This window comes from Talpa occidentalis, unplaced genomic scaffold (genome assembly GCF_014898055.3).
Source record: "Talpa occidentalis isolate TD23 unplaced genomic scaffold, MPIMG_talOcc4v2.1 talOcc4.5, whole genome shotgun sequence".
Classification (NCBI taxonomy): domain Eukaryota; kingdom Metazoa; phylum Chordata; class Mammalia; order Eulipotyphla; family Talpidae; genus Talpa; species Talpa occidentalis.
Window position 1 is genome coordinate 38751431 of NW_023604861.1, and position 144179 is coordinate 38895609.

The 144179-nt window shown below is 42.2% G+C and overlaps 1 protein-coding gene and 2 pseudogenes across 1 annotated transcript in view; 1 reads left to right on the forward strand and 2 right to left on the reverse strand.

The window, feature by feature from the left end:
* OLFM4 (olfactomedin 4) overlaps positions 1 to 2948 on the reverse strand; it is a 21646-nt gene extending 18698 nt beyond the window's left edge. Inside the window, exon 1 of the mRNA XM_054687736.1 lies at positions 2739 to 2948. Coding sequence (XP_054543711.1) covers positions 2739 to 2948 — 210 coding nt within the window. The remainder of the gene's footprint in view (positions 1 to 2738) is intronic.
* A 25348-nt stretch (positions 2949 to 28296) lies between these two features.
* Positions 28297 to 100140, reverse strand: LOC119258505 (dnaJ homolog subfamily A member 1-like; annotated as a pseudogene).
* Positions 100141 to 116356: 16216 nt separating this feature from the next.
* Positions 116357 to 117710, forward strand: LOC119258506 (40S ribosomal protein SA-like; annotated as a pseudogene).
* The last annotated feature ends 26469 nt before the right edge of the window (positions 117711 to 144179 follow it).

Below are 144179 nucleotides of genomic sequence, written 5' to 3' on the forward strand. Positions count from 1 at the left end.
GTGTGATGTGGGGAATGGGAGACAAAGACAAGTGCTTGTCTCCTTGGCCTCTGGAAGGATATGTGATCCCCTTGCGGAGGGCATATAGGATTCTGTATTTGTCAGCATACCCCCACAAAACACACTATACTGGTAGGTTCTCATTCACTCAGCATGTGTTCAACTAGTATTTACTGATGTCCACAATACCCCAGGTTCAGGTGTTAGGGAATGAATAAAACTCAATTCCTTCCCAGTGAATCAGTCCCACTGTCATTATGAAAATCTTTTTTTCCCCAACAAGCCCCTTAGCCCAATGATAAAGCACACGACTTCTGGTAGTTCTGGTATTCTAGTGATCGTGTGGAGTGACAAACAGAACCTTCTCTCATCTTTGAAATGAGGACCCTGATAAAGCCCCTTCTTTGGAGGGCGACGTCTGAGGCACAGAGTGCTCTGAGCACTATAGCAGAAGGTAAGACTCACATTTGTGATTTAAGTTGCAAGTGGCTCTAATTAGCAGCCCAGCCTAAGTGCCTGTAAAGATTCACGGCATAAAATAATGGTACTCAACATTTTCAAAGTACAGAAAATGATACGTTTGGAACTTGCTCGATGACAGTTATAAAGGGGTTTTCCTCCACTTTCCAAAGAGCTCATCAAGACGACAGCCAGCCCTAGAAAATTGGGTTTATAATGGAAGTGACACCTAGTCTGCTATAAAAAAAGAACCTGGAGTTGTGCTACTGACTCACGAGAGGGAGATAAGTAAAGCACGAAGGAAATCAAACCTCTAAGTAGAATTTAACTATCATTCCTCCCTTTAAATATTTATCTCCTTAAGCGGTTGAGCGCTGGGTTGCGAACCTGCCCGCAGCCTCTGCAGTGCCGGTTCGATCTCCGGCTGCTCCCCGGCCACTGGAGGAGGGTCCCACATGGCGCGCAGACCTCTCCTGCCGCCCGCTGCTCCCCTCAGCAGTGTACTTCAGTCCTTCTGCCTGCTCTGCTCCCCGCTCTGGCTCTGGTGAATTCTCTCACCCTCCCGTGCTTCTGACTGTACCCAGTGCTTGTATAAATAAATAAAAATAAATCTAAAAAAAAAAAAAATATTTATCTCCTTACCAGACCATAGGCATTGGATTTCTCTGTTTCTTGGTCTATATCTTATTTTCTATTATTTTAGTCGATTATCTTATCCATTTTAGTTGGTTTCTGAATGGTGATGATGCTTCAAAATAAATGATTTTTGTTAGCCACATTTTTCTGGAGAAAAAAAGTGCTAACCCAGCTCTAGTTGTCTGCAGTAATCATTTATTATCATGGAATAAAATGATCTATCTGATTTCTAGCTACAAAGCAGCTTGGTACATATTCATGCTTCTTAAACCATTCTTTTCTTTATAATAAGTAGTTTTCCTCTCTACTCCCTGCAAATACAGAAAACTGCATGCAGAGAGAGAGTGACAAACATAGGCTGGTGAAGTTTGAGCTCTATAACTTGCTAGCTTCATGGCTTTAATCATGATTTCATCCCTCCAAGCCTCAGTTTCACACTAAAACAGCATCATTAATTTTACCTACCTATTTGAGTTAAAAAAAGATAACATGTAATATGTACTTAATCTAATCCTGGCATTTATAAGGGACTCAGTGAGTGAACATTGCTGTTGCTGTTGCTCCCTGAGCCCTATCCAACAATTTGCTCATCAATATGCTAGCACTGCCCATCAAGTCCTGAAGGCAGAAATGAAACAAACACAAGTCTTTGTTTCCCCACTTCCCACTGGCCAGACATTATCACTGAAGCGGCAGACTCGCTTGTGAGTAAAGATGAGAGAAATGCAAAGGCATGGGTTTTGGGGAGTTGAGACCTGCCTACACCCACCCCAAGTCAGATGGTGGCAAAGAAAGCCTAGGTTTTGTGGAGCTGGCTTCCAACAGAAAGGCCCAGAGTTGATGTGGCCGAGATGAAATGAAGAATTGTTTCCAACCCCTTCTCCTCTTACCCCTCCATGCCTTTTTCCATTTCCTTAAAGAGTCACAGAGGAGCCAAGGGAAGGGCTCACTGCACATTCCAGTGATGTTGTCTGGCTGGACTAGTCCCCTCTTTGGTGCATGGCTGGTCGACTGGTTGGCTTGATTCTACTGCTATTGTTGCTTTGAGCTGGAAATGACTCTAAAGATTCCCTTTAGGGAAGAATGAAAGAATCAGCACTCCTCCAGGGGAATGTTGGTGTATAATGGCATTTTCCTAAATCCTCACGAGTCCTACTTCTGTCACCCATCTTTACAAACTAGGCTCAGAGAAACTGTCAGGGCTGCAACTGGAACACTATGGCTCTCAGTCCCTGGAGGCCATTCCTCACCATCCGCAGGGTCCCTGCTGAGCAGCAAATCAACAGAACAGACTTCTGGAGCTACAACTGGGAGGGCTCCTTCCTTAACAGGTCTTATCAGAGAAAGAACCCCAATATCTCTACATAGAGAGACCCCCACATGCCCCCAATTCTACAATGCAGCCAGGTTTGAGAACCTCTTTCAAGTCTCCAGCTAGAGAACCAAGATGTCTTCCCTCTTGCTAACAATTCAGTTATTTTGCCCAGGTTTTAAATGATCTCCATGATGCCTATAGTTGACAAAAGGGAGTTGTAAATCTCTTAGAATGCCCAGGTTTAGCCGTCTGTGAAATTATATTCAGATTCTCACAAAAGGAAGTGAGAGGAAATGAAGACAGCGCTCACATTTTAGGGACTTCTCACCTGGGACAGAGAGCCAGAGCTGGAGCTGGACCTGGAGCCCGAGATGAAGTTGGAAGTGAAGTCAGAGCCTGGGATGGAGTTGGAGCCTGGGAAGGAGTTAGGGCCTGGGAAAGAGTCAGGGCCAGGAATCAGGGACTCCAAATCTTCCGAACTGCCTGCTGGGCAGAGCAGGAACAGAAGGGCTAGCAGGCAGGGAGAGCTGGGCCTCATCTTGTCCCCTGGGCTGGAGCTGCAGGCTTTTGCTCCGAATCCCAGGGCTTTCTATAGTGCCTGGTGGGGATTTCCCCACTGCCAGTTTATGGGAAAAGAGAATGCTTCCTGGGGGCTTTCCAAAGGAGTGTCTTGACACCCAAGAACCTGTGTGACCTCCACACCTTGTCCCTGAGCCCACTCCACCACTGCCCTTAGATGGATATCTCCTGCCAAATATTAACTCCATTGTGCTTTTCCAAGTCCAGCATCTGTTTTCCAACTTGATACTTCCTTGAAAGAGTCAGGATCAAAGAACTGATTGTGAGTAACACAGGGCTTGAGGTCCCAGGAAGAAAAAGCCACCCTCCTCTGTTTCTTTCCTAGAGGCCATTGCTAGTTGACTCCCCCATTTTACTGAATGCAGCTTTCCAGAGAAAGTTAAGGAATTCTGCTGAGACAGTGAATCTCCCTGGGGGAGGACTTCCCCCTTTAGTTGCTTTCTCACCCTTGCAGTGTCTGCTTCTAGGCCAAGTTCTCTCTCAGCAACCACACGCTGAGAGACAGCTATGCTCTGTTCTCTGGAAATTCAGCTCAGGCTCTGTACCCCCAAACACACACCCCTGGGGACATGACATAAGAGAAAGAACCCCAAACAGCAGAGGCATCTCCAGAACCACCGAGGGAGGCCACTTTGAGGGGTTTCTCCCCAGAAGACTGTCAGCCCTCCTGTGCCCTAAGACCTGTCTTGAGCTGGCCAGACTTCCAGAGCTCAAATCTTATCCTCATAAAACTGAGACACAGAGATGGACGGTCTTCAGGTTCCACTTTTTTCTCCCCACCATTTCACATACCTTTCGCCTCTCTGCCTTCCTCCTTGAAGAGTGAAAAATGTGTTGGACTGAATATTAAAAACCAGTTCTTCAGTCAGTGGCCTTAGGCAAGTCACTTAGGGCCCTGGTGTTTTAACAATTCCTAACTTGTTAGAATTAAATATTATATTGGGAGTTGCTTTTAAACTTTGAAGTAATACACAAACATCAGGGGTTTTTTTGTAGTTTTGTTTTGTTTTTAATTTCCTAAAGCCTGGAACATTATGTTGGTTTCTAAACAGGGAAAGTAAGCCAGGGCCTCACTGCATGCCCACTGCACCAGGGAGCACTGTGGAAGATGCAGTTTGAACCATTCTTTCACCTTGTGGGCCCCACCATTTCTCAGAGTAAATACTGTGTACATATGAGAAGCAGTCTCAAATCCTCAGTGCACTATTGAGATACTCAGGAGTGGGCACAGGCAGAAGAATTACAGAGAGTGAGGGAAGGGATGAGGTTTGGAAGGAAACAGGGAAAGAAGGACAAGTTTGTCTCTTATTGGTGCACCCAGGGCTAAGGGCTGCTTCCCTGATCAGTGTCCTCCACTAGTTACTGACACAGAGACTGAGAGGACACCTGCACAGGCGGTCTCCCCACTTTAGGGTCCACGCTATCCCAGCCATCCTGCTGTCATTGCCGCCTCCACATTGAAACTCACCTGTCAAGCTACACAGATGCCATCTTGGCCAATCTTATGCCCATATTCACGACAACATAGCATTTAGAGGCAATTTGACGCACAGGGAGAGAAGGAGTATTACCCCAGAAGTTTTCCAAAAACAACAGAGTTCACCGACATCATCTTCTCCAAAGATGAAGACTGAGGTCATGGACAGATGATCCACGGCTGCTCTAAGGTGGCAGGGAGAACATTTTGAAGCTCCCACTTCTGCCCTACATAGGGCTGCCAGATTTAGCAAAAATAAAATAAAATAATAAAAAATGCAGGATACCTAGTCCCATTTGAATTTCAGATTGAAGACAAATTATTTTTTAATATATATGGTTTAGCCAATGTTTGGGATATATTTCTGCTAAAATAAGTATATACAGTTTATTAATATTCAAATTGAACTGGATTTTATCTGGGAACCCTACCACTGAAGGGTGATTGCTCCACCTGGGCAGAGCTTCCTGAGGCAGGATGTGAGCTGCAAACTTACTTCACTGTTCCCCATGGGAAGCGACTCAGCCTTGGCCTCTTCAGCTGAATGTTCTAGACATTTAGATGTTCTATCCAAGACAGGAAAAGCAGAGCACATGTGCGAGAATGAAAATTGGTACACTGAATCCATTATCCTGAGATTCATGCTATGAATATGGAGATAGGGAGGAGAATTTTTCTCTACCTCCTACCACAATTCCCCTCTTTCTCCTGATTCCCACCAAAGCAAAGGGAAAAAAAAAAAAAAAAAAAAAAAAAAATCTCTTCTCATTTGCTAAAAGCCTTTGTTTACAGATATAATAAGCTTCTGTTGTCCTCTCCTTCAAGGAGCATGCAGTGCCCTTGTTGGGGGAAAAAAATCTCATTAACAAAGGTTGCCCGTCATCACAACTAAGTTCAGGGGCTACTATACCCAACCTTTAGGCAACCCCTTTCCAGATGGGGTTGCATTCCTGCAGAAATGAGGCAACAGTTCTCCCCAAAGCAAATGTGCCCTAGCCAGGAAAGAACGACTCGACACCAGCACCCTGCACTCGCAAGCTGCTTTGTTCCTGTGTGCCTCCAGAGTCTTCAAGATAAAACTTTGATCTATTTGGTGGCTGCAAATGCACAAAAGCACTGGTGATGCCTCAGTAATGAGATTATTAATAATAATAGTTTGATCAGTGCCTCTGCAAATACCTTTGTCCTAAGAAACAACAAGCCTCGTGGTTATTCGACAGTCTCAAACACAGGAGGAAATTATCAGTGCTGTAAAGCAAACAGTATATTATAAAAATCTGTTCTGACACTGGGCTCCCTCTAGAGTAAGGGGTCACTGAAATTCACTTGAGTAACAGTATTCCTCACTGACAGCCTGAAGGAAAGTGACTATGTATGCACTTCATTAGGAGAACTCAGAGGCAGCACACAGGAAAGATACCCACATAAGATACAGTCTCATTAAAAACCACCACCACATACCGTGGTACTTTCAGAGGAGAGTGTCTGAGGGGTATCTGATGTGAAAAAAGGGCAACAGAGGTCATTCACAGTCCATAAAGTGACTCTAGAGGTTGTGTTGTCCATGAATACTATTCCCGACAACCCTCAAATCCCTGATGGCAGTATCAGTTATTATGAGCAAAAATAATCAACCAACACCTTTCATACATCCTGGAAAAGAGGTTAGGAATGTGTATTAGGCCTCGCTCTGTGCAATGCAGCAGGTCCTGTGAAGATCTATAAAGAAGCACAGGTATACAAATGAAAATGTCTAGTCACTTTAGGGGAGGCATGCCACATCAGAAACTAGACCAGGAATAAAAACAACAAATTGAGCACAAAACCAATTACATGAACACTGAAGAATCATAGGATATATCATGGTGACCCAGTCTGGGTGGACTGATGCAGGAAGAGTTCACTAAGTGGTGAGTTTCTTGAGGCTGAACACAAAGGTCTTGTTGATTTCAAATCTCCAGTACCCAGTCCAGTACTTGGTACCAAGTAACTGCACACTGGAGGAATATATTTAATATATTAATATATTTAATAAATACATGAATGAATGAATGAATGAATGAGCAGATTTAATAAGATTTGTAAGGTAAATTCTTAAATCACTCTGGGAGGAAATAATAAGTTTTAAAATCAGTATTTGAAAAAAGAAAATGGGTTACCAGCAAAAGAAAGTGTACAAGTAAAAGAACTTACGCAACCTGAATTAGAGATCTCCAGGGTCACGATTATACTAAACCCTTACACTGTCATGCAGCCAACTCTATCAACTTACCCTAGGATCAGAGCTCCTAAGGTGGTGCCACAGCCTCACCCAAACCCTCCAATCAACATTCTAATTCACTCAGCATATCCCTCACCACAGCCATCCCATCACAGTTCGGAAGATTCAAACTAAAAAAAAAAAAACAGAATTTTTAACCAAATATTTATTTATGGTCTCCATCTGTACCAAAGTCAATATGGACAATAGGCAGAACACAAAAGTAAAAAACTCAACTGTGAAAACCAGTACAAAGTTCTGTACAAATACTGAAAAGCAAAAACAACAGTCCAAGTTTTGAAAAGTAACATATACTAACTTTTTAAGAAAAAAGCCACAAGAGTGCTCAGAGTATCTCCTTCAGGGATGTCAGTGTGGAGTCAGAAAACACCCCCCACCACCAAGATGGGTGGGCCCAGAGACACCAAACCAACCTCAAGCTTATCTCTGGATGCCAAAGAGAGGGGCTCTGCCTAGGTCCAAGGACCGCCCCCTAAATTCTTCTTGCATTGAGGCACAACTTCAACAACTCACTTCATCCCCATACCAACACTTGAGTATTTCACCTGAATTGGATATTGTGAATCACCCAGTCATCCCTCAAAAGTAAGTTGGTTCCCCAACCAGAGGTGAAGGTGCGTTGTCCTCTTGTTTATCTGCCCCAATGCAGAAACTCTGCTTCCCTCATAGCCAAAGCACCTGAATTATAATAACATCAACTTTTTTGGTCTGGTTTGCTTTCTCCATAATTAGGTCCACACATCTAGCCTCATACACCCCTCGCTGTGAGAAAGGCAAACCCTGCTTCGATGAGAAGCTGTCACCTAGAAATTCTAAACGTGACCACACAGCTACTGCAGCATTTTCATTTTAGTCAAGTCTTTCACTTTCCTATTTCTGCTACTTCCCTGCCTAAATCTACTTAAACCTTGCAAATGCCACACCAAAGCTAGAGAATTCTGCATTCAGGTAAGTCAATGCAGTAAGAAAGACAAGAAGTCCAAAATAGGGAGCAAAACTATTGAATCTACCAACTTCCTAGCTTGAGTGACTCTGGACACAAAGCAGAACTTGTCAATTCTGAGCTTTAGAATATGGTAGCCACTAAGCCACATGTGTCTACTGAAATGTGGCTAGTCTGAATCATGATGTTTTATAAACATAAAATACAGAATGAATTTCAAAGACTTACTATGAAAGAATATAAAATATCTCATTAGTAATTTTTTAATGATCACATGCTGGAAGGATAGTATTTTAGATATACTGAGTTTCATCAAAATATTTTATTAAAATTAATTTCACTATCTATTTTTCAAATAGGACTTGCAGAAAAATTTTATTTACCTATATGGTTTAAATTATACTTCTATGGCACAGTGGTATAGCAGATCACACATAATTAGTTTTGATGGAGAAGTTTCTGGAGGTCACAGAAACATCGGAAGTTGTGCCAAATGACTTTTCCCACTGACAAGAGGTTAGTTAACCAAGTGGATTGCTGTCACTGGATTTCAAAATTAACATTTCTTCATAAATGTTAAACATACAGCAATTCTCTCAAAGAACCTCAAAGAGAAACTATATTTTTTTTCTTTATCTTAAAAAAGCTTATCATGAGAGGAAGGAAAATTATTTCAGAGTTACTTGGGACAAAATGAAGGAATCATGTTAAGAATTATCAAAATGAGTGGTCACATGATTTGAGCACAGATTTTTAAAAACAAGAGATTTCATATATATTTCTGTGTTTGGAGTTCCTTTGGGGGCCAATGAAAGACCTGAGAAGGCAGGCCCATGTTCCTCATATAAATTAGTGGGAGCTGTGGAGCAGCTGCACCTTCAAACTGCACACCTACGCCCCACTTGGCCACAGCCCTTATCATTCACACCTGGTTTCTGTTTTTTTTTTCCTTTATACATATGACCTGCTGAGACTTTGTAGGTCTTTTGAATATGAAATTACAGGTGTAGATATTTCAACTTTGAGAAACCTGATTTTCAGAGGCCAAGAAAACTTTCTCAAAGAGAAAAATTCAAAAAGGAATGGAGAAATTTGGATATTGCATTTCCCCTATTTTGTCAGAAGAACAGCATAATGTTAAAATGTATTACCAAGGATTACATGCCATATCACTAAACTTAGATTTATGAGTTTTGGAAAACAATCAGAACACAATGAAACAAATTCTGAAACTGCTATTTAAATAGAACAAAACTTAATGAATCATAAAATGAAGCAATAGCCAAACATGTGCAGGAAATTTATGCAAATATGATCACAAAACTATCAAATAGCTCAACCTCATCTATGATCATTTAAATGTAATTGAAGTTGGCTATTGGTTTGTCCATCCTGGGCCTCACTTAACACTCCCTACCAATGTGGTGTCGCACATGTAAGGCCCAGTGCAAAATCAAAAATGTGGTTTCTTCTTCAAAAATCATTAAGAATTTTCAGGCAGTGAAAGAAAGCATTATACCAAGTTTAAGCCCCTTCTAAGGGTGTCCCTCATGGGACTGCACAGGGTACACAACCATGAAGTTGACCCTGACCACAGAAAGAGACATGTAATCAATTCTGGGGAGTGAAGAAAGTTTTCCTCTAGAGGAATATCCCAAGATAAAGCATTTATATCCCAAGATGAAGCATTTTCTAATCTGCATCAACTAAAATTAATTTTGAGAATCAAGGTAGAAAAGGTACACTTTGAGATGTCATCTGAACCTATTAAGCCACAACTGACAACACAGTACAGGGACCTGAAGGACCCAGCGATATTGTGATGACTAAGACTGAGGCTTCCCTAATCTCACCTTTTTTAAGAATTTTGCACTTCAGTTGCTATATAATATTTTGCAATTTGAACTTTCCCTGTAAGATGTAAACTTTGTTGCTGTAAGGAAGGGTCAAGTTGGAGATGTGTTTGAAACATCCAAGCTGGGTTCCATAGTGTAATGGTTAGCACTCTGGACTCTGAAACATCCAAGCTGTGTTGTACAGGTAGTTGGAAACACGACTCTGTAATTAAGAAGAGAACATCTCCCTAGAATTACTTAGGAATTGTTAGTGTGTTGATATTTAAAACCATGAGACTTAGTGAAATCACATATCAAGTGGTTACAAATTTTTAAAAGACAGAAAAGACATCTGAGACCTCAGATTTGAAAGTTATGAGATAAAACGTCAGAAGACATGGAAGGAATAGCCAAGGAGATGGAAAACGAGCTGCCTGTGAGGTCACAGGAAGTGAAGTGCCAGGAAGTGTGACACCATCAAAGCCAAACAAGGGATTTCAAGGGGGGAAAGAGCCATCCATTGTGTCAAATGACTCAAATAGGTCAAAAATAAAATGAGAAGACTGAGAACTGATGACTGGATTTAGCAATGTGTGGGACAGGGTGACCCTTTATGAGAGCAGAGTGGTGGATTGTTAATCACGACTGAAGAGGCGTAGTAGAGAGTGAGGAGGAAGAAACAGTAGACAGCAAGCACACACGATCTATCAAAGAGTTTTGCTTAAAAGTGCACCAGATAAAAATAAAAGCCAAATGAGTTGTTTTGTGTGAAAACACTTTGAAAATTATAAAAGCACCATGTGAATGTTGGGTATAGCTGTAAGAAACTAAGTCCATAGTGTTTTAAGAATATGGTTTTCAAAGTGTCTGCCAGACTCAAGAACTGCTGTGCCCAATTAACTCCTCAGAAAATTGTGTCATCACTACACCCAAAGCTGTTCCAAATGATCGCAAAATCTTAGTTCAAGGGCTCCTGACTTCACTAAATACCCCCTCCATCTCTGTTTTTACAGTCAGCTGACAAAGCACAGGATAAGGAAAAAGTTAAAAGTTCTACAAACAAAGGAAAACTATAAGAAAAGGGGTTAAGAACTTTTTTTTGTTTATAAAAAGCAGGTTCTTTGTTCTTCAAGATTGCAGAGTCTTGGAAAATTCCCAAAGTAATCATTGCATCTTCCTTGACCACAGTACTAGGATATTACAGAATGACAGTTTTCCAGTAAGAGCAGTGCTATCACCCACCGCTACTGAAAATGAATGTCCCTGGCAGTATAGAAGGATGTTGCAATTGTTTAAAGTGAGTCCTGCTCCCAAATCAGCTTGTCAAGCTAATATTTCGTTCCTGGAGATATGGACAAGGTGTGCAATATATCTGCAGGACTAGGTTCATGGTCTTCAGGTAGGGTGTTCCACCCCAGGTTGCTTCCTCCTTGGATGACCCAAGGCCACAGACCACCGAGACCCAGGCAGCCCAGCTCAGAGGAGGCACATGAGAGGCCCGTGGGTCACACCTGGAGCACAGCCTGCACTTAGCACAACCTGGGCTGAGGCCGAAGTGGGAAGACAGTCCTTCACCCTTTCCCACAGATCCATCCACTAACTCATTCACTCAATAGATATGCCAGGCAATACACTCTAGACCAGCACAGCCCAAGCCACAAATGCCTCATCTGTGATTTTTAAATTTCTCGTAGCCATATTAAAAAACAAATGGAAACAGGTGAAATTTATATTAATAATATATTTAATTTAACCCATGATGTCCTAAGTCTTATCATTCCAACAAATAATGCATGAAAGAAAACGTAACATATTTTTCGTTTTTGGTACTAATTCTTTAAATCCAGTGTGTATTTTATATTTCCGGCACATCTCAATTCAGGGTAGTCAGGTTTCAAGTACTCAGTGGTCACCTATCACGAGTGACTATCATATCAGCCGGTAGAGCTCTAGGCACTGAGGCTTCCACACTTCAAAAATCATCGCGTCTTGCCTTCAAGAAGCCTCTAGAGGACTCAGACAAGTAAACAGGCTACTAGAATCATGACAAAATTGAGAGAAAGGCAGTGTATTAGGGACCTGTAAGAAAGTATTACCTAACCAGAGCTGAGGGGGCAATGTCTGAAGAACTACTTCAGGAAATGAAGTCTTAGCTGAGTTCCCAAAAGTAATATTCAAAGAGAGAGAGAGAGGGAGGGAGTGAGAGGGAGGCAGGAAAGGCCACAGGAAATATAATGAAGATGGAGGAGTGTCATCTGCAAAGTCCTGGGAATAGAGAGAATATGGCCTGCTGAGAACATGGCCTCTTCCTCCATGTTTAAAGTCAGTAATGCCCAGTCAAATCTTTCCCACTTCACAGCACTGTGACATTGGTTCTTGTTTTTGCCTCCCTCTTCCACTTTTAAGGGCCCTGTGATTATACTGCATCCATCCAGGATCATCTTCTCATTTCAAGGTCAGTTGATTAGCAACACTGATTCCATCTGCAACCTTAATTCCCCTTTGCATGTGACATAACATTCATTCTGGGGGATTGGGATGTGGTATCTGGCAGGTAGGGGAAGGGCAGATGGAAGAGAGAAGGGGTAGAGTCTTATTCTGCCAACCAACCCTCAGATATAAAATGAAAGCCAACATAAGGTTCCCTGAGGAACCACGGTTCCATGGGGTTATATAATGTTCCATGAGGATCCATAGGCTACAAGGCTCCTATGTGATACAGAGTTCCAGAAGGGAAAGATCACCTCCTGCTGGGTCATCAGGAAAGGTTTCAAAGGCCAAGGGGGTTTGCAGTATGCAGGAGAGATACCCCATGAGGTGAGAGGTTTGATCCCTGCGATCCCTCTCATGTGTCCCGAGCTAAAGGATCAGGGTCCACAGAAACAACAGCAGCAAAAAGCAGCAGGAGTCAGAAGGGCCTTGCTGTGACTGCCGACATCTGGGGAAATCATGGGATCTCTGCTGAGCTGAATTGCTGGGGATGGGTCAGTGGAGGCCTTGGAGGTCCAGCAATGAGTGGACTTTATCCTACAGCTATCGAGCAGCAACTGAAGGCCAACTTAAAATATGTATCTGATGATGATGCAGGGAATACAGTCGGAGGGGAAGAGCAATGAGGTGAGATGGGCAGTGTTTCCAGGACCCTCGAGGTAATAAAAATGGAAAAAATAAGGGTGGTGCCAAGGGGACTGGAAAGGAGAAAGCACAGGGGCATCTTGCAAGAAGAAGGGAGAGGATCAGCTGGCTGCAGGAAGCCATGCCAGGAGATGGCATGGCGATAGTGGGAGAGGTAAAGACGACATCTTAGAAGCAGGAGTCTGAAGTTTGGCCAAGATCCCATGAGGAAATAGTTCTCTGGCACAAAATCACATAGGCTGGGGCCTGGGAAGTATGAAAGAAGCTAGTATCTGTCATGGAGAGCAATATAATAAAGAGAAAGGCATTGAGGATATAGTCTCAGAAAATATCCTATTTAGGGTTGTGGAGGAAGAATAAACCACTAAAGGGGATAAAAGCAGATAATAAATCCATGAGTGGCCCCACTGGGTATGATGACATTATGCAGATAACTAGCCCCTTATCTGAGGAGTAAAGCAGTAACGTGTTATCAACCACCTTGCTTATCAGAAACTAGTATGTCACCACCCAGTATTTCACAGAGAACTATGGGGCCTCAGAGAAGCCAGGACAGGTAGGTCAGGGTGGCAGAACGTTCTAGTCCCAAGTTCTGCCAGAAAAGAAAAATTAAGCAAGCACCTCAGTGCTATTTCTCCACAGAGCAAGGTAACAGAGCTGCCCACACTTGAAGAAGTCTTCTGAGAGGTCAGATTAAGGGATGAAGCCAATTCTCAGGTCACTCCAGTAGGACCCCTTCTTGGCTTTACCACAGAGCCTCTAGCTGTTCTCTGATGTTGCTTGGGTAACTGTGTGTGTCCTCATTCTCCAGCGCAATGCCCCATGTGTCACAGACCTGCCATATTTGCTACCTGCAAGAGGAGATGGAAGGAGGGGACAAAGCAACTCAACATACTTCCCATTACATATTTCTCCACTGAAAACTACGGTATGGCAGAGACAGACAGTAAGATAGTGTCCCATTACATAAAATTCAAAATAAAGGCAAAAATACACAAATGTGTGGTGCCAGAGGACAGGATAGAGGTAACCCTTAGCAGTGATGGGTGACAGCATCACAGAGGCTGCTGGGGTGCAGGGGGTGCTCTGTTCCTTGGTGTGGGACTGGTTACAGGAGGAGGCTTACAGGATGAGCACTCATCACTGCATTCTTATGGCTCGTAGTTTTTCCTGCATGTTTATCATGTCTACAAAAGTTTGCTTTTTTAAAATGCTGTTGTGGAAGAGGGCCCTGGGCTCCTGAGAAGAAGGGCAGGAGAGCTGGGCCAGGAAGAACAGATGGTGCCTAAAAGGAGGAGGGATGAGAAAGAAACACTGACATCCCAGGGCCTCCCTGGTGGTGCAAAGGGTTAAGATACAGCACTATGAAGCTATCTGCAGCCACTGCAGCATGAGTTCGATCCCCAGCCAGGGAGCTACTCACATGGTGCAGCAGACCTCTCCTGACTCGCCCGCTGCTCCCCTCAGCAGGGTATTTCAATGGATCTGCCTGTTCTGCTCTCCACTCTGTCTCTGGTGAATCCTCTTGTGAAATGGAGGCAATGTGAAATGTAGCAGACCACACAAGGCCTAAGCTTGAGCTATCTCAGGAGGACAAGTTAGGACTGTGGGACAATTCAAGTCCAAAACAATAGAGTCCGGGTTCCCATCAGAAAAATAAGATGTATGAACCCTTTGTACCTGGGACCTGGGATGTGATGAAACGCTCTGCTGCTTGTAACAGCACATTTTGGCTTCTGTATTCCCACTTGATCATCAACTGCAAACTCCCAGATGCAGTTTTCGGCTTTAAAAACTCTTATCACCCCCTGCTCGGGGCTGCTCCCTAAGAGAGGGACAGTCACCTGCCAGCTAATAAAGGCTTTTTCTAAAGCTGATTCAGACTCGGGTCTGTGTCTAGGGGGAGTCTCTACAACACTCTCACCCTCCATCTCTGGCCTGCACCCCAGCTATTGTATTCATAAATGAATAAATCTTAAAAAAAAAAAAAAAAACAACTGGCATCCCGCAAGGGCAATTCTTGGGTCTTCTTCAAGGAAGGAAATCTGGGTGGCAGAGCAAACTGTCAACTGGGCGAGCTCTGCAGACATGGCTCAGGGAAAGAGGCAGCTTTGCAATTCACTGCTTCCCACATGCAGAAGACACTGCAGGCTCCACAGTCAGCAGGAAATTTGGTCTCTGCGATGGTAAATTTTGCACCTCTTGGTGAGGCTGTGGGGACTTCCACTTGGTCACACACTAGGGAGGTGTTACTAGAAAGCTACATATTCGACATGGTTGACACAATCAGCTGACTTTAGGCAAAGCAAATCATCCCCTCCATAATGTGGGTGAGCCTCGTCCAGTCAGTTGAAGGGCTTAAGAGAAAAGACTGAGATTTCAAAAAAAAAAGGAAGGAAATCCAAGTCTAGTCTGCAACATAGACTTTCTGCCTGAGTTTCCAGCCTTCAGACTCAGACTGCAGTATCAACAAGCACTGGAATTCCTAGCCAGCCCTGCAGATTTTAGATTCAACAGTCCCCACAATCAAGTGACTCGATTTACACCAAAAACTGGTTTAGATGTGTGATATTCTGAGTTATGGTAAGAAATATTGGGTCTTTGCCCTGTTTCTGGCACAGAGCCCCCACAAAATCTTGGAATTGAAGTCCTAGAGCAATAAGGATGTCTTATTATGTAAATAAGGTGACTTTGGAAAACACCTAAGGGTAGGGCTGGGTAGCTTGGAGCCTGTGATTAGAGCATTGAAACTTTTAGTCCCACCCCCCTGACCCCAGACCTCTAGGGGAGGAGAGAGAGGTTGGAGAATGGATGGACAGCCCCCTCGGGGTGATTTAATCAATCCAGCCCAGGTAGTGAAGCCTCCACAAAGGACAGGATTGGGAGTACTTCCAGGTTGGAGTACGCATGGCAACTTGGAGAGAGTAGCCTATCAGGAGATGACATGGAAGTTCTGTGCCCTTTGTCCAGGCTTTTCCACACACATCTCTGTCATCCAGATGTTCACCTGTATCCTTTATTATATCCTTTCATAATAAATCAGTAATCCAGTAAGTAGATGGGCTTCCTGAGTTTTGTGAGTGGCTATAACAAATCAATCAGACCCAAGGAGTGGGTTTCACAGCCAGTTGTGAGAAGCCCAGGTGACAACCTGGACTTGTAAGGCATCTGAAGTTGTGAGGGGTGAAGCCCTGTGGTACAGAGCCCTTAACAGGGGAACCTGATACTGTATCCTGGCAGACAGTGTCAGGGCTGAACTGAACTGTAAGACACCCAGCTGGTGTCTGGGACACTGTTTGCTGGATATGTGGGGCCCCACCACCACATGAAAACTGGATACCAGAATATCTTTCATGTAGTTCCTATTTACTTTGACTTATCCTATTGGTGGACTTTCTCAGGGGAAACCCTGATGAATACAGTTTCCTGAAGTCTGCCCTCCAGGAACCAGAGAACCTTTCTCAGGACTCCCCTGAGGGTGGACGAGCTGCAGACAGCACTTCCTTGCTGGGCCCTCACCTTAAAGTCAGGGGGTCTTCTATAAAGGGAAAGAAATCCATAGTCAGTCCCAAAGCTGGTACCTAAATGCTGGCTTTGTCCTCGACTCTTTGACTAATGTCACATTCTGCTAGCACTGAAAAAGAGGACAGCATGCAAGAAGGAAATATTGAGAGAAATTTGCATGTTTCCAGTTTTTCTTGCTAGGGTTACTTAAGTGGCTTTCTCAGAGGGTCCCCAGAAATTTCATATAAACAGCCACATTTCTAAAGGTGTACCCAAACCCAGCTAAACTTTGACCCAGTTAGATGCAACAGAGAGACTGGATGAAACAAACACGAATGTTTGCAAGGCTTTAATCTTCTCCAAACACTGAAATATTGTTGAGATGTTTTATCTTCCATTGCACAGGGAGGAGATTAAAAAGCCGTGATAAATGGAGTGCTCTCCAGGAGGGAATGCCATATATAGGGCAATACATAATTTCCTGCTTCTGGTACCGTTCGGGATAATTGTCCTGGTAACGTGAAAACAGGAGGGATATTAATTTAAGATTAAAGCACAATTATAAGCTCTGTCATACTGTTAATTTCTTTTAAATGTTCCTCTGAATAATTCCACCTTTGCAAGATGGAATAAGCACACAATTAAAAACTGCATTAAACAAATGAATAACTAATTAATGAATAAAAAGGACTCTGAAAATAAAATGGGCCATACAAATTCTAAACTATAATTTTAACAGCAAGCTAGACTTTAATCCTTCAGATCTTTGAGGGAAAACATTTGGGTGCAGATGGATACATCACCCTCTAGATACAGTTCTCAAATCGCTGTGTTCTTTGTTCACACACTGCCAGCACTGGCTTTACGTACAATCACTGCAGCAATGGTGTTGTATAAGTGACCAACCTCAGCACCTTTCTCTCCAATTTTAACAGCATTGCCTCTTCCAGAAAGCATGAAAATCTAAACTTCCCTTTGTTCTCCAGCCAGAAATTCTACCAGATTGATTGCACCATTGATCGGGAATTCAACTAGAAATGCAAATATTCCTGTAAGCTGAAAGGTGGATTACACATCAGTACAGTAATAAGTACCAATTTAATCAGATTGCTTTCCTTCCGTCACCTAATGAAGGCCAAGCTTTTAGGGGAGTGAAATGATAGAGAGAAAAATGGTCATTATGCAGCAAAGAGTAGTAAGCTGATAAAGGTAGAACTGCCAGTGCAGGAACATCCTAGAATCCCAGGGAACATGAATGAATAAGCCTCCATAATAAAGCTTCCATTATTATGTCCTCAAGGGAGCTAAAACCTTAAGGATGAGCAATACAGGTGAGGAAGAAAGAGAGGGCACTGTCATCAAAGATTGACTCCTCTGTGCGAAATGAAAAAATCAGTGTGACTGATAGGCATTTTACCAGTTGAGGAAACTGAGACTCTCAGAAAGTTATTAATAACCCAAGACCACAGTAATGAGTAAACGGGAGAGAAGAAAAACTTTTGTCCCTCTAATTACAAAATTCATCCTCTTTCAACCAATGCATACTTCCTCACATACTTAAAAGCTAAATACGACTGTCCCTCTTTTCAAAATGAACAAATCAAGGTTTTCAAAGACTAAAGAAGAGGCAGAATCATTCAGCAGTTTCAGGTACAAAAACACAGGCATGGTGAGTAACTGCAAATACTCTGGTCCCTCATACCGAGTGTTGGAATGGCAGGGGATGAGGCTGAAATGTTACAGGTGAGAATATGGCAACCCAGAAAAAAGACTAATGCTGCCCCTAAAATAGAGGCAAGCACAAATCCTCACCTTCAGGCTCAAAAAGTCTGTTCTGAACTTGAGTTAAATCAAGTTGTCAAACCTGGGAAAGAGTCCAAGTTACACCTAGAAGCTTTGTTTGCACTTCAAACCATCCTGCCCTAACGGCCATTGATAAGAACTGCAATTAACAGCTTTGTTATCAGGGGCAAATTACCAACATAGGACACTACAGTTATTAAAATTATCTCTTAGGTCTGATAGAGGATTGTGAGAGAGCCCTTTGTAGAGGTACCGAGTAGAGAATAAGAACACTTGGCTTGGGGAAAGGGCTGTGACTCATGTAACTCGTAACCAAGGAGCATTTTCATGCAGCCCACTACAGGAATCATGGAGTCCAGGATGGCCGAGGACTGCAGCCTCTGTGATTCTCCATTTCCTTGGTAAGATCCCATAAGAATCCCATAAGCCCTCCCATAAGAGTTCACTGGCTGCTGGCCTGAGTGTCCATCTGGCAGCGCCTTCTCAGCTAGCTACCAACAGCCCTGCCAGGTCATTAGAGCCATCCTACCACCCGCTCTGTTCCAGCTGGTTCCCCCAGACCCAGCTCATCCCCCAAACCTCCTGCTCGCTGACATCCTGCTTTCCTGCAGATCCACTACCCAAACTTTCCAGACCCACTGCAGAATGGGGGTTCCCAGAAGGATCCTCTCTTTCCTCATCAACCCCTGACCCCTTGCTCCCTACAAACACATGCCTGTGTCCATCTCCCCAGTCTCTCCCTTTCAGAGTTAATCTGATAAACTTACTCACAGCCCCCACTACTTGCAACACTTGCCAGGTACTGCAGAGGTTTGTGACAGTGTCTAGCTCCATCTGTTTAAACAGGGTTCCAGGTATTCAGTGGTGAACAAAAAAGGCAGAAAGCCAAGTTGTATTTATCTATGTAATTCTCTATAAGGAACTTTATACACTGTAGGCATTTGTATAGAAATGCTAAAACTAAAGAGTATAATTACAGTTTACACATATTTTTTGATTACTGTCTTAAAATGTTTAAGTGTTAATGGCCAAAAGAGAATCAATAAAGGTTTCCATTATAGATAACTTGTTTACATCTTAATGAGAACTATTAATTCCCTACATTACTGCTCCTCTTTCCCCAACCACGACCCCTCTTCCACACCAAAATGCTAATAGTTAGGGTTTCAGTTCCTGGAAGACCTAAGAAAGAAAAATTTGAAGAAGCCCCTCCAAACCACTAAATGATCAGCCTTCTCCAGGCACATCAAAAATAAGCCTTGGTTGTCCCATCTGAACTCCCCAAACAATAGCTAATAAAAGGTCCTGCTTTGCATTTTCAATAATCTAAAACTGTGGCCTAAGGTCAAAGTTAACCCACAGATGTTTTTGAAGATCCCACATTGTTTCATAAAATTTGAATTTTACAAAATGCATGTCTCAGTGCACCACACTCCTCACCATTCTCTATTACTTACATCTGACCCTAATCAACCAATATATACTAGTTGGGCAAGAAACCCCCCAAAACCTTTGCATTTCTGATTCTTGAGTGATAGGGCATATTTTAAAAATAATCTGATGCCCATAAAATAAGTGTGTGAACTAAGGAGGGTGATAATGCTCCCATTTTGTGATTGAGGACCCTGCAGTACAGGGAAGGAGGGAGTGACCTTCCTAGTTTCAATCATTGCTTTCTGCAGTGTGTGTCAGTCTGGTGTGTGGGTTTTGATAGACTAGGCCTGTGGGGACCACCAGAGAAGTGACGTCTCTAGCATCCAGCTTCTTTCAAGGACACTTAGCCTGGCTCACATGCATCCCTAGAGGCTTAGAGGAATTTCAAGGGTTCCATTGCCCTTTAAAATGACACATGAAGCCTTAAACATCAAGCCTTCTCAATTTCTTCCCAAAATTAGAAGAGGAAGGAACATTGTCAAACTCATATTTTTCAAATGTTGAAAAACATCTGTAAGACGAGCAAAACACAATTTTGGTTGATCTGTATGTACTGAAGGAAATGCCTATACCATTCATCAGCTCTCAGGAAGGTGTAACAGGAGTGTGAAGAGACCATCTGGTTGGCATCATTTCTTAAAGAAGATCTGTCCCCCACCAAAATATGCAATGCCACAAGGCAGGGTCTATGGGGGCATAAAGGGCGGAGGCACAGAGTAGAGGTACAACCAGCCTAGTACAAGAACTAATGTCTATTCTTGCCAGTAGCCCCTGGATTATTTCTGTCACTGAAGGTAAAAGGGTAGCAGGTTGGAAGGGTCTATTTGGCCCTCATGAATGTCTCACCTGAAAGAAGGCCCAGGTCTTTCTGAATTATATGCCACTAAAAGCAACATAAAATACTGTCCAAAAATGAAGTTAAGTAGGATAAAAAAACTCAGCAAAATTTATTAAAAACAACTGGAAATTAGGGCCTGAAAGCTTACTGAAAATGGTGTGATGGGGACAAATCTAGAGGGCAAAAATGGCCACATGTACAAACTCAACAGTTCTCATCAAGAGTACTATTCAAGGCCCCTTTCTCCTTGCTGGAGCTCTTTTTAGAGCTTATCCATTCCTCACACTCATAATGTTCATGATCCAGCCACTTTTCCTCCATCCATCACATCAAAACTCAAAAAAAAAAACCTAATATTAACTTAATTCCACCAAAGTCTTAAGGACAGTTAGGTTTAATAATGTCCTATTGTGCTTTTCCCCCATGTCCGTTTGGGCTGTTACCGGTAATGAAATAATAAAGTTAAAGGAATGACTCTCTACCAGAGCAATTTCTGATATCAAGCCACCAATGAGTGGAAGTAAGACATATTTACTGTATTTGTAAACATATCTGGACAGTGATGATAAAAGGCAAGCAGATATAGAAGACCTGGATGTGGAGCCAGGAGAATAATTAAACTGTCTTATATATTTGGTTTTTTTATAAGTTCCCATTATGCTAACTAAAATTCCTTGTCTTTTAAAAGCAGAGAGAGGATGTTAATCCTTTTTTTAAAAATATATATTTCCAAGTTCCTTTAGGGTATAAATATAAAAAATTCTGAAAAAGATCAATAAAACAAAGAGTTGATTATTTGAGAAGATAAATAAAATAGACAAATATTTAGCTAAGCTGACAAAGAAAAAAAGGACTTAAATAAATAAAGCTATAAATGAAAGAGCAGACATTACAACTGATACCACACAAATGCAAATATCCCCAAGACTGTGAACAATTGCACTCCAATAAATTCAAAGTCACAGACTAGAGTAAATGGATAAATTCATACAAACTACCAAGACTGAATCATAAAGAAATAGAAAATCTGAGCAAATCAAGTACCAGTAAGGAGATTAAATTAGCAATCAAAAATTACCTTGAACAAAAGTCCAAAACCAGATGGCTTCACTGGGGATTGCTACCAAAAATTCAAAGAATTAATATCAAGCCTTCTCAATTCCTTCCAAAAATTAGAAGAGGAAGGTTTTTGAAATCATTTTGTATGAAATGTTGAAAAACATTGTAAGACCAGCATTACCCTGCAACCAAAACACACAAGGACACTACAAGAAAATCATAAATGAGTACCCCTGATGAAAAGAGATGCAAAAATTCTTCACAAAATATTAACAAACCATTAAAAGGATCATAACCATGATGAAGTGGGACTTATTCCAGGGATGCAAGAATGGTTCAACATCTGCAAATCAATCAATATGAAATACCACGTTAACATAATGGATAAAAAATCATGTTCATTTCAATAAATGCAGAAAAAGCATTTGAAAATTTTCAATATCCATTCATGATAAAAACTCTTAACAAAAAGGTATAGTGGGAAAGTTCTTCAACATAATAAAGGTCGGGCTTCCCTGGAGGCGCAAGGGGTTAAGTCTCAGAGCGGGCCTGCCAAGGAGGTGGCCCACATGTGGTGCAGCAGACCTCTCCTGTCTCTCCCACTGCTCCCCAGTGTATTTCAGTCAGTCCGCCTGTTCTGTGCCCCACTCTGTCTCGGTGAATCCTCTCTCCACCCCTACACCTTTGTCTTATACCCCAGTTCTGGTATGCATAAATAAAAAAAATACTTTTTAAATAGGTAAAAAATAAAAAAAAAAATAAAGGTCATATATGGCAACCCCAGATCTAAAACAATTATATTAAGAATATCACACTTCCTGCCTTCAAATTATAGTAAACAAAATAGTATGGTATTTTCATTAAAAATAGCTATAAAGATCAATGGAACTAAAAGTCCAGAAATAAACCCACACATGTATGGTCAATTCATGACAAAAAGAACCAAGCATGAACAATGAGGAAAGAACAATCTGTTCAATAATGATTCTGGGAAAACTGGATAGCCACATGCTATCCAGAAAGAACCTCAATCCCTATCTTACATCATTCACAAAATTAGCTCACAATGGATTAATGACTTGAATATAAGACCAGAAGACATAACACTCCTAGAAGAAACAGAAGCGGTAAACTCCTTCACATCATTTGTGGCTACAGTTCTTTGTATTTGCCATAAAAGGCAATGGCACCAGAAGTGAAAATAAATAAGTGAGACTACAGCACTCTGAACAGCAAAGCAAAGGTAACTGTGAGCAAAAGAAAAAGGCAATTTACAAAGTGGGAGAAAATATTTGCAAATCATATACCTAATAAATGATTAACATCATATATATAACTCAATAACAAAAAAAAGTCCACAAAAAACAATCTGATTAAAAACCAGAGGACCCGAATAGAATTTTTCCAAAGAAAACATACAGATAGTCAACAGATACATGAAAAGATGCTCCACTCATCACCAATCATCAAGAAATGCAAACCAAACCCACAAGGAGATACCAACTCACACCTGTTAGAATGACTGTCATGAAAAAGAAAACAAGTAACAAGTGTTAACAAAGTTGTGGAGAAAAGTAAACCCTTGTCTGCTGTTAGTGGGAATATAAACTGGTATAGCTACTATGGAAAACAATATAGAGGTGCTCAAAATTTTCAAAACAGAACTGCCATATGATCCAACAATTCAACTTCTGAGTACATATCCAAAGGGGAAAAAAAAATAGGGTATCAGACAGCAACATTACTCACCATGACTATATACTGAAATAATATCAGTGTTTGTCAACTGATGAATGGATAAAGAATATGTGCAATATCTCTCTTTTACACACACATATCTCACACACACACACACACACACACATATACACACACACACACACACACACACACACACACTTAGATACACATACACACACACAGAGGAAGATTGTTCAGCCATAAGAAAGAAAGAAATCCTGCCACTGTGATAATGCAGATAGACCTTGAAGACATTGTGCTAAGTGAAATATGCCAAACAGAGAAAAAGACAGATACTGTATGGTATATTTACATGAGCATCTAAATAAAAATCAAACTACAGAAACAGAGAGAGAGAAAAGTAGTTGCTAGGGACTTAGGGTGGGGGAGAGAAAGGTTAATAGAAGGGTACAAATTTACAATTGTTAAATGAATAAGGTCTGAGGATCTAAGGTAAAACATGATGATTATGGTTGATAACATTGTGTTATATAATTGAAAATTGTTATGAGAGTAAAACTTAACTGTTCTCACCTAAATAAAGTGGGTGATAGACTGTTAATTAACTAAAGCAAAGTCCTTTCACAATGTGCATGTTTAAAACTATCCCACTGTATGTACACTTTAAATTTATTACTGTATTACCTGTCAACCAAACCTCAATAAAACAAACAAAAAAAATTATACAGTTCCATAGTTTTGATCGCACCTGGACCTGTCATGTGCAAAACCAAACCATCCCCTGCCACTTCTTCACAAGTCTGGTCAAACGGCCCAGGTGCTCAGCACACCAAAGAACTCACCTGAGGAGTTTCCCAACCCCAACCTGTCAGTCGAGAACCAGTATTTCAGGAGCCCCCAAATCCACCCCTCAGTCCACAATATCGTCATCGATGTACCCACACAATCCAAAACCCCGAGTCTTCTTTGATTCTTCTCCTTGCCTGAGCCTCACACTTAATCCATCAACAAATCCCATTGTTCTGTGTCCAGAACACATCTGGGACCTGACAACCCACAGCCTCCAGAGCTACCTTCTTGGGGCAGCCATTGCCTCTGTAGGTCTGGACCACAGAAACAGTTTTCTAACTGGCTTCCCTGGCTTCAAGACCTTCCATCATCTGATTAGATCAAGAAGATGTTGTATATATACCCAATACTATTCAGCAATCAAAAAAAGATAAACTCATGCCATTTGCAGCAACTTGGATGGAGCTAGAAGGAATTATGATCAGTGAAATAAATCAGAAGGAAAAAGAAAAATATCAGATGGTTTCACTTATAGCAGGAATATAGGGGAACCAAATAAGACATCAGTTTAAAAAAATAGTAACAATACAAAACAAAAACAGACAATTATAAATCAGAGACATCCTGCAGGGGAGGAGGAGGGAGAGGGGTGAGAGAGAGAGAGGGAGGAGCACAGGGGACTGAGGTGATGGTGCACAGGTGCATTGGTGAAGGAAATTCTATAGGGACTACACCTGAGGGTGGGGGGGAAGCAAATATTGTTTAAAATGAACAGTGATGTAAAAAAATAAATATTTTTTTAAATAACATTTAAGTAAAAAAAGACCTTCCATCATCTAATTCTTGTTTACATCTCCAACCTAGGCTCCAACTCATTTCCTTCATGTACTTGCCACAATGGGAAGTATCTTTTTCATTCATTTATTCAACAAATACTTATTAAGTACCTACTATGTAACTATCAGGGTCTAGTCTAGTACTGGCGATATAGCAATGAACAAAACAAATAATAATTTTTTAAAACCTTCCCTTGTAGAGCTTACATTCTGGTATAAGTCAATAGCGCAAGGTATTTGTTTAGTGGCTATCTCTCCTACTAAAAGGCAGACTCCGTGGACACAGGGACTTTGGCTACCTTAATAACAGCTGTATCCCCAGTACTTAGCACTATGACCAACTATAATGCCCACTAAATGTTATTAAATAAATTAATAAAGGATATTCCCTCTGTTCTGAACAGATATCTGATTATGCCAAACGCTTGAAGTGTAGAAGTTGATTTGAAAAGAATCCATGAGAAGACCCTTCTCACACTGAGGCTTACCACACACGGAGATTCTGGGGTACAACTTCTCATCCACACATCTCTATCTTAGTTTTGACAACAAATGGCCTGGTCAAGGACAGTCAACTTTTCCTAGTCCATCCCTCTGCCTTGCTGAAAGCCAGGCAGAAACTCCCATCTTGAGGTGTCTGGCTCCCCAGTCTCAGTCATGATGCCCCCTTCTTTCCTCACCAACCCCGGAGACAAGAAGTCCCAGAGAGAGTGCCCTGCTCTGGTCCTAGCCATGTCTGGTATCTCCTTCAGTGTGTTCAACCAAAACCCACAATTCATAAAAAGATCTCCCATTTGAAATGAATTGATTAAATTCACCCACCTTTCCATCATCAAACCCCCACTACCACCTTACTAGGCATTTCACTTTGGAGAATAGGAAACATCCACCCAGACTCCAATGGATGAATGGCGATCCCTGATTCACAGAATGGGTTAAAGAAACTAACTTTAGAAATAATGCTTAGCACCTTCCTCTGCCAGAGCTTAAAACACTTCACAGGCAGCATCTAATTAATCTTCACCAAGTCCCCAAGAGGAGAGGGGGGGAAAGCTTTTATTATCCTCCTCTAGCAGCAGAGAAAACATGGAGAATCAGCATTTTTCTCCAGAATGCATCTGGGCCCAAACTACAGGGCATCAACCTCCACAAGCCAAACACTGTTCATCAGACCACTCTCACCTACCTTGGGAAGCTACAGAAGAGGAAGGGACACGAAACAGAAATCTAAAGCTCCCTCCAGCTGTGGCAGGAGCTGTCAAAGTCCTCCCCTTTTGTAGCTCTGTGACTACGTTCTTGCTCTGTCCTTGGGAAATGCTGGCATGCTTTCTTTGAGATGTAACAAGCTTTCATACTGAAAGAGTCTTTTTCATCTCCCCAGGAAGTTGGGATACCTGGAGAATATGTTTTGAAATACATACAATGACATCCAATTACACAGCTCTGCTTCCGTGATGTCACTGCCTTTGTCAGATCCCACTCCAGTGCCTCTATGATCTGTTCACACCTTCTTCATTTTCACTGGGGAGTCGCTCTTTCTCTTGGGGCTTTCTCAGCAATTGACTGGCCCTCGGGAGAAATGACTGAGTGCAGGAGAAGGCAGAAGGGAGACAGACAAGTTATCCTAGCTTCCCAGGAAAGCTTGGCAGCTGGAAGGCAGTGAGGAAAGGTGCCCCAGAAGAGAAATTACATTGAGAAAGCTGGTCTCTGGAGACACCTGCTTCACTCGCTGTGTTCTCTCTCTACTTACTTCAACTTTCTCCTTGCCTGTCCCTCAGGGGATGTACTACAATCCCTTTGAGTCTGTCCTTCTAGTGTCCCATGTTCTTGATGTGACAGGTCAATATCTCATACCAGCCTGGTCACAAACGTTTGTAGCTTAATGTGATTGTTCAGCCAGGAACAATTTAATCTAGGTCTCTGGAAATACAATACCCTCACCTGGAGACTCTTGATCTGAATTTCAGAATTTATAAATTCTCTGAAATTACAGGCAAAATTGTACATACAAGTGAATGCGAACATTGTTCTGGACAAAGGGGCTGCACTTCTCATCTAATTCTTACAAGTTCTCTTCCTTAACAGTGTTAAAATACATACCCAAAGGAGTGACTCCAAGGAGTAATTTTCAAACGTTCTGAACAAAAGACTGAGGGAAAAACAAGGGACAAGCAGTCCTTTGCTCTCCCTTAAATCTTTTCCCAGTGACTATACACTTCAGATGATCTATTGTAAGCAAGTACTTGGTAAGCTGCACAGTGCTACACAAATGTGAATTAGGATGACACCCCTGGTCTACATTTTGCCTGATAATGTATAATAAAAAAATATCCCCAGTGCTGCAAGATATTTCCACTTGAACCAATCTGTTTTCTGCTTTCTTCACTGTTGACCACATTTTACACTCACAAGTCACTCTTCACAAAGTTAATTTAAATGCATGAAATCTGGCATCCCCTTTTAGAAGCACTGGAAACATAAAACTCCCACAACAAGAACATCTGGCCTCACAGCAGCACAGATGTATGTGCCACACATTTAATGGGATTTTTTCCCAGTGCTCTGCACCCAGTGGGCGCTCAAATATTTTGTCAGTGTCAGTGATGACATTATGAGAGGGTACGTTTTTCCTAATGGTATTCCACTTGGTTGCAAATTTCAAAATTTCTAATAGGACCCAATAAGATAAATTTAACAGTAATAATTTAAATAAAAATTCTATTCAACTAATTAAAATTATTTTACACAAGATCTTAAAACTTTATAGACACAGAAAATTCAATTCACCATATCTTACTTTCCAGAGTGAAAAACAAAATATAATAAAAATCAAACTGCAAAAATATCAGACTGTGAAATGCTGAATTAGTCCTGCTTCTTACCTCAGCAGTAACTCTATTTTAGGATGACTTTCAGCAGACTTCTCATTTGTCCCTTCATTCATTCATTCAGTCAAGAAACATTTGACTATATCAGGCATGGTCCTAGACTTTTGACTGCAGCAGTAAACAAAACACACAGATTCCAGCCCTTACAGAACTTATATCCAAATTGGAGTCAGAAAATAAATAAAAAATAATAAATGAATTCGATATCATGTGCTCTTTAAAATAAAAGAAGTGCTCTTGAAAAAGTAAAGCTAGATATGGAGAACTAGGAGTATGTGAAGGGTTTGGATGTGGATTTCAGCTGAGAAGGTGACAGTGAGCAAAACATGAAGTTGGTAAGGCAATGAGCCACACAAGAATCTGGAAGAAGAGTGACCCTAGTACAAAAGCTCAGAGAGAAGCATGCTGCTGCCTTCCAGAAACAGTAAGGATTCCAGCAGGACTGTAGCAGAAAAAGTGAGACATGGGGATAGGGGTTGCTGTCAGAAAGTGTGAAGTGGGTAGAAGAGGGCCTAACCTGTAGGGCCATAACAGGCCATAACAACAACATTTTTTTGAACTTTTATATTTGTGTTTATTTTTCATTTAACTTTAAAACACTACTGTAGTTGAATATTAAAAAAAATTGCAAGTAGTGAGCATATTGATAATAGTCCTTCACTCATTTACTACTGCATATAAAATGCCAGCAGTGAGGGGGGCCAGCAGTCATGGCCCCATGAAGAGGTCTGAACACCCTAGGAAGATGTTCACTGTCCCCAGAAGCTTCTCCATTGTAATGGCATCACCTTTCCTGGTTTGGATCAAAATCCACCAGTTCTACCTGGTCCGTTTCATCAGTCTCTTCTAATTCCTTCCTCTCAGGTAAGAGTTTTTTCAGCAAAGAGAGTTTATCAAGAGAAAGAAAGTCACTCTCAGGAAAGTTTAGTTTAAAAGCGCTGATTAGGCAATAGGCAACCCTTTTCATATGGTCTACAACAAATTGGCATGCCCTCATTTAGCACTTGGTATCCCCATCCTTGACATTGTGACCTTGATGAGAGGTGATTACTATGGTTCAGTTGTCAAGAATAGATACTGGCTTTTAAATGCCACACAATGCTTCAACCAGTTGTATATGCATCCACATGAAAAGGTCTTGCCTAATAAAAACAGCATCATCCTTCTGATCTAACACAATGATAATATGTCCTGGCTTCAGTCCTGGTTCTTGGTCCCCCTTACCGTGGAATGTTATCTTCTGGCCATTCTTTAAAACCTTTAAGAACTTCTAGAATGTTCTCTCGAACTATCTTCCCTCCAAGCAGCTTTTACATCTATCTTTAGAAATGAACCATTCCCCCTGGCCTTGGCATTCCAAGCGCACAGACTGAATTTTCTGAACCATTCCAGATCCTATCTGATGAATTCTTATTTGCATTCTGTGCCTGGGCAATTGGCACAGCACTCTACTGCTCTTTTCTTACCACCTCAGCCTTCATATTTGTCACAAATCCCATTTTTTTGCAGAGCTAGCTTTTTTGTTGCACCACTATATGTCCTTTAAGGTTACTGAAAGTTGATGCACAAACATTTTTACTTCTCCTTTCTCTCTGCATGCTTCCTCCTTCTCCAAAAAACATATCAAAGATGTCCATGGGAAACCAAAACCAACACCTGCACCACCTTTTTTAATGGCTTGTTCTCCTTCTTTGCCATATAAATCCCTCTTCTTTGTATCAGAGAGCACTTCATAAGCTTGAGAAATCTGTTTAAACTCACCTTAATTTGGATTCTTATCAGGGTGATGCATCAAGGTCTGTTTCCTGTAAGCCTTTTTCAGTTCTTCCTGGGTGACATTGGGTTTGACTCCCAAAACATAGTGATTTCTTTCACCATTTTTAAAGTCAGTGAGTGGGCTGAGGCCAGAAAGAGCACATTTCTATGTCTCTGCCTCTCACCAAACATTCAGTAAAGTTCCATAATAATGACTTTTGCTCTACTTTATGTGAGATGGAAGCCACTGACAGGTTGGAGTGGAGAAGAGGCAGGATCTTACTTTTATTCTAAAAGCATTCCATTCTGGTTGGGGTGTGAAGATCAGATTATAAAGGAATTTGGGGGAGGGGGCAGGGAATTAAGAATACAAATAGCTGTGAAGTAACAAAAAATAAATAAATTAGAAGTTACTATGTGAAAAAAAAAAGGAATAGAAAAAGGAAGCACAATTTAGGATGCCTTTAGAGCTGCACAGACAGAGAGTGGTGACTGAATAGGGAGCTAGATGTGGCGATAGTGAGAAGTGGCCAGATTCTGCAGATATTTTACGTGTAGACTCTATGGGATATACTGCTAGATTAGATACAGGATACAAAAGAAAAAGAATAATGACTCAGGTATGGGGCCTAAGAATGTATTGTCAAATAAAACCAGTTACTCAGTTTTCTCAACAATGGGGGGGGGGGCGGTGCAGAGATCGACTTGGCTTTATAATGGCACATAGGACCATCCAATGGCCAAGCAACAACAGCCAGGATGTCCTTCCTTGCTCAGTACCCTATCCCAGAGAAGGCACCAGAGCTGCTTTCTCTGTTCCTCTTCCTTGCTGTCCTGCTTATAAACCCATAGCAAGAATGCCCTAGACTTAAAGACTGTCATGTATATCCAGATTTAGTATTTCTTTTTTTTCATGGTATCATTTGTCCTCATCTTCCTTCTTCAAGCTTCCATAGTGTTCAAGGTTCTGATCTTGTGGGAGTTATACCAAATGTACTGTTCATAGTTTTAGAAATGCTGATGCAATTTCCCTTCAACTTTCAATTCTATAAACAGAATGGGTTAAACTCAAGTTTCATGGATTAAGGAAATTTCATAAATTTTTCGGAACAAAACTGGCTTAGTAGGTAGTATATCAGTTACAATCCAACCTAGTCCAGTTCATATTTGCTCTTTTTATAGAAGGCACCTCATTAAATCACTGTCTAGTCCGTAACTGGCTTTATTGGGACATAAATTCATTTCACTAAACCAATAAATGTTAATTCTTCACCCCGGAGATTCTAGTTGGTCTAGTTTTATCCTGCTCAAGCTCCTGAGGCTGCCATCAATTACTCATGTTTGGGTTTATATGTCATTATGGAATCACTTTAGCTAGAACTAACGGGAAGTGAAAGGACAATAAAGCTAAGCCTCATTCCAAAGAGAATATACAGAAGAGGGCATTCACCTGAACCCCATTATTCTTTTCTATAAATTAAAATATCCTGGCATTCTGCAGTAGCAATCCATTACATTTAGATTCTGTTCAAAAGCTGGGGCAGGCGAGCGGAGGGTACTAATGAAGGCAGCTGAGGGTCCAGAGAGGCAGGCTGCCTGGAATCTGAAAGTTTAGACTTAAGACCTGCTTCACAGTGACAAAGCGTGCGACTTTCAGCAGGTCTCTAATGTCACAGAAACTCAGTCTCCTCATCTGCAAATCAAGAACAACAACACTAGTTTGGCAAACTGAGGAAGAAGCTCATGAGATGGCTGGGAGTGGCGGTGGAAGAGGAGGAGCATGTAGTTCAGAGACGCCTACTCTTCGATTCTCCATTATGAACCAGGTTGCTGGGGCAAACTGCTTGCCCCAGCAGCCTTTCATTGTGGTCTTGAACGAGTGATTTAACCTCTCTGAACTTCAATTTTACCATTTGAAAAATGGAGCTGATCATATCTATCCTCCATTTTACCCTCACAAGGTACACAGATACAGATCATCTCTGCAAAGTTTTAGCATCTGACCCAGAAATGGGGTCAATTCTAGAAGAATATAATACCAGTGAAGCAGGGTTCCCATTTTTAAAAACAAAGGCATTATCTCTCCAACCAAATGTTCTTTCATATGATGGAAGGTTTCTCTTTAAAGCCGTCAGCTCTTTTTTTCCCTCACATAGAAAATGGCTTCCTCTCTCAGAACCATATATAACTTCAGAAGCAAAGGGGAGGAAAGAGCAGAGTTGGCAAAAAGTAGAGGTGAATTGAATGCCTGTACATCCCATTCAGGATAAACTGCCCTTGGTGTAAAACAGTCAGTAACATTTTACAAGGAAAAGTGTGGATAAATGACTTCAGTCCCAGGACAGTGCTCCTGATGGCTTTTTATAAACCATGCACGCTGCCCGGGTGCGTCTGTGCCTGTGCTCCCTCCCCCCTCCAGAGAGGAAGCAGGGCTTCAAGCCAGCCATGCCAACAGTGCCAGCAGGCTCTGCCCAGACCTCGCTCCATCTGCAGGCCAGAGAGCCTCATGTTAGCACCAGCTCCTTCCCAGGGCTGGAGCAAGTCCTACAGCCAGACTTAGACCTGGAAAGATGGAGAGCCTCACTGCTAGGCCCATGCTGGGCACTGAGCAAAGGAGGAGCCACAGGATGAAATGGAAGATGCATGGGCTCTGGAGTCACGCTGAGTTCTGTCCTTTACAATCAGTGTGACCTTGAACCATTTTGTACTTCTATAAAATGGAGATTTATAAAACCTACCATATAGGTTGTTGGAAGGATAAAGGACTGTGAACATTTTCAATGCCCTTAGTGCAGAAGTGAAATTCAGTATATTATTATCTTCCCCCCTACTTACTGGAGTTAACTCATTTAGTCTTCACCAGGATACTGCCAAGTAATGAGGAATCTGTAAATAAGGAAACTGAGGCTTGAAGTGACCTGCTGAATAGCCACCTTTCTGTCTCCAACTCTATACTCATCGAATCACATAAGTGGTTAAAAAAATAGACATAAAATATTAAATGAGTTTCAGGTATAGAACATAATGATTTAATATTTGTACAGATTACCAAATGATCACTACAATAAGTCTAGTGATCATCTGTCACCATAAATAATCATAATTTTTTATGACGAAAATTTCTATGATCTCTTTTAACAGCCTTCTAAAATACAATATAGTATTATCAACTATAATGACCAGGATGCACATAACAGCCCCTTGACTTATTTATAACTGGAAGTTAGTACATTTTAACCTGTTTCACCTATTTCACCTGCCCCTGGTCCTATTGCCTCTGGCCACCACCATTATGTTCTCTATGTCTATGAGTTAGAAGCAGAATAGGTTGTTGTTTAGTTTTTAATACTCCACATATAAGTGGAATATAATATTTGTCTTTCTTTTTCTAACTTATTTCACTGAGCATAATCCCCGAAAGTTCCATCCATGTTGTCACAAATGGTAAGAATTTCTCTTCTTTAATAGCTGAATAATATTCTACTATATATTTATACAAAATTTTCTTCATCTACTCACCAACTGATGGACACAGAGGTTGCTTCCATATCTTGATTATTGTGTAAGTAATACTGCAATGAATGTGGAGAATCATATATTTGCTAACTAGTATTGATATTTTCACTTTCTTCAGATAAACACCTGTGTGGAACCGCTAGATCATATGGTAGCTCTATTTTCAACTATTTGAGAAACCTCCACACTGTTTCCCATGGTGGCTGCACCAATTTAAATTTCCTTCTTTCCATATCCTCACCAGAACTTATTATTTCTTATCTCTTTGATAACAGTCATTTAAACAGGTGTGAGGTGGTATCTCATTGTGGTTTTGATTTGCATTTCCCTGATTAGTGAAGTTGACCAACTTTTCATGTAACTGTTGGCCATCTGTATATCCTTGGAAAATAAGCCTATTTCAACCTTTGTTTTATTCTGTTTGTTTTTGCTACTGAGTTATATAAGTTTTGTGTGTATTTTGGAATATTAACTCCTTGCCAAATAGATGATTTGCACATAGTTTCTCCCATTCAATAAGTTGTTTTTTTCCTTTTGTTGGTGATTCCCTCTGCTGTGCAGAAGCCTCTTTATCTAATAAAGAAACTGAGACTTACAAAAGTGAATGTGTTAAATGCCTTTCCCAACTTTCTCAGATCCAGGTCAGGGTTACCTGTTTCCAGTTGAATGCTCTTTGCATTAGCCCATAATCTCAGAGATCTTCATTTCACATATAAAGAACGTGAAGCCCCAAAAAAGACAGTAACTTACTCATGGCCATACTTTAAATTTTAAAAACAGACCATGAGCTATTTCAGTATATTTTCAGTATATCTATATATTCAGTATATTTTTCAGAATTTCAGAATACTCTAATGCATCTTGGTGCTCTAAGAGCTCTCAGCCTATAATTTACAGCTGATTCATTGAGAGTCTTCTATGTATCAGACACAGTTCCTGCTCTCATGGAATTAAGAGTCAAGTGGGAGAAGTCCATAGGTAAGAACACTTAAGTGGCAAGTGCTACCAAAAGAACAGGAAGGAACACCTGGGAAGGACACAAGCTCTAAGATAAAGGATAAGCAAGAGCTGGTCAAACAAAATGAAGGCAGTGTCTGGGAAGCAGAAGCAAGGTGTTGACAGTGAGATATTTAGAGAATATAACCTATTAAGAGAATTGAGCATAAGGGGGATACAAAGAAAAACTATGCTACAAAGGTAAGCCAGCTAATTAAGACCTTGCAAATTGCTTAAAGAGTTTGAACTCCATGCTGTGAAAAGCAATTGTTGCTTGTTATACAATGAACTACTGGGCATGCTGCTAAGAGCATAAGATCAGTATTGACATCTTAGTCTGGTAGAATATACTTTTGGTTTCCCATCAGCACAAATTCCCAAGATTAACAAGTAGAAGGAAAGGAGTACAACTATACATAATGTATCTTGATTTCAGTAAGTCATTTCAATAATCCTTCTTGATTTCCCTGTAAACAAGATGGCGAATCACCCTAGTCCTATTATGTGAATGAACAGCAGACTGCACATTTTAATTGAAGGCATTGATTACAGGACTGGTGTTATACTTAAGAGAAGTCTTTAGCAGCATGCCACAAAACCCTCTGCATGATCCCTATCTGATGAGCATAATTCAAGACTTTGAGGAGGAAATGGAAGACTGTTTATCAAAAGTGAAGATGATGCCACAATAAAAGGAATATATGGCATCAGAAAAAAATTCTAGAAACATCAGTCATTTACATAAAATTAATGTAGCAAGGATAAATATAAAATCCTGATTTAGATTCAAGCACTTGTGACAATATGAGAAATAACTTGATAGCGGTTATTGTGGAAAAAAAGTATTTTCATTAATACTACATGATAAGATTGTTAAACAATAAAAACGGACAAACGTAATTCCTTATTGGAAGTGGAAAAGTACTGGAAGTAGAAAAACTGAACAAATGAATATATTTCAAGGTTAGTGAGGTCTGAGGTGTGGTGGTCCAAGTATGAGTCACGAACAGAATTTGTTTGAATCACTGAGTCACCCCTGCCCACCTCCACAGCGATGTCTCACATACACTCCCATAAACAGTGTCCTCTGAAACCTTGCCTCCTGTTCCTAATGATGGTGTAACTTCTGAGAATATGCAATACAGGAGGTTGCTGGGAAGTCTCCTGCATTTCCACATTTTACCCCATTAATCTGGTTGACAAAGCAGCTTGGGCTACTGTCCTCAAAATCTTAGAGAAAACTATAGGTCCAACCCTTTCTAATTCCTAACATCCTTCCACAAAGCTCTTTCCTAAGAGTCCATTATCCTGACAAGCTGAAGCTTATCAACATATTTTTATATTAGGTATGTTTCTTCCTGTGGCCCCTTGATCCCACATGTAACTAAACCAAATGTGTCTGCTAGTCCAGGCTTCCAGACATGCTGGACTGGTCTGATGCTCCATCTCAGGGATTTGCCCATCATATATGACTTCTCCACAGTACGACTCTGCCAAGATACAAAGAGGTCATATGTTTTAAGAAATGGCTGAGGGACTAGAGTCTGTGTCTTGAAAAAGGATTAGTGCAACTATAGTATTTGTCTTTAAACATCTGAGTGGTCATCCTATGGGGGAAAAGTAAGAAGCATTTTTTTTTTTTTTGGCATTCCAACACAAATGACTAGGTCTAAATGTGTAAGATGCAATGAAACATATTTTGGTTCTGGTAAGGCAGAGTTTCCTCAGCATCAAAGCCATTCATAAATGAAATAAGCTGCCTAGAAAAGTAATGGCTTCTCAGGCACTGAAGTTGTTCCCAGCATATTCTCGAAGGTCACAGGGTAGAAGTGTTGCAGAAAATATTCTTGCTTTGGTGGGAAATTAAACCAGATGTTGGACTCTTTCCAGATCTACAGTTGTGTAAGCTGCTGGATCTTTGTTTAGACGCTGGGGTGCTCTGTGGCTGCCTTGTAAGTGCATGAGTCCCTGAATAGCAAAGTCAGAGAAGAAAATGCAGGAAACTTGAGTTGTTATCTAGGCTACCCCCTGATTTTATTACATGAAATGGATGAGACTCTGAAACATTATTTCCCTAGATAAACTATTCTAGTTTATATCCCTTATTAGAAAGATTTCCATTTTCTCCCTCCTAAATCTCTAGACCTAACTTTTAAACCCATTCCTTTTGGCTTGATGCTCATTGAATATGAAGAACAATCACTCATGTCTCTCATTATACCAATTCATATAACTAAAGCTGTATTGCGTAAGGTTTCTCTCCTTTAAGCTCAGAAATTCCAGTTCATTTCCTACTCTTCTTAAGACTTTGTTCTAATGATCACTTCCCCAAGTTGCTCAGAACTTATAATGACTCCCTGTTTTCTATAACAGTACTTCCCAAAATGTGTTCCATGGAACATTAGTTAATTGGGTTTTTTGCAAGTGCTCTATGATCAAATAAATTTGGAACATTCCAGTCTCAGGAGTTAATCAGACTCGTCACAGGTCTCAATATGCATTATAAGTCTACTAAACTGTGATACAGTATGCAGCATCTCCCAAATTTATGTCTCTCTTGAGCTATCTGAAGAGCTTCCTATTGCGCAGAGTTCTGTGTGGGAAGTGCGTCTCTCTAAAAAATGATGTCTAAAACCTATCCACCCCACATTGCTCTCCATCTTAAAGCCATCTCCTAGCCACATAAGCAAGTGTCCCTTCCCTTCCTTACAGGAAATCTCCCCATTCAGACTTACCTCACAGTCCCACCTTCCCCATACCACTTCAGCTAGCCCTCTCCTCAAATCTAAGGCAGATCCCCCCAAACCTACATCCCAGCTTGAGCTAAAATGGTGTAATTGAAAGATTATGAGAGATGAAGGTGTCCGAAATCTCAATCAAGACCACCCTTCAAGAGAAAGATGAGACAGCCAAGAATTGAAAGGTTGGCTTGCCAAGTCTCAGAGCAAAACAGAGAAAGAACTAGAACTGAAACTCCCTGTTGTGTGCTCTTTAGGCTATACCAATGGGCTAAATACAGGAAAAGGTATGTTCTTTCAATTTGCTCCAAGCTTCCCAAACAGAGTCTGTTGAAAGTCTGTGTTTTTTTCAAAGTTCACAAGATACCCTGACACTCTATTAAGTTTGGGAACCACAACATTCACATAGCACCATCACATAGCACCAAAAGCAGGATCCTAGGTGTCATCATCGAACCTGGTCGCTGCTCCCAATGCACTGATTAGTCCAGGGAATTAATTCATCTGACTCTCTGTTCCACATTGGAATAGAAGAGTCCATTGGATCAGTTAACCTCTGAAATCCATTTTAGCCATCTGATTCTGTCATTTCTAAGTGCTACCTTACTTCTGCCTAGCATTTACCCAAATATCCTAGCTGGCACTATTCTCTCCTGCTCCTGAACATTTGCATAATTTTTATTAAGAATGAAATTATTATACATATAAAATATTCCATCTTATAACAATATTTCTGGAGTGTCTCTAATGTAGCAGGTGCTTAACAAATATTGCTAATGCTTACAACAATCTTAAAGATATTAATATCCTGTTTTAATATAAAGAAACTAGATATCTACAATGTGAATTAAAATTTTCAAGGTTATACCATTTTTCAGCTATGGAACTGGATTTCTAAGCCAGCTCTGCCCAATTTCAGATGCTGTGCTCTGTCCACAATGCCCTGCTGCTTGTAATGTGAATCATGTTTCCTCATTAAAGGTATAAACTCTCCTCATCATGTAGCCTCTACAACACCAGCACCTAGATGAGCATCAAGTAGGCACTCAATAAACATTTGCTGGCGTGATTCACAGATTGACTCTCTCCTTCTACCTGGAGCACAGACCACATCCTTTCCACATTGTAAAAAAAAAAAAGTGCTAAGCTCAGAGCCCATCTGCAAGTTTTCTGTTAGCTCAGAGTGGAAAATTACATCTGTGTCGACCGCACCTGTAGACTGAAGCTTAATTAATAGGCTTATCTTGGATAGAATGAGTCAAAGATACAGTACCTCATGCAAAAGACACCAGGGAACATGTTGACTTGCAGGGGGCATGTTTCATTTTCTTGTTTTATACTATTAAAACCATGTTAATGAAAATGTATTATTAGTAGTAATAATAATAAAGATGAAAATCCTCCTTCTCCTGATCTCTTACAAATGTTGTTTTTCATTTTGAATCCTAAATCCTCCAGGGAGAACAGGGAGGGAGTGTCACAAATCCAGATAATGATCTTGGGTATTACACTGTTCATTTGGAGTTCTGATTTAGCTAAGCTGACAGATGTTGGAGAAAAACATGTCTAGCCTGAAAACTCTCTGGTGGCCGCCCAGCTGTGGCTGCAAAGAGGAGAGAGGTTTCTCCATCAGAGCTTCACATTCATTTAAATTCAGGATTTGACATGCAGAATAGCCCTGTTCTAAAGGTAGAAGTTGAAGCAAAGTGATATTAGAACTGACTCTTCAGTCTGATGCTTTGGGGACCAACAGACGTCTAACCACCCAGCTCATTCAAAGTCCTTGAAATAACTGTGGTGGTTGTGCCTGGCTGTCTTGACAAAACTGCCTGCCTTATTATCCAGTTACCATTACACACACACACACACAAAAAGCACTTTTGTATGAGCCACCATCACTTGAACTGCCTTTGTTTTCTCCCCAGAGCAGTTTAGAAGAGGGGAATATTTAATTCACCTTTAAATGATACCGATTTCCCTAATGACAGTTTGAACTCATGTGTTTTCCACAATAAATAGGAGAAGGCACCCTGGGGAAAAACCCAGTCCAGAGAGAGAGACACATCAGCCTAAAGGGTGACCTTTGATGTCCTTGGGCCTTAAGTTTTTCCACCTGAGAAAAAATTTTAAAGATATTTTGATCTCAAAAGAGAAAATCTGCTAATTAAATATAAGGCAAAAGGACAGCTCCTTCCCATCAACAATCAAAGGATGTCAGGGGTGGGCCTCACTGCTTCAGAGAGCAGGGGCTGATGGTGACTTTGCAAGAGGTATCTCTCTGGGCTCTAAACCCCAAATAAACAAATGAGCCTGCATTTCCGAATGTTGTAGCATAAATTCATGACACCTAAATAGGCAAAGTGTTTTCTGAGAAGCACAAGTCTTCCTGTAATGCAGAATAAATGGCTTTGAGCACTGGATGCTAATTTTCACCACACTGAAGGTTGCAGGAAGGTACTTATAAGCACAGGTAAACTAATGTATAGGAAAAAAAGATATCAATAGCTAATTTGTCACTGTAAATGAGACCTAAACACAGGTCTCTTAGAAATACAAGGGTTCTAAACAATCTTTTAGAAATACTAGTCTCCTCACACTGAAATGCTCTCCCCAAATAAATAAAACTCCTTCACAAACAGGGTTTAAAAGGAGAATTTTAATGAAAGAAGAATAAGTTAGAAGTCAATGATGCCACCGGGAAAGAAGGACTGGAAAAAAGATCCCAGAACCCCAACCCTCACAACTGGGTCATTACCAAGCTCTTGAGGATACACTTTTGAACTGCTATTTTCTTCTCAGACTCGGGGCCCTAGCTGTGTTCTGAACTATTTTAAGTCAGTCATCCCATTTAGATGACATTAGCAAACTCATTGTACCAGCATCAGCTCTGCTATCATCTCATCAAAATTCACCTGTGTGTTGATACAAAATAGGAGAGCATAGGTATTACTCCAGGGTCAATTGTCCATGAGAATGCCTAGAATTTGCATTTTTTATAACGACTTTTTAAAAAAGGCTTCAAAGTCATCAGAAGAAGGTATCTACTCTACAATGGCCCCACAGGATGCTTACAAGGAAAGGGAGAGAGAGCACAATTGCTCCTTCCCTCTAGCTTTATGAACTGGGACACGAAGATTCCTAAGCAGAGAACTCATGTATCTTGCTCTAGGTCAACGATTCCTCAAGGTCAGCTCCTTCCTTCCCTCCTTTATTCAACAAACATTTGTGGAGCATTTTCTCTGTGTCATGTTCTAGAAATAAATGGATGATGAGATCTCTGTCCCTCCCCCAGAGGGGCAACCAGGCTAGTGGGAGGAACAGAGAGATCATCACTTGGAGGCAGTGAAGCTACAACTGAGAAGTATACAAGAGATACTGCAGTACAGGGAAGAGAGCACATATTTATGTGGAGGGGTACAGAATCCAGAGTAGGACCTAAATGTTTAACAAAATGCCCTAGTTGTCCATCTCCTACACCAGCAGTTCTCAGCCCTAGCTGAGTATTGGAATCACCTGGGGAGCTTTTCCAAATACTAGTGTCCAGGTCTTCCTGGCACTAGTTCATTAAATCAGGGTCTCTGATATAAGGACATGTTAAGGTTGGGATGTGTGTGTCCCCCTAAAATTCATGTTAAAATCCTAACCCCAAATGTGATAGTAGTAGGAGGTGGGGCCTTTGGGAGGTAACTAGGTCATAAGGGTAAGGAATTCATGAATGGAATTAGTGCCCTTTTGAGAAGAAACAGGATAGCACTTCTCTTCTTCCCTCCCAAAACCTCTCTTTCTGCCACATAAGAAGACAACTAGAAGACACCCATCTGAAAACCAGGGAGTGGGCCTTTATATTCCTGTTATAGCAACCCAAGCTAAGACAGGAAATAAAACATTCATCTTTTTTGAACACTTCTCAGGAAATGAGACTGTCGTAAATTGATGGAGAACCACCATATAAGACTAGGCCAAGACTATCTCCACAAAAGCCCTTAGCTACTAACGCAGTTTTAAAGATTGGAACTGGAGAGGATTATTTTCAGTGAGATAAGTCAGGAGGAGAAAGAGGAATACCAGATTATTTCATTCACATGTGGAATATAGAGAAATAAAACAAAAGAACTGCAGAATTGAGACTATATTGGGGGGTATGTGAGGGTGGGAATAAAGGAGGCAGGGTGCCCAATGGACTATGTGCCTTGGTGGAGGGCATGGTGTAGTGACATACATCTGAGGAAGTGTGAGCCTATTCTCCTAAATCAACATATATATTGTGTTGTAAACCAATGTTACCTCAATAATAAATAATAATAAAATAATAATGCAGTATTATTTATCTTTTTATGTGTACCTACCAACTGACCTTCTAGGTCATCTGCCCCTTCAGGATAGGAACCAGGACTTCTAACTCTTCCACACATCTATCAATTCCCAAGAGACCAAGTACATCATAGTTACAAAAAAGTACTCAAGGACCACATCCATTTCAATGAAGAAGATAACAAAATGAGGCTTGAACTTGTCCATAAATGTCTTATGTTCACAACTCAAAAACTGAAGTTGTGCCAATACCACAATGAAATATAACAGGTAGTTTTAGTTCAGCTGGATCAGAAAGATGTGTATGATTAAATCCAAAGACAATGATTGACTTGATGACCAGCCACCATCTGCTAATGAGTTTTTCCTCGGGAAAAGTGGAAAATAAAAATGTTGCCCAAGATGGCACAGTGCCATTATCAGAGGGCAAAAGATCTCAATTCCAGTGAAATGGAATTTTTTTTTTTTAAAGCAAGTTGACAGCATCCAGCTCTCAGCTGGCAATCAATGGGTATAGAAGGAAATGAATTTAGGCTTTTGTTGGATTAACTGCTGGCCTTGTAAAACGGAAGCCACTAGGAAGCTGTGCCAACTTTAGGGTCCACTAAATCACTCAGAAGTTTCCACTGGAAAAGTCTCCCTGACAATGGTTGTCTGGAGCAGCAGAACAAATTGGGGGCTGCTGGCTGAAGCCTATCTGATGAGATGCTGTTCAGTCAGGTGCCCACGCCAGCTCACTTCTCCTATGCCCAAGACATAGTGGAACTTTTCTGACTGAACTAAATCCTCCAAGCCTCATTAAATCACGCTTTAGTACCACATTGTTCGGCCATCACCGCTCCCAGTGTTGTATGTCAAACCTGTCCCTTCACCGTCTCGGATAATAAAATGTTTTATGGTTTTGCTGGATGATTGCTCCGAGTCCCTTTTATTTTCAAAATGGCACATAATAAATACCCCTGTGGAGGAAAGACTGATTTGATGGAAAACACTGCACTGGGTAGAGCCAAAAGTAATCAGGCTCACCCAGAAAAGACAGCACAGCTGTGGGGGTTCTGAAGCTCTGTCATTTGCAAATGTTTCCTCATCCATTCATGAAAAGCACAACTAGCAGGATATGGCTCTATAGCCCCAAATAAGTGGCCTGTGACAGTCACTCCAGCTGATTTGGTCCCCCAACTGGTCCAAGCATGCTGCAATGACCAACCCTCAAGTCAACCAAAGACACCTTGCAGAAAGACCCAATGGACACCTACGTGCCCTGCTAAAGGGGAAATGCCAGCTCACAGTCACATTAGGAAGATCAGGGAGCACCAATACATCTATATCTTCCCTTCCCTGAAGACTAATCCTGTGAATCTCATTTTATTGTCTAATAACTGCCATTTCCTCCCAATAAGTCCAACTTAGCTTATAAAGCAGGTGCCTGTTATCAATCAATAACACATATAGCGTTCCGGTTCAAGTTCAATCTGATATTTTGATATTTCAGTTTTAACTTTTTTTTAGTTCACTTAAAAAAAATGACACTTTGATGAACTTTAAAAAATTAGCATTTTGCCTCAGTGTTGGGTTCTGAAATGGATGTGATATATGTTCCATTTCAGCTCTGAAGCTTTTTTTAAGTGACTATATACAGGTTCTTTATCTGGGATATCATCACAATTATGAATCACATCTTCAATAACATGATCACTGCTAGTAAATTTTGCTCATAATTAGGCAAAAGTTAACACAGCTCCCTGAATTAAAGTTTACAAATGGATGTCTCTAGTTGTCTAGGTGTTTAAATAATTTTTGAGTATTATTATTATTTAGAACTGTGAAACCACCTTTAAGATTACTTAGAAACAGATGGTTATCTAAAGAGCTGTCTGCTTTGCTTCCTAATATAAATGCAAACGTCAAACATCTTTGAAGGGTGAACAGATGCATTTATTCATGGTCACTAATGGCCATCTTTAATCAATGACACCATCTTTAAAAGGAAAAAAATGAGTCCAGTTTGTCTTATAAGTAGAAGGTAATTCATTAACAAGGTTCCTCTTCCCAGCCAGGACATAAGCCAGTTACTGGTAAAATGTACTTTCTTTGCCAAGGTTCTATCAATCAAATGAAAGCAAGAATTTCTTTGTCTGAAGTCTCATCTTCAATATGAAAACCTTCTTAAGAGTGAAAGAGGCTTTTCTCTAGTAAAACCAGCCAGTGGCAGCACAATGGGTAGTGGTGGGTGCACGACTACTTGAGCTGCTGACTTTGACTGCAGATTACTGCAACGAAGAAGCCAGCTCACTAGTAGTCAGCCCCAGGTCCCACATGCTGTTGGCTACACAGGGTGATGTATATACACCAAGCAACCATCACCTCAGTGAAGAGGTAAACATACCTCTTCAGGAAGTTTTCAAGGCTCTTTCAGGAAATTAAAAAAAAAAATCCCCTAGATGTTGTTGTATAATAAAAGGCAAGAGAGAAGCCCATATATCCCAAGACACTGGAAGCCTTGCAAGTCTCCCTAGTGCTACAACCATCTCCCCCAGTGTTGAGAGGAGGGGATGGTCACGTAACTCAAAGATAAATGTCCCAATTTTTTTCATTGCACACTCAAGTCATAAACATTTCTGGGTATGCACTCCTAATAATTTTACATTTATTAATTTATAAATCAAACCAAAATCATTTGCAACTATGTTAACATACATGCATTTTAAAAGTTACACATGAAATAAACATTTTATCAGGATGAGTAAAAACAAAGTACAAGAATCCTGTTTCTGATGACAAAGCAGCTATCTCAATCAATCTTTCCTGGGCAAAACAACTAAAGATGGTAGATTTGTATTTTTAAATATATGTAAATGTGAAGATGAACTGGCAAGAAAATAGCAAATTTTTAGAGGCCAAAAACTAACTGAAAGATGTAACCAGAGGAAGTAAATAGAGCATGGAGGCAGCTTCCACCTGACAGTATTTGCTTAATCTGGCAAATATAAGCTTCAGCTTCCACAGCCTTGCAAATTGAAGGGTACAGGAGAGAAGTACTAGGACCTCTCAAAATGTGGAGAGCCTGATGTCACACTCTGCTGGATAAAGCCTGGACCCCAAAGGGGTATACTCTACATGTAGGGATATAATAGAAGTAAGCTCACCCCTTCTCTTAGGAGCTGGCAGAGTAATTTTCATGTTTTAAACCATGGTAAGAAGTAGAGAAAGGTCCCTTCAAAATTTGTAAGGAGCAGCTGACCCTCACACAGTTTTTCAGACCAAGTTCACCACACCTTAAGACAAGACCAAACAAAGGATTCTCTGGAAGAACTCATCCTCAATTCAGGCCTCAAAGAATTTCAACTGTTAAATAAATAGGATTCTAAGGCATAAGGAAAAAATCACAAATGCATAAGGAAACAAAGCAGTCTGAGCAAGAGTCTACAGAAACAATTATTGACAGAATCAGTCATGGAAAAACTGGAATTCCTGAAATAATAAAACACAGGCTACAAAATAAGAAGATCTAAAATATATAAGGAAGGATTAAAAATATGTGTAAGAAAGGAAACTAAGTTACCAAACTTACTTGAATTGGGAGGAATGGGTGTAGAACTTTTAGAGATGAAAATTGCATTTGAAACTAAAACTCTGGGGACAGCTATACCAGCTTATCACATAGCTAATAAAATAATTAATAATGAAGAAATGTTCGGGAATTACCTGAAACTCAAGGCAGAGAGAAAAATACATCAGCAACATTAAGGGTCAGAGAAGAAAGAGCGACAGGTCTGTCATGTGTCTAATCAGAGTTGCAGAAGACAAGAGTAAATGAGAAGGATGAATGAGCAGACATTAATAAAGACAAAACAGTTAAGAATTTTCCAGAGTCGATGAAAGACATCAGCCTGAGATGAAAGATATTAAGGAATGCCATGTAGTAGGGTAAATTAAAAATATGAAAATCCATGTGTAGACATATCATCATGAAACTGAAGAACAATGAAAAAAAGAGAGATGAGAAAATTGATATGTAGCCTACAAAGGAACAACCATTAAACCGACAATATGACTTCTCGACAGTATTCAGAAGACAACAGGATGACACGGAAATGTACTTTTAAAAGAAATGACAAGAAATCTAGAATTGTATATCAGCAAAATATCTTTCAAGATAAAGGTGATATTGGGCCTCCCTCGTGGCGCAAGGGGTTAAGACGCAACCTATGAGGCTATCCGCAGCCACTGCAGCACGAGTTCGATCCCCTGGCCAGGGAGCCACACACATGGCATAGCAGACCTCTCCTGACTTGCCCGCTGCTCCCCTCAGCAGTTGTACTTCACTTGATCCACTTGTTCTGTTCCCCACTCTGCCTTGGGTGAATCCTCTCACTCCCCCCACCACGCCTCTGGCCTGTACCCCAGTTCTTGTATGTATAAATAAATAAATCTCTAAAAAAAAAAAAGACAAATGTGATATTTTCAGCCAAAAAAGAATTTCCACAACACACACTCACAAAAATAAATCCTGAGGGCTATATTTCTATTAGGGATGGAGGGGCATTATCTTGGAGGAAATATTTAGATGGAGGAAAAAATAGCAAATATGAGGTTAACTCTGAACACATGCAATATAAAATAAATGTGCTGCCTGAAGAGCAAAGAGAGAGAGAGCCTGGGTACCTCATATCTTAGAATACTTCAGTCTTTGCTCACCTCTTTGGACTGTTTTTCTCCAAAGTAATGTGAGGAAGGGAGGGGGAGCTTAGGGTTTAATTTATATACAGTATGATACACACAGACATCTTAAATGTTCATTGCGACGATCTGACAATTATATGCAATCATATAACCACCACCCAAACCAGATGCAGAGTATTTCCATCACCTCAGAAAGTTTCCTCACATCCTGTCTCAATCAATTCCCCTTCCCAAAGGCAACCACTATTTCTATTTCTGATGTCTATAACCCTAAGTAAGTATTACCTATTCCCTAAATTCATATAAACGGAATTACAAAATTTATTGTTTTGTGTTCTGATTCTTTGCTCAATGTAATGTTTTCAAATTCCTCCATGCTATGTATCAGTAGCATGTCCTTTTCAATGCTACTGTATAGTAGATCACATTATATGTATATAGGATAGTGACACATTATATGAATATAAAAACACAAGCTTATATCTTCACATGCTGAAGGACATTTGGGTGATTTCCAGTTTGGAATTATCATAAGTAGGTTTCTACAAAGATTCTTATGTAAGATTTTGGGGGGCACACATTTTCTCTTGGGTGAGTATATACAAATGGAATTCCTCAGGTCATATGGTAAGTGTGAGTTTATGAATATATTATTTCCAGTTTTTTTTAAGTTATTGTCTTATTACACTGCTACAGCAATGTAACAGGTGCCCTAAAACTTCATGTTGTCATCTTTTTTAAAAAAATTTTAGCCATTCTAGACATCAGTTTTAATTTTCACTTCCCTGATGATAATGATACGAAGAACATTTTGTGTGCTTATTAGCTACTATACCTTCTTTTCTGAAATATTTGTTCATGTATTTTGCCCATTTTTATTGGGCTGTTTCTCTTTATTATTGACTGGTAGTAGTTCTTTGTATGCTCTAAATATGGGTGCTTTGTCAAATATAGGTAGTCTGATGAAAAGGACTTTTATTTTGATATGGTTAAAATCAGTGTATTTTTGAGACCTGTCAAGAAATCTTTGCCTACTCCAAGGTTGCAAGGCAATTTTCCCATTTTTCTCTACAAGTTTTATGGTTCTTTTATAAAAAGAAACTTGATCCATCATGAATTAATTTTTGTAGCTAATGTGAGTAAGGGGTTAACTTTTCTTCCCATGCAAATGTCCAGTTATTCCAACATCATTTGTTGAAAACACTTTCCTTTGCCCCACTGAATTGTATTAGTGCCTTTATTAAAAATCAGTTGACCATATACATGTAGATCTATTTCTTAACTCTATTCAACTATCCCTACACCAATATAATACTAATCTTACATTAATGCTAAACTGTCTTGATTATTATAGTTTTATTGAAACCATGTATACAAATCCTCTAGCTGTTTTTCTTCTTCAAGATTGTTTTGACCCTTGTGGATTTTCTGCATGTCCATAAAATTTATAGATTCAATCTTGGCATTTCTTCAAAAATATATGCTGGGATTTAGATTGTGATCTCACTAAATCAATTTGGAGAGAATGTATAGCTTAACACTATTTAGTAATCCAATCCATTAATATTCTTGTTTTTAAGATTTATTTATTTATGCATACAAGAACTGGGGTACAGGCCAGAGGTGTGGGGGGTGAGAGGATTCACCAGAGACAGAGTGGGGAACGAACAGGCAGATGTACTGAAATACACTGCTGAGGGGAGCAGCGGGAGAGTCAGGAGAGGTCTGCTGTGCCATGTGTGTAGCTCCCTGGCCAGGGGATTAAATTTGTGCTGCAGAGGCTGCGGATAGCATCATAGGTTGCATCTTAACCCCTTGCGCCACCAGGGAGGCCCTAATCCATTAATATTCTACCTGGACTTTTTTTAAGCCATTTCTGCTCATTTAAGATTTATGCATTCAGTCTACACTAATTCTGACTACTACATCAATAAAGAAGTAGAGTAACTAATTTCCAGATCTTAAAGACGGGAAGTGAAAAAAGAATTTTTTATTTGAACCAAAGATCAAATAAGAGAATGGGGTGGGGGATGGAGAGAGGAAAAAAGAAAGAGATGAAGGGAGAAGGGAAAAAGGAATGGGGAAAAGAGGGAGAGTAGGGAAAAAGTCATCACTGAAAGTATAAAAGAAGATAAGAATGTAGTGGAAACAGGGCCTCCCCGGTGGCGCAGCGGTTGAGTGCTGGGCTGTGAAGCTGTCCGCAGCCTCTGCAGCGCCAGTTCGATCCCCAGCTGCTGGGCGAGGGTCCCACCTGGCGCGTAGACCTCTCCAGACACCCGCTGCTCCCCTCAGCAGTTTATTTCGTCGGTCTGCCTGTTCTGTTCCCAGATCTGGCTCTGGTGAATTTCCTCACCCTCCCATGCTTCTGACTGTACCCAGTGCTTGTATAAATGAATAAATAAATGAATAAATAAATAAATCTAAAAAAAAAAGAATGTAGTGGAAATAGAGCCAACTCATTATAAGTATGAATCCGCAAACCGTATGGCAAACAGAAAGTGTTTCTGATTCCCTTCACCCCAAACAATCAAAGAGAAACTATAGAATCAAGAGGGAAAAGTGGATATCAAAAACTAACCAAAAACAAGAGACACTCTCAGAAGATGGAAGTATGACTTCTGTTGTGTCAGAGGGTGCGTGGGAAGGCAAGTGGCAGTTGCATGCAGCTGGGAATAGTCAGAGCTAGACCTAAAGTATAGATTGATGGAAAGATTTTTAAATTCTACCTTTGCCTTCTCTCCACAACCTCCTTGAGATAACTCTGCTTATCTCTTCACTATAGAAATCAATGAAAATAGCCCCCACTACAGGTTCCAAAGTCCAAGAAGTAAAATCAGGGTTATGCCTTGCTAGGTCAGTAGTTGAGGAAAAGAGGGTAACTGGCCATTCGCCCTCAAGTCTTAACTCCCCCATAGCTTGCCTTCTCCTCCAAAGTCCCAGAACTGGAAGCTAGCCCATGAGGGCTGCACTTTCAGTGATATTTTTGCCTCCACTTTAAAGACATACAGTGACCAGAACTGTTTCTTGGTACAGTACCGTGAGAGTAAAAAAGGGGTGTAGGGTGTCACTCACAGCTCGTGGAGAACTCAGATTCTCCTCACTGGCTGCCTCCCTCCCATCTCTCTAAAATTCAACAGAATGACAAACTGGAGTCTGACCATCAGCCCTTTCCAATAGATACTACTGGGCACTGAAACAGTACAAATATCTCCAAAGAATTCAACATACATGCATAGCAGCTGAAGTAGAAGTATTAGATCTAGTTTGAAAGAAGCTCAATGAACATATTAAGAAGATAAAAGACATATTAGCCCCTTGAAACAAGAATAGGAATCCATTTAAAAGGAGGAAATATTATGCATAAAAGTATAAAATTTGAGAGAACAAGATAATAAAATATAATTGCTATAACTAAAGAAAGAATTATAAACATGTTTCATGCTGACAAATGCTCAAGGAAGCAACAGCCAAGATGCAAAGATAAAAACATAAAAAAGGAAAAACAAAACACATGGAGGATAGAAGTAGAGGTACCAATATATACAGGTAATAGAAATTACAAGAATTAAGACTCTTAAAATATATGTTTTAAGAATAACTTAGTGGGGCCTCCCTGGTGGCACAAGGGTTAAGACGCAACCTATAAAGCAATCGGCAGCCACTGCAGCACGAGTTCCATTCCCGGTCAGGGAGCAACCCACATGTCACAGCAGACCTCTCCTGACTCTCCCACTGCTCCCCTCAAGAGTGTATTTCCATTGATCTGCCTGTTCTGTTCCCCACTCCATCTCTGGTGAATCCTCTCAACCCTCACACCTCTGGCCTGTACCCCAGCTCTTGTATGCATAAATAAATAAATCTTAAAAAAAATAAGTAACTCAGATTGAAAGAACTCATACATCAACAAATAGGGAAGATAAAATTCCATGTTTTAGAGAAATTTAAGAATATTAAAGACAAGGGGGATATTCTACAGCATTCCAGAGTTCTACAGATTCCAAAATTCTACAGATCCAGAGATTACTTCTTAAGAAATAAGAATCAACCACAATGAGATCATCTCATACCTATTTGGAAGGCAGTCACAAAAATAGAATAGAGATAACCAGTATTAAAAGGGTGTGTAGAAAAGAGAACCCTTGTACACTGTTGATGGGATTTTAAATTGATGCAGCCTCTATGAAAAAAAATATAAATGTTCCTTAAAATATTAAAAATAAAGCTAACACATGACCTAGCAATTCCACTTCTGGGTAAATATCTAAAGGAAATGAAAACATGATGTCAAAGAGATTTGCACTCCTTGTTCATTGTAGTGTTGGACACAACAGTCAAGATATGGAAACATGCAAAACATCCATCAACAGAGATTATCTCTGTTACTTGGTTGCCTTCGAGTTTTGGCAATTATAAATAAAGCTGCTATAAACATATATGTGTAGGTTTCTGGAGAGACATATGTTTTCACTTTCTTCAGGTAAATAATGAAGACTGTGATTATTGGATTACACCATAAAAGTATGTTTAGTTTTATAAGAAACTGCCTGTTTTGTAAAGTGGCTATTCCATTTTGCAATCTTATCAGTAATGAATGAAAGTTCCTGTTGTTCCACATCTTTGTCAGCATTTGGTATTGTCAGTGTTCTAGATTTTAGCCATTCTCATATGTATAGTGGTATCTCATTATTGTTTATGAGTTCTTTCTGTATTTTCAATAATATCTTTTTAACACAGTCTTTTGCAAATAATTCTCCACATCTATGGTTTATCTTCTCATTCTCTTTACACTGTCTTTTGCAGAGCAAAGTTTATGATTTAAATGAAATAGTTTATTAACTACTACTTTCCTGAATTTTATATTTGGTGTTATATTGAAAATGTCACGGCCATACCCAATATCATTTAGGTTTTCTTCTATGTTATCTTCTAGAACACTTATAGCTTTGCATTTCACATTCAAGTCTATAATCAATACTGAGTTCATTTTTGTGAAGGGTGTAAGGTCTAAGTCTAGATTTGGATCTTTTGCTAATGGATGTCCAGTTTTTCCAACACCATTTATTGAAAAGACTATCTTTGCTCCATTGATTTGCCTTTGCTCCTTTGTCAAAAAATCAGTTAATTGTATTTATGTGAATCTATTTCTGGGCTCTCTGATCTGTTCCATTGATCTACTTGTCTTCTGTTTCACCAATACCACACTGTCCTAATTATTGTAGTTTTATAGTAAGTCTTGAAGTTGGAAAGAGTCAGTTCTGCAACTTTACTTTTCTCCTTCAATAATGAATTGGCTATTACGAATTTTTTAACCTAAAAGACCCTTTTTTTAAGATTTATTTATTTATGCATACAAGAGCTGGGGTACAGGCCAGAGGCGTGGGGGGAGAGAGGATTCACCAGAGACAGAGTGGGGAACAGAACAGGCAGACTGATGAAAGCACATTGCTAAGGGGAGCAGTGGACAAGCCAGGAGAGGTCTGCTGCACCATGTGGGTAGCTCCCTGGCCGGCCGGGGGATCAAACCTGTGCTGCAGTGGCCACGGACAGTCTCATAGGTTGTGTCCCAACACCTTACACCACCAGGGAGGCCCCTAAAAGACCCTTTAAAGTTATAGTAATTGGGGGAATAAGGAAGGGTAGAAGAGTAGATAAAGGGATGAGGAATGGAGGGAAATGAGATGAGATTAAATAAAAGAGGAACAAAACTGACAAAACTAGCATTGTATAACTGCCCTCAAAATGTTTATTAGACCTAATATAAAATTAAACAATGTGACTAAATACAAAACTGGTACTGAAAAATCCATTGCATTTCTATATATTATCAACAATATTTAAAAATTCAATTTTTAAAGAGATCCATTATAATATCCTCCCAAATATGAAGTGCTGGTGATATAAAAGATCTTCAAAATCTTTATGAAAAAAATTGTAAAATTTTATTGAAAGACATTAAAGAATGACAAAATAAATGGAGAGATAAACCATATTATGGTTCGAAGAACTCAATATTGCAAAAATGTCAATGCTTCTCAAATTGATTTAGAAATATGATATAATTTCACTGAAAATACCACAGATTATTTGTGGAACTTGACAAGATGATTCTAAATGTACTAAGAAGACGCAAAGGCCCAAGAATACGCAAGATGTTTCAGAAAATCAAGAAGATGGGGGTACTGGATGTACCACACATCAAAAATTATTATAAAACTATAATTATTAAGGGCCTCCCTGGTGGTAGAGAGGTAAAGACACAACCTATGAAGCTATTCGCAGCCACTGAAGCATGAGTTCAATCGCTGGCCAGGGAGCTACCCACAGGGCACAGCAGACCTCTCCTGACTCACCTGCAGTGTATTTCCATAGATCTGCCTGTTCTGTTCCCCACTCTGTCTCTGGTAAATCCTCTCACCCCACCACCCACCTCTGGCCTGTACCCCAGTTCTTATATGCATAAATAAATCTTTAAAAAAAAAAGATTGTATACAAGTTTCACCCAGGCTATACAGGGTCCAAGGTTTATACAATTTGAGTAATTTCAGTACCCTCTAAAAGAAAATAACACAAAATTTAAAATACCGGATTAGGGATCCATGCAAATGAGAGGGGAAGAGAGGAAGTAATAAAGCTTCTCTATCTACATGGTTGATACATATCCAGCTGTGTTGGGATAAACAGTTAAATACCAGTGGAACAGACCTGAGAGCTCAGAACAGACCAACCCATATATATGGACATCTGATTTAAGACTGAGATAAAATTACAGATCAGTTAAGAAAGAATGGGTTTTTCATTGACGGTACAATGATTATTTTAGCACCTTCCTCTCTCTGCATTCCAAAATCAATTTCAGGTAAATTAAAGACTAAAATGTGGAAGGCAAACCTATAAAATGTATAGAGGAAAATATCCAAAAATATCTTCATAGTCGCAAGGTGAAGAAGAGTTTTTAAGACATGAAATGTATAAAAACCATGGAGAAAAAGAGATTTTAATTTGGACCTAATTTAAAATACTAAGTTAAGAACTAGTTTGCATCAAGACAATATAAAGACTGTAAACAGAAAAATACCAACTTACGAATACATTTTACAATACATTTAAATGGCAAAAGATTAGTATCCAGGACATATATTTCATCATTCAAAGTACATTTATCTCTGTCATATTGTAGCCCCCGGTAAATCAGATTACTCTTGTAATCAATACTATGTCACAACTTAATTGTCAGTATTTTTTTTCCTTAGTGGTAAATAAAATAGCCACTCTGAGGATCAGTAGCCTCTCAGATTCAATGAAATATAAAGAAGTACAGATCAACACACAATAAAAAGGCAGACAGAACTCAACCTTCACAGAAAAGACAATTCAAATAGCTTCTTAATATATGACCCAAAAAAAAAAAAAGTTGAACCTCATTAATAATTGGGGAAATGCAAATTAAAACTAAATGAAATAGCACTTCACACTTACAAGCATGATAAAAATGAAAGCTTTGACAAAACCAACTGCTAGAGAGAATTTAGAAAAACTAAAACTCAAAAGCTAGGCTGCTGGGAGTATAGATTTTTACAATTACTTTGAAGAATATTTTGGTTTCATCTGGTTTAAGATGCATATAACCTATGACTCAACAATTCCAAGTCTAGATTTATACTCAAGAGAAACTTGCAAGTGTGCACAGGGGATATATGCAAAGCATGCTCAAACAGTACTATTTTAATAGCAAAACGTAGAAACAACTCACTAGGATGGATAAATAAACGTGGTGTAGTCTCACATGGCTATTATGAATCAGCAAGAATGAATGAATTACAGCTACACTCACTAACAAGGAATGATCACATGAAACACAATACTGAGCAAAAAACAAGTTGCAGAATATGGGTAATAAGACACCATTTATAAACAATGAAAAACATGCAAAATTAAATAGCATATCACTCAGACTGCAAATAGACATTTTAAGACATCAAAAGGCAAGATAATCATGAACACAAAATTAGAACAGTGGTTGCATCCAAGGGGAAAAAGAAGGATCAGGAAATAGCATTTCCAGGTTTTAGAGGTAATTAAACTATTCATTTTTATAAAAGGGCTATGAACACATCTTTGTTTCTTATACATTGTTGTCCTTTTTACTCTATACATATTTTATAAATTGAGCAATTACTCAATATCTGATTTCTTATATTAAACAAAAGTCTAGGTCTTCATAGCTAACCAATGTTTCTACTAATGTATTATACAGCCCTGTGAAAATCAATCCTAGGCTCATTTTTCTCTCCAATGTCTTTGACAATGACTGAGTCACTGGAAAAAGGCTTAAGATCAGAGCACTCTTTCAAAGAAGGCAGAAAGGTCTGAGTAAATACTGGAAATGTTTTGTTAAAAATGGTACTTATGGAAATGTTTTGGTACTAAATGTGGTAAGCACTTAGGTGACAAAACTTGAATACTCATGATGACAGAAGAATAAAATATGGTTATATACATTTTTTAATATTATGAGTAGTTCTCATATTTTCTTTCCATACCCAATTAAAACACTTCCATGCTAAACAATACTGCTCTGAAAAATAATATGTGTAATGAAGCTGTCTGAATCTCTCAATAACCCAATAATTGAGATTTCCTAATATAACTCTTCTCTCACATCCCTGCAACCAGGCCAAAAGTCAATTCTTGATGGTTATTTTTGGAAAGGAAATTTCAAGAAATTTCAAGTCATCAAACCCTTATTAAAGAAAAATTAAATCATGGGGGAAGGTTTTAGTGGCATAGTCGAGCAACTGCTATGTACTGAGCTCCAAGCAGAATCCTGCGAATAAAATAGGAGGCAAAGAAAATTCCAACCCTCAGAAGTTTACAGTCTGGAGATGGAGCCAGGCACAAAATCAAAAACTCCATCAATTACAATGGAGATGAGGTGTCAGTCTATGAAGAGAGAAACTGCCTGGGCACTGATGGCTGAGCTGAGCTATGAAGAACAGGCAAGATCAAGGCCTATGGGTACGAAAAGTGATGGTAAGAAAATTCCATGCAGAATGACTAGATAGTGCCAGGGTGCTGTAGCAGAACTGCATATGATTTCTAGTCAATAATTACACCATGAAGAGATGTAAGGTATTAATAAGTATATAGTAGTTTGCTTCAGTGAGTAAACAGTGCATTAAATTATTGGATAAATGGCAGTTCTTTCTTATGTAGACTTCAGTAATCATAACTAATCTTTTTATGCGATTGATAATACTTGTACAACCCACTTTCTGGTTTCAATCCAGGTATGATTGGGAACATGTGAAAATTTACAAGATGAATTGAAGAGTAAAATGTAAAGACAATGAGAAAGGAAATTGGCTGATTCAAAAAATTGTATTATCACACTTAACATCCAAAAGTAATTTCATTCAAGCACATAAAGCCTAACTTCATTTAACACTGTCTAGAAATACAGTAACTCGCTCAATCACCAGATATTTATTTTTTTATAAATTTTTTTATATTCCCCATACAATTGCAACCCCCTTATTTTGACCCCAATCCCTCCCCTCCCCGCTTCCCACCCCCCCAAAGAGTGTCTCTGGTTCATAGTTGTTTGTTGATTTTGATTTTCACTTTCTTATAGTTATTCATTTTCCTGGTCCTTTATTAAAGTTTTCTAGATTCCTGCTATGAGTGAGACCATCCGGTATTTTTCTTTTTCTTTCTAGCTTATTTCGCTGAGCATGATCCCTTTCAGTGCCATCCATGTTGCTGCAAATTGCATGAATCACCAGATATTTAATGTATGCCTAGTACAGGCCAAGCAATGCAACAGGCATTAGGTATGGCAGATGAAAAGATGATGCCTGCTCACGTAGTGAACTGGTCACTAAAGGGAAAGTCACATGGAAAACTGAGGAAGGAGGAAATATCTTGGACATTACTAGAGCTTGATATATTACCCAAAATTTGGAAGAATAAAGGATACAAGAACAAACAAAGCACAGGGGACAAAAAGAAGGCCAATTGGAAACATGAAGAAAAACCAATAGTGGTTAAATAAAGAAAATGTAATCCCACTACTCCACTTGGCCCTGAAGAGTAAGATATTCAAATACTCATAATAATGTGATCTCTTCATTGGTCTAACTATAAAAGTAATTCTATATAAGGGGTAGAGGAAGAGCTAGGGAGTATGAAAAGTAAATGATGATAGTAAAAAGAGAATAATGTCTGATGTTAGTAAACCAATAAATAATAATTATGCAAGAATAACTATTTAAAATTTCAAAATGGTTGCCTCTATGAGGTTGGACAGAGAAATGCTTGTCAGTGGGACAGTTTCTGCTATTTCTCACAGCAGAAGTAGTCTCTGGGCTTTTTCATCCTGTCCATATATTATTTTTAAATAAATGCTACTTTTAAAAGAGATTACTACAAAGCAGAGTGTATAATCTTAAAAAGTGCAGCATATAAATCAATAAGTAAAAAGTGAGCATGGCTTTATGAGGGTAGTACAATAGGGACTAGAACAAAGCGTGGGTCAATAAAATGCTGTTACAAACCTTATTCTAGGACCCTGCCCAAGTCTGTCCCTTACTACAGATGCAATCATTCCATTTTCACAGCGAACCATGTAATTCCGTTGTCCTGTATCTTCCCAGTCTGATAGAATTTTTACAGCCCCAAGCTCTAGACATGACTGCTCTGTTGCACCGCCATAATTGTGTGCCAGCTCTGCACATTTCCTAAACTCTAAGGACATTTTCCAAATGTGAAACACACCAAGCAGGCATGGCAGAGAGCCTGACGTGTGAAACACGCCACTTATCTAATCTTGCTGGTTGTCTCCTCATGAGAAATCACTCTATATTTCAGTCCTATTTCCCACATTTTGAAAAATGATAAACTCACCATAAAAAGAAAAACAGGCTTTTTTGGGAAAGTCACCACACATGTTCAGTTGTTCTAGAAAGTTCTCTAGGGAGAAATTTGTTCTAAGGACATTCTCTTCTTCATGGAAAGGAAGGTAAAAACAGGCTAATTCTCAAAATGCTTACGGCCACCTCATCCCCCTCCAGAGAGCAATGTAGTCACTCACCTGTCTTGGGGAAATGTGTACATTTAGAGTGAATCTCTCTCCTGGATTCTATATATGAAATAACCATTTACCTTTGGGTGATTCTGAGTATCTATCACTCCGCTCGCCTTCTCTCATCTATTCTGCTTCCTCCAGGCCCAGAAGCATTAATGGAAAGCTATTGATCATGTTGAGTGAAATGTTGAAAAGGTTACTGAGAGTCAAGGGGACCCTGCTATCAAGGGGCAAAAAACACAGCCAGGCTTCCAACTCAATCAAGGATTTATCTTCAGGGAAAGGGGCTGGATCCTGACAAGGGCTACTTCTACTGCTCTCTAGGGGAAGGAAGGCAGTGACTGGCTCACCTCTGCCCAGGGTCAAAATGTCCCAATAAGAGGCCTAATAAGAGTTCAGAAAAATTTTAACTCTTGCTCTCTGTAGTTTTTTAATGACCAATCAATTTTTTTTTTTAAATTTAACCCTACTTTCTTCCAATTCAAGAGTCTGGGTTTGTTTTTGTTTTTTGTGGTTTTTTTTGAGATTTATTTATTTATTTATATATATAAGAACCGGGCCAGATGCACGGGAGGGTGAGAGGATTCATCAGAGACAGAGTGGGGAACAGAACAGGCAGACTGACGAAATACACTGCTGAGGGAGAGACAGGAGAGGTCTGCCATGCCATGTGGGACCCTTGCCTGCTGGCCGGGATCAAACCGGCGCTGCAGAGGCTACAGACAGCTTCACAGTGCTGCACTCAACTGCCTGCGCCACCAGGCGAGGCCCAAGAGTCAGGATTTTTTGTTCTTTATATGATTATTATTGAGATAACACTCACTGTGTTTTAGAAGTACAGAGTCCCCCCCAACACCTTTCAGGTATTAATTCCACGCCACACCACACCCACCATCCAATCCCCCTAGTCCTCCACCACGGTCCACTGTGCTCCCTTCCCACTTTGTTCTCACCCACCCCCACTCCTCCCCCTAGGGTTTCCTCAGCTCAACAGCCAGCTTTCAAGAGTTAGTTTTTGAGTCTGGCTTTATCTGACCCTTTGTTTGGCTACTTTGTATTCCACATATAAGTGATACCACCCATTTTTGTCTTTCTCCTTCTGACTTTATTTTATGGAGACTTGTAAGGAAGACAGAAGAAGCTCAAAGGTTCGTTGGGAATGGTGGGATGGTGGCCAAAAACAAAAATGGAAACAAAACTCCCTTCAAAGATGGCAGAGTTTGAAAATGAAGGTTGGGCAGGGCAAGAAAGGCAGTGAATTTACAGTCAAAATATCTACCTTCTACCGTCAAAGTATCTACTTTCTACAGGCAAAATATCTACCTCTATTATCAAGGTAATCTGCCAAAGACACTGCAGGGTTTAGCAGGGAAAGGCATTAAGATAAATGTGTAAGAAAGCAATGAGGCAGCAAACTGCTTCACAAAGCACATGGCTGTGCCCATGTGTGGCTTGAGCTTAGTGCTGAAAGGCTTTCCAGCTGGGATACTTCCACACTGCCACTCTCCTCCTCATTCAGGGAGTAAAAGCAGGACTGTCAGAAGTTCCCAGGCATTCCTGTTTCAACCAAAACAGTTTAAGAGGATGTTGAGCTTCCCTCATCTTCTCAAAAACTGATAAAAGCATCTTGTCATTCAAGTCATTTGTGAGCTGCCTTCTCACAGATGCGTCCCTCCATCCAGAACACTCTCTGCTCTTTGGTGGCTCACCCTGAAGGCTCTGCTTAGGCATCACTTCCCTCCAGAAAACCTGGTCTTCCCCCCACAAGTTAGAAATAAGCACCTCAAACAGTGTTCCCTAGCATCCAAAAATCGCCCAACCAGAAATACTGCAATACTTGCCAATCTCTCCAGCATGTCTATACCTTCCAGTAGGGCAGTAATCACACCTCTCAGTCAGAGCCTGGCCCATCATGGGGACATAGTAAATACTGGTGATGTGAACGTGTACTACCAAATGGTGCTATATCGACACTATAAAATATAAAGATGGATTCTTCCAGTGAGTTCAGGGTCAGGTGGCCTGGCTGAGAAGTAGCAAGCAGACACACACGTGATTACAACGTGCCAATCACTATTTTCAGTGCATCACATGCACTAATTCAATTAATTTTCACCATCACCCTGGAAAATGAGGGACCACTATTATCTGCATTTTTCAGAAAAGGGAACTAAGGCACTAAGTACCTCCTCTAGTGAGCAAGTAGCAGACAGGATAACTCAGGAAGTCAGCACCAGAGTTCAATCACTTTGCTGGCTACCTTTGGGGTCCCAGTGAAGACAAAACACTGTGTGAGTCACACCTACCCTGTGTCTAAAGTGCTTGGGGAGACCAGAGGGATGAAGTCACTCCAGCTGAGGAAATTTCTGATATCAGACCTTAGAAGTCCACGCTCCCCCATACCTTCTCCCCCCACCTATAGATTCTGCCAGCAACCGATTTTGGAATCAAGTTTAAAGTTTCAGAACCAACTGATGTTCAATCAAACCTGGTGCCCAAAATTTAAATGAGCAGTTGAGGTTCTAATTCTAACAGCTCTCCGGATTTGGCAACAAATTGCTTTGTGAGTAGAGCTGGTGAGAATCTTTACCTCCCAGCTGAGCAAAAATAAGCTTGCTAAATATTATATATGATACAACCTGACATAAAATATTTTCTAAGAGAAAGTTCTCTTGTCCTGACCCCTGTATTTATGGACTTAAAAACTGAAAAGGTTTTGGGTTTTTTCCATTTGCCTTTTCTTGTCTTTCATTGCTTTGAAAATAAAGTGGCAATTCATGGCCATAATGGGTAATTTCACACTATGCCTTCTAGAAAATAAGAAGGAGCTCTTCATATTCAGTATTCATAAGTTCCTGTGGGGCCAAAGCCCGTGACCTTATGACCTGTAGCTGCTAGTGGGAAATAGCAAACTGTTCTTATATTCCTTCAGCTGGCTCACCCAGCATATGGAAAACATTCCTGGCATCTGGTCTCCTGAACCCCATCCCACTAACAGCTCATGCTATCTTTGAAGAGGTCAAGATGGAATATTGTAATAAGTAACATTTTCTTAATTCTTGGGGGGAGAAGAGACTACGGAAAACTGAATAAAGGGGAATCTATAGGGCAAAAAATAAGAGGGGCTGAGTTCCATTATGGACAGTCACTGTGTTTGGAGTGTATAATATGAGGCTCTGAAAATAACCATTTTAAGTATTTTATGAAATGGGAATTTTTTGAGATTTTTTTTAACTTCATAATTTTGAACATTTGCTTTTCCTTCCTCGTTGATTTAAACTTCAGAAAAGACAAGAAAGTTATTTATTTTCATCTCCAAAGAAAAGGATGATATCCTCAGGCAGCAACAAACACTTATTCGGTAGAATTACGACCACATGATGCAGTGGAAGTCAGGGTGTGAAGTGGTCCAAACAGAGCTAGCACTGGGATTGTACTTTAAGCAGTCATCTCCCTTCTGTTTCAAGGCAAGTTTCACTCTCTGAGAATACTATTCCTGTATTCCCAAAACCCCTGCCAAGAAAACCTCTCCTTTAAATGTTCCTTTTAAGCAATCAGGCAGAGACCATCATAATGCATGATTATTTTTAAAGAAACTGCTAAGTATCTTTCCATTGCCCACTGAGTTAATCGCCTCCTTCCTGGTCATCAAGACATTCCTCTAAAAGTTACTTCACCCCGCACCCCAATGCCATCATCACCACTCTCATCATCATTTGCAGAGTGCTGTGCTAGTAGGCAGGATTTTCTACACACATTGCTCCGTTCACTCCTCAAAACAATTCCATGACACAGGGAGTGTTATCCCCATTGGAGCTGAACCTCCAACAAGTTGGGAACTTGCTGAAAATCACATAGCTCACAAGGAGCAGAGTAAGGATCCAAACCCAAGATCACTGCTACCGGAATCCTACAGGCATTCAAATGGACCCCACCGGTATCGAACCTCTCCAGTATGATGGGTTCCCATCATACTGGAACTTGGCAATTTAGAACACTGAAAGGACAAGTTTGGCCCCTAGGCTCCTTTTCATTACAAAGGAGAAAGTCAAGGACATTGGAGAATCACAAATTTCTCAAGCTGAAATGTAGCTTAGCAGCACTTCAGTGTACAAAAGAATCATCTGACCATCTTGTTCAAATGTTACATTCTGATTCAATGATTCTGGGGTGGGTCTGAGACTCTGCATTGTTCACCAGCTCCTACGTGATACAGAGGCTGCTGATCTATAAGCCACACTTGGAATAACAAGACCTATGAGGACACTGGTCCTCCAAACTCCTGCCCAATGAATAATTCTGCATGGATCCCAGAGAGTAAAGATTTTTGGGGGGGAGGAAAGGCTATGATCCAGAGGTTCCTAGAAATGCCTGCATTCCTCAGTTTCGGAAATTGAATGTATTCCTATGCCTGTTTGAAGCAGTTCAATAAGTTCAAAATTCTCTACAATGCTTACTATGAATGAGAGCTACCTATCAGCATCCCAGCCTATGTTCAGGTAGTATCAAAATAGGACTTGAAATAGCCTCAAAATGCATTTGGTAATGGAAAAACACACTGATCCTTAACTTGTGTTGTGACACATGAAGCTTTAATTATTTACCAGGTCTTAATGCCTGATTCATAATTAATACCAAAATGCACTTCTCTCCCTAGCTGCTCCTTGATTGCTGCCATGGCTGTGAGATTAGCATATCAAGATCAAATTCATCTTTTCTTAGGAAACCCATGAATATGTATCCAGTTCCTTGCAGGAGAAGTTTAGAATGCAATTTGCCAAAGCATTAAGGAACTAATAGGAAAAGAAATTGATAATGGTCACCTTCTTAATTTGAATTAATTTCATTAAGCTTAAATTAAAAATTAATATAGCCAGAAAGTTTAAATAGGTCCTTCCTGCACTGACAAAACAGCAAAATTGTCTTAAAGTTTTAAAACGTCCCTTGTGAAATGATTAGAAGTAATTCCAGCTTTGTCTATAATAGCATAATCTGTGAAGACGTACAGATTGCCCTGAAGGGTTACCTTATAGAATCCAGAATAGCAACAGCATCATGAAAACTCCTCTTCCCTGGGTGGGAATAGGCAGCCAACTAAATACAAAGGCTCCTTTTGTCCCTGAATCCCCGCCTATAGGCAACCTGCTTTCATCACCAGGATTCACTGAAGAATTAAGCAGATGTATTAAATTATATACACAGCATTCTTACTCTGATCACTTCTCCAGGAAATGTGGAGACTTTTCTCAACAAGTAGAGGATTCAGACCCCCCCCAAAAAAATTAATTTAGGCCTCCAGTTTGAAGCATAGGGGTGAATTTGCATTTTGAAGGTTTAGATGTGTCATACCACCATTTTTACTGCTCCCATTCATAGGCAGATTGCAGAATTTTGAATTTCCAAACATTTCACCTCAGCAGCATCGGAGTTCAGCATTTACGGACAGATCCCCAAGCTTCTATCCTTCTATCATCCACATCTACTCTGGCCACACAGCAGACCCACTTCCTCACATCCCTGGGCCTTTGCTCAGGCAGGTGACTGCCTAGACTACCTATTCCCCTACCTCTTCTTTCTAGTTTCTATTCCCCTACCTCTTCTTTCCTCACAATGCTCCTCTTTCAAGGCCCACTTAAAATGTCTCCTGCCTGGGGGAAGACTCCACAACCCTGACCCATCGTCAACCACCCTGACAGTCCAGCTAGTTATTCTGTGCTTTCCATCCACACTGCTGTGAAACTCTGAGCACCTCAAGTAGAGTTCTTGGCAACCAAAAGTCAAAGGTTAAATCAAATAAATTAAAGAATGACTAAATGAATGACCAAATTGTTACACCTACTGTTTTGGTCATCCTCTTAGACTAGAGGGGGTTCGCTCTAGTAGTGCAACCCACTGTTCAGACATCCATTATTATGACTGTTCTGTGAGCCCCAGGAGCAAACTACAGTGTCTTGTTGTCCCACACCTAACACAGTCTTTGCACATCACAGATGTTTAATAAATATTTTTGAGTGAATATATAGATGGATAAACCACCACCACCCTCCAAACTGGTCACAACAACATACTGCAGAGAAAAGCCCTACAATGGTTGTCTCCAGACAGCCATGATTTGCTTGAGCCCACCTCAAGAGGCCCTATCAGTTCCCACAGCTTGCTCATTGCTGCTGCAGAGCATAGTTCACAACTGTCCTCTTCTTATTCCTCTTACTATACAGCATCTTGAGATGGAAGGCCATCTTAGACTATGCAGCAAATCATCTCTCCTTTGGTTTTATTTCAGATCATTTCATTCTAAACAAAGCTTTGTGAGGCCACTAATACCAAAACCAAACAAGGACAACACAAAAAAAGAAAACTACAGGCCAATCTCTCTAATGAACACTGATGCAAAAATCCTCAATAAAATTTTAGCTATCAGAATCCAACAATGTATCCATAAGATAATTCACCATGACCAAGTAGGATTCATTCCAGGGACACAAGGATGGTTCAACATCCGAAAATCAATCAACGTCATCCAACACATCAACAAAAAGAAATATAAAAACCATATGATAATATCAACAGATTCTGAGAAAGCTTTGAGCAAAGTACAACACGATTCATGATAAAAGCCCTTGAAATTCTTGGGATACAAGGAACATACCTCAACATCATAAAGGCCATCTATGACAAGTCAACAGCCAGTATCATTCTCAATGGTGAAAAGCTGAAAGCATTTCCATTAAGATCCGGAACAAGACAAGGATGTCCACTCTCACCACTGCTTTTCAATATAATACTGGAAGCCCTAGCCAGAGCAATAAGACTAGAGAAAGACATATAAGGAATCCAAATAGGAAAAGAAGAAGTCAAACTATCACTATTTGCAGATGATATGATAATATACATAGAGAACCCCAAAAACTCCCCAGAAAAACTAATTCAACTAATCAATCAGTTTAGCAAAGTGGCAGGATACAAAATCAGCATGCAAAAATCAGTAGCCTTCCTATACACAAACAATAAATCTGAAGAAGAAGAAATAAAAAAACCATCCCTTTTATTATCAAAACAAAAAAATGAAATACTTGGGAATAAATCTAACAAAAGAGGTAAAGGACCTATACAAAGAAAACTATAAAACACTGTTAAAAGAAATAGAAGAAGACACAAAGAAATGGAAAGACGTCCCCTGCTCATGGATTAGAAGAATTAACATCATCAAAATGGCCATCCTACCAAAAGCAATATACAGATTCAATGCTATTCCAATAAAAATTTCAATGACATTCTTCAAAGAAACAGAACAATTATTGATGAAATTCATATGGAATCACCAAAAAACCCCAAATAGCCAAAGCTCTCCTGAAAAAAAAAGAAGGGAATGAAGGCATCACACTCCCAGACTTCAAACTATACTACAAAGCCATAATCATCAAAACTGCATGGTATTGGAACAAGAACAGACACACAGACCAATGGAATCAAACAGAAAATCCAGAAATAAACCCACAGATTTATGGTCAACTAGTATTTGACAAAGGAACAAAGACTATGCACTGGAGCAAAGAAAGTTTGTTCAATAAATGGTGCTGGGAAAACTGGGTCACTACATGCAAAAGAATGAAGATTGACCACTACCTCACACCATGCACAAAAACCAACTCAAAATGGATTTAAGAACTAGACATAAGACCTGAAACCATAAAATACATAGAAGAAAATATAAGCAAAACACTACATGACATGCACCTCAAAGACATCTTTACAGACACATCACCCAAAGCAGTGATAGTGAAGGCAAAGATAAAAAGCTGGGACTACATCAAATTAAAGAGCTTCTGCACAGCAAAAGAGAGAATAACCAAAACAAAGAGAAACCCTACTGACCGGGAGAAAATTTTTGCATACAACACTAACGATAAAGGACTGATCACAAAAATCTACAAAGAGCTGATGAGACTCAACAAAAACAAAGAAAATAATCCAGTCAAAAAATGGGCAGAAGAGCTAAAAAGAAACTTCTCTGAAGAAGAAATGCAAATGGCCAACAGACATATGAAAAAATGTTCAACATCACTTGTAATCAGGGAAATGCAAATCAAAACTACAATAAGATACCATCTTACACCAGTGAGAATGGCACATATTAAAAAAACTAGCAACAACAAATGCTGGCGAGGTTGTGGAGAAAAAGGAACTCTCCAGCACTGTTGGTGGGAGTGCAAACTGGTCCAACCACTATGGAGAGCTGTGTGGAGATTTCTTGAACTACTAAACATAGAGCTTCCATATGATCCAGCAATCCCACTCCTAGTATTTACCCAAATGACACAGAAACAGTAATTCCAAAGGGCACCTGCACCCCTATGTTTATAGCAGCACTATTTATAATAGCTAAGCTATGGAAGCAACCCAAATGCCCAAAAATAGATGACTGGATCTAGAAGATGTGGTACATATACACAATGGAATATTACTCAGCAATCAAAAAGAATAAATACATGCAGTTGGCAGCAATATGGATGGAGCTAGAAGGGATCATGCTCAGCGAAATAAGTCAGAAAGAAAAAGAAAAATACCAGATGGTCTCACTCATAGCATGAATTTAGAAAAACTAAATAAGAGACCAGGAAAAAGACTAATCAATGCAAAGTACAAATCAAAATCAACAAGCAACTATAAACCAGAGACACACTATTGTGGGTGGGGAGGATTAGAGTCAAAATAAGGGGGAGGTGCAATTGTATGGGGAATATAACCAAAATGAAAATGCATACATTGTGCAAAGATGAAAAAAGATGTAAGAATTATATAAAATATTAAAAAATACCCAGCATCTAATAAACCAAAAATCTGGAAAAAAAAAAAAAAAAAGCTTTGTGAGGCCAAACCCCTACCTACTGTTGCCAAACCCAACAGGCTCTCATCAAACCCTAGAGGTGGCATTAACCATCACAAAAACTGGCAAGTATCTGAATAGAGAACTACATTCTAGTTTTGTTTTGTTTTTTTTTTAAGACTGATTTATTTATTTATACAAGCACTGGGTATAGTCAGAAGCGTGGGAGGGTGAGAGAATTCACCAGAGCCAGAGCGGGGAGCAGAGCAGGCAGAAGGACCGAAGTACACTGCTGAGGGGAGCAGCAGGCAGCAGGAGAGGTCTGCACGCCATGTGGGACCCTCTTCTGGTGGCCTGGGAGCAGCCGGGGATCGAACCGGTGCTGCAGAAGCTGCGGGCAGCTTCGCAACCCAGCGCTCAACCGCTACGCCACCGGGGAGGCCCTATTCTAGTTTTTTTAATTGATGGTGACATACACCGAGCATATTGAGTTGCCCCTACTCCAGGGGATGGATGTGCAGTGACTCCAGGGAGGGGTGATGCAACTGGATCTGCACTGTAACAAATGTCCTTGACATGCACCACTCAGAGTGAACCTTCTGTACCCACCACTTGTGGTTTGGGTTCAACCTTGGCTTCCTCTTCCCTCCATCAGAGAGTGCTGTGAGGATCACTGAGGCACCACCACCACCACTGAGGCTCTGGAAAGTTATTTGGCCATCCTGGAACCCGAGTGCCCTACAAGATTGCCCAGAAGACTCTTCTCCAGAAAGCTCTGTGTGTCTGGGAAGTGAAATGCAGACACAGGACACTCTACTGCCTCATGTTGAGCTGCTGACTGTGTGACAGCCCAGGAAAGAGTACTTGAAGTGCTGTTCCAGGTAGTGTCAAGGAAGGCACCCATGTGTGCCACTATGCAGGCCACCAGAGCATCTCTCTGTGGCCTTTCTCTACTGTGGCTAGGGGACAGGTCCATGACTCAGACCAGAGTCTTGAGAGCTACCGCATCCCACCAACACCTTAACAGTAGAATTATTCCATGCCCTCCTGGCAATCAATTCAGGTCCTCATTGTAATCACTGTTTTTGGGTCTCTACAGGAGCTTAAGACTGACCTCTGAAAAGTTTGGTCTTGAAATACATTTATACACCCCCCACCATCAGGAAACACAACAGGCAGGATCCTACAATCTTGTGTCAAACTTCACTTTTGGTGACATTCCCCCTGTCCTGTGCACGTTGTCATGAATGGCAAAATTTCACCTTTTCATATAGCTGAGTAGTATTCTATTGTGTATAGATATATGTCTTATTTATCAACTCATCTTTCATTGTTAAGTTGCTCCAATAGCTTAGGTATTGTCAGTTGTACTGCAATGAGCATGGGGTGCTTATGTCCCTTTCAATTAATGTTTTTACATTCTTCAAATATATACCTAGAAGTGGAATTGCTGGATCACATGGTAGATCCATTTTTAATATTTTGAGAAACCTCCATACTGTTTTCTATAGGGGTAGACCAGTCTACCTTCCCACCAACAGTATAAGAGGGTTTCTTTTCCTCCACATTCTTTTTTTTTTTTAATTCTTTTTTTTTAAGATTTATTTATTTATTTATACAAGCACTGGGTACAGTCAGAAGCGCGGGAGGGTGAGAGAACTCACCAGAGCCAGAGCGGGGAGCAGAGCAAGCAGACTTAAGTACACTGCTGAGGGGAGCAGCAGGCGCCAGGAGAGGTCTGTGCGCCATGTGGGACCCTCCTCCGGTGGCCGGGGAGCAGCCGGGGATCGAAACAGCACTGCAGAGGCCGCGGGCAGCCTCGCAACCCAGTGCTCAACTGCTGCGCCACCGGGGAGGCCCTTCCTCCACATTCTTGCCAACACTTTTGGTCTTTTTTATGTGGACTGTTGACACAGACATGTGGGGGTATCTCATTGTGGTTTTGATGTGCATTTCCCTGACGATGATGAACATCTTTTCATGTACCTGTTGGCCATCTATCTGTATGTCTTCTTTGGAAAAGTATCTGTTTAGTTCTTTTGCCCATTTTTTTGTTGGATGATTTGTTTTCTTTTTCTTGAGTTGTATGAGTTCTTTGTAGGTCTGGACATTAGCCCATTATCTGATGAATAATATGAAAATATTTTCTCTCATTCAGTGGGGTGTCTTTTGTTTTAATGATAGGTCTGTTGCTGTGTAGAAGCTTTTTTAGTTTGATGTAGTCCCATTTGTTTATTATTGCTAAGTCATAGTCATTTTGCTTTAACCTAGTCCATATAAAAATAATAATGGATAGAATATAGGAAGTATAGAGGCAGGGGATAACTCTCATCTTTAAAATTACTGTGTAGGAGGGGTCCAGACTCAGAAATCCACTGGGATAATCTTACATATAAGCTATGTACTATGACTTCCTCAATTCCTATTTCCTACCGCAGAAAGGAGGAAGAGGTTGAGCTCATCTCCTCAATGTGTTATTCAGCAAACATTTCTTGAAGTTCATGATGGACTAGCACTGTGAAGGGCACAGGAGGCATACAGGGAGTAGAGAAGAAACCACAAGGCATGGTCTACATTCACACTAAATTCTGGGACAGATTGTGGGTACAATAGGCGACTACGGGAGAAAGAGAACACATAATGAAAAAATCTTCATGAAGCAGATGGGATTTAATGAGACTTAAGAAAGAACAGAATTTAGGCGAGTGGGTGCTGATGGGAGAGGAAAGAATGTTCCGAGTGAGTTGAACAGCTTGCACATGGCAGGTGTGTTGGGGTGATAGACATCTGAGGAGGTATAAACCTACTCACCTAAATTGTACACTCTGTTGCAAGACAATGTTACTTCAATAATTAATTTTCTTAAAAAAGAACATGCAAAAGTGGGGGGGGGGCAATGAGCCCAACATGTGCAAGGAACACAGGCTTTACCCTCATTCTTTTTTTTTTTAATTTTTTTTACGATTTATTTATTTATTTATAAAAGCACTGGGTACAGTCAGAAGCATGGGAGGGTGAGAGAATTCACCAGAGCCAGAGCGGGGAACAGAACAGGCAGACTGACGAAATGCACTGCTGAGGGGAGCAGCGGGCCAGGCAGGAGAGGTCTGTCGAGCCATGTGGGACCCTCGCCAGCGGCCGGGGATCGAACTGGCGCTGCAGAGGCTACGGGCAGCTTCGCAGCCCAGCACTCAACTGCTGCACCACCAGGGGAGGCCCTTTACTCTCATTCTTGCCCTCCCTTAGTGCACTATTTCCAGGGCAAGGAGGAGGGGTATAAGTCTCTCTGACCTTCCTAAAATTCCAACAAAAGGTGGTCAAAACAGGAGTCCCAGAAAACTGAAATGTCATCCTGGTGCATCTGGTAGGAGAGGAGACGGATAGGTAAGCAGCTCTCCAGCAGCTTCGGATGGATGAGCCTGGCCACATGAGCAGCTTCTGGGGGAGCATCTTGATTCTGCTCCAAAATGGGCAGGAGCTGTGCTAGGTGGGCTTGGGGGAAGACTTGGCAGCTTCATGCTTCCTTGTCCAGTGCAGCCCGGTGGCAAGGTGCCAGCACATTTGCTGCCAGTCAAAGAAGATATTTATGAGCATGAATTTTTATTATCTTCCCTAGTAGGTTTGAGGAGATGGATGATGGCTCTGGTTGAAACCAGAGCCTCTAGTCAGGAGTCTTGCATTCACACTAATATAGCAGGGGTCACCCAAGTTGTTAAAGATTCTGGGACATCTGGCTACACACTAGAGGAGAGGGGACATCCAAGCAAAACTCTTTCCTCCATTAAAAATGAGCACCCAAAAAATGAATTCTCTCACACAAACTCTTGCTCCTAGTTGAACATTATCAGGCTATGGACCTTGGCTGAAACCAAGTAGCTTCACTGTCAACTCACAAAATACAATTATCCGCTGTCTGGTTTTCTGATAGCAATTCTTTTGTAGGTGAAAAATGCAAGTGTTCAGTCCACTACTGAGAAACTTTGACACCAGAGAACAGAAGAGCCTGAAGCAGACAGCTCATCAGACTCCAAACCTATTTTCCCAGTGCCTGGGGAGTGAAATGAGAAATTTGCACTTTGGGGTGAACATTAGGAGATTAAACACTAAAATAATCATCGTCGCCAACATTGAGAGGAAAAAAATTCATGTGTCCTGTCTCTAGCTTTTAGGCACAATTTTCTAAGACATTCTTTTAGAGTTGCCAAGCTGGGCTGGACCAGGGCTCCTGAGTCAAGAGTCCTGGAAAGATTCACTGCCTTTTTCTCATCCACATAATACCAAAATCCATTCATTATCTCGTTTGCTTGGTTTATAGGTATGTGATTCCCACCAACAAGGCTGAGAATATTCTGTTTTGTGCAGAAAGGAAGAAATACTCTCCCCAGGAGCCAAGCGCTCACTTGTGTGAAGTAAATTACCTCTTCGGCAGTGCAAAAACGGTTGGGATCCTACCATTTGGACCCTGGAAAACACCCCCTTGGGAGCAATCTGCTCAACCACGTGTGATAAATTCCATCTATTTTTAAACCACCCTCCCCAGCATGTTTGGGTGTGAACCCAGGTGAAGAGAACTAGCCAAAGCAAGTCAATCAAGTTGATGTTTTCCTGTTTTGTAGATTTCTTTCCAAGCAAACTTTCTACTTTCCTTACACACACACACACACACACACACACAGACACACACACACACACACACACACACACACACCCTTCTCTTGCCCTTGTTCCTCTTCCTTTCCTTCTCAACCTCTCTCCTCCTCTTACAACCCCCTCACACACCTCCCTAACCCCCTCACACACCTCCCTAACCCCCTTCCTCTCCACGCCTGTTGATCACTCCTCCTCACTCAACCTCACTCTCTCTTCCCACTGCACTGAAAATGAATCATGGAAACAGAAAGCTCTGGTTTTTTTCAGTACAGATAAATAGGAAGAAAAACCCACCAGGAAAACACAGGGATCTCTTCTTAATGCATCGTTTAAACCTTCCAACAACTTCATAAAAACTTGGCACACACGGCATGTGAAGCTTGCATCTCGGCATTTTAAATCTGACATCAACTCACAAATATAATGATTTTGGCACCTTGCCTTTCTAAAAGGAGACACAATGTTTGTCGTCATTATTGGCATTACTGTCTAACAAGAGAAAGGAAGACTCTAATTATGACTAGACAAATCATGAGCAGGTTTATTTCATTGCAGTCCTGAGAAAACAATGCATTGGGGAAATTAATGAGGGCAGGGGTGGATAAAAGAGAAATATCTTTAATTTGCTGAGTGTCCTCAGCTGCTCTTCCAATCTAGCCACTATGGATTATGGGCTTTGTGATGGTATTAATATCCCCAACTCTCCCTGTTTGTACATATGTGTGTGTGTGTGTATCTATCTATCTTCTATCTATCTACCTACCTACATACCATCTATCCATCTATGGACAGGTCCATCTATCAACAAGTAGATAGATAGATAGATAAGATAAATAGAAGATAGATAAGATAGACAGATAAATAGATAGATATATCATGAATGAATTGACAAACACTGAAAATACTCTTAGGAAAGTTCATGGTTTGCAGGAATCTGGAAGGAGTCCCTTTCTAAAGGAAGTAGCCATGCCTTCATTTCTTGGTTTTGTGAATTCCACTTTACACATATCAGGTTTTCTGAAAATAGACTTGGACTGGCCGAGTATGGGCACATTCACATGGGCAAGCCAGCAGCCTGCCCCAAGTAGGTAAGACAAGCCTCACTGCTTAGGGTGCCCACCAGGAGGGAGCAACAGGAAAAACTATGGGACTGCAAGTCAGAAATCTTGCCATGGTCAGTGATCACAGAAGGTTACCAAACATTTTCATTTTAGGGAGGAAGTACCTTGTTTTGTCTCTACACCCTGATTTCCATGATCCCACAACTGTCGCTGGGGTAAGAATAACTTGAGGATGTAATCCCCCACCATGGACGGCCTCTCGCCCCTGTTCTACATGCTGCCTGGTGGAAAGGACTCCATACCAGTACCCCAAAGCAACCAGAAACCCATTTTTCAAGCTGCCCTAACTCCAGATCTAATTTCTGGTCTCTCAGAAACCTTACCCCAACACCACCTAGGCTTATTCCCATTCCCCACATTGGAGACATGGCATTTGGAGGGATCTGGGTGGCAAGAGGTAAAGACATAAACAAATAGGCACTCTCTGGGCTCAACCACAGGATGTATCAAAAGCAAGAAGGCAGGGATGATATAAAGCAGTTAGTCCAATGGTTTTCTTCATTTGAACCCTAAAAAACTCTTCAGTCAATAACTAACAAACATACAAATATACAGTACTATCTCTTAAAGCCTGGGAATGCCCAGCCTTTTGGTAGCATGCTGCAGTCTAAACCTGGAAATTTCTGTGGTGATCATGAAGATAAACATCAACTGTTGCTTATTAATTTGTGGATTAAGCAGGTCTCTGCTGCCTGCCTATCCTCTTCTGAGGCACTTTGCTATCCTTTATTAAAAATCCAAATGCCAGTGCTAAAGTCTGCTACCACTGGTTTGAACTGGTGGGAGCAGATGGAAGACAAAATTGTCCAAGGTCACTTGTGAGCTCCCACATTCTCCTGCTTCCTTCAGCGTAGCCTTCTTATGGCTAAAAGAAGCCTTTAGGTTGACAATGGAACTCATCCATCTGTGTTAAATTGTCTGTTGCCATGGATAATTAGCTACGGCTGTTTATTTACATAACTTCTATTTTCCTAGGGGTGCATAAGTTTATTTATTCCAATAAGCAATATATACACCTGTGTAAATGTAAAAAGAAAATGCATGACATTTTTACTGAAACAAGATTTTTTTGTTAATAAAGGTACATGTGACAATGGTAGATTAAAATCAATATCAGACCTGGTGTTTCAGAACTGTCTTCTATTTGAAAAATAATAAAACCTTATTAATTTGAAACTCCAAGGACCAGGAAAACTTCACCAGCTTAACCCACTTTAGAGTAGATAATATTTTTTGCTTAAGGAACAGTGGGACATCAGGCAGCTGAGGGAAAGCAGTTGCTTCCAATCAAGCATGATTTTGAATAACCAATATTGATTTAATGAGGTTTTGCTCTATATCAGCATTTCAGCCAGCACTATTATAGCCGCACAACCTTCCAAGGTCAAGACCAGAGGTTTACCCCTTACCTGAGGTGGAAAAATAATGAAATCCATTTTCCCCTGGGGAAAAAAATACCTATAAATCACATTTTCCACACCTCACGTGGCTGCCTTAAATGGCCCCACTATCCAACATGTCTATCTGTCACTCCTTCAGCTGCCTCAAGGAGACTCCATCGGGCTCTGGGGAGGGAGGCAGCAGGAGGAAAATGACAGCCTGGGTGTCAAACTGACACTTTGAGCATGGATTGTGCTGCAGTGAGGTTGGGATTTTAGAGAAAGATTCCCTCAAAATCTCAGGGTTGCTTTCCCCTTCCCTAAATAAAATGAGCACGAACTGTAAGAATCAGACAGTGTGAAAACTGGAGCAGCCTCGGAATACAAAGGTTACTGTCTAGATAGCATCTCCATACTGCTGTTTACGTTCATAAATCAGAAATGCCAACTGCAATCCCACAACTTGGAACTTCTATGTGTTCCCCTGTGTTGCAATTAATGCAAATACGTAATATCATAATACCAACCGGTGACCTTGTCACATAGATTATAAATAACCCATAGAACTCAGAGAAAGTATATTATAGTCACATATATCTTTTGTGGAACTATGGATATGTAAGGGATTTTATGTAAATGAGTGTGCCCTAAGACAAGAGAGAAAAGATTGGGAGTTATTGCCAAGTGCCCTCCACAATGGATTCAGATGCTGCCTGAGCTATACAGGGAACAAGAGCTTTGCCCCCAAGGAAGAGGAGATGGGACAGACTTAACTCTTTTTGAAATTGTAGGACTGCCCAGGTTTTTGCTGTCTCATCTCTGGAAAGCTGTGCCTTGACAGTGTGCAACACCCTAATGGCCACTAGAGGGTGTCGCGGGGACGATGTGGGAGCTGCCCTCAATTGGTGGTGCTGAAATGGGAAGGGAGCTGTCCTGACACTAGCATGTAGAGCAGAGGTTCAGGAAGAGACCTGATATCTAGGGTTGTACAGAGCTGCTACCTGAGTAATGACATCTTGGGTGAAGGTGGAGAAAAGTCAGCAAAATCCCTGCTGGGGGTTGGAAGCCCAGAAAGTATGAGTTCTAGCCAGCCAAAAAGCCTGCCCTAAAATTGTTGGTGAAGAGACTGTGATTGTGGCCTCAAGAAAATGATTTCCTCAGTTTCCTAGGTATATTGCTGAAGATATTATCAACATGTATAACTACATGTGGGACTCCTTAAAATCCTGTATTATCTACTTTTATTTCACAGATTCCATGGATGGACAGCATTATGGAAAACAAGTAGTTGAAAGTCAAAAACCCTAGCATAGGGCCTCCCCGGTGGCACAGCGGTTCAGTTGCGAAGCTGCCCGCAGCCTCTGTGGCGCCGGTTCAATCCCCGGCTGCTCCCCAGCCACCGAAGGAGGGTCCCACATGGCGCGCAGACCTCTCCTGCCGCCCGCTGCTCCCCTCAGCAGTGTACTTCGGTCCTTCTGCCTGCTCTGCTCCCTGCTCTGGCTCTGGTGAATTCTCTCACCCTTCGGCGCTTCTGACTGTACTCAGTGCTTGTATAAATAAATAAATATTTAAAATAAATAAACAAATAAATAAATGAAATGCTTCATCTCTTAAAAAAAAAAAAGAATTGAAAAAACCCTAGCATACCTCTACACACCACCTACTACCCAATAGGTATTTTTTGACCCCTACACCTCCTTGCCCTTCTCTCTACCCAAATCTTCACTCCCATTCATCTCACCCTTGCCCATCACCCTTTTATTCATTAACCCCTTCTATGTGCTAGAGCTAGGACAATAGTAGTAGGGAAAATAAAGGCACAGTTCCTAACTATTCTTTTTTCATTTTAAAAAGATCTATTTTTATTTATTTATGCATACAAGAACTGGGGTGTAGGACAGTGGTGTGGCAGGTGAGAGAATTCACCAGTGACAGAGTGGGGAGCAGAACAGGCAGATCTACTAAAATACACTACTGAGGGGAGCAGCGGGTGAGACAGGAGAGGTTTGCTGTGCCATGTGGGTTAGCTCCCTGGCAGGGGATCGAATTCATGTGGGTTAGCTCCCTGGCAGGGGATCAAACTCATGTGGGTTAGCTCCCTGACCTGGGATGGAACTCATGCTGCAGTAGCTGGCAATAGCTTGAGGGCAATGAGGCATTAACCCCTGAACCCACCAGGGACGCCCAGTTCCTGATTATTTTAACCCTCCCCCTATATTCTTTCTCATAGTACTTGAGGGTAGAGGAGGGTTAATGATGAGAAGTAAAACTTGGAAAAATATTTGGGGATCAGATAGTGAAAGGCATTAAATGCCATGCCAAGTTTTAAATTTCATCCCATTGGCAATGAGAAGCAATGAATGATTTTAGTGTGAGATTTAGATCCAGTCGTGACTTTCAAAAGATCTGAAGATAAAAAAAAAAGTTCAACTTTCCTAGTAATGCAATTGAAACACTGAAATGATTTTTAAACTATTAGATTGCCACAGCTGTTTTTCAAGATGTCATTTTGGGTAGGGATTCCTTAACAATATTATCCCTTACCAAAAAGAGTTACACTTTGCACAATCCTTGAGGCTAATTTGGCCTCACAGAATGTTGCACCCCTTTTCAACCCAAAATGCTAGTAATTCAAGGGAGAAATTATAGATCAAATTCATGTGGGGAGGTAGTGAGGTAAAGAAGAAAAAACTGAGAAAGGTTTATTCCAGAGACAGAAGCAATAAAACTTGATCACCAATTATATTGGGATGATAAATAAGGATGAATGTGACTCCATGGGTTCCAGCCTAGGCAACTAGATCTATGTAGATGCTTTTAAATGACAACAATTAGAATGAAAAAAGGATAAATTACAGGAGGGCAATTAAAAGTTAACTGTCGAACATTTGGGAGCACAGAGTGCATAAGGGGAAATATCTGCGGGACACCCAGATGAAAAGTCTAATTGGATAATGAAAATTGTTGGAGAGGGAATCTAGGAAGCAGTTGCAATATTTAAGAAGACTTGAATGAAACAACTGGAATCATACTGCAAAGACCTAAAAATAAAGGCAAGTAAGGAAATTGAAATAGAAGATAAACATGGGGTTAGGGTACTAACTTGGAGAGTAGAATTAAAGGAATGAGTTGCTTGTGTCCAAAAACTTTTCAGTGGGAGCAGCTTGAGAAGGCTTTTTTTTTTTTTTAAAGATTTATTTACTTATTTATACAAGCACTGGGTACAGTCAGAAGTGCGGGAGGGTGAGAGAATTCACCAGAGCTAGAGAGGGGAACAAAACAGGCAGAGTGATGAAATAAATACACTGCTGAGGGGAGCAGTGGGAGTGGCAGGAGAGGTCTGTCCTGCCATGTGGGACCCTCACCAGTGGCCGGGGATCGAACCGGTGCTGCAGAGGCTGCTGGCAGCTTCGCAGCCCAGCACTCAACCACTGGCCAACAGGGGAGGCCCACTTAAGGTTTTTAAGGTGAGTGGCAGCACCCAGTGGAGGGGAAAAAGAGAGTTTTAAGTAGATAGGAGAAGGGCTGCCAGATTTAGCAAATAAAGCTACAGGGTACTTAGTTAAATTTGAATTTCAGCTAAATGGTGAATAATATTTTAGTATAAGTATGCCATATGCAATATTTAGGACATAGTTGTACTAGTTCTTGTTCACTGTTAATGTGAAATTCCCATTTAACTACATTTCTGTATTTTATCAGGCAATCCTAGGTATGGGGGAGGGGTATTAGAGGTGGGAAGACAAGGAGCCCAGGAAGACAGACAGTTGGGAAAGGCTGTGGACATGTCTGCTTTAAGAAAAGGGAGATGAGAGAAGGACCAGTGAAGAGAAAGGCATTTCAGAGGAGGGCACCTATCAAATTTAGGGAGCTCAGAAAGCTTGCACTCTGTGTTCTCAAAGATGGAGATCAGGTCATCGACAGGTGAGCAAGTCAGAGGACAGCCTGGAGATCTGACACGGGCATGCAAAAGTTGGGAACATCAACTGTGAAGAGTGAAAGGGAGAGTCAACCAGGGAGGAGACTGCCAAGAAGCATTGGCTCTGGGTGTTGTCAGTGTGTACTGCACAGAGTGGAATAAAATGAAGTTCAAAGGGGAACCAGGGCCAGATCATGAGCACCCTAAGAGCCAAGACAACAGTTCATTTTTATTACGTAATGGGAAGCCAAGTCAGTGGGAGGTTTTATGTTGTTTTAAGATATGTTGTTGTATCTTGTGATCGCTGTGTGGGGAAAGAATTAAACATGAGCAAGAATGAGTGCTGGGATTTCAGTGGCAGGACCAGGATTATAGTGCAGGAAAGACGTGGGAGAGACAGAGGACCTAGAAAGTGAGGTGGGAAGGAGGGAAAGCAGGGGAGAGAAGGAAGGGAAGGAAGGAAGAAGAGGAAGAGAGAAAGGAGGGAAAGAGGGAGAGAGAGAGAGTGAGAGGGTGAGGGGAAGAGAAGGGAGAGAAGAAAAGAATAAAACTATTATGGAGGGTTATCTTTTTGTACAAGTGAGTTAGGAACTGAGATTTCTATTTACTACCGACAGCTTCTAAGTGCAAAACTGAGACTAGGGAATTTCTGAGTCTTGCAAAGTTGAGTGAATGGAATGGTTTCAAACCCAGGTTCCTTACTCCACATCCACCTGTTTCCTGCCACCATGATCCTTCCTGCAGGGAGAGTCGTTTCACCCTCTGCCACCTTCTTCCTTTGGAAGGTTGGACCTCCATTGCCGACCACCCTCGCGAAATGGTGACAGTGGTCACTACTAAGCACCAGGACGGCACTGCCAGATCCTAAGAGCTAAGTAGCCCTCCAAATTAGGAGTTTTCTCTGAACAGCTACTTAGATGTGATGGCTGTCAGAATCACTAGACCAACGAATGCAGTAAAAACAACAATTTGCATTCTTAAAGCCCAGATAATGCCACCGGGAGTCAAACTGAGATTTTTATGCTGCCATTAAAGCAAAGCATCAACAATTCCTCAGGGAAAAGGGAAACCAAGAGTTCAAAGGACACATTAGCAAGTTTCTCAATTAAATGCCAAGCAGTAATACAACTTTGTTTTAACACCCTCTTACTTAGTCATTTAATTTTTCTTGAGAAAGAAAAGCTACCCTGGGGGTGTCGAACCTAATGCCTGTCTAAGCAGACGGAGCTAATGCTTTCTCCGAGAGGCTACCGAGCAATATATCTGATTATGTCTATTTCTGAACAGGAAAATTGATCAATTAAGGAAAAGGAGGTTTGCAGAGCCAAGCACTGAAAGAAAAAAAAAAAAAGCTGCAGGCAATGCTCCTGCTGGGAGCTAATGAAAGTTCCACATAAGAAGTTAGATTCCAAATTGGAAGCCATGAGCGCTGTGTTCACTTCAGTCTAGCCAGAGTAAGGGAATATGTTGGGGAAGAGAGAATAAGGACAGTTTTTTAAACAAATCTATGGAACTGATGAATGAGCTCATAGAGGTGAGCCCTGCTATCCACAAAGGAAATTTCTAAAGATGTCAGTCCTCAGAGGGCAAGAGATAATGGGTATTATTTTCTGATCTTTTTGGGCCCAGCATAGTACAAAACAGAGATCACGGGGGGTCATGCACACAGTAGGTAGACAACATATACTTGCTAACTGGAGGACTCATGAGCACGTCCATGGGAACAAAGGGAAAGATCACACATTGACACGTTATCCCACAAAATATTCTGTGCTATGGAAAAAAGGGTGGCGCATACTTTGATCAAATCATAGGAACCAAGGGTATATCAGCTGAATGGGAATTCAGAGCTTCTTAGCTACTTCAATCATTGCTATTCATCAGCCCCCATTACACAGTTAACAAGAGGTCTGTAATTGATGGATGAATCATCACAGAGACCTACAATCTTATAATTGGGTGTGTCTTTCTTAAGACTGGGGGTTACTTTCAAAGGTCAGTTAATCCAAACCTTCATCCACTAATAAACTAAGTGGTGGCAATGCCCTATAGATAATAAAGTCAGAATAATAAATATCAGCAGAGGAAAGCAATTCAGATGGAAAGGCTAAAGGATCTATATGCCTGTCTCTCTTAGGAGATCTTTGGAAATAAAAAATCTGCCTGTGACAGTCTGAGTGCACTCCAGTCTATGGAAGGGGAGGGGAAGAAGGGATGTATCACTTCAAAGCTCTCTTAGCTGCATCTTTCATACGACATCCACACTGACATTCACCAACATTTTTCTCCCACTTATCCTTGCGGCCTTGTAATAATGAATCAATAAGATGAAGAGCACATCCAGAATCACTCCATCCTTGGTCTCAAGCAGTCAAATAATTGTTCTCTCTCTCTTTCCTTATTAGTTATTCACACTTGTGGAAATCTTTAATTTTCTATATCTGAATTTGTTCTGTATCAAGGAAAATAAACCTAGGTTAATTTCTGAGAACATGACCCACCCCCGTTCCACCCCCAAGTCTTCTCCCACCTCCTTAAAACAGGCAGAGCTCCTGCCTCAACAACAATGAAATGCTTGTCGTTGTTTTGAGATATAATCGACATATAATGTTACATTAATTTCAGGTATGTAACATGATTCAATATTTGTATACATTGTGAAATGGTCACTACAGTAAGTCTAGTTAAAATTTGTCACCTCACATAGTCATGAATTTTTTTTTTTTCTTGTGATGTGAACTTTTAAGATGAACCCTCTTAGGAACCTTCAAAATGCACACAGTGTTAACAGCAGTCACCACAGTGTGCGTTACCTCCCCGCGACTTGCTCTGTGACTGGAAGTTCGTATCTTCTGACTCACTTCAATACTTGTTCTTATTGTTCTGGAAAGTTAATACTTACTAAGCCCCAGGGAGTAGAAGACTCTCCTGAGTTCCAAGTCAATGTGGTCCCATCCTCAGGAAACTCAATATAAGCATCTGCTGCAAGTGACCACAAATTCTTTAACTTTTCCAATGAAAAAATTGAAAATTAGCACCAATCTCGACGACGGACTTAGCAAATGCAAAGGACACGGGTTCACACAGGGGCCTTTTTCCCTTTTGAATGAATTTGTGGGAATGGCCTCTAGAGTCAGAGCCAGTACTCCTGTCACTGAGTCCCATTGAGGCCTGGTCTGAATGAGCCGCCCACCCCCACCGGTTTCAGGCTGCCCCTCGCAATCCTTGCCCTCCCTCCCACCGTCTGACTTTAGCTCCACAGTTTGTGGTGCCATATGGCAAAGGTTAAGGTCAGACAGATAAAAACATTTCATTGCGTTGAAGAATGGTTAACAAACACGTGAATGTAAATTCTAACACATTGTAAAACTGTGGCAAACCAGGCTGAAAGGAGACTTTAGTTATGGCAGGAAATCTGTTTTTCAGCTCCACCCCAGCCCTTCCAGTTCATTACAGGTATTGTGGAGAGAAAATGGTGTTTTGTGTCCTCTCTTGGCAATCTGCACCCTGCTCTTCTGCCAGATTTCTAATGACTTTTCAATGATGATTTAAGAGGTTTTGTGCCTGCAGGTTGTAAAGGATTTCAGCTCAGCTCTGCTCTCCTCTCCAGCCCTCCGAGCTGTGCGCACACAGTCCCCCATCAGCAGGACCTGCTTGGGCAACTTTTGTCCTAGTCTCGCTTCACAGCTTACTCTCCATGTCAAAGCGCTCTCTGAGGTCAATGGATCAATCTAGCAGCAGGAGAAACCCCTGCAGAGGCTCAATGGTTTACACTAGAATTGGATCCATGGCAATTTGTAAACATCGTTGCTCACAGCCACCCCCAACCCCAAAAATGAAACTCCCCATAACCACAGGCAGAAATTTGAAATGAAAAACCAACTTTCTGTCTCAAGTCAGGAGCACACATATGCTCGCTCTCTCTCTCTCTCTCTCTCTCTCTCTCTCTGTCTCTTACACACACACACACACACACACACACACACACACACACACACACACACAAAGAGCAGTGCCTGTTGACATGTCTTACATGCCTCAGCCCTCTCCTTCGAGGCCCAGAGTGTGAGCCCGCGGAGGGTTCAGAGCTGCAGGGGAGATGCAGGTTTTTGCAGCTGGGTGCAAGTCTGAGGAGCACATGAACTGCTCACTCTGGAGCTCACTCAGAAATCTCTTCCTCAACCTGCTGCGCACTGCTGCGCGCCCTCTGTATCCTTCACCTGGCACGAACGAGACCATGGTAAGACCACGCAAAGCCTACACAGGACTTAGATGAAATTAGAAAGGGCATCACTTCCCCAAGCCTGTCTGGAAATTCACTCCATACCAGGGTACAAGAGCACAAACTGGATCTCAGGTCCTACTTGCCCCTGGCTTGGCACCTTTATTTAGGTCACCCACTATAGGACTCTGTGACCACACAGGCATCCCATGCAGGCAAGCGCTCCACCCTTCTCTGCCACTTCTTTTCCTTCTCAACAAGATCTTCTCCCTCATACCAGATTGCCTGTGCCCCCCACCACCCAACTGTGACACTAAAGAGCCCCAGATTCTAACTGCTCCAAGATGAGAGGTTGAAATGGTGAACAAGGTGTATCATCAGTACCTTTCTCTCCAATGACACGTCAGGCTAACCTGCAATCGCCAGGTCCTAACAAGCAGCCCACAATTCTTATTACATTCCACAGAATGTCTGAAAAGACGAATTCAACCTCTGGTTTTTCCACCCCAAAATAGGAATGATAAAAATCACCATCTTCTTCATTTTTCGCTTTCTCTCCTGAAAATGACACATTTGCACCTGTCATTTTTCCTCTGAGCACACACATTCTGACACCCATCGATGACAGTTTCCTATATCCCCAGGGGCTGCTGCATAACAGTGTATTTCCTGGTGAATTAAAACAAAGGAGGATGGTGAGGCAACTAGTGTTTTAACACTTGGCTGGTATTTACAGCATCTACTGGGCACCTGTCTTTCTATTGGGTTTAATTCTTCTTCCACCACTAACTCTGTGCATTTTCCTAGGTAAGACATTTCTCTCCATACTCAGCTTCCTTTTCCAAAATTGAAACAGTTTAACAAGATGGATTTCTAAGGTAAAATGCTATTCTTTTTTTTTTTTCATGCATAGAAGAACTAGGGTCTAGGCTAGATGTGTGAGGGGTGAGAGGATTCACCAGAGACAGAGTGGGGAGGAGAACATGTGGATCTGCTGAAATACACTGCTGAGGAGAGGAACAGGCGAGACAGGAGAGGTCTGCTGTGCCATGTGGGTAGTTCCCCGGCTGGGGATCAAACTCAGGTCATGGTGATGATAGTGCTAAGACTTAAAGCCTAGGCCACCAGAAGGCCCCAAACTCCTATTCAATGATCCAAAGATCTCTTAAATGTGTACGTAGAATATGTCCCTATAAATATCAGATATGAAAAAGAATATATTAGTCACACGCAACATCAAAAATAAAACAGGTCCAAACATTCACTGAAAAGAGCATTCACACTCTGCTGGCGAAGGCTGGCAATGAAGAGGCTGGGTGGCATCAAGAACTTTTCTGTGCCCGATCCTGTGCCTTCCCTCACTCAGCAAGCCCTGGCTTCCAAACCCTGGTAGGTACTAAAAGATATTTTTCTTTTTTTCTTTTTTTTTCAGGTAATATGTTTAATTACTTGAGCTTTACCACATCTTTCTTTTTTGTATCAATACATGCCAAGGAAGGAGTTGGCTAACAGAAATTGATTAGAGATGGTTTCTTTTTCTGCAAGCCTTCAAATGCTTATATTTTCTGAAGTGATAAAAGGGGGGAGAAAGGAGCTCTAAGAGTCTCCAGTCCAAAGAGCCAAGTTGAATCTCCCATCGTAGAGCTTTTAAGAGGACTTCTGTGAAAATCTACCATGCTAACCACACAGATTCCTGGCGTTGCCAGCACAGCTTGAACCCTCCCACACAATGGCTTTAAATCGGTCAAAAAAAATAATAATCTAGACTTCTCAGGTTGCCAGTGACAAGATACACAAGTCCAGATGTGTGTGGACTAGTCAGGGTTAGAAAGGGAAGGGGAACACTGCACAGGACGCTGCATCCAGGGTGCAAATTATTTATAAGAAAGCTTGTGAGATGGCCCTTTCCAGTCGCATTAATGTTACTTGAATGGAAATAGAAACTTCTTGCCTCTTCAACAAGCAACTGAGGACCTTCCTCCAGCCCTCTTGGTTTCTCCCTGACTCACCTCCTCACCCACTAGAAATGATGGCTGGCTGAGGAATGAGCATTGTGACAGCCTCTTTCTTGGCTTCCTTTGGCCCTTTTTCCTCCTTTCTTCCCCACAAGAAATAGGCAAAAGGCAGTGGGCGGGGCAACCATCCTTTCAATGACAAGCCTCAGAAAGAAAGCTTTCTCAGCAGGGAATGGGGGTTTGAAGTGTCCGTCAAGAGCACTTGGGAAATCTTTGCCTGGGCCTCCCAGGCGGGCTCCAGCGATCCCAGCACCCCACGCCCATCGAGCATGCGTGCCTTGGCCTAGCCCCAAAGCCATATCCGCTCTCCTCACTGCCTCACTGTCTGCCTGCTTCTCCCTACTGATGGGAGAAAGAAGCAGGGCCTTGGCAGAAAGAAACAGGAGAGGGCAGAAGGCTGCCCCACCACGCAGGGCTGGTTGTGCTCCCAGATACTTTTTCAGAGAGCCATAAACAGCGCCAACTCCCTGCCACTGCTCCTTGAGGATGCACTAATATTACTGTTGCCTGTAATTAAAATGCCGGCCCAATATAAAAAGAACATTTCATGTTAAGTTTTGATAGAGATGCATTAAGGATCCCTATACATGAATGAATTCATAATGGCCAAATGACATATTTACGCCATGTACTTAGTTATGCCTTAGCTAACTCCATGACTCTAATTTATTTGCTGGTAAAACACCATCCCCGCTGATGTGCTCTGCTGAGTATACTTCTGTCAACTACCTATTCAATAAACAAACAAAGTGACATATAAATAACAAGGCCCATTGTGGAGAGTGGTAATGGATTTCACCTTCCCAGTGACAAAACTGTACTTCTGGTGTTTGTCCCCAAGGTGCTTTATGGGGGCTTCACTCAGAGGGGCGCTGGGGCTCTCCTTCTCCTCTCCATTCCCTTAGCAATCTACCCTAACCTGTAGGCCGTGGTTTTCACTTTTAGCTGATTCTTTGTACCACTCCCTTTCCCCGCCAAGTCTCATTTCTTTCAGGCTCAGGAACTCCAAGAGCATCCTATACCTCTGCTGAATTGATGTTACCCTCCGCAAGACCTTCATTCCTCTGATTCCATGCTATGACCCGCAGCTTAGCTCTCACAAACACAGCACAGCTAGTGATCACAGCTATCTTCTTACCATAGGTCAGGGGGCTTAAGATACACCACCTCCATGTCTTGGGATAATGCTGCAAATATCAGTGGCTCCGTTGTGTTAATGAGAAAATCGGCGCTGAGAAGTTAAACATCTTGCCCAACATTATGCAGCAATGCAACGGCAAAGGCAGGACTTGAAACCCAGGTCTGACTATCTCCAAAGCACACGCCCTTTGTGAGACATTATGCTATCTCTACCAGTAAAGCTCCATGGAGAATAAGAATAACAAGTAATAAAAATAATAACGGATGGAGGTCTACCCACATTCTGTGCAACTTTTCAATTTTGTGTATAACTGCTTATTTAATGGGGCAGGGTCACTACCGCGATCAGCTAAGGCTAAAGGTAGAGCGCTTACATAATTTTCCTTGCCCGGAGTCACACAGCTGGGTCATGGTGATGCCAGGATTTGAACTCAATTCTGCTCAAGTCTTGATCAGAATTTTGCTTACTCTGAAGATTACTAAGGGGTGGGCCTCTTTGTGAAAACCAAGAACTTCTTCAGAATTGAGAATCGGGGCCCTGGAGGGATGCAGAGAGCAGAGAGGGGCCCACAGACAGTGGGAAAGCAAGTCCCAGGCATGTGAAATGAATGTTCCTGGAAACTTCTTGGAATTTGTTCTCTCCACCTATTATCACTCGTCCACAAAACTGTTTACTTCTTACCTTTTCTTTGTCCTACTACCTAGAGTTGGGTCAAACTTCACAGATGAGGAGCACAGTCCTTTACAAGACCTGCCCCTCAGCACACACCAGCTGCAAGTTCAGGGGTCCCCAGAGGACCCTATCTTCTGATCAGCTCACTACTAATTGGGGGATTCTTACTACTCTCTCAGATGTGTTAATTTGCTAGAGTGATTCACAGAACTCAAGAAAGTGCTACACTTATGATTACACTTTTATGATAGCAGGAAAAAAAAAAAAAAGAAACAAATCAGAGCCAAAGAGAGAGACCATAGTATGAGGTTTGGAAGGATCCCAGACATGAAGCTTCCATTGTCATTGGAAGTTGGCACCCTCCAGTACATCCATGTACAGCAATACTCTTGAATATTGTTCAACATCCAGAGTTTTTATTAGGGTTTCTCATGTAGGCATTGATTAATTCAGCCATTGACCACATGACCACACTCGCTCTCCACCCCTGCTCCAGCCCAAACTCTAGTTGGGCTGGGATCACTGTCTCAAAGCTCCAAGCTTCTCACTGTTCATCCAGTCAGCTCCTAAGCTCCTAAACACCGATGTGCCCATCTCAAGGCAGGCAGGTAACAGCACTGATTTAAACAGCCAGCTGTGGGGTAGTCGAGCGGTGGGCCTGGGAGAAATGGGAAATACACATACCGAGGAAAGGCCTTCACTTCTGAATTTGGGAAATAAACCAAAACCCTCTGGCACAAGATTTGTAATCTTTCGCCTAGATGACTCCCAGGTCCTTCCCAGCTCTCTGACTCTAACACTCCATGTTTTCCCTAGCAAATTACTTGTCATATTGATTTCCTCTGTGACAGTCAGTTATGCTCAGGGAATCAAGGGGAGAGGGTGGTGCCAGGGGAGAAAAGAGATAATTTCAAACTCGGGGATTGATAGTCTTGGCCAGGCAGCTACAAGAACATGAGAGAGGAGTGGAAGACTCTAAATTTCACTGTAAATTGCCCTAGGCCATCCTTAGCTAAGTAAGTCCTGCAAAGTAAGGGGAGAGTATACAAAGCACTACAGGGAGCTTCAGATGCACAGTGAGAATGGAAGGACCTGGAAGCATGCAGTTCACAGCCAGCACGACAGTATAGCAAGGCTTCAAATCACCAGTCCCTTAGGAAAACAAAGTTCTTGAGACCTCCAGACCAAGAAGAAATGCTCAGCTGCTTTCAGGTCTAATGCAAGCATTAACCCAGTTTTCTTTCTTCCCAAACCACCAAGCTTTCTTTTTGCTAAACTTCTGTGGGCCACAGGCATTGTGATATGTGGGCTATTTTAGCAAGAAAAGGCTCAAGAGAAAAGCAGGGCTCACTGCCTTACATGCACACACATGTACACACACTCATGCACACCCTCCTGAACAAGCTTCCCATTCATGAGAAAAGATAACACTCCTCCTGAGGAGTATACTGACTGCAGGGCCCTGCATAAGGCAGGGTCTAGCACCTCCTTGAACCATCCTCAGGTTCAACTGGCACAAGTTCCAGTCCCCTGGCCTAGCTTCCTCCCTTCTCCAAGATCTGCCACCATCCCAGGGAACACTGCATGCTCAGCAGCCTCTCCCAGGCCCACAAGCACTGACTGTTCCTCCCCAGAGCGGGCGGGAGCTGGGAGGGGAACAACCTTGCCAGGAGGAGTTGCACCTTCCTCCCTCGGAAAGGGAGCAGGGCTTCTCCCTGTGCAGCTGCCAACACTCCTAATGTTATTGTACGCAGGAGGCCCCCAAGACAGCTCCAGCAGGAGTGAATTAATAATTGCTGGCAACAGAGCTCCAGCAGCAACCAACTTCTCCCCCTTGGGGACCGTTTGCCCTTCTTCAGAGAGTCCTCTATAACTGCTTTGCAAACTTACTTCTGTATGAACAAAAAGCTTGAAAACATTGTATATTCTTTAGAGTCCCTTCATTTTCAGAAGAGCTCAGGGCTGGGGGTCAGGACATGGGCTGGTATTCTCAGCTGCTCAGCTACTCACCGGAAGTTTAACTTCGCAGGTCAGAGTCTGCCTCTTGCTACCTTATCTGTGCATTTCCAGGTTGAATAGTCCCAGATGTTATGAACTCTCACCCTTCCCCATGTCTAGACCTGACAACTGTCACTGAAACGAAGTCATTCCCCTATACAGGGGACCCAGGGGCAGGGCATTGCTCCTGGGCTGCCCTAGGCTTCAGCAACCCCTTCACAGTCACACTGACATGGCAACAGAGGAACCCAGGAACAAACAGCTCTCTCAGCTCTCTCCTTTCTCTCTTCCTCATCTGTCTCAAGCCACAGGGCCTGCATCTCTACATTGCACCTGTCACATTCCTTGGAGGCATGCTTGGGGTTCATGCCAACCCTTTGCTCCTTTCAGAAACTTAAGAAAAAGAGGGTGGTGCCCACCCATTCAGTTCTATAAATAATTCAAAATCAATCTGCATTTTGGAAAGCAGCCATGATATATGTTGAAACTCTAATTGTTTTTTGAGCTTCTGATCACGCCTGTTTAAAACAGTCCATCAGGCTGCACATCTCTCATTCAATCTCACCAAGTCCACCCATGGGATGGTGTCCTATAATCTCATTTTGAAAGGTGGCCTCAGCAGCCCTGCTTGCTGGCCCTTAGCACAGCTGTTGGGACCAAATGTGGACATGTGACCAGCCAAGCCCATCAGTCTTAAGAGAGAAAATATCTGAAAAGACAAAAATGCTATCTATACCCAACCAACACTGGAGTCACAGGTTTATGATCAGAGTCCTTGGTAATGACAGCCAGGCAACATACAAGACCTGCAGAAGTCACACGCTGAGAGAGGAGACATGCAGACAAGAGACCATGGGGCCATGGCCAAGGGCTTGCAGGTTCCCAGTTGTGGAGATTCTGCTATGGTTCCTGCTACTAATTGCCATGAGATTCCCCTGAATGCTGACAATTAGTCCTCTTTTCTCTAATCTTGTCACTTAATGTGTAACCTGTGGAAAAGCAGCTTCAGCAGCACCTGGGAACTTTTTAGAAACACAGAATCTCATGCCTTACCCCAGATTTATAGAATCTGCATTTTAAAGAGACTCCTGATGGTTCCTGGGCACTTATGAAATGGAAATTTCTCTTCCTGTTAAGACACCTTGCTTGGCACACCCTGAACCAACCAGGCCAGGGGTCCACCCCAGGTCCCTGCTATCCAGGCACCTGCCACAGCCACTCAGCCCTGGCACCTCCCTGACCACCCAAGCCAATACCTGGGCCCTTACATCTGACAAATCCAGCAAGGACTGAGTTAATAATTCTGGCAACTGAGCCCCTGCAGCCAACCAGCTCCTTCTCTTGGGAGGATAGTCTGCCCTTCCTCACAGAGTCTGCCACAGCCAGCCATCTGCATTCCCAATTCCTGGTGCCACCTGCTCCCTGAGGCTCTGTTGGGGTTCTACACCATGGGGAGTCTTGGCCTACTCCTCAGGCCTGCACCTCTACAACCAGTGTCTATCCCCAGGCCAGTTTCCCCAACTGCTGTGGCAAAGTGTCCCCCTCCTCTTCAATCCAGAGAAGGTGGTCTTGGGGCTTGTCTATAGAGACCCATCCCTGTGACAAGAGACTATGAACAGATACAGAACTGGAGACATCACCTGGAAAAGTCCTCAAGTCTCTAACTGAAGCCTAAAAACCAAAGAACTGATGTTCTACTTGGGGTGCCAGCCTCATGCTGGTCTACCCAAACATGTATAAGAATGTTTCCTAAAACCATGTAGTCATAATCACCTGCATCTCTTAATGCTTTTGGAGTCTACCATTCTCCCTGTGCTTTTATATTCTCCAGGTTTCCATCTTCTGGCCACTCCATCTCATTATTACATAATATGCAAGGCTTCCTTTCTCTCTCTGGCCATTACACCCTGGAGTTCAGTAGGGCGGGATCAGTCCTGGATCATCTTGGTTTCTTACTATCCACTCTCTCCCTAAGTCATCTCACCCTGGTGACCACTTCATTCACCAATGTCTCCGAGAATCAGAGTCCAACCCTCTCCTCTGAGCACCACAAGTTCATGATCAACTGCCTATTTAGTTCTCTCAGAATTTCACCCAACAAAGTATGCCAACGGCAGAATTCCTCATCTCATCTTCCCATCTATCTAGCGAGGCTTGACAGAAACCTAGCAGTCATCCTTGACATCTTCTTCTCCCTCACCTACTGTCCAACCTCTTGCCAGGTCTTGATTTACTTTAAAATATTTTACTTTTCGAAACAAACAACTATGAACCAGAGACACACTTTGGGGGGGGGGCGGGGAAAGGAGGGATTGGAGTCAAAATCAGGGGGTTGCAATTGTATGGGGAATATAAAAATTTTTTAAAAAAATTTTTTTTAATAAAAATAAATAAAAAAATATTTTACTTTTCGAATTAGTCTACTTCCTTCTGTCACCACTTGCCAGAGCCAGCACTTAGCTTCTCTCACCTGCACCCCCATGACAGGTGTCTCCTTGTGCTTTTCCCATACCCTTTCGCTCTACTCCACCTTTCATCCCCCAGCAGCTAGAGAGATCTCAAAAGCACAAGTCTTATCATATCTCTGTGATGTTTAAAATCTTCACTACTGTCCCCTACTTCTTAAAGAACAAAATCCCTGAAAGGAATTCTAAGAGGTTGAAGAACGCTGCCCTGTGCCCATTTGAAGAAATTACCTAACTTCTCTACTGTTCAGTTTTCTCTTCTAAAGAACAGAAGGGCATATGTCTTATAAATTTACCAGAAACAGTAAATGAATTGATACAGAAGACATACTGAGTGTGGTACTTGGAAAACAGTAAACCTTAAGTTAAAGCATTATTATTACATCATCATTATCAGTATTCTCATCTCACATTATCAGTATTTCTAACCTCACCGTGCTCCTCCATGCTCCCCTCATACCACACACTGGCCTTCTTCCCTATTCCTAATCATCATTTTTTTTCCTCCACCTCTTTCTTCTACCTCTTTTCCAAGTTATTCATGACCCAAGATGCAGATTGTAGCAGACGTTAGCAAAAATGTGTTTGACAGTTCTGGAGGCTAGAGGTCTGCAATCAAGGTGTCATATTTTAGCTGCCTTCCCTGACCTTCCAGACAATAATTAGACTCCTCATCATGACAACATGTTCTCTTTGTTGCACTCACCACTGTGGTCATTACATTTATATCTGAGTGATCATTTTATTTTATTAACATCTGCCTCTTTGACTAAGCTAAAAGCCTTTTGAGTACCGGGCTCATATTTAGGTTTAGTGCATAAATTTATCCCCAATGCTTGGCATAGTGACTCTCATCAACCCTCAAAGAATATTTGCAGCACAGATAAATAAATGAACATTCTGGCCAACAGCTCACCACCTCTAGTGAATCACCCATGCTCTAAGTTCCCCTTAGGTCTAAGCTACTGAAATCACTACAAAGAGGAGCAGGAAGAACCACTCAAGTGGAGTCTTTGTGAGGGACCCTGCTCTGTTCCAAGCAATAGGGAAGTAAATGTTTTCTGTTCTATTTTTCTCTCTGAGCAACCCATTCTATAGGCATTAAAACCATCTATCATGCTGTTTATCACAACACATCCAGATGCTCTGAGCAATAAAGCCATTCACAATACACAGTCATCCCATTTTGGGGATATACTCCCAATCGAGCCTTCCCAGGGGATCTTTCAGAAGAGCAGAGATACCCATATGTCTGGGGAAGGGGCCTACAGTCTGGAGAGTTCCCCTCCAGGGTGACAGCACATGATAAAGGACCTGCCTGGGGAACCTACAGGTAGCAAACCCTGAAGTGGAGCCTTGTCCAATCAAGCTGACAGCAAGCACTGCATTGGTTCAGGGTATTAGAAAATGCCAGCTCAGGTTGATCATTGAGGAGAGCCGCCTGTTCAAAATAAAGAGGGCTTTGTAGGGTTTTTTTTTTTTTCCCCCTTGGCAGTCAAATAAAATCAAACTTTGCAGAAAGCTTTCTGCTGAGAATAAAACCAAGATCCAAAAAGAAAAAAGGCTTCCACCTCCTGGATCAATGAGCCAAGTCTAACAAGATGAAGTTTAATAGGAATTACTTTAAGGTTCTCCTCCTGGATCCAGAAAGCCAGCAGAAAACAGTACAAGGTGGTGGAGATGAGCTTCAGCAGCAGCTAGTGTGACAAAGACTTAGGGATTTCAGTTGACTCTCCACTCGACAGGCTTCATCAGTGTGAAATGGCTGCCAAAAAAGCTTAAGCAGTATTAATGGAAAAACAGGACTGAGCAATACGGCGACGACTGGCCTCCTCCCTCTGTTCTGGTCACAGCACAATGCAATATTGCTCTCAGTACAGAGCACAAAACCTAATTTTCACAGAATATGGTCAACCTGAACAGCATCTCCAGGCAGACAAAGGGGGCAATTCCCTGGAAGAGTCACACATCAGATCACAGTGTGAGGGTCAAAGATCCAAGGCCATTTGGCCTAGAGAGTGAGGCCTAGAAGGAAGAAGATAACAACTTTTGACGTGGAATCCATGTGGCCCCACAGGATTCCATTCAAACAAGAGGGGAAAATAAAGAATAAAGTAGATTGGCTCAATATAAGCAATGTCAGTGTTGGTATTGTTTTGTCTTTTATTTTGTTAATTACACAACTAATACATGTCCACTGTCAAAAAAAAATTCAAGTACTACAGATACAGAGAGCATATAATGATCTCCAATTAACTTTACCACATAGTCATATAGTTTCTTTCCCCTGCCATATAACCTCGTATAAGTTGAGTGTATACTGTTTTAAGCCTGTTTAAAATGTATTTTTTTAAAGATTTATTTATTTTTATATGAGTTGGGGTACAGGCCAGAGGCGTGGGAGGGTGAAAGGATTCACCAGAGACAGAGCAGGGAGCAGAACAGGCAAACGTCTGAAATACACTGCTGAGGGGAGCAGCGGGTGCGACAGGAGAGGTCTGCCATGCCATGTGGGAATCTCCCCAGCCAGCCAGGAATCAAACCCTCACTACAGAGGCTGCGGACAGCCTCACAGTGCTGCGCTCAACCCGCTGCACCACCGGGGAGGTCCTAAAATGCATTTATTCACACACATACAGAGTTTGAATTGGGGGGTTCTTCCCCGTCAATGAGAACATACTTTCCCCTCTAAGGACAGTATGCAGAGCACTCAAGCTCTCCAGGGAGGTGATGGGCTACCTCTCTAGGGAGCAAGGCCCCTTCCACCAGCCATGTTCAGACACAGGTGATTATTAATCAGGGTTCTTCCTGAGGGCACTCAAGTACTGACTAGGTCCTCGGTTTTCTCTAATGCTAGAAGAATTACAGGGGTGTATTTGAAAATTCCAACTCCCAACCCCAAATACAGAGATCAGACACAATAGGTCTGGGAAACTATGAATCTGCATTTCCACGAGCATCCCTAGTCACCTAATACAAACAGTCAATGGCTCACACATCAGAAAACACTAGAAATCATGCTTAGACCACTTGATCATAGGGCCCTAACAAGCCCTCTCCTGGGGAACCATTTTCAGTGAAGAGGCTTCCATGATGTCCCCAAAGCTGACTGGCCGGCTGGCTCTGCCTGCCTTTCCCATCATTGCAGCCCAGTGCCATCACTGCATTCTGCAAAGCTGATGGATTTGGCTGGGGAGCCCAGCATAAGCAATGAGTAAGCACCTGGCTCAGAAAGCAGAGTGAGGGGCCTAACAGATCTGATCTGTAGCCCAATACGCTTACCCCAACCCCACCCCAGCAACCAGGTTGGAAGAAAGCAGAGCTCCTGCCTGTGCTCCTTGAGAAAAGCAGAGCAGGTGGGGCTGGGGAAGAGAGAAACCTCCTACAGGCTTCCACCAGGTTTTTCCCCAAACCCTCGAAGCGGCGGTTGGAAATGCACAGAGGGATTTAAACATCACAGTGATTGAGGACAATATACTATTCAGTGACCAAGGATGTCAAACACCCCACGATTTGCCAAAGCTGCAGCACAAAAAAGTGTCCCACTGCCCCGAGGGTCAACACTACCCTTCCCCACCCCATGCACAGCACCCTCTACCGGCTACGAGCATCAATGTGAGCCGCACCCTTTGATTTTGTCTCCTGCCCATCATGCTGATGACTATTCTAAGACAGCAGGATCTACGGGATGCTAGAAAAAAAGAGCAAGGATCCCAGCAGAAATACAGGCAAAGTGCATGGCTATCAGTAATATTCCAGACCCTCTGTGGGCCTCTCCCTGGCTAATCCTCAGAAATCCCCTCCTTCCCAGACAGACATTTTCTACGGGTTCAGCTCCCAATGAGGAACTGCCCTCAGAGCAACAAAGGCTGTTTGTTTACTGGCTCACTCTCCAGAGGGCTCATGCACAAAGAGGCTTTTTCTCACCTCAAGGTGCTCTTGGCTGGTTTGACAGGAGTGCTACGCACAGCAGGACTGTGTCCTCAAATGGTCGAAGCCATTTGCTTTGTCAACTGACAAATGTCATTTATCATTTGAGACAGAGATTGGATATTGGGGCCTCTGGCTGGTGAAAGCTGTTGAATATTTTTTTCAAGATGGCTTAGCAGAAACTTGGCAAATTGAAATGTTTTCTTGAGCTATGAATTTAAAGGTACAGTCATCCTCAACAGAAAAATATCAGCCTGACTTTACAAGATGGCTAAACCCAACTGTTCAGTTCCATAGCACTTACCAGTTTTCATCACTTCTTCAGGTACTTTATCTTTATTTTTTCCCCTCACCTCTCCTAGTGCATGGTAGACCACAAACTCATAGAGGATGGGAGCCAAGACGCTTCCTTTTGCCGTAGCACCTAGGGCAGTGCTAGATTCATCCCCAATTCAACATAAATGTGTCCACTAAGTGATTGTTGACTGATCGTTACCAAACATGCTTTAATTGTTTTCTCATCTGTCTTACTGATTCTATTCCAACTCTGTAAATTGTCATCTCTATCCCACCCCACCCAAGAGATCACAGTCCAAGAGAGATGGCTTGAGTTGAATAAATCCCAGTCTTTCTCTTACTTTGTATTTCTCTGGGTTTAAATGCAGGAAGAGCTTAGAGGCATGCCTTTATGCATTGTATAATGTCTTTTCAACTAGACTAGTGCTTTATGAGTGTTTACATCACATTTTCTGCTATTTTTAATCCCCAATTGAAACCTGTAGCATGCTAGGTTTACAATAGGGGCTCGAATGAATGAAATTTCAAAGGTATGAATGCTCTGTTTTTATAAGCATACTCTTGAATCAAATTACACTTTATAGTCTAGAAAGCATTTTGTACTGTTTAAGGTACACCTAAATCGCAGTCCTGTGAGAGTATCTTCTCACTCTATAGGTGATGAATACTCAGAGAGGCTGTGTCCTCCCCCAAGATCACATAGCTAAAACCAACAGAGCCTGAACTCAACTCAGGCATTCCGATTCCAAATACAATCATCTTCTTAGAAAAACAAAACAACCTTAGAGATCCATGATAATCTTGAAAGGGTCAAGCTTTGATGTTTTCTCTATTACTAAATTTATGAATGTCAAAATACAACTTTAACTACTTTGCAGACTATGTTTCTCTATTAATAATGCTCTGAGTGACTAATTTAGAATTTATTATTTTGAGCCATGAGCAACAGCTACATATATTTCATTATCTAGGAGACTAAGTTATGTTTTTGCCTAATGAGTATTTTCACATTTGTTTACAACTTAACAACTTATTCAAAACTGACTCTTCCCTGGGGCATTCCAAGTCTTGCATATGATGGTTACCATACTTGCCACTGAGGATTCTAAAGCTCTCTACACTTTAAGTCATTTATGTAATCTCCCTGGGACAGGAATGCAGCACATTTATTGAGAACCTGCTGTGTGCCAGGCATTGTGTAATCCACTTTACATCCATTACCTTATCTAATTTTCACAGAAATCTGTGAGGAAAGTGCTGTTAATATCCCCTTTAAAGAAGAGAAAACCAAACCTCCAAGATGGTGACATTTCCAAAAGTATCTAATATAGTAAATGCAGATCTGGGATGCAAAACCAGGGTTGTATGACTCCAAAGCCATGATTAACCGCCACGGTAATGTAATGGCTCTTACTGGGAGCCAGGGAACCTGGATTCTCCATGAGCCTCTGCCTCTAGCTGCACGACTTCAGGGCTCACGGGATTCACAGCAGGGGTGACACCGGAGCTGGAAGGCATGCAGGCATGTGTAGCTGAGGAAAACCTCCTCTGAGCAGATGCAAAGCATTTTAAAGGTCTAGAGAGGCATGAAAGGTGAAGGCACGCAGGCTGACAAAACCCACAAAGCTCTACAAATGTGTACCCTTATGTGACAGAGACAGTAACCCCTGTAGGGGGCCTTCCCAAATGATTTTTTGATATGCTCAGAAGGCAGCGAGAGACCAAGACGACATGGTAAACCCTCAATCTGACCAAGTCCCAGGGCAACCCAGTAGCACCAGGTTCCACAAGTCCCAGAAGCAGAATTGTGACCTGGTGACTTAAATCCCATAGGGCAGAGGCCATATCTGAAAAAACAGGTGTCTGTTGATATCTTAACTGCTTGTGGTAATGGCATACCCTTTGTTAGTAGGGACTCTTTCTCCCCTGATGTGCTGCTGTTGTATTAGTGATGTATTACTATTGAATCATCACAGAAATCCTACCCTGACTATCACAGTAGCCAACTACGAAGGAGGCCAATCACAGCCCCTCTCCAGGAGATCTGAAACTTGACCTTTACTCTTCCTGAGGCCTACTTGTTCAGCTACTACGCTTTGCATGCTACTGTGAACCTTCCAATAAGGTTATTTAAATACTGTTGCTTGAAGTCAAATAATTCTAATACTCTGTGACAGAGGAAATGGGCGCCTAACAATCCATTGTTAGTGTGGTCTTAGGCTGGTCCCAGGTCGAGGCCAACGTGGGTACCATTTAGGAAGTGGTCAGAATCTGGGCAGTCTAAAAAACTGCTGAACTCTCTTGGAAACTCTTCTATATCCAGCAAAACCAAACACCAAAACATTTAGCATCAGATACCATCTTGTCCAGAACATTCCAACATTGGTGAAGTAGAAATAGTGACTTCCTCTCCACACATAACGGCTCTTCACTAAGTGCTTGCGGCTCTAACTTGGCTGTCTCCGCCACCACCCACCTCCTCCATGCAGTGCATCCACATACTCCAGCCTGAAGATAAGGGGTCAAGATGCCTCTTCCCGAGAATCAACAGAATTGAAGACAGTCACACATGACAGCAATCCTTTCCGCCCTGTAGGGCACATAACCCTGTCACCATTTTAAACACAATGAAGCTGAGGTAAAAGACAACCACTGAGAAGTTTGCACATCTGGCAGTCACTTGGACAAAAGAGTTCATCTGGCTCTTTTGCTACATGTACCAGGTACATCTCTGTACCTACTCAGCCTCCCCTTTCTCCTAGGTCCTCATCATCCTGGTTCACTTCAGCCTGAACCTTGACTACCCAATTCCCCAACGCCTGTGTGGTCTTCCACCCAAGGTCAAGCAACAACACATGCTATGCCAGGGGTGTCCAAGACCACCCACAGGCTTGATGATTCACCAGGAGGGCTCACAGGATCCCAGCAGATAGTTGTAGTCACGCTGTGATTTATTACAGCACGTGGATGCAAAACACAATTAACAAAAGAAAAACAGTACCTGGGGTAAAGTCCAGGTACAACCAGGCCAGAGTTTCCAAGAGTCCTCTCCCAGTGGACTCCCACAGGTCTCACTCCTCTCCTCTAGCAATAGGTGTGACAATATGTATGAAATGGTGTCTACTAAGGAAACTCACCAGAGACTCGGTGTCCTGGAGGTTTGTTGGAGACTGGCCATATAAGTATCCTCAGTATCCTCTGCTAGCACATATCAAAGCTCCAGACTCTCAGGAAGGAAAGAGATGTTCGGCATACACTATATATCTGGTATGCTTTGGCATAGTGAGCCATTCTTATCAGGGAAAGGTAGAAATCCTTTTGAAAGCTAGGTTCCCAGATGCCAACCTCTCAAGCATGTCCTTATAAGGATGGGGTCTCAGATCCACTCTGTTTATTTTGTTCTACACAGTAATTTGGATGAAATGACCTATCATAGGACATGAGCTCTGCTGTCCTGAGTGTCTTTCAAGAGGGTCAAATAAAACAAACCATAAATACAAGAAAGTTCTGTCCTCGTAGGGCTTAACTTGGACCAAGGGGAGTAGAGGTAGGAGGATAAATATCCACCCTTCCTCCTCTTAAAGACTATTCTGAGTCATGGTTTTTCTGTCTGGTCTATTCAAAAATAACCTGGATGAACCAGGAGCTGTACCTTCCAAGGAACTGGCTATGATTCTTTTGTTTCTTGTTGTTTTTGTATGCACATGTGCATATGCCATCCCGAAGAAGGTACCAACACAGTAACACATCATTCTGAATTGATTCTCATCCTTCCCTGTCTCATTTACCTTTTCCTTCACTTTCATCACCCTACGACTGCACCTCCCAAACAACATATTAGCACGTAAGCCTTGTCTCAAGCCCTGATTTTTAGGAAACTCTGCCTGAGACATCATACTCTTCGGGAATATACTGGAACAATGCCACTTTAGTTTCATCTTTCTCTGGATGGAGCACCCAAGTAGAGTAAAATGGCCTGGGTGCATGCTTTAAGGAAATGTAAGCTTATTCTCTAAAGAATTAGTCATGTATAGTCAAGCTAAGAAACACCATAAAATGCCTAGCACTGGAGTGGCCCTGGAGTTGATCAAATTTGATCCCTAACCTTGAAGACTTTGAAGACTTGTGGAGGAAAAAGTTAAGTAGCAATTACTCAAAAAATGTGGTAAGTGTTACGAGAAAGAACAGTGTGCTGTGGAAGCATGTGATAAAATATGTAACTTGCTCAAGGTGATGAATAAGTCTCCTGGTACAAATGGCACTTAAGTTGGGAGGTGGAGAATGAGCAGCAGCTAGCCAAGGGAAGGGCCAGAGAGGGGGAAAGCCCAAGGGGAGAGCTAAGCTGGAGACATGACTTTAGAAGTCTTCTCCACATGTAAGTGATAGGAGCCAGGAGAATGGCTAAGAAGGTGCAGACAAAGCATTGACAAGGCATTTGGCCATCTCTCCCTCCTCTGAACTCCCAAGGAATTCTCAAACTGCCAAGAAAATTTCTTATATTCTGTTACATTTATCTGGCACTTCAACTGGGAGTTAACATTGCATCTGCATGAATTTTGTGTCCACATCCAGGTTGTGATGACCTGGAGGACAAAGGCAGCGAGAGTCTCAGCTAGCCCAGGGCAGAAGGTAGAGATGAACGTCTGGTTGTCTACCGACTGGTTCGAAGCCTAAAACGAGAGAATGTCTTGGGGGTTCAATCATTTGACTGTAAGAATACAGGAAACCAGAGAGATGACAATTTTCCCAGTGTCCTAAGATTTCTCACACTGCATTGTAATTGCTCAACAATCATTCTCATCATATCTCTCATATTAAATCCTGCGTGGCACGTGAAGGCAAGGCCTTTGTTCCTGTGTGCTTTTGTACCCCAAGGCTGCTTAGTGCCTGGCACTAAGTACTACAGACATAATTTATAAATGAAGGGATTAGTAAAAAGTTAGTTCAGCAAAACTCAAGCTAGGAAGCATGTCTTCTTGCTGTGCAGCCCAGAGTTCTGCCTCTCACTTCCCAGTCACATTTGAAGCAGACCCTCCTTTTGGAGGCTGATAATCCTCCTGTTGGAGCCCCAGGCACAGTCTGGCCCTGGCCGCTGCTCAGTGTCAGAAGTGTGTTGAGAAAGTACTTTGGTTCAAACACAACATCCAGCTCAGCCCAAAAACTCTGCTAGCACTATTGATTTGTGAGGGGTTTTGAAATGGAATGAGTGGCTGATTTTCTCCAAATGGCACATTTCATTCATGATGCATGATTGTAATCGTGGCTGCCTGAAGCCTGCAGTCCCCTGCTCAGCAAAAGGAAAAAAAGGGGGGAAAAAGAAATGGCTATTTTCTGGAGTGAATACACTGAAAGGGCAAGAAATCCATATTCATTTTCTTGCCTCTCGGCTGGACTCTATATTTCGCAGGCAGGTGGAACAAAAATCTTTAAATATCATGCTGATCCAGGAAATGCTCGGCAATATTTAAAGAGCTCCACGCACCCGCCGTGTGCAGCTCCGGCTCTCCGCAGGCAGCCCCGCGGCCCCGGGCTGGACAGCCACTGCAGCAGCTACCGTGAGCCCCGCGCCAGACCCCGGCTTCAGATTAACTGGCGTGTGACCTTTACAAAGCACTGTAGTTTATAGGAATGTTGAATTTTTCAGCAGCCAGGGAGGACTGGCACTAGTGGGAAGGGAAGAGTGGGAAATGACTCCAGGCTATTTAAGCCTCCAAGGGGAAAAAAATGAACTCAGCTTCGACTTTAATTATGTCTGCGCCCTCTGAGGCACATAAGGAAGACAATGGGCTGGTACCATTCATGATGATTCTCTGGCCCTCGCTCGCAATAAATAACTTTAAAAAGGTCTTCAGAATATCATTTAGGTTCTCCCTCCTACCTCCTTCAGCTATGACTTCCTTTTCCTTGGCAGATGGTTGGAAATCTAGGACTCCCAGAGCCTTGACCTCCTGCAGATGTGGGCTCCGGATGAAGAGCAAGACTGGGGATGGCTGGGAAAAAAGAAGAAAGAGCCTTAATGCACCATATCAGGGCAGGCCAGGGGGTGGCCCACTAACTGCTTTTTTATGATTGTCACTTACTGGCTCTGATTCATGCGCACGTAAAGAACGGTGTCAGCAATTGAAGCGGGCCTCAAAGGGAGACTGATGCAAGGGAGGGCAAAGTATTATTGGGAACCAGGTCAAATGGGCGATGAATGCACCATTATGGGTAGGGGCAAGCTGCTAGCGTCAAGATGCCATAACAAACTAGACGTTGATATATTGTCCTCTCTGAGATCCTCTGACGGGCCATTATGGCTCCCCTAATGAGATTGTCATGCAGTTCTCTTTATGTAGCTATTAAAGTCTTGTCTACATCTGCTGAAGTTTCCTAGGGAGGGGTGTGAGGGGGCAACAAGGGGAAGACACTCAGTATTTTCCTCCCTTCTGCAGTCCACCATGATATGCCAGAAAAGGCTCAGGCTCAGCCTGACAGCAGCGGACAAGTCTTCCAAGAGAAGCAAAGGGTGGGAAGTGGCCTTGGTTTAGAGGAACGTGGGAGAGGAAGAGTCAGCAAAAGCCTTCACAAAGGCCACTCCTGATCAAAGGGGCCTGCTTGGAATGGCCAACAAAGTGCCACTTGTCCCATTTTTACTTCTTTCTCACCCCAGATGGCGAAATAACATGCTTTGTGATCCTCATTCACTCAAAATCCCTGGACGTCAAATGCGTGGGTGGTAGCCCAGCCAATTTCACTTAATGCTGTTCAACTCGGGCACAAATACTCTACTTTTTCTGAGTAAGACTGGAGGAGGGAAGATTGGAAAGAAAAGCCCTAGACACCCCTGATTTACCTCCTGGGTACTCTGTGGATTTGGGGCCATCCGAGGTCCCATGAGTGGGGGGCGGGGGCAGTGAGTATTGCCCATGGATCTTGACGATGCTGCCATGAAGGATCTCCAAGAAAACCCTGCCTCCCAGCCCAACGTCACAACTAAGTCATTCAGTGCTCCCCAGGCCAATTCGGAGAGGTGACATTTACAGTCAGTTTCCTCAGAGGCAGATCTCAATGCATACCCCCATCTCAGTTTGAAATAAAAAGCACTTGCTTGTATGATTTTTCCCAGAACAACCTCCACCAAAAAAAAAAAAACATATTTAAATATAAGCAAAGTGACCCAGAATCAGTACTAAGATGTCTCTAAAGGAGGATTTGCAAAGCGTGCATCAGATGTCTGGAAAGAGAGCCAGAAGAGGTGTGCAGAGAAAGCCCGCTCTGCTCTAATCAGACAATCAGCAATGGGTGAATACATTTTGATACACAATGCTTCAGTGTCTGGTTTGTTTTAGAAAAACAGGAGCCCATTCCCCCTTTTTCAGACCAAAAGCAACACAATAGAGCAAAGCCACATGAATCTATTATGTCTTATAGGGCTTTTAGCAGGAGTATGACTGTTTAACCAGGCAGTGACACGAGAAGAATTACTATTAGACACTCCAGCTGAAAGTAGAGATTTTATTGATTCCCCACACTGGCCTGCCTTTTTATCTTTGATTGAGTGGCTTTCATGAATCCAAAAAGGTAACACTCTTGCATTGAAAGCAGCAGCAGGCAGTCCAGCCCGGACTGAAACCATCTGTCAGTCTAAAAGAAAGATGAAGGTACTTCCCAAAGTACCATCACTCTGGGCTCCTCTCCCCCAGGACCATCCATCGCCTGCCCTGAGTGTAGGGTCCAGGCCTCTGATGTACAGCAACTCCACGCAGTAAAATCTTGACAGAGAGTTTACAGAGAGATAAGCAAAATACACCTTCGTATAATTAGGACACTAATTGCACCCTAAGACAGAGTAATTACGTTCCCCTTTTTAGGAAAGCTGTTAGTTCTGCACATCCCTACTATCCAGGTTTTTCTGATCATTATTTTTTATTGTTTCTGAGGTCTCATTTGGGAGACGATTGGATTTGTCTCTTTGTTTACTAAATATCAGACATGATGTACAAACATCTTTCAATTAGGTGTTCTTCGATGAGCCTGCTCTCCCCCTCTCTATTTTAAACAGGACTCATTTGCATTCATGGGCAAATTAGAATGCAGAAAAGCGTATAAGCAATGTGCAGGTTTACACTTCAGTGAATATTCATAAAGTACTGATTCTCCTTGCAACCATTTCCCTGCAAATGGCCCTCCCACTATGTGCCCTGTGTTTATCATTCAGGGGTCTTTTCATTTGTTTTAAAGCGCCAGGTTTGGAAACAACACAAATGTATTCGGGCAGGCCCCGTGAAAACCAGAGCTGAAAGGAAATGGTATTTGTATTTCGTGCCACAACCAAACACGCTGGGAATCCTTGGAACTGACGATGCTGCCTCCCTGTGCAGGTATAGGGGAAATAATCCAAAGTGACAAATGGATCAGATCCAGGCTGAAGAGACAAGCGCTTGTTCTACGATACACACTCTGTTCTCCAAGCTCTTGCCAGAGCAGGGACCTATCTAGCGCATAGGGCTCTAGAACTAGGGGTCCAGGCGGCCTCCCTGGGCCCTGTCTTCTCCAAGGATAGACCTACATGGGTGGTGGCATGATCAGGACAATTCAGACTACAAATAAACCCACTTTTGTCCGAATTATGCTGTTTGATAAAATGTAAGGTAATTGCATAATCCACCTCCAAATCAAGTTTAAGTCCCTCGGTGAAATGCAAGGAATCAATAGGGAAGGAAAGAGCAGGCAAAATTAAAGATAGAGGCTTTATCTGAATCATCTGCCCTCTGGGAATGAAGTACATTTTTAAACCGGAGTTATGTTTCTAATCCCTCACGTGCCTGCACTTCAGGTGAGGCATCAGTCAAGTAGACAGCCGAACTGGGGTAGTGCCAGCCTGTGGGAAGAGAAGAAAGGAGGCCCCCAGACAGAGGGGAGTATCCTGAATCCTGGAGCAAAGACCATCGGGCTACTGAGCAGGCCCTCCCACCCCCACTTCCTCCCAGAAGGGGCTTACTAAGCAAAAGCTTCCATAAGCACGACCCTGGTTTTGGTGCTTATGGCTTAGCCCAGAAGGAATTAAAATGTTCAAGAAAAAAAGTCTGAAAATGAAAATCAGCATGGAAACGAGCCCAGGACCCAAGACCACCTATGGGTGAGGTGTCATGGAGCTTCTGCCTGACAGCCTCTCAGCTTTCATGGGCACCTGTAATTCCAGACAACACAACCCAGTGCATCACTCATGACCAGAGGTCAAAAACCCAGCTTTCTCCACGGGAGAAATATAAATTTATATCATTTGCTGAGCCACACTGGCCAATTAGCCAACCAAATTTGTATCTCAAAGGCAGATATTTATAGACGCCTCATTGGCCCCCAAATTCCTCTCCTCCAAATCCTCAAAGAGGAAAGTTCTTCGCCCAATGGCAGTTAGCAGTGGACAAAGACCATCTTCCTCCAGGCCATGGTGCTGCACCAAACTGGTCTTCCCAAACTGGTGTGTGGAGTAGCTCCTGCGTTGCCCACCCCGATGCAGAGCACTGGCAAGTGGTAAGGGGGAGAAAAGAACCACAGACACTGAGGCATAAGCCACAGAGAGAAACCCACAACCTCAGAATCCTCCAGATTTATGAGATGACAACACACAGACAAAAGCGGGCTGGAACGGGCCCTTAGAGGTCCCAGCTGGCTTCAGGGAGCAGGGATTATGAGGCTTTTTGGATAAAAGGGATGCACAGATATTTTGTCAAGCTATGCTTTTCCCGCCAAACCAATCAAGAGGAACGAGGTAATGGTGGTACAGCTGGATGCTGCTGTCAAACTGGTGTGGGATCCAGGAAGGGAGACTTGCCCAACGGCACAGAGTCCACTCTAAGGCCTCTCACAAGCTGCAGCCATCAACCTAGTCTCTTGGCGTCTCTCATTACATTCAGACTTCAGACTGGAGTCCACGCGCAATAATCTTTGAAATGGCCTGCTCCCCACAACCCCCCCACCCCCGCCTTCTTGTGCTTCTGCAGCTCTGCCCAGTGCTGGAGCCATGGGCTTTCCCTGCTCTTGCTCAGATGCTACTGAACTAGAAAAGCAAGTTCTCTCTCCAGCTCACCAAAATTGAAGGGGGAGGTGAGAAAGGAGACTGTACTTCGCTATTCCCTCTTAAAATCCCTAAAGTGGCTGATCCAAATGTCTTCCCTCTCTCCTGCCCCCAAGCCTACTCACAGTACTCTTCCTCCCTGAGGCTGGCCTCACTTCCTACTTAATCAAGAGACCCCCAACTCCTTTCTGCTGAAAAATAGCTCTTTTCCATCCTTCTTTTTCTCCATGCTTCTCCCAGTAAAGAAGCACCCTTTCTTCCAAGACCTATTTCCCCCTCACATCCTACCCCACTCTCTCACTTGCTTACATCTTCAGATTCTCCATCTCTACCAGCTCTTCCCATTCAGCTTACAATCAGGCTAGGTCACCCTGCTTCTCTCTTGGGTCCTATTAAGACATTTCTCCTTTGCCTTCCCCTCCAAGCATACAGAACGAGGCGCTGACATTTCCACTGCTTCACCACTTGGTTCTTTCTTCCTTCTCACTTGGCCACTTTCCTCATTTCACAAGGCTCAGGAAAGCTGGACACACCACAGAGAAGACCTTCCCTTCCTCCTCATGTCCCAGGCAGCATTTGACCCTCTTCACCACCCTCCCCTTCTTCAAGCTCTCTCCGTTATCCAATTTCACCAGCCTGGGTGTCCCACCACCTCATATTACTCCTTCTTTGTTGCTTTTCACTGGTCTCTCTCCCTCTCTCCCTAAATCTGAGGGCTCCCCAGGGCCCTGCCCTCAGTCATTTTCTCTGGCTAGGTTCACTGCTTCACCTCTTTACAGAAGACTCACAAGCTGTCTCTGTACCTCTGACTGGTGCTCAGAGCCCCAGAACCACATTTCCAGTTGCTATGTGAACCTTTCCACCTAAATGTTCTAGTCAAACATACTCAAAGTGGCATCCATGCTTTCCTTCAATGTATACTTTTGTGGTTCAGATGCCTAGCAATGCACACAAACCACTGGAAATATAAACATTAATAAGATCCAATCCTTTCCCTCAAGATCTTCATAATCTAGTAGAAGAGACAGACATAATCAAATAATTGTAAAACATCATGGAAGTGAAGAAATATTAACACCAGAGATTGAAAAGGAGCACTTAAGAATTTTACTCCTAGGAACCTACCCAAATAACAGAAAAACATTAATTCAAAAGGATACCTGCAGCCCTATATTTATCACAGCACTATTTACAGTAGGTAAGATATGGAAACAGACCCAAATGCCCAAAAATAGATGGGTCAAGAAGATGTGGTACATATACATAATGGAATACTATTCAGCAGTCAAAAAGGATAAACTCATGCCATTCACAGCAACATGGATGGAGCTAGAAGGAATGATGCTCAGTGAAGTAAGTCAGAAGCAAAAAGAAAATTAATGGATGGTTTCACTTACAGGAGGAATATGGGGGAACCAAGTAAGGGGTTACAAAAAAATAATAAAAATAGCAATAACAATAACAAATTTAAAAATACAAAATTAGCAGGCAATTATAAATCGGAGACATTCTGCAGAGGAGGGAGAGAGAGAGGGAACAAAGCAGGGGAGGGAAGAGCACAAGGGACTATGGTGATGGTGCACTGGTGAACTGGTGGTGGGAATATTATGGGGACTACACCTGGGAGAAAAAACAAACATTGTACAAAAATGAACAATGGTGTAAAATATATAAATTAATTTTTTAAAAAATGAAGCCCAATGCAGACTGGTTAAGAGGAAGTCTGGAAGTTACTTTAAAAGCAGGATGCCAACATTGAGTCCCAAAGAATAAATACAAAGGGATGAGTAGGAGCAACTCTCAGGAAATAGGAGAGCAGAACATACTGATTAGAGGGTTGACGATTGTACACTGGCAGTGACAGAGAGAAGTCCAGCATGACACCAAGCTCCCTGCATCACCCTTCTCCCGGTGCTCATACTCTCAAAGCCACATTGACTTCTTACCCCATGCCTTCCAACTACCAGTCTAGTCCATGTTGTCTCTGAGGCTATCCTTACTGTCCCGCCCGCTGCTGTCCTCAGCTCAGGCTGCCATTGTGTTCTTGCCTCTTTCACTCCACTTCCTGCTCTGTTGCCTCAGTAACTTCCCAGAAGAAGAGCAACTCTCATTCCTTCTTGCCCTTTCACCCTTGGCCTGAAATCTTTTGTGCATCACCTTCATTCCTTGTCAATCAAGGTCCTCTATGATCTGGCCCTCACCAATCATCCCAGTTTCTGTCTCTTTCTCTTTTTCCCTTTCTCTTACTCTCTCCTCAAATGATTTGCTTGATTTATGATTTCCAGAACACTCTCCACCAGTATATCTCTGCTTAATCACAAATGTACCTAGAATTCTCTCTTCCACCCCTACCCTGCTAAAATAATCCTCTTTACTTTGAAGAACACGTGTAACATACCATTTTAGTAAATCTAAGTCTATCTGTATTATTTGTAAAAATAGATTTATGTGTTCACATAGACTAGAACAAGATGTAAAAAGATGATAAGAGCTGACATGCAATGAGTGTTTACTCCTCTAGCACTAATGAATTGACAATCCTTTGAGGTGAGCAACCTTTTCCCCCATTTTAAAAATGAGCAAACCAGGGGAAAGAAAGGTCAATGACCTGCTTAACATCATGCAGGGAGTAAGACAGCCAGCAGGCGAACCCAGGCAGCTGATTCTAAACTACTATTCCTTTTACCAAGAAGATGGGAGACTGAATCATGGGGGAGATCTCTCCCTTTTTACTTCACGCACTTCTGTGTTAATTGAAATTCAAAAAATGAGTCTTATTATTTTTGCAATTGAAGGAAGGGAGGGAGGAACAATAGGAGGAGTGGAGGAAGGAAATGAGAGGAGAGGGAGGGAGGGGAGATAAGCAAATATAAGGAGAGAGGAAGAGAAGGAGGCAAGGAGGGATATAGAAGGAAGACAGAGAGAGGATGAAAGGGAAGGAGAAAGGAAATATATTTGTTTCCCATTGCTGCTGTAGCAAATGATCACAAGTTTAGTGACTTAAACATAACAATTTTTTACCTGTCAGTTCTGAGGATCAGAAGTCCAAGAAAGCCAGCAAGGAGGCATTTCTCCTGGAGGCAATAAGTGAAAATCATTTCCTTACTTATTCTAGCTTCTAGAGGCTGCTGATATTGCTTGGCTACGGACTGATCCTCCATCTTCAAAGTCAGCAATGTGGCATCTTCAAATCTCTCTCTCCACCTGACGCTCAGCCTTTCTTCTTAAAAGAATCCTCTGATTACATTTAGGGCTCATCTGGACACCCCAAGATAATCTCCCCATCTCAAGATCCTTAATATGATAAAACCTGCCAAGTTTCTTTCGCCATAGAAGGTAATACAGTCATAGATTCTGGGGACTAAGACAGAGACATGGGGTTGGAGGGGGGGTGAAGAATTAGTCTGTCTACACAAGGAAAGGAGGAAAGAGGAAAAGAAGAAATCTATCCAGGTTGGTGACTTCTCCTCCACAGCCTGCATCCTACTCTTTCAACTGGATATTCTCTCTTCCAAATCTGAGCCCCAGCTGTCCCCTGCTTCCACTCTCTTGAAGCAGCTCTCCAAGAAGAGAGAAGTTAAGCTCCTTGAGGGAAGAACTGTCCCTGTCTCGCCTCTGCTTCCTCTGCAGCCACTCCCGGCACCTCATGGACAGCATGGGCCCAATGATATTTGTGGAACTAGACTGAATTGCTGAAAGCACAGCTTCCCTGCCTGGGCCTGCCCTCGTGGCCTTGGCTGACAGCCTCGAGATTAACTGCCTAATGAATAAAGTTGCTGAGCCTGGCCCAGCTGTGCCTTTCAGAGTGTGTTGGGTTCGCTTTGCCAAGTGCAGATTATTGCCCCTGTCACTCGCTTTTCAAGAACCAGTGCTGCCAAGCCGAAGCGGGCAGGACCACCTGACAGGAGCTGCAGCTGCAAAGGCAGCCAGCGAGACGTGGCTTCGGCTCACCTGCCTTTGAGTGACGTGCAACATAATGCTGGCCTCCAGAGCTGCCAAGTGTAAGCCAGCAGAGGCCGGAGGCAGGGCTGTCACAATTCACCTGGATGGTGCCAGATGGCCTCTCCCCACCCCTGCTCATGTTAAGCTGATGCTGGTGGTATTTTAATAAAGATGTGGCTATACATGCTCAGAGCTTCTGTGGACCTTTTTTTCCCTCCTATCAGGAATATACATAATTTCAGAAACATTAGATCAAATGTGACTATGAACCCTCAGACAGGGAGCTTCACCCCAGCATTGAGGCCACAGATGTCTGATTTGAGATGCCCTGCAAGCCAATCCATAATGAAGCCCAGGGAGGAGCCCATGACTGGCAGCGAGGCAGTTGGCTAATGGGCTGCATCTTTGGATGGGGTTGTCATGGAGGGGGAGACAGAAATAAACAGGATAAATAAGTAAACTAGAAAGCACACAAGGCAGCAGTGAGTGCTAAGGAAAATACTTAGCAGAGAAAGTAGGCAGGGAGTGGGGAGGGAGATGCAATTTTAGCCAGGTATGGCCAGGTACTGGTAAGTTTGCGCTGACTAGCCTAGGAGAATTCATTATACTCACTGTGAATCTGTATTACTCTCCAATCTGAGACCTACTGATCCCCAGATTTTCCCTTCCAGTTTTTGCCTTTCCTCCCAGTTTCCTGCCTGTTGCTCTGTATTCCTGCCACTTGGCAGTTCATATATGTAGGTTTTAGTAAATGGAACTACAAACAACCTACACTAGAGGAGAGAAGATGGCCAGAGGAGGCTTCCCACACTCAGCTAAGCCAAATAACCCATCACAAGTCCAACAAGGCAAAGCTGGGTGCATGGAGACATCACAACACTAGACTGGCAGACAACCACCATTCAAAAACAGAAGCAGTGATGCTTAGGAAAACTAGGTATTCATTTAAAGAACTATGAAATCACAATTTTACACTGTAATGGGTTTCTCAATCTCAACACTACTGAAAATTTGGATCAGGTAATCCTTTGTGCTGGGGACTGCTAGGTGCCCTGCAGAGTGTTCAACAGTATCCTTGCTCTCCACCCACTGATGCCAGCAGCTCCATCCTCTCGTGAAAACAAAAAATGTTTCTCGACGTGGCCAAATGTCTCCTGTGGGGCAAAGTCATGCTCTACTGCATTACAGATAGGAAGGCTATGTCAAAATATGGGAAAATAAATAAGAAATTAATGCAGTATGACAAAGAATTTCTGCCTATGCATGTATTTATTTCACTCTACAAAGACATATAACTAAGTCACAGTTGCTACATATTTAAAGATTTGCCTTTTTTAAAAAAATCAGAAATAAATGAAAGATTGTTCCAGAAAATCTATAGCATATTATCCCCATTGTAGAGAAACAAAACAAAAATGCCACACACACAAATACACATACCAAAAACAAAATCGGTAACTTCCTATGATTACTATGACATGAAACATGAAAAACATAAAATAATTTTCTTTTCTGGTCTAAAAGGATTGTGATTAAATTTTTTCTACTTCAATGTTTTAGAGTTGTTATGAAATTATACAGAAAAGTAATTACATTTTTAAAATATCTGCAATAAGCATGTTTGATGGATATCCACTGGATTTTGTTAATGATGGCAGAACTCAGAGCCAAAAAAGTCTGCCCCTGCACCCCCAGGGCAGCTCACTCCTCTGAAAGGACCACTTGCCAGGCAGCAGGAGGTACAAGGCTTGACCTAGAGAACGAATGACCTGACACCACCACCAGAAAGTCAAAACTCCAACTCTCCAGGTGTAACTCTAGTGGTGACTCTTCTGCAGACAGCTGATTGCATCATGAGTCTATTTTAGAAATGCCATGCCTGTTTCAAGGGAGCACTGCAGTTCCTGCTTTATAACTGCTCCAAGTGTTTGCTTTCTTTTCTTTTCTTAATACATGGCAGCACAGCTGCTCTGGGCTGAAGCAATTGAGTTTTTACTAATGACTGGGGGTGATAATGGCAGAGCACAAAGCATACCAAGTAACTAGGTCATCTCTCTAACACAGTATCACTTACTCCTTTTCAGTTAACAGAACACTGTATTACTCACCTTCCTTCTGTCTCTCCCTCCATCAGCATGACAGCCACGACCTTCAACGTCCACCATGCAGGGAATGACACTGTCATTATCAGAATCTAAATGAAATGTTGAGGTTTTTGTTCTCTCTATTCTTGTGGTCTGGTTCCTAAGAATCTATCTCTGTCCAAAATGAAAGACATCAAGAATGACCTCACCCTTAACCCCTCCAAGAATGGGCCAACCTCTAACTTGTGAGCTCCAGCACAGTAGCTGTGTCAGAGTAGCACATGACACAGCCTCGGCATTCACACAAGAGATGCTAATGCAGTAACAGAGTGTGGCTGCTCTGTAGCACATGGCCCGTCAACTTCTAGCACTTTCTCTGGTAGCTTACAGATGCTTGAAAGTCTTAGCTAACACAGCACCTTGCAGAGGTAACTTCCTATGAACTGACAGTAAATTTAATACAAGGAAGCAGGACAATGCAAGACAGAAGTTTAGTGTGCCTGTTATGGCACCAGATGATTTGGGCTCAAATCCTGATTCACTGTAACAACCAACACTGCCCCCCCACAACTCCCAAAGGCCCTGGAAAATCCCACCTCATCCTACCTCACCCTAATTCCCTGGGCCACTATGCACAAGTTCTATAGCTCTATGGATGGGGAGAAAGATCAATCAGGATTCCACCAGAGAAGATAGATATGTGATACATATATGTAAGATATATATGATATGTGTGTGCGTGTGTGTGTGTATGATATATATTTATTGCAAGGATTTGGTTTATGTGATTGTAGGCTGGCTAGGCAAGTCTGAAATCCATAAGGCAAGTCATCAGGAAGGATAGGTTGCACCTTTTGGGCAGGAACTGATGTTGCCATCCACAGCCAGAATTTTTCTTTCTCCTTTCTTCTTTCACCTGCTCCTCCTCCTTCATAGAAACCGGAATTCTGCAGCTGAAGTCTTTCAGCTAATTGCATCAGGCCCAACCAGATTATCTATAACAGTTTTCTTTACTTAAGGTGAACTGATTATAGACTTTATTCACTTCTACAAAATGCCTTCATAGCACCAAGATTAGGATTTGATTGAACAACTGGCACGTAAGTCTAGCCAAGTTTACACATAAACTGACCATAAAAGGAAACCATATAATTTACTATCCAAAGTGGAATCTTCTTGAGAGAGAATGGAAGACCTATTCATAATTGTGTGAGGACAAGCATAAGCTGAAATAGTCACCAGCAAGTCAGAACATATGGTCACCATATGTATGGGATACTAAATATGCCTCGCGAAGTCCCCCTGTGCCTTTACAAGGTTCAGAAAACAACCATAGTTTTTCCCTCATAGTAGAACATGTTAAAGCCCTTACACATGAGCCAGCAGTCCTAAAAGGGCCTCAGGCTCTTGTCAGTGGAAGTGGTGGCAGAAATCAGCAGATCAAAGGCCTGAGGGCACCACAGATATCTCAAACGGTACCAGATCCGCTCTAAGTTTCTTTCTAATTCAGGTGACCTAATCACTACTCAGCAAAGTCAGCAAATACTCTACCTAACTCAGAGGGAGCAGAATAGGACAGTGGCTGAGGACATGGAATCTAGACTCATAGCCCCTCAATTTACATTACTTACTGCATGCCATTACCCTCCAGGAACTCACTCAGTTAAGAATTCACATGCATATTGTGATTGGACTGTAAACTCCATAAAAACAGGGACCATACCTCACTTTGTATTCCTAGCACTTAGCACAGTGCCTGTCATACAGCAGATGAACGCTCAAATGAATAAAAAAAGAATGAATGAGTGAATGATTGAACAACCCTGAAAAGCAGGTCCTGACCGCCATCATTTCAGGCTTAAGAAACTGAGCTACAGTGAAATAAGTCAGAGGGAAAAAGAAAAACATTGGGTGGTTTCACTTACAGGGGGAATACAGGGAACCAAAACAAAGGGTCAAAAAAAAAAAAAAAAAGAGGGCCTCCACAGTGGCACAGGGGGTTAAGCACAGCACTAAGATGCAATCCGCAGCCTCTGCAGCACGAGTTCGATCTCCATCCAGCCAGGGAGAAACCCACATGGCACAGCAGAGCTCTCCTGTCTAGCCCTCTGCTCCCCTCAACAGTGTACTTCAGTTAGTCTGCCTGTTCTGTTCCCCATTTTGTCTCTGGGAATCCTCTCACCTCCCGAACCTCTGGCCTGTAACCCAGCTCTTGTCTGCATAAATAAATAAATCTTTTAAAAAAGAGAGAGAGAAAGAGACAAAACTTGGAAGTAAACTACAGATCCGAGACATACAGCAAGGGATGGGGAGGGACATGGGTCAAAATAGGGAAGAGCCCAAGGGACCAGGGTGACGGGTCACAGGTGATGTGTTGATGGAAGATTTATGGGGATTAAACATGAGTGGAGAAATCAACTATTATGCAAAAATAGATAACAATGTAAGAAGAATTAATAAATTTTAAAAAAGAAAGAAACTGAGCTAAATGTGCAGATTTACTTGCCCATTATCACTAAGCTAGTAAGTAGCAAAGCCAAGACTTGAACCTTGTTCCTCTGATGCCAAATCAGACAAATGTCTCTGTCACTACACAGAATATTACTTCTTCTGAGAGGCTGGTGGTATATTACTAATAGCAGAGAAACAGAAACACTGAAAGAGCTTTTTTCTCTGAAAATAAAACTTCTAGACTTGGGCACTGAATTTATATCAATACACTTGACATAAAAGAATTTCCTTCTAAGAGGCTATAATAAAGGCTCAAAAGGCTGCTTTCACTCAACAGTAATGTCTCCTTTCCTGACTTAAAAATAGCTCCTCTCCTTGGCAGGCTGGAGTGTGTGTCTCTCTGTAGTTCCTTCTTCATCTCTCTCAAAGTTTATCCAGGCAGAGCTCCTCCACTGACTTCAAAAAGAACTTTGAGCTTCCATTAGCCACAGGAGGCAGGAACACAATGAGAAATGGGTGCTTGGTCCTGGAACTAGCACAGGCTACAGGAGAGCTGTGTGGGTAGAACAGACAATGAGCTACCTGGGGCAGCTTTGTCAGCTCTGTCTGGGCCTTTTCAGAATGGAGAATAACATCAGGGTCACTGAACGTCCCATCCAGAAGGTGATGGGGTGATTTTCCACCACTATCTCTTATGTGGAGATATTTGAAAAGATAGTTTACCATCTGGGGATTTACACCTGTGGTGTGGCAGAACCACGGCAAAGAAGCCAGAGCCCATCACTCACTCCATTCCTGGTTTTACCACTAACCCTCTGAATGGCCAGTCTGTTCTGCTCTTGGTTTGTTAGTTTTCTCTTCGGTAAAATGAGAGATTTGAGACAGGATGGTCGCTAAGATTCTTCTTCAATCTTCAGAATGCCTAAAGTCTGCCCTTACATATTAGGTTAGAAATGCCATTTCTTAAGACTTCAAAAAAAGAGTGTGAAATGAATTTCTGAATTATTAAGAATTGAATTACTTCTATTGCTTCTGGGTGAGTTAGAAATTTCCTAAAACTTGCAGATCTTGTTTTTTTTTTTGACACTCATAAATTGGGGAAATATGAAATAAATAACTCAAACTCCATTTAATTATTTCTCCCAACTTCCCCCCCAGAAAAAGAACTTAGAGAACAAAAATGAAGAAAACACGAAGAATCAGGTAGACAATGAGGGGAACGTGGTCATGGATATCAACCAACCAGTCCTCAAAGAGAGCCACTGCAGCAACCTTGGGCCAGGAAATAATTTGGCTGTAAATAGAAAAGCACCAGGCTTTGGTCCCATTTGCCCACATTTCTGTAAAGTGCTCTGGTAGAGTCCAAGTTATTTCCCTTCAGACTATGTCTTCTTCCCTTTGCATCAGTTAAAGAGGCATGCTTCCAAACGAAGCTGGGCTTACTATGTTGTTCAGAAGGGCACCAAACTGCTTCTGAACATAAACCTCATTACGGCACTTCTTGACATGAAATCCTGAAGGGACCTCACACCTCTCTCAAAAGAGGGTACATGGACATGGGTGTACTTTACACCTATCACAACTTCCCTCATGAAAAGAATCATTTGGAAAACTTGTTACCAAAAAAATCCCTGCCCCTCCCCTGCAAATTGCCAGATCCTCCGAGTAAGAATTTCCACAGAAAGACAGAGAGCTGTTTTACTTCTTGTTTCATTATTTGTTTTCTTAATAAATCCCTCACTCTCCAACAGGGCTCTTTTAACATCAAGAAAAATTAGATACTGCTTCCCCAGAGAAATAAGGGTACAGATGATGATTACAGCATCATTGTTTGATGGTGTAAAACTGGAAACATAGGGGAAGAATTAATTAAATGTTAGATTCATAAAATGGGATCCAATATAATAATGAAAAGAAGTGAACTTGATCTATCAATAAGGATAGAGCGCAAAAGCATAGTTGAGGGTAAAATAAATTCAAGAGCAGAAGGATGTGTCGCAGTATGACACGTGTATAAAATGTGCCCTAATGAATAAATACCAAAGAATAAATTTAAAAGAATAAATACCAAATGAATGATCATTGCCCTGGGGAAGGGGTGGAGAGAAAGGAATCAGGAGTCCAGCACAATGGCAACAGAGTGAAGATGCTGAGCTTGCCTCCTCCATACACTCACAACTAGATTGCAGTAGAACAAAGTAGAAAAAACCCCCAGGGAAAGACAGATGACTACAGCATACACTCTGAGTAAGGTTTCAGCAGAAAGGGATTGGGAAAATGTTAAAGGAATTCTGTTTATAGTGCCACAGTATAAAACACAAGACGGAGGGGTAGCTGTTGTACAGAGCCCACTAGCAACTGTTGACTCAGGCACACTCCAATATCGGGGACTCCTGAGACCCAGCACTGCAATGGCTAAGAGGATGCATAGAGTTGGCACCCAGGACAGAGAGCAGTGGGGTGGGGCTGCAGAGTGAGGATTACTGGTTGAGCCTAAGAGTCTCAATATAGAACAGCTGGAGTCTGAATCGGCAGGAAAAACAGGTCAGATCACTTGTGTCACCTAATAGTAGAAGCTACTATTCAAAGCCAAGGCTGAGATATGAAAACACCTGCCACCCCCTCCCCAGGGCAAAAACCAAAACAATAAAGGAACACTTGAATAAATTAGAGCCCAAGCACCTGCCAACAGCAGGCAGGAACACCTCAGGAGAAGGCTCTGTGTTGAAAAAGAAGTGCACCTAGCCTGTGACCCCATATCGCTGTATCACTGCTATCCGTGTGCAGCAGTGTATCTAAAGCTCAGCAACAGCCTAGAGTGGAAACTGACAAGACTGTAAGAGACACTAAGACTAAGGAGCTGGTCTAGAAGACCACCACCAACTCTGTACCACCAGCACACCCTATGCTTGAGCTCCTGACACTTACTGCAGATGGGTCTTTGTTGCACCACAGCCCTCATCCTCTTTATACGTACTAACCCTCACTAATACCAGTTCTCTGATTCAACAAGCACAAAGACAACAGAAAATCTATTCCTATTACTACCCATAAAAATTAAAAATGAGAAGACAAAAACATACCATAAATCTGGAGCAAAAAAACCTAAGAAGAGTATCAACCCAGCAGAACTGCAAAACATAACAGGAGTTCAAGATAACAGTTCTAACAATGCTTATGGAATGCAAAAATAAGAAAATAAAACAAAAGAGGCCATAAAACATCAAAAGAATAAAGATAAAGAAAATATGAGGCAACTACAACAGATAATGGAGTTAAGAAACACTACAACTGAATTTAAAAATACAACTGAGGGCCTCAACAGCAGGAAAAAAGGAGCAATGTAGAGAATCATGAGCTCAAAAACAGTGCTGGAGTACGCAAAGACAGAACAACATAGAGGGAAAAGAATTTTTTAAATGGAACATAGAGGGAAAAGATTTTAAAATGGGAAAATTTAAAGAGATATCTGTATTGTGGGGGCCCCAGAAGGAGGAGAGAGAAAGGCATAGAAAATTTATGTAAAGAAAAAAAATTGCTGAAAATCATCTCAATCTAGGAAATGAACCACACATCATGATCGAAGAGGCCCAAAGAATTCCAAACAAAATAATAACAGACATACACCAAGACATGTTATAATTAAGATGAAAAATGACAAGAACAGAAAATTTAAAACACCAAGAGAAAAAAGGCAACTTATAAAGGAACACCAAACTGTAGCAGACATTTCAGCAGAAACATGACAAGCATGAAGGAACTGAAGGGGATATTTAAAGGACTTAAAGAAAAAGATTTGCAGCCCAGAACACTTTACCCAGCAAGATAAACATTTATGATAAAAAGAAGAGTAATAAGCTTCACTGAAAAGCAAAAAATGATTTATCAACACCAAGCCACATATTAGGGGTTTCTGTAAAGCAAAAGAACAACAAATATGGAGGCAACAGACACCTAAATCACTTAACATGAAGGAGGAAGAGGAGGAGGCGGCTAACATGTGGCCCATGAGAAGTCAGAAAACGGACTGTCCAATGGGCCACACACATAGCCCATTATATAAAACCTCAGTAGAGGCCTCAAACAAAAACAAATAGAACACATAAGACAATAGAAATGGAAGCTAAACAAAACATTAAGCCCTCAAAAAATAAAAGGCAAACAACACCCCCCCAAAGAGTAACAAAATGTCAATGAGCACTTATGTCTCAATAATCACCTGAAACAGAACAGATTGGGGCCTCCTTCCTGGCACAATGGGTTAAGCACAGTTCTGTGAAGCTATCCACAGCCTCTGCATGAGTTTGATCCCTCGGCCAGCCAGGGAGCTACCCATGTGGCTCAGCAGACCTCTCCTGTCTCACCCGCTGCTCCCCTCAGCAGTGTATTTCAGTCAGTCTGCCTGTTCTGCTCCCTGCTCTGTCTCTGGTGAATCCTCTCACCCCTACACCTCTGGCCTGTACCCCAGTTCTTGTATGCATAAATAAATAAATATTAAAAAAAAAAAAAAACGAGAACACATTGAATTCACCAGTCAAAACACGTAGAGTGTCCTTCCCACTCTACCCAGTGAGGGTTCCATATGGCATTGTTCTGGGTTCCCGTCGTAACTTAAAGGGGAAACTTTCACAATGTCCGGAGCCCTTGATGTCCTGCAAAGAAGGAGGAGGATGTCCTTAAATTCCTTGCAGCAGGAACCCACTTAGGTGACACCAACCTTGACTTCCAGATGGAACAGTACATCTACAAAAGGGAAAGTGATGGCATCTATATCATAAATTTGAAGAGAACGTGGGAGAAGCTCCTGCTGGTGTTACGAAGCAGACCCGATACAAAAACAGGTACTGGCAGCTCGTGCCATTGTTGCCATTGAAAACCCGGCTGATGTCAGTGTCATATCATCCAGGAACACCGGCCAGCGAGCTGTGCTAAAGTTTGCTGCTGCCACTGGAGCTACTCCTATTGCTGGCCGCTTCACTCCTGGAACCTTCACTATCCAGATCCAGGCAGCTTTCCGGCAGCCAAGACTTTTGGTGGTTACCGATCCCAGGGCTGACCGCCAGCCTCTCACACAGGCGTCCTACGTTAACCTGCCTACCATTGCTCTGTGTAACACGGACTCGCCTCTGCGCTCTGTGGACATTGCCATCCCCTGCAACGATAAGGGAGCTCACTCATTGGGTCTCATGTGGTGGATGCCAGTCCGGGAAGTTCTGCGCATGCGTGGCACCATCTCCCATGAACACCCTTGGGAGGTCATGTCTGATCTCTCCTTCCACAGGGATCCTGAAGAGGTTGAAAAGGAAGAGCAGGCCACTGCTGAGAAGACTGTGACCAAGGGGGCCTACCCGGTGGCGCAGCGGTTGTGCGCTGGGTTGCGAAGCTGCCCGCAGCCTCTGCGGCGCCGGTTCGATCCCCGGCTGCTCCCCGGCCACCAGAGGAGGGTCCCACATGGCGCGCAGACCTCTCCTGCCACCCGCTGCTCCCCTCAGCAGTGTACTTCGGTCCTTCTGCCTATTCTGCTCCCCACTCTGGCTCTGGTGAATTCTCTCACCCTCCCGCGCTTCTGACTGTACCCAGTGCATGTATAAACAAAACAAACAAACAAAGAAAGAAAGAAAGAAAGAAAGAAAACATGCCTCTATAAAAAAAAAAAATGTTACAAAAAAGAAAAAAAAGACTGTGACCAAGGAGGAATTTCAGGGTGAATGGATGGCTCCAGCTCCTGAGTTTGCTGATACCTAGCCTGAGGTGGCAGACTGGTCTGAAGGCAAGCAGGTGCCCTCTGTGCCCCTCCAGCAGTTCCCTACTGAAGACTGGAGTGCCCAGCCTACCACTGAAGACTGGTCTGCAGCTCCCACTGCTCAAGCCACCGAGCGGGTGGGAACAACCACTGTGGTTTTAAGCTGTTCTTTCAGAAACTTGAACAGAAAGTGGAAGTAAAGTTAACAGTTAAAAGTTGAAAAAAAGAGAGAGAGAGAGAGAGAGAGAGAGAGAGAGATGTAGAAGAATTCCATCTCACCATCAAAGACATGCACAGACTTAAAGACTGGAAGACAGTCATACAATCAAACAGCAACTAAAAAATAAAAAACAGGAACAGTTATATCTGATAAAATAAACTTTCAATTAAGGATCTGTTACACAAGAAGATCTAACACTCAAATATTTATACACTGGATGTGGGTGTCCACTAAATTATTCTTCACACTTTTTTTAATTCTCATAATAATCATAAAATATGCACTGTTTATCATGACATGGAAACTACTCTTTTGTGTCACTAGCCTTACCTGAATCATCTCTTGCCCTTTTCCGGCACATACTCTACACACTCCAGTCTACCAAGCACTTCCTTTACCCCCATCCAGTGGTGTGACCAGCTCTCATGACTGCACATGTCCTGCCTCCTAAAAGCCCCCCCATCTGCTGAGAATTCATCCTTCACTGCCTGGTTCTATTGATACTTCCACCAACCCTATGAAGTTCTCACCATCCTGCTAGACAAAACCAGGCTGTTCCTTTTATATTCTTTAACACAGATCTTATTTGAATGTGCAGCAGCCAGCCAGTGCATGGTACACAGTTCATGCCCCATTAAATCCTTTAGATGAATGAAGAAATGAAATGGAATATCCAACCAGTTTCCTGTAAGCAGGACTCCTCTTCATAGATACATATTAAATGCCAATTAAAAGGAACAAAGCTATTTCAGGGATATAAACACCACTCTTCCTTAGCTCTTTGTGCAACAGATAAGAGAAAGGTACAAGAAGGCTGATGGAGCCATCTGCAAAGATATGAAAGGGTTTTGAATGGAAAATTGAGAATAACTTCCCCCATTTCCACCAAGTGCTGAGATATAATGAGCTTAATTTAGTGCTGGAAAGATACCAATTAGAGGTTGAAAGGAATTTAGTAGAGCAACATACTGTTGTGGGAAAAAAACATGATTTTAGAGTCAGACAGACCTGGCAATATCCTAACTCCTCTAAGCAATGGTTGTTCAAATTTGGGCACATGATTTCCTCTATCAGAGCTTCAGTGTCATCATTTCCACAATGGACGTAGAACCACACACCTTAGGTGTCACTGTGAGCATTAAAAGGCATTTTATGTAAAGACCTTGGCACATAGTAGTCATGTACCCTAAGTCATCACAGAACTAAAATAGGAACTCTTCCTTCACTGCCATTTTTGAGGTTAGATCACACAACAGTTGTCTACTAGAAATCCCAACTTGAAGGAGGATGGATCCACACAGGCTTTGATCTTCAATGTGTCACAGAACCCTGAGGACAAATGAGGGGAAAAGGGTCTTCCACTCCCTCTTAGAAATTAGACTATATTCAAAACAATGAGGTGACAATTTGAGTTGCATGATTTTTTGTGGCTAGGTATTCTTCAGTAGTGTTTCTCTTTTATCTCTTTAGAAAGAGATGTCACTTGTACTTCTGATAACAGCCTAGGCTAAACTGTTTAGCATTTTCATTTTAAAAGGTGATACTTAAATTGTCTTTTTAAACCTTCATTGCAAAAGGTGATAGTTAAACTGTCTTTCTTCAGACCTAACATCAACACCTTCACTGCTCCCGCTCTGATAATAGGCTCTAGGGTTGTACTTGAATTCTATTTCTCCTTCTCTTCTCCCTAGGGCTGAGGACAGAAATGAGGATTTGCTCAAGATTCTTTGAGATTTTTTTCTGTTCTAATCCATTCATACTCAGTCCCTAGAAGGGATCCTGACCTGATTCTAGCAGCCTCCACTTAAAATAAGATTAGTCTTTACTATAGCCTTCTCTAAATGGAGAATAGATTTCCTGGACAATAGGATTAGAATTCACTCCTAATTTGAGAAATACAAGATTCAGAATCAGCAGGTCTAACAAGAGCTAGACTGTAAGGCTGGATTTAAATCCCACAGTGTCATCCACCCTACCCCGTCTCCCTCCTGCCCTCTGCTTTTCCCTTTCCTCTCTCCTGTCCCACCTCTATCTCTAGTGGGATGTGACAAAGAGGTATCTTTTCAAGAACTCCCAACAATATGTTCTACAATTAACTCAGCCCATTCCCCATGGAATCATGCCACTATTTACACTTAGCTTCTCAAGGAGCAACAGAGAAGGTGGTTATTTCCTTCATGTGATGTGACAGGGTTCAATACATAATGAACAAAATGTCATAACAGCTCGATAAAGGCACTTTGTAAAACACATGGAACAAGTAATTAAAAAAAAAAAAGGCTCTAAATGAAGATTCAATTCCAAAGGGAAGAAAGCCTTTGGGTTTTTTGATAAAGCAAAATATTCCAAAATTCAATTGTTTAATAGGGCTTTCCCCAGCAGCACTAGCACATATTAATTCTTGTTTCAAGACAGCATGTTTATTTTAGTTCCAACCTACTTTCAATGGTAGGTAATTAGGGAAACTAAAAGTGCATATCTTATTACTTAATTTAGAGTCTACTGCCATGTTTCTAGGCCTTTCTTGGGATGTGTTTTAATGATACAGAACGATGAAAGACTTTAATTCAACTTTAACTGCTTGAGAAAGGCAGTGAATAAAAGTCAGGTTATGTATTCTGATTTTTAAAAGAAATTTCACCCTATTATTTTAAACACCGGCTGTTGCACATGAGAACGAAATTTTTGTGGAATAAATTGTAGCAGGAGTGCTCCAGTCATTTCTCTGAAATCTGAATTCCTGTCACAAATTCCCAACATCAGGGTCTCCCTGGTGACTCAGGTGTTAAAAGTCTCAGCACTATCAAGCTATCTCACCAGCAGCTGTGGCAAGAGTTCAATCCCCAGCCAGGTAGCTAACCCATATGGTGCAACAGACCTCTCATCTTTTGCCCCACTGCTCCCCTCAGAAGTGTATTTCAGTAGATCTGCCTGTTCTGCACCCCACTCTATCTCTGGTGAATCTTCTCACCCCCAGCCCCTCTGGCTTACACCCCAGAGGTGTACAGTGTTTACATAAATAAATAAAATCTTTTTTAAAAATTCCCACCATCACACTGATAAAAATTATCTTGGTGGTCATCATGGAAGCCACAAGTGTTTATGAAGTACTATTCTATCTGAAGACTTAAGGATCTTCCTCAGGAATAAAAATAATTGTATGGACTCATAAACTGTAGTGTTGGCTGATACTTAGAGCAGAACTATCCAAGAGAAACAGGATAGTTGTCCAAAGGGCACCAAATCCATTGAGGAGAAGTCAGGCCTTTGAGTAAGCCATCTCTCCTTGATTGGAACAGAGGGTAAGGTGGACAAGAAGAGCAGTTAACTTCACATTTTCCAGCAGCCACATTTTTTAAGAACACAAAATTAATTTTAAACCTGTACTTTACCCCAGTATTGCAAAATATTATTTCAGTGTGTAATTAGTATGAAAATAATTAATAAAATGTTTTTTATTTTTTATACTAAGTCTTCAAAATCTAATGAGTATTTCACACTTACAGACATTTCAATTCTTGCTACTAAATTTTCAATGGTTAAAGTGAAATATAATCCTACCAAAACAATGAGGTCTGTTTAACAGAAGAGATATTTTACACTGCTTCAAGCTTTAATTAAATTTTTCCCTCCAGTTTTGTAACTGGCAAAGAAAATTGTATTTATTTAAAGTACACACCATGATGATTTGCTATACCACAATCAAGTTAACATATTTATCACATCATGTAGCTTTTGGGGGGGGGGGCTGGAGGATGAACATTTAAGATCTACTCTCTTAGCAAATTTCAAATATACCATACTGAACTACTAACAATGTCTCAGAACTTGTTCTTCTTATAACGTAATTTTGTACTTTTGACCAACATCTCTTCATTTCTCCCCACATCCCAGGCCCTGGCAGCCACCATTCTACACTGTTTCTCTGAATTCAACTTTTTTTTTTTAAGATTACACATATAAGTGATACTATGTAGTACTCAAGTATTTGTCTTTCATCTGGTATATTTCACTTAATATAATGCCTTCCAGGTTCATTCATGCTGTTGCAAATGACAACATTTCCTTCTTTTTTTATGGCTGAATTATATATTTTATACAAAAAAATATATATTAAATATACTGACTAATTGATAGACTCTAAGGCTGTTTCTGTATCTTGGCTATTGTGATTAAGGCTGTAATGAACATGGGAGCAGATATCTCTTCAAAATACTGATTTTATTCCCTTCTGATATATACCCTTATTTAAGTTAAAAATGCAGTTCCTTGGCTACTCTAGCCACTGTGAAGCCACATGTAGCTGGGCACCACATTGGACCGTGCAGCCCCAGAGGGGCTTATAATTCAAAGCCACACAGGACAGGAATCTTGACCCATGCACTACCAGACTCTGAATCCCAGCAGCAATGAGATCCTGCAAAGTGGCCTGACGAGCTGTCAGTTCAGATGGTTAGAAAAGCCTTTCTTATGCTGAGCTATAAACTGCTGCCCTGTCATTTCCGTCTTCAGATCCTAGCTCTGTCTGTCCCATCCATGGAGGTGATGGGAAAAGCCAATCACAGGTGTTCTCCCTACAGACCCTGTCTATCTGCCCAAAGGGCACCAAATCCACTGAAGAGAAGTCAAGCTTTCTGAGCAAGCCATCTCTCCTTGATCAGAAGAGAGGGTCAGGTGGACACGAAGCAGTTAATAATGGCTTTTCCCTGAGGCAAAATGGCTCTGCCCTTTCTCTGATCACACCATAAAACACAGCTGCAGAGTGTGGCCCTCAATGCTGCAGGAAAAAAGCCCATAAAAATGACCACTTGGTAGCAGGCTCTGGGAGATTTTTCAAAGCACTTTTGAAGGAAAGATGAGCAGAGCAGGGTGAAACTGTTAAGCCTGAATACACATATAAATATTAGTTTTGCATAAAATGGGTTGCATGATAAAATCCATTATCATCAACGTCTCACCCCACCTCATGGGGCATCTACCCCATACACACACACACACACACACACACACACACACACTGCCCCTGTAACTAGCTTTACAGACTCATCCTAGATTTTCCGCAGTACTTACACAATCTAGAACAGCCCTTCGTGCATGTGTAGAGTTTGAGCATCTTGTTCACGACTTGTTTTACAAAATTGAGCTCCTATACACACTTTCCTACCCCTTGGAGTTTCTCACTTAACTTTCTCCGTGCTGGATGGAAAAGCCAAGCCTTCCACTTGCACCTCATACTGAATTCTGCTCCGACGGTAGGCGGTTGCACAGAATGGGTAAGATCACTGACAGGTGTGTGCCTAGCAGACGCACGCACATATGCACGCACGCACATACACATGCACGCACATGGGGTCGTGCTCAGTCCTAACCGCTATGTAGCAGTGGCTCCCCTGACAAAGCCGAGACAACAAGACCTCCCTGGACCTGGAAGCAGCTGGGAGTGTTTCTGTCAGCCTCCACCTGGCTGCATTCATGAACTGGGGTGTCATGGGCACCCTCACTTCTATACCCCACAGTGCCTCACCTTCCGGGTTCTGTGTTGCCAATACACACACACATACACTTTCTCCTCACCCCCCGAGGTGGGGGAGCAGACAAGAAATTGAAACACAAGGCAATAATTGGAAACCTGACAGGTTTGCAGGTGTGGAGTTCTCTATACCAGGTGTACCACGTTGAAAGAGACAATTATGCAGCAGATCCAGAGAGGAGTTATCATTTATCTGGGAAAGTGTTCAATCGCTACCAGTTACTTTGCTCACTTCCTTCTCCCATTTCTGCCCTTCACCCCAGTCCCAAGCAGCAGAAGTGCCCCTAAAGGATGGAGATCTGTCCTTTAGCACCACTGATCCTCAGGAAGTGAAAAGGAACTATGCTCCCCAAAATGTTTCATGTGTCAGTGCCTGAAGCACCAGTGGAAATCATGGGGAAATGTTTCCTTCATCCATTTTTAATTGCTGCAGATTGTAATGACATTCTTTGGAAAATAAATGCTTAACCACCTTCCCTTAGATTTTTCAGTCCCAAGGAAGACGGTGATGTAAAGCTTTCAGTTAACAGCTTAGTTTATTCTGGTGTCATTTCTTTTATTTCCTTTCTGCTTGTTATTTATGGTTTAAATTTTTTGCACCCTGGTGCTTGGCCTGCTTTCCTCCGGAGAATAATTAAGAAAAAGAATTTAGATGTTCTGGCATTTTTTACCATCAGGCTGGAGGCAGAAGTGTTTAGGAGGAAAGAGGGAAATATGAGAGCAAGGAACACTACTGCAGTCACCACCAAAAGCCCAAAATAAAATCTATTATTTCCCTAAAGTGCATGAAGGTGTTATTCTTGGCATTTGGGATGACACAACCTATTATTCTAGCATTCAGTGGATTCCGTTAAGCAAATGGCTAAATGACAGGACTCTTGTGTGAACAAATTACCATATAGCTCATCTGTGACCAAATGGTCCTATAATTGAAATGGGATCAAGATTCTCCAAAGTGTGTGTGCCCTACAGCTGACCCACTCTTGTCACACATCTATGGGCATGTAAGACAAATGGGATCAGAATGGAAGCCAAAATAAAATGGAAAGAATGCTACTCCTGTTACATACAGAAGTTAGTGTTTAATTAGATTGGGGCCATGAATTGCAGCCTTCAAAATAAAATAGAGAGGGAGAAAAATTAATAAAACTTTCTCCATGAGTGACTCTTCCTGCCCCTGAAGACAATGATAATGAAACTGACAAATACACCTTGGAGGCCGGCTTCAAGAATCAAATCGATTTATTTAATAATTTAGGAATCACTTCCAGCAATCTCTCCCATTAAAATCTGAGGGCCCATTGTATTCTCTATTTCCTCGGTTCTTTTCCCTCCTCTTAGTTATGCCTCGCTGACTTTAATAAATAAGTCATACAGAGGGGAAAGAAAAAAAAAAAAAACACTTATCTGGAGTGCCTTGCCTTCGCCTTTACCCTGCAGGGCTCTCTGATTCTTTTCTACCTGGAAATAAATGGAGTCAGAAACAATCTTTTCTCCCTTAAAGCCTGGGCAGCAGGGTTGGACCCCTAAGTGTGGTCATGGCAGCCTGGGAGCCCAGAACACTGCTCAAGTCCAAAGAAGAACTGCAAAATAAATAGCATGTTAAGACAAGCTCAGAGAGGCTAGGGCTCATTGCAAAGGCAGAGCGTGTGCACACAGGCGACTTTCCAGCTAGTAAACGGCAAGAAACCACAGTGACTAGTGGGGGAATTCTGAAAGCATCAAAGTAAACTGTGATCATTTGTAGTTTATTGCTCAAAAGCAAGGACTGCTGAACCCAGCTGCAGTTATATTTCCTCATGATGCTTTGAAGAAAATGGGAAAGAGATTGCTATTATACAGTAGGTTTCAGAAAGCAAACTTGCTGACGGAGCAGGATTGTGGCTCCAGTCAACTACAGTTCCTCTCCCACCCACCCTCTGGGCAAGTATGACTTCCCCCTTGCTGTGAGACCTGGGGGAGCTGGGAGCCCAAAAAAAGCCTCTGCTCACCCAGAATGGGCCAGACCTTTGCTTTCTGCAGATGCACCAGGATGATGGCGTAGGAGCCACCACTGGCCATGGGCAGCTCCATCTACCACCAACTTGCTCAGCCTTCAGGACAACATCCAAGTCCACTGGCATCACCAGCATCAATTTCCCAGCTTTTTCTGAGCCTCCAGAAGTCACTTCTCAGGGTCCCCTTCCTACACTAACCATTTCTACTATTTCCAGGCCCTTCTCCAGTCCTTTGCGGGGTCACCACCAGTTGGGAAGCCTGCCCCTGTACACTTTAGCTATCCTCATCTTTAGCTAAGCTAATTCACTTTGCCTTTTAAGAGTTGGTTCAGAGGACTTACCTAAGAATCCCCAAACCACTGCCCCACTGCTCCAGAGAACAGGGACATGCATTTCTTATCACTGATCATCTGATTACGTCATTGTTTACATTCCTCCTTGATTGTGTTTCCCCACACTTAGCACATGTCCTACACAAACAGTGGGTACTTTAAAAAGTGTGTGTTAACTAAATGTTAGGGGAAGCTGAATTGGCTCAGTGCTAAAAGAGAACAAGACATATGCTCTAGTTTATGATGAACCTTGCCCTTCCCCATTTTTTCTGTTTGGGAAGGAGGAAAGAAGATGGGGCTGAAATGCTGTCTCTCCTGGAAACCAGTATCTGAATCTTCACAACAGCCATTGTGAAGGTAATTTATTCCTGCTAGAAAAACTTGGGCATCAAGCCACGTAGCAACTTCTCTCCTTTCACAAATTAATGATGATTCCGGTGTTAATTCCATAAATAATTCATGAAGTCAAATATAAGGTATCTCTAACCCCCCACCAGCCATACTATGCAGTTCCACTCACGAGAGAAATTTAAACACAAACCTGGAAGCCTCTTTGCTTTGCAGGAAGTTCTAATATGGCTAAACACACGTTAAATTTAGCCAAGTGCCCTTTATTACATAAATATTCATTGAGCATCCTGTCTGTGTTAGGCATGGTGCTGGGTGAAACCGAACAAAGGACACAGTCTCTTCCCTCAGTCGAGGAGAGACAAGGAAAGATCAGAGAGCATTCAGCATGAAACAGAAAACACAATGAGGTTGTATAGCATGGTGGTTAATCCTCTGTTCTCTGGAGTCAAGCAGACTTGGGTCCCAACCCCACTTTTAGCTGTAGGAACCCCAATTCCAAGCTGTAACCTTGAGCCTGTTCACCCCTCTCTAAGCCTGAGTCTCATCTATTCAGTGGGCATGATGACAGTGATATCTAACTCATGGGGTTGGCCTATCGAAGGAAAGCAAGATATGATAGGGATTAACATAATTAATACTATGATATATAACAGTCAGAGAAGGCCTCATGGAGAAACTGAGTTTCAAAGGTTGCGTGGGGGAGGATATAAGATATGGAAAATGACCAGTTACATAATTTGTAGGGCCCAATGTAAAATGTAAAATCAGTCCCCTTTGTCAAAATGGATTAAGACTCTCAAGACAGTGACAAGAAGGCATTAGAACAGGTGCAGCATTCTCCTGCACAGAGGGTGCTGTCAACCACACAGTCGTCAGTCTGGGAGGCCAGCCCTGGGAAAAGGCATGTTCCCTACACATGTCACTGATGCTTGGACTTGCTAACTATTGTGAACAAATTGGGACCATCTCCCTGCTCCACCAAGCAAAAGAACAAAGCCATCTGCATAGGCTTAACATCAGAGCAGGCTCTGTCCTTTTCTGTGAAGCAGCCATCCAGAAATCTAGTACCTGCAAGAAACATAGCCTTGTGACCTCTGTTTATGACCAATGAGATCAACCAAAAAGGACTTAAACAAGGAGTAGCTGGGGCCTTGCTGGTGGTGCAGGGGTTACAGCTGCTATCAAGTTAAAGCACTATCAAGCTACCAGCAGCCACTGCAGCATGAGTTCGATCCCTGGCCAGGGAGCTAACCCACATGGTGTAACAGACCTCTCCTGCCTCACCTGCTGCTACCCTCAGCAGTGTATTTCAGTCAATCCAACTGTTCTGCTCCCCATTCTGTCTCTGGTAAATCTTCTCACCCACCATACCTCTGGCCTGTACCCCAGTTTTTGGTTTTTTTGGTTTTTTTACAATATTTATTTTTTTTACTTTCTTTTATTTTTTATTATAAATTTTATTTTTATATTCCCCATACAATTGTGACCCCCTTATTTTGACCCCAATCCCTCCCCTCCCCCACCCCCCACCTCCCATAGAGTGTCTCTGGTTCATAGTTGTTTGTTGATTTTGATTTTTACTTTCTTATAGTTATTCTTCTTCCTGGTCCCTTATTTAAGTTTTCTAGATTCCTGCTATGAGTGAGACCATCCGGTATTTTTCTTTTTCTTTCTGGCTTATTTCGCTGAGCATGATCCCTTCCAGCGCCATCCATGTTGCTGCAAATTACATGTGTTTATCTTTTTTGAATGCTGAGTAATATTCCATGGTGTATATGTACCACATCTTCTTTTTTTTTTTTTATTCCCCATACAATTGCAGCCCCCCCATTCTGACCCCAATCCCTCCCCTCCCACCCCCGCCCCCTAAAAGTGTCTCTGGTTCGTAGTTTTTTGTTGATTTTGATTTTCACTTTCTTATAGTTATTCGTTTTCCTGGTCCCTTATTTAAGTTTTCTAGATTCCTGCTATGAGTGAGACCATCCGGTATTTTTCTTTTTCTTTTTGGCTTATTTCGCTGAGCATGATCCCTTCCAGCGCCATCCATGTTGCTGCAAATTGCATGTGTTTATCTTTTTTGAATGCTGAGTAATATTCCATGGTATATATGTACCACATCTTCTTGATCCAGTCATCTATTTTTGGGCATTTGGGTTGTTTCCAAAGCTTAGCTATTGTAAACAGTGCTGCTATAAACATAGGGTGTACCCCAGTTTTTGTATGCATAAATATATTTTTTAAAAATCTTTAAAAAAAAAGGAATACCTGGCTTTTGTATCTCCAAAGTGCATTTCTTAGAAATCAGGAAAATAAATCAAACCCCAGCATTTGCCCTCCTCCACACACAGACAGCATCGACATCCCTGTACATCAAGACAACTTAGGAAATCAAAAAATCTAAACATATAGATGAAAACCAGAAGCCCTCTATCAAGAATAATTACATTTTTGACATCAAAGACTTACAGTTCCTGCTCTATAACAAGGTACGTAAATGCAACTCAAACTTGTGATTATTGGAACAGTTCTCACATAATAAAATCTGTTGGACTGCTTTACATGTTCCAGTCCTCACTTCAATTATCTAATAAACTCTTGGAGACTATCAATGAGATTTTTGTTTCAGTCAACAGACTGCAGGAGGGGTTGTTTGGCTTCTGAGAAACTAACTGTTAAGCCTCAGTATGAACAGAAGATGCTTCTACTGAACAACAGCCTCAGGAGTGACCTTGAAAGTAGCCACATACTCTGGCTGCAGCATCTGGGTGTGCACACCATGTAAATGAATTCACTGCATCCCTCTCCTCAGCTGCTGTCCACAAGCAAGAAAATGCACAAGGCCACTTTCCTAGGTGCCTTACCCCACTTGGGGTTCCTGAAAGACATCAGTGGGAATCACAAAGTCTGAGATTCAGGCATCTGAGGATCAGCCCCAGGCCCTCACCCAGGACAAGTCACTCCCAACTCTAGAAGCCATTTCCTCACCTGTGAATTGCTCACTGAGCTCTAGGGGTCCCTTCTGAATAGAATATCCTATTTTAGTTGTGTGTGTGTGTGTGTGTGTGTGTGTGTGTGAGAGAGAGAGAGAGAGAGAGAGAGAGAAATAGCAGCAAGAGGATGAAAATAAAAGTCTGCAAAGCCAGATAAAGTAATAATAATTTTAAAACAAGCTATATACCTGCTGACTTTTTAATATACCATTTCTGGTCTGGAAAAAAAAACCTGTATTATGCAAAATAAAATGCTCTTGAAAATTCCCATAACAGGCCCATGTACATTTTATTTAGCTGGTGCAGTGTATTTCATGCCATTAAGGTTTTGTGTAATAGGGGTTCTGAAGTCCAATCACTGCTATCGCTCTACTTAGACCACTGGGCATGGGAGCACATATTTCCTATACATCACTGGTTAGTTTTATTGCTTAGAACCTTTGCATAAAATCAAGCAATTATCTCCACAGTAGAGAGTAAGGGGAGAATAGGGATCATTTATTTCTGCTTTTCCTCACCTGAAGTTGCCATCCTTCAAACCCCCTTCTTGAAACCATCTCCCTGACTCACAGTTGAAACCACCCACTAAGCAAGGAGCCCCAGGAGCCTAGGAAGACTCCAAAGGATGAGAGGACCAAGGGGCTTCTCCTCTGAAAACTCATCTAGAGAATACGGCATCTTAGAACATCTGTCCTCAAACCTGTCCTGGCATTTACCTGGAGGGCTAGTTAAACATGATTGCTGGCCCCAACTCCCAGTTTCTGATTTAGTAGGTCTGGGGTGAGACCTGAGTATTTGCAATTCTAATAAACTCCAATGATGCTGATGCTGCTTGTCCCAGAATCACACTTTGAGAACCACCTGCTTTAAGAGGAAATGATTGCAAGTTCCTAGTTAGTTCATGAGATGAAGGGGTTACAAAAGATGAGGAGGTAAAAGCTCACCTCTGTAAAATGAATGAAGAGCAAGTCAGTCAGAAATTCTCTATGGTTGGGCCTACCCTTAAGGGAGAATCAGTATCTCCTAAGTCCTTCCTGACATCTGCCAAGAGAGATGGGTGTTTTCTGGGTGGTCATTCCTTTCTGGGCAGGGGTAGGGACTGAGGGAAGAGAATCAATGATTCCCTGCTCACAGAAAATCTGAAATCTGCTCTGGGAAGAGATCTCAATCTCAATCTCATGTAGAGACACTTTTTCCAAGGTTTCGCTGTTCCCTAAATCCTGGAGCCACAATCATCTGAGAGCATTTTGGAAATGCAAAATCATAGGCCCCACCCCACATCTCCTAGAGCAGAATCTGAATTTTAAAAGCATCCCCAGAAATGTATATGCCCATTAAGGTTTGAGAGGCACATTCCAAAGGAACATGGGGTGATGAGAAACACTTTTGAAGACTGATTTTCTGGGCTAATCTCCTCATGTAGACTTGAACCTGGACTAGATTCTAAGTTAGAAAGAAGGAGGTGGGAAGGAGAGGATATACACACATTTATGCCCATCCATGTCTCCCAGTCCACATCTATGTCAGCCCAGTGTGCTTATCAGGTCTAGGTCTAGAGCGGGGTTGCAAACTGAGGAGGGTAACACATGATCAGTGCATAAATTGGCCTGGTGGAGAACAATGACACCTTTGACCAAAGGAGGGTGCATTTCCTCTGAACTGCTTTCAGCCTCAAAACTTTGAAAACACTGTGTTAACCAAATAGAAGTGTTATCTGGGGTCCATCTGCAGGGCTGTCAGTTTTTCATCCTGCCTCAAAATTATAACAGTTGTACCTAACATTCACTGGTCACTTGCAACATGCAGGCACTGTTATCATTACCCCCATTTTACACTTGAGAAAGCTGAGGCCAAGACTAACCAAGTAACTTGCCCTCGAAATAGGCAGCTAATAGAGAGCTGGGTCTGTGCAATTTGGTCACTTTACTGCCCAGCAGGACCCCCCCCCAGGGGGCAAGGAGTGGCAACTATCCTGAAGGTTGGTAGAAGCAGATTCTCCCAGAAGAAACCATAATCTGTCAGGTGGCACTAGCCATGACATATAATTTACCCTCCAAATGGGGATATTTTAGAGAATAAAAAGTGACCCTATTGCACCTCCCTGGTGGCACAAGAGGTTAAGGCTCAGCACTATCAAGCTGATACCAACCATATCATATCAAATGCAATAGAGTTTGATCCCCTGCCAGGGAGCAGACCCACATGGCACAGCAGACCTCTCCTGTCTCACCTGCTGCTCCCCTCAGCGGTGTATCTCAGTAAATCTGCCTGTTCTGCTCCCCACCTGCCTCTGGTGAATCCTCTCACCCCCACCCCACACTTCTGGCCTACACCCCAGGTCTTGTACGCAAATAAATCTTTAAAATCAAAAAAGTGGCACTATTTGTAACAATGTTGGGACAGTGGGTACAAACCAGGATAGTCCCTAGCAAACCAGGAGTCTTGGGAGCCTCATGGTTGGGCTCTCTGTCAAGACTAGGGAATGAAGCATAGTCCCTGCTGCTCTGAGGACAGACAGGAGCTGAAAGGGAAGAGGAGTAAAGTGTGCCTTAGAACCCACATGCCTGTGGGTAGTGGTGGGTTTTTTCCTCCATTTCTGCCTGTTTTCTTCATTATCCACAAACTCCAGTAAAGATGTGTTAAATGCAGCCCTATCCTGCAAACAGAGAGAACTAACCCCAAGGGAGGACAGAATAGGGAGCAAAGTCTAATCGTCCCTTTCTCCTCACCTGGACTTCCTTCCCACTGCATCATCCTTGGAGGGTTTGGTTTTACAAGGGGAGACTTTACCTAAAATTACAAATTCCTCCTGAAAGTCTCTACAGTAAGATCTCATCCAAGAAACTATGACTCCAGACTCAAGCAAATAAATACCTTGATCATTTTCAAAGAGCTCTCACATACCTATCTTATTTCATCCTCACAACTATATGCGAGATAGGTGATACTCTGTTCTCTTTATACTACCCCCATTTTACACTTGAGGCTCAGACAAAAGCAATGAAAGCAACCAATTCTGAAATGAAGGTAATCAAACCTGATGAAAAGCAGGATTGATTGGGCTGGGTACGTTAACTGGGAATAATTACTATCTCTTTCCCTGAGGAGCTCCTGCAGTGACCATTGGGTGGTTCCTCCTGAGTAAATGAGTGAGGAAGCATTTTTGTTTTGGATGGAACTGGCTTGAGGCAGCAGGTCCACAGAAGGGAGCAGCCCTGGGTTGTGCCGAGTCCTGGCTCATCTTTCTTCCTCATGCAGCTGCCAGCAGATGTCCTTCCCACAGCAGCCCCAGCCATCCAGATGGCACGGAGAGTCTAATTGCCATTGTTAGCACTGATGGTGCATTCCAAAAGAGGAGAGAAAATCAGCCAGGAGAGAAAATATCTCCTCTCTGAGGAGCCACCTACTGCCTGCGTTTAATACAGATGAGCCTCCCACTATGTCACTTCTGCCCTCTGTGTCTGAGGAAAAAGACTAGAAGCCCCTTCTTGCTTCAGGAACCATATGGAAGCCATTCAAAAGGGTGCCCTTGCCACTCATTGGCCTAATTCTGATAAGAAGGCATTAGCCTCAGAAATGAAAAAGTCTGAGAAGACCAAGTGTTGGTGAGTATGTGGCACCCCGGGATCTCTTGTACTCCATTGAGGAGCCTGGAAATTGGAACAGTCACTTTGGAAACCTGTACAACATTCCCTAGAAAGTTGAAAATGTCCATTTCCTATGCCCCCACAATTCCACTCTGAGTCTGCACCCTACAAAAATGCACGTCATATGTGCCAGGGTCCACTGACTAGGATGAGGATCGTAGTTGTTCATAGTTACCACAAACTCAAAACACCCCAAATGTCCATCCACAGCAGAATGGATAAACAAATTGTAGTGACGGCAGTCAATACCATTGTTATTATACAGCAATGAAAAGGGGTAAACATAATCTTGCGGGGGGGGGGGGAATGAAATTGAAAGACAAAGGAATTTACATGGCATGATTCCAGTTATATAATGTTCAAAATCAAGTCATCAAAATTTATTCAACAATACGCATTCATGTTTAAAGATGCATTTGGATGTGGTAAACATTGACATAAAGCAAGGAACTTATACAAGAAGTCAGCATAGCCTCAAGGATTCTGGGACAAAGAAGGAAGCATGATGGGATGGGTGGGGTTATCGTACATAAGAAAGTGCAGGCAACATTCTTTTTCTTGACCTGAGAGAGGTGGCCACATGGGTGTTTGTTCCCGTACAGCTATGTTCTGTGCTTTTTTTCTCTTAGCATATTCTACTTCAAACACACACACACACACACACACACACACACACACACACACGAAGATTAAAAAGAGGGAAAAAAGTATCCTCATGGCAGCTGCCCACTACTGGAATTCAAGCGAAGTGCAGGTTCAGATGGGGTGTATTTAGGGGTAGGAAGAGGGGAGGGGAATGAAAGACACAAGAGCCTCAGAAAAGTTGAACCCACATCCCTTTCAGAATTTTTTAAAGTTTTATTCATGAGTTGTTAACCATTTTGTTTAGCAAATCGGTTTATCCCAGTGACCTCTGTGGAGGTGACAGATGGCGCTAAAGAAACTGTCCCAAATGCAGCCGGGTTGTTTGCTCACCGTCAGCTCAGACCTTGCCTCTGTTCCCAGGACTCAAACAGACAGAGCAGGGGGAGGGGGCTTTGTCAGAGGCAGCGGGCTCTGTGGGGATGGATATACACATGGTATTTATACAAATGGCAGCCACAGAACTGAGCCTTTTATCTTTGCTCTGAGTCCTGCAAATACACACAAATGTCTAAGTCTGGGAAACTCGAGCTGCTCCACATAATCGCTGGGGAAAGAGCCAGGGGTATGCAGGAGAAAACAAACAGGAGAGCATGCGTTTGTACGAAAATCCAGGGAGGAATTGTGTGAGAGTAGAGCCAAGAGGCTAGAACTCTCAGCTCCTGGACAGGGTCAGTAGGACCGCCTGGTCCTTCCAGGAGAAAGTCTGCAACACAGGACCTTTTCCAGGCACTGAGGATTCCTCTGAAAGGCAAACTCAGAGGAGACTTTTCCAGGGGCTTAAGTCTTAGATGGGATAGGAGGGGCGTATGGAGGGGATAGAAGTAAAGGAGTAAAGGAGGGGAAGTGAGAAAGTGACAATAAGACAGAGCTATTCTTTAATATTTTGTGAGACGCTATAATGGGACTATTCATTAATCAGGTTAAAATGTGGGTTTCCTCTGCGTCTGACGCAATGACAACCCAACTTAATAAAGGACGGAACTTGTAAGTGTCCTTGGGTCTACACCTTTAAATGACACTCGGCATCTGTTTGTTACCTTTTTAAATGTGAAGATGGTTAAATTTCCATAATCAACAAAGCCCTCCCTGTAGTTCCTGAAAGACTATTCCAAGGGCTTTTGAAACCTTTTCACATTTGTTGCCTTGAAATTGTTGTCCCAAAGTATAATGAATTCATTCCCAAGCCCAAGGTTTCAGGAAGCTTTTTACTTCAAAAATGGCTGCAAAGAATAGATTAAATGTAACTCTCCATTCACCAAATATTTATTTGAGTTTTGACTCCATGCCCGGTCGGAGTAAGAACACTGTGGCTGAGGATGGAGAGCTTACAGTCTGGTGAGGAAGGAGGGTGATATAAATGCCATATGATTCAGAGCAGTGAGTGCTTTGATGCGGGAAAATGTTGGGGGATCGAGGAAGGATGCCCACAGCGAGGAACATACAAACTGAGATGTGGAAGATGAGCATTAGTTGGCTGGATATACAGTAAAGGAGTTCCAGCCAGAGAGAACAGCATGTGCAAGGGCCCAAGGTAAACAAAAGACGGTATTTTCAAGGTATGAAGCTGAGAACTAAGGAGTGGTGAGAAAGGAGGCTGTAGTCAACTGTCAGAAGGATTCTCAAAGGTAACTTGATGGAGTCAAATTTGTTTTAAACTCATGGGGGAATCTGAAGGACAGCAAGCAGATTTCTAGATTAGAAAGATTGTTGACTGCTATGTAGAGCCTGGATTAGGGGGAAACAAGAAAAGCATAGGAAGACCAATTGGAAAATGTCCTTAGTATCCTGATGTAAAATGATGGTGAGCTGAACCAGGAAGTGAGACTAGAGCGGAGCTAAGTGGGTGAGATTGAGGGAGAATTAATGGTTCTTAGAACATAGAAGAATATCTGATGGGTAACTGCTTCACTGCCCCAGTGAAAGGAAATGCTCAGAACACAGAGCATTCATTTCTAATATGAACAATCATTTTTGTTTCCAGTCTGAATGTACACCTATTATGTGTCAGGCGTGAACCCATGCTAGGGATTCAGCAATGCCATAAAGATGTCAGCAAGCACGCCACGGGCACAATCCCAGCCTGATGGGCAAGGACTCTGAGTCAGACTGACATGGGCTCAAATTCTGGCTCCACTTCCTCTCTATGTGACAGGGTCAAGTAATTTAATCTCTCTTAACTCATTCTCCCATTTGTAAAGTGGGAAACTAGTGCTTACCTTCTAGGTCTTTTGGAAACATCAAACTGGGTAATATGTGTAAAGGGTCAAGCACAGTACCAGGCACAAAAGAGTTGTTCTGTGAATGATGTTGTTACTATTGGTCGTGATGGAGGTGGTGGTGGTATGATGGACTTTTGGGTATTGGTTCCATAGTTCAAGTCTATCTATCCTGTTTGAGCACAGTTGGCGTATCCTGTGCAGATGTAGGAATGTTGTTCCTTACATCATTTTTCTTCTGATTGTCCTGCAGGCAAAAGTCAACACTGCTGTCCCAAGTGCCTAAGTGACAATGTAGCATTGTTCAAAAGAACATTGACCAGCCACTTAGAGGTGAGAGGACAAAGTGAGCTGCCACCAGCATTATTAAGGTCATCTGAACATGATGGTGACGATGACATCTTTGATAGATAACTCTCCTCTCAGATCCCACACCCAAGAAGATACACAAGTGGGTCTGAATAGCTTCACTGAGTCAGCACAAGGCTCTACTCAACAGGAGGATTAAGAACACCCCCCATATTGCACAAAATGCTACAGGCATGGAGACTGAAACATTCTCCAGTAACACATTGCTGAGAGCAGCCCCGAATGCTGTTGCCTAGGCAGCACAGCATCTAAAGATGGACGGGGGAACAAGGAAATAGGAAAACAGATCAAGAAAAGTGGCATGACCTTTGGGAGACTGAAAAGCAGAATGAGGCCAGAGCTGCATTTAGCGCCACACTAAAGTGACGCTTTATAGACCAATAGCTGTGTCTGACTTTCTTCTTTGCTTCACTATCTGCTTCTTTAATTTTTTTCTTTTTGACTTTGCCAACAACAGGTCAAAATGGAATCATTATCAAATGCTCCAACACTGAAGCAAATCAATCTGCAATTCAGCCCCATGGGCTGAGACTGTATGGAGGATGAATATGATAACAACCATGTTGTAGAAAAATATTTTGAGATTTTAACCAAGGTTCATATGCTCTGAATTCCCTCGTTCTTCCACCCACCCCATTCCCCCCAGACTCTTCAGCATCCAACACTTAGTGCCTCCAGAAAGGGATGGCACAGCAGAAAAGCTGGGAAAGAAAAAGTCAATTCTTGATTTGGATGTTTCATATTTAAACTCACAGCTGAGTTTAAGGCAAAGACTTGCATTCCAAAAGCTCAGGAGAAAGCCATTGTCCTAAGGGGCTCTTACAGAAAAATATGTGCAAGCAAAGGAGAAACAGAGGTAGCTAGACCCAGGGGTGTATCCCCACCATACCTCCAGACATATGCTAGTGGAAAGGACACAATAAAGAACAGACCCCAGGGGGTTCTACTGACTTAAAAGGTTTGGGGGTAGGGAGGAACCAACATGGAGTAAGGGGGTGGCCTGGGGTGGCTGTGGGGGTTAGTGGACAGTCAGACCAGAGAGATCACCCTCCCAGCATGATGTGGGGTACAGCCAGATCTTTTATGTGTCCAAGAAAAACACAGAAATAACCAAGTAAAAGACAAAAATGCACAAGCCTTGCAGGTGGAAGAGGAAAATATAGTCATAGAGCCCTAACCACAGGAAAAGGGCCGAAGCCCCCATCTTTGCTGACAGGACCACAGAGGGTTGATGCAAATGTGGCAGGGGGAGCAGGCAGGAGACACGTGAGCAGTGACCACATCTCTTCCTATGGGATATGAGTGGGCTGAGACTCTGAACAGATTGATATTAAATTTCCAATACTTGGCAATTCAAATGGAGGCAAAGAAAAGAAATTGGGTTGAGATACAAAACAAACAAAAAAATTGTTTTACATTTTCTTTGTGGCACCACCCTCATCACGAGGAAGAGAGCATAAACAGCTACCCCTTTGTAGAGTATCTACTATGTGCCTGCCATTGAGGGTGGCACATTGGACCAGGCCCTTTATAAACACTGCCCTACTTCCACCTCGCAGTAACACTCTGAGGGTGTGCATTACCCTCTCATTTTATAAGTAAGAAAAACAAAGCAGTTGGGCCTCCCCAGTGGTGCGGGGGATTGAACACAGCACTGTGAAGCTGTCCGCAGCCTCTGCAGCATGGGTTTGATCCCAGGCCAGCCAGCGAGATACCTACATGGCGCAGCAGACCTCTCCTGTCTTGCCCGCTGCTCCCCTCAGCAGTGTGTTTCGCTCCATCTGCCTGTTCTGTTTTCAACTCTGTGGTGAATCCTCTCACCCTCCCGCGCTTCTGGCCTGTACCCCAGTTCTTGTATAAATAAATAAATCTTTTAAAAAGAAAATAAAAGAAAAAGCAGAAATTTAAATACCTTGCCCCAAATAACAACGCTGTTTGTTATGAGGCAGATCCAGCATTTTACCAGATCTTTCTCTTCCCCAGGGCACAACCAAGTGGCTTATGCATGATTAATAAACCCCAAACTGTTAGCAGGCAGAGTGAGGAGCACCCCAGGGCCCCTAAACCTGCAATGCTCTAAATGCATTCTGCCATCTGCCACATAAAGATAAAACATACCCTTAGTGCATAAAACTGCAACAGGGTGGTGTCCAGGAAAAGAGGTTCCCTGCCCCACCCAAGAAAAGGTGGAACTGAGCAGGGAAAGGAGAGGCTGGAAAGGAGACTGGAGAGGAAAAAAGGAAGAAGCATGGAGAACCAGAGGAAACCTGGAGGAGGCACATGGAGCAGAGACATGTGAAGAAGCTACATTTGCTTCTTGGTCTTGGACTAGTTGAAATAAATGTGGGTGAGACACCAGTGGGGAGGTTAACACTGGCAGTTTTTCTTGATTTTCATTTTGCTCCTTCCATCCCAGATGTGCTGGGCCCCTTCTATCCCTTTCATATGGGTCCTCACCAGGGGGTGCCTTAGACTTGTGGCAGGGTCTCTGGCCTCAGTGGTCCTGCTTTGGGCCAACACTGTATGGCTGGGCATTTATCCACAAGGGGACACAGGTAACTTCGGGTTCTTGATATGAAAACTTTATTATTTGTCTTTTCTTTGTTGCACACTAAATGTATTAAAGTTCCTTTCCATTTAAGGCCTTAGGCATTAGAGTATGTTTTGTCTTGATGTGGCAGATGGCAGAACCTATTTTGAGCAGGCAGGTTTTGGGGTCCTGGGGTAGTCCTTACTCTTCCCAATAAAGAACAGACCCTAGGGGGCTCTACTGACTTAAAAGCTTTGGGGGTAGGGAGGAACCAACATGGAATAAGGAAAAGAACTTTAATACAATTAGTGAGCAATATAGAAAAGAGAAGAAAAGAAAGACTATAGTTTCCAAATGAAGCACCCAAAGTTACCCATCCCTACATGGGCAAATGTCCAGCAATACAAGGTTGGTCCAAAGCAGGGCCATTAAAGCCCAAAAGCTTCCCACAAGTCCAAGGTACCTTCTGGTGGGAAACCATATGAAAGGGGCAGAAGGGACCAGGCAAGTCCGGAAGGAAACTAACAAAATTCAAAGTACAAGTCAAGATTAAGGCTGCCATTGTCAGCCTCCCCATAGGTCTCTCACCCACATCTCTGTCCCTTTCAAGTGTCTCCTTCCATGTCCTCAAAGTCTATGGTACAAGTCCAAGGCCAAGAAGCAAGCACAGCTTTTTCTTCACAATGTTTCTCTGCTCCACATGCCTCCTCCAAATCTTCTCCTTCCTTCCTCTTCTCTTCCTAATTCCTTCTCCCAGTCTTTTTTCTAACTTCTCCTTGCTGCTCAGCTTCCCACCTCCTTGGGTGGGACAGGGAACCTAGAACCTCCCCTTTCTATGAATATCACCCTGTTACAGAACTACTGTAAGCAGCAGGGGTGGAAGATGAAGGTGCTGGAATTTAATACAACATAGGGAGCCATATTGGCAAGACTGCTTCCACCCTTCCCTGTGGGCAGTGCTCCTCCAGGATCTATGATGGGTTTTCCATGCCTCCTCATGCCCATTTGCACAAGAACAGCAGCTCAAGTACACACACCAGGCCTTGGTGGGGGAGGAGAGTGTTAGGCCTCCCAGCCTCCTGATGATCATCCCCTATCCCCAGGTGTCCTGGCTCAGGTACCAGGAAGGACAGACCCAACAGGCATTTGTTTGTGTTTTAAGAGATATCACAAATCCCTGTTCAATGTGCATTTAGGAATGATTTATCATTTGCTCAATGGGCTGATGACTTCCTGCACTCTGATTTTAGGTCTCTCATCCTGCCTGGTGGAGCAAGGCAGCAGAGCCCTGACAGAGGGAGGGAAGGAGCTATTTCAAATTGGTGAATAAGTGATCTCTTAAGTAACATATTTGAGCTTAAAGGAGTGTTTTTCCCTAACCAGAGTATTTACATACAGCATCAACTTCTGTAATGCCCACCCTCTCCTCACCAAGAGTGGTATTCCAATTAGGTCATGGTTTCCCCACACACTGCGATATTTGAGGGCCATCTGAAGGTTGCAACTCAGGCTGTGTGTACTCAATGCTTAATTGTCACTATATCTAACGTAAATCCTCTATCTTCCAAATTAAATCCTCCCTCCTAAATCCTAAAACCAATATCTTAAATCCTTTTTTATTTTTTCTACTCCCTGCCCCTCAAAATCCATATTATGTTGATTCTTCCTTCTCAGTAATCCCCAAAAGTGTCCCTTCCTTGCTCCCTAGTTAAACCCTGCATTCAAGTGTAAATCTTCCTATAACAATCAGTCAGGCCTCTTTGGCTTGTCCCTCACCGGTTTCCTACTTCTGCTTTAGTTTCCCTTTAACTTTTTCCTGTAGGGCCCATTTTACCTTTCTCCAGAACTACCAAAGACTGGTTAAGTAACCTGCTTCTCAAAAAAGAAAAACCGCTTCGCCATAGGCTACCTCGGAATCAAATTCAATGTGATGATTCACTATTAGAACTACTCTACTCCTTCCTGCCCTGGACCGCGGATTCATTGTTGGTAAATGAGATCAATTTTCCTCCATGATACATAGAGTCTGACAATACACAAGCATTATCGAACCCCTCCTCTGTGCCACACTCTGTATATGATACCAGGACTCACAATGAACTTGCCATAACTCTTTATAGCCACCTGCACATGAACTCTTACATGTCCAGTGAAGCCCAGTGGGGTGGGGTTGGGGGGAAGGGACCTACAAGCCTCCTCCTCACTCCCTACTTCTTGCCTAATACACAGTCTGAATTGCAATCTTCATATGTAGCATGAGGAAATATCCCAGCACGAGGAAAAACTACCTCTTAATTAAAATACTACTGCTAATTAAAATACTGCTCTTAGTAAGGAGAGGATGTGTAGCTTAGCAGTCAATAGCTGTTTACAAATGATTCTGTTAGGGAATTTAAAATGAAAAATAATAAAACACAAGCTCACATTTAGCATGCAGAAGATGGGAATATTCACAACAGCCCATAAACTTCTAACTCCAGCTCTCAGTTCAGGAAGATTCTCTTGCTTACCCTCTACTTTGATCTTGGCATTTATTCACAATGAATTGTAACTTCCAAATAACTTACCTATTTTCCCCATGAGGCAATGAGTTCCTTGAAAGAGCAATGCTGAATTCACTACTGAATCTCCAGTGTCTGGCACAATGCTTTCTACCTGGCAACAAGTATATGCTCATGAATATTTCTTGAATGAATGAATGAACAAATGAATGAATGAACAATTGATGTGCCATAAGAGCAAATGAAGTCGATCAGGAGAGTCTTCACAGGGAAGAGGAAGTCTGAGCTCTACAAAGGTTTTGAAGCATGAAAATTGTTCAACACATGTGGAATGGCCGGTAAAGGAAGGCTGGAGCACCAGACCAGTCAGGAGGAGAAAATCAGACTTAAGGGGCAGGTGAGCCTGGGTGAGAAAGGGCCTCATATGCTGAGAAGTTTGGATTTAATCCTGTGTGATGAGAGCCTGGATGCTTTCTCTGCCTCGATTCCTCCAACCCCCTGAAACGACCTTTCTCCTGACAAGTATAGCAGCATATGGCACATTTCATCAAGGAGAAGAGAGTAGAATGAAAATAAAACTTCTTACGGCCTACTCAACTACAAAAAAACTCAATTAAAAAAAATGGGCAAAGGACTCAAATAGCCATTACTCCAAAGGAGGTACTTGCGTATGGGCAATAAACACATAAAAAGATGTTCAATGTCACTAATTATTATGGAAATTCAAATCAAAACCACAAAGAGATAATACATCACAACCATCAAGATGACAACAATAATTATTATTATAAGTATTGGCAAGAATGTGGAGAAATTGCTTTTGGGAATGTAAAATGGTACAGCAGCTATGGAAAACGGTATTGTGGGTAGATCCTTCAAAATTTAAACACAGGATTAGCTCATGAAGCAACAATTACACTTCTGGGTATATATCCAAAAGAACTGTCAGCAGGAACATGAACAGATATTTGCACAACCATATTCTTAGCAGCATTGTTCAGAATAGCCAAAAAATGGAAACACGAAGGTCTATTAATAAATGAATGGAAAAACAAAATGTGATGTGTGTGTGAATATATTCAGCCTTGAAAAGGAAGATCATCCTAATATAGCCCACAACATGGATAAGCCTTCAAAACCTTATATTAAGTGAAATAAACCAGATACAAAGAAACAAACATTGCATAATTTCATTTATAGGACTTAGCTGGAATGGTCAAATTCATAGACAGAAACTAGAGTAGAGATTATGGGGGGAAGGAGAGAATGGAGAGTTGTTGTTTAATGGGTGCAGAGCTTCCATATAAGATGAGGAAAGTTCAGGAGGTGGAGAGTGGTAGACTTGTACAGAACAGAGAATGTACTTAATGCCACCGAAATATGTACTTAAAATGGTCAAAATGATAAATATTGTTATCTCTATCTTACCACAATAAAAAGAATTAAAATGTAAAAGTTCCTAGCACCTTGGTTTTCTTCGACACAGCAAATCTGAGGAACTGGGGAATATCCTGTGGCTCTCAAATCCCCTCGTTTCTCTCTCAGTTACAGGTCATGCTGTCCTGGCACTTCCTCTCATCCACTAAACACTTAAGTGTCTTTCAAACCCTGATGAATGTTTTCTTTCCAGAACACATTCAGTCAGTTCCCAAGTCCTGAAAGGCTTCCCCAGAGTCCACAGGGCTCTCAGAGGGAAACAAGGCATCTCTAACTTTGAGGTTGACCCTATTTTCCAGTAATGCTTTTCCCTAAATTATCGCTAAGTCTTTACCCTTTGGTATTTTTAAATACACAGGGAAAAAAAAAAAAACCTGTCAGCAACTCACAAATAGGAAGTGTGATATCCCTGCCTGTAGGTGGGCAGGAAGCCACTGTGAATTTTTTGAAGGAAGCCTTCCACCAATTTGTGAGGGCAAGCAAAAATGTCTCCCTCAAGAAGTACCATGTCTGACCAGTCCTCTCTGAGAATTGAGAACTTGATGGTGAGGGTGGGAGGGAGGCAAAGAGAGATACTCTCCAGGATGTTGGCACAGTACTTCCAGTTCTTTACAGTGAATATTAGGTGGTCATAAATAATCGGCCAAACATTAACTGATGTTCACCCGTATTTCCGATGGCCATACTTCCTGCCACTCAGGCAGATGAGAATTCTGGTTTTGTTTCCTCAGGGAAGGCCTGACACAGAAGAAAATGAGAGCAATAGTTTGAGAGAAAAAGGGTTTGAGTTTCAAAAGTCTAGGACTTGGGGCATAAACAAAAGATTTGGAAGAAAATGTGATCAGTCAGACACAGCTTTTCCTATTCCCAAGCGCTCAATAAAGTTTGCCCCAACTGGGGAAAGGAGGAAGAGGACTCAGAAGCTTAGAAACCCCTGAGCCTCTGACAAGGACTCTGCTCTCTGCCTGTATCCACATCAAGCTACATCAGGTGTCGCAGGGAAGCCCCAGGGTCCTGCCTTATGCTAAGAGAGCCCAGAGATCTAGTAAGCCCACAGAGTTCCCACAACTGCAGAAGGCAAGAACAGTAGAGGAGACCACCATGTTGGGTGTGAAGGTGGGCAATCTCACTCAGTTTTGTGAGTTTCCTGTAGTCCCAGAGTAACTGGAGAGCAGTGTGCCCAAGTGCCAGACAGAACTGACAGCAGTTGAGTGAGAGGCAGACTGGGAAAAGATAGGGTGAGACAGAGTTTCCAGGAGCGATATAACTGGACAAATGACTGGTCATCACATTAGAAAGAGGACACCCTAGCAAATACACGGGCAGATGACAACCCAGAACTAGATGCCTCTCCCCACACCTGGTGACACCCAGTCCCTCCACCTACCAGCTCAAACTTACTTCCTATTCCAGGAAAGGAATATTCCAGGAAATCAACTAAGTTGATTTAGATTAAGTGTCTACCTCTTGGTGTGATAGAGGTACAAATTAGAAGTTCTATAGTGATAGAGAAAACAAAGGAAGCCCTATTTCTTAAAACGGTGAGTTTGTCTCAAAATTAACCCTCAAAAACTGACTATGGAATTAAGGCATCTGAAGAGGAAAAGGTAGGGGGGCAAGGCAAGAAGCATGTGGGGAGGGAACACAGTAGACTACAGTGATTGTGAGCACTTTGGTGGTAGATGTGCCATGGTAACAGCTCCTGAAGCAGGGATCCTATACTTTCAAAATACAAACAATGATGTAACCTACTGTTAGCTCAATAAAAATAAAATCATGCTTTGCCATGATGGAAAAAAAAAAAGGTGAGTTTGCAGTCTGTGATCTGGACCTGCTATATATTAATGTATTTTTTGCTAGTTAATATCCAGTGGAGTCACATTTGACTCTAGGGTTAAGTTCTA